Here is a 123702-nt window from a genome sequence, read left to right on the forward strand (position 1 = left end):
CACGCAAAACCACCATGAGTTTCCTCCAGGTGTTTCCACAGTCCAAATATGTGCAGGTTAATGTGTATTGACCGTGCTAAATTACCCATAGTGTCCATGGATGTGCAGACTAGATGAATGAGCCATGGGAAATGCTCAGGTACAGGGATATGGCGGGGGCGGGGGGTGGGTGGGATGCTCTTTGGAGGGTTGGTGCAGTTTCGATTGACTGAATGGCCTGCTTCCACATGAATTTTGGATTCTATGATTTCATCCCACTTACTCTGCATGGTATCCTAGAAACTGCCACAAATAGTTAGTAAGTTTGCAGATAACACCATAATTGGAGGTGTTGTGGACAGCGAAGATGGTTACCTCCGAGTACAACAGGATCTTGATCAGATAGGCCAATGGGCTGAGGAGTAGCAGATGGAGTTTAATTTAGATAAATTTGAGGTGCTGCATATTGGGAAAGCAAATCTTTGCAGGACATATACACTTAATGATAAGGTCCTGAGGAGTGTTGCTGAACAAAGAAACCTTGGAGTGCACGTTCATAGCTCCTTGAAAGTAGATATAATAGTGAAGAAGGTGTTTGGTATGCTTTCCTTTATTGGTCAGATTATTGAGTACAGGAGTTGGGAGGTCATGTTGCGGTTATACAGGACGTTGGTTCGGCCACTTTTGTAATATTGTGTTCAATTCTGGTCTCCTTCCTATCGGAAGGATGTTGTCAAACTTGAAAGGGTTCAGAAAAGATTTAGGTTAGATTACTTACTGTGTGGAAACAGGCCCTTCGGCCCAACAAGTCCACACCGACCCTCCGAAGAGCAACCCACCCAGACCCATTCCCCTACATTTGCCCCTTCACCTAACATTACAGGCAATTTAGCATGGCCAATTCACCTAACCTGCACATTTTTGGACTGTGGGAGGAAACCGGAGCACCCAGAGGAAACCCACGCAGACACGGGGAGAATGTGCAAACTCCACACAGACAGTTGCCTGAGGCTGAGAATTGAACCCAGGTCTCTGGCGCTGTTAGGCAGCAGTGCTAACCACTGTGCCACCATGCTGCCCAAAAAGGATGTTGTCAGGGTTGGGGGATTTGAGCTGTAGGGAGAGGATGAATAGGCTAGAGCTGTTTTCCCTGGAGCGTCGGAGACTGAGGGGTGACCTTGTAGAGGTTTATAAAATCATGAGATTCGTGGATAAGATAAATATACAAAGTATTTTCCCTGGGGTGGGGGAGTTCAGAACTAAAGGTTATAGGTTTAGGGTGAGAGGGGAAAAATTTAATCGAGACCTAAGGGGCAACCTTTTCACGCAGAGGGTGGTACTTGTATGGAATGAGCTGCCAGAGGCAGTAGTGGAGGCTGGTACAATTGCAATACAAAAGGAATCTGGATGGGTGTGTGAATAGGAAGGGTTTAGAGGGATATGGCCCAAGTGCTGGCAAATATGACTAGATTAGGTTGGGATATCTGATCAGCATGGATGAGTTGGACTGAAGAGTCTGTTTCTGTGCTGTACATTTCTATGAGTATGAACTCATTCACCTTAGGAATTTGCAACTGCTTTTCCAATTTTGTGTGACATCAGTCTCTGGTTGGTGACTCACATGCAGTAGACCTTTTGGAATTTTGAAAATGTGGTGCCTTTACCACTTGGAGAGCACTGCAGTACTCCTCCTGCAAGGCTGCACTGGAGAGTAGTGGTGTGCTGCCTGCTGTACAATAGTGGGTGGCTGAGGGATCTACGAAGGCAGGATCATAAACCAGACCAACAGCTACAAAATCTGACAAGGGGCAGGATGAGGTAGATGAAAATCAGGAGGTGGTTATCCCTGTCCAGGCTTATGGATCTGACAGAGTCAAGCAGAAGAGGGTGGTTATGGCAGACCAGCTGAGGGGCAAGTGCATACAGTGAAGGTGATTCTTTGCAGGAGGTTGTCATCACCAGAAGCCTGCTAATTCAGAAAAAACTTTCAAGAACAAGGAAAAATCTGTCATTTATATCAGCCATTCTCTGGTGAGCAGCTTCCACAAGACTGAATTCATGACCCGTGGCCTCAGCAAAGTGCATAAACACGCCTTGAGAACTTATTCAAAATCCAAACCTTTCACATTTCTTGTGATCATTATTTTATAAGCTGTTGTGTTGTTTTGGAACTTTGGGGAAAAAAGATCAAAATAATGGCACTTGACAAAAGGCAGCGACGACATGGTCACTGAGGGAGAGAGAGAAAGAAACCTACACTCTTCACTGCCACAGCAGTGAATCTGCACAGTTACTGCCTTTACTGTTTGAGTTCATGTATCTCTGGATTTCGGAGTGCATCCAGGGAAAATGAACAAACAGTGACATTCACAGTTGACCTTGGAGGAACCGGTGTGGGTGAACTCACAGCACAGGAAGAGATAAGTGCATACTTTTTAATAAGTAAGCTTGCTGTAAGTCTACAGTAGTGAGTGGAATGGGTTTTTTCTTGATGATATGTTTTATTGAGATCTGTCTCATGATTACATTTAAAAATATAAACCATAAGTACTAAGTTAGCTTGGAGCACTGTTTTTTAGAGCAAGAAGACAGTGCTATTTTCTGGGTCTGTAGATTGTGAAGGAGCAAAGATGGTCTTCAGTAGAATGATATGCCCTTCCTTTCGAATGTGAGAGTTTAGGGACAGTTTCCATTTTACTGATGATTATATCTGCAGGAAGTGTCTTTGGTTGCGAATCCTATCGAATTGCATGGATCAATTGCATTGGCAGTTCGAGGCAATGAGGAATTTATAAGAGCTGGGGGTGTGAGGATGGCAGTTATAGGAAGGGAGAAAAGCCGCAGATACAGTCAGGTAGATGGGTTAACTCCACGAAAGGTAGAAAGGGTAGGCAGGTAGTGCAGGAGTCTTCTGAAGCTATCCCCATTTCAAACAAGTATGCTGTTTTGGAAAATGTAGGGGGTGATGGTTTCTCAGGGAATGTAGCACGAACAGCCAAGTTTCTGGTTTCAAGACTAGCTCTAATGTAATGAGTGAGATATTAAAGAGTTAATTTGCTCTGCTGACCTTTAGGAAATGGGATGCCTCTGATTTTCAGGAAGATTGTAAGGAAACCACATTCCCATCTCTTGGCATTCAAAGCCATTTGCATGGCCATTTCCAAGTTATTCAAAAGCCATTTACATTTTCATTCACGATTCAGAAGTCAATAAGAACATTACAGTTGTAATTTGACTACTCCCCGGTTGTTACAAAAAACGATTTGCAACAGATTTGACCATTAGGGGATGATTTGCATTACATTGTTTCTGAGGATGAAGTAGTCACTGCATTGTGTCTTGAATGGCATGTGACTGTGGGGGAATGGCTGGGTGTTGTCTTACGGGCATTACTAATTGTGATGTAAAGATTTTGTACAAAGGAAGGACTGTTTCCCTTGTTCGGAGTGAACTTCCCTGGGCATGCCTCGCAATCATGGTGTGGAGTGTTCAGGGTTTCTCCAAAGCTTGTTCTGTACTGTGCTTAATAAAATTTGATTGTTGTTCACAGAAGTTGGTGTGTTGCCATTGTGTAAGAATCTCAGGAAAAAGAACTTAATGAGGGATACGTCGGGTTCCAAGCGATAGATTGTGATAGGGGACTCTCTAGTCTGAGGCACAGTCAGACGTTTCTGTGGCCAGCAGTGAAACAGCAGAATGGTGTGTTGCCCATATGGTGTCTGGATCAAGACATCTCAGTGAGGGTGCAGAATGTTGTCAAAGGGGAGAGGTACTAGCAGGAGGTCATTGTCCACATTGGTACCAATGACGTAGGAAGGGAAAAGGATAAGATTCTGAAGGGAGGATATAGAAAGTTAGGCAGGAATTTATAAAGGAGGTCCTCGAGGGTAGTAATGTCTGGATTACTCCCGGTGCTATGAGCTAGCGAGGGTTGGAATCGGAGAATAGAGCAGATGAATGCATTGCTGAGGAGCTGGTGCAGGGGAGAAGGGTTCACATTTTTGGATCATGCAAATCTCTTCTGGGGTAGAAGTAACCTGTACAAGAAGGATAGATTGTACCTGAATTGGAAGGGGACTATTATACTGGCAGGGAGATCTGCTCGGGAGGATCTAAACTAGTAAGGTGGGGGATGGGGGACCCAGGGAAATAGTGAGGAAAGAGATCAATCTGAGACTGGTACAGTTGGGAAAAGAAGCAAATTGAACTGTCAGGGCAGGCAGGAACAACACAGTGAACAAGGTAGGACTGATAAATTAAACTGCATTTACTTCAATGCAAGAAGCCTAACAGGTAAGGCAGATGAACTCAGGGCATGGTAAGGAACTGGGATATCATAGCAATCACAGAAACGTGGCTCAGGAATGGACAGGACTGGCAGCTTCATGTTCCAGGATACAAATGCTACAGGAAGGACAAAAGGAGGCAAGTGAGGAGGGGGAGTGGCATTTTTGATAAGGGATAGCATTAAGCTGTACTGCTATCCAGGGAGGTTATTTGGGTTGAACAGAGAAATAAGAAAGGGATGATTTCCTTTTTGAGATTGTATTATTGACCCCCTAATAATCAGCAGGAAATTGAGAACCAAATTTGTAAGGCAATCTCTGTTATCTGTAAAAATAATAGGGTGGTTATAGTCGGGAATTTTAACTTTCTAAACATAGAATGGGACTGCCATAATAGTAAGAGTTTAGATGGGGAGGAATTTGTTAAGTGTGTACAAGACAATTTTCTGATTCAGTATGTGGATGTACTGACGAGAGAAGGTGGTTTGTCTATGGAATGAGCTCCCAGAACAAATGGTGAAGACTGGTACAATTACAGCATTTAAAAGGCACCTGGATGGGTCTATGAATAGGAAGGGTTTAGAGGGATATGGCCCAAGTGCTGACAAATGCGATTAGATTAGGTTGGGTTATCTGGTTGACATGGATGAGTTGGACTGAAGGGAGTGTTTCTGTGTTCTACATCTCTATGACTGCATCAACTTGTAACTTGAGTTAGTGAGATTGGGAAAAGAAAGGTGCCTCTGAAGAGAAAACATTAGCCTCAAAAGTCAAAAAGTAGTCCTCGAGATCACAAGTGGCTTAAATATACTTTTTAAAAACTGCCCAGGTAGCTGGTGAGGTTTTTCTGTCCCAATCGAATGAAGTCTTAAGTGTATTTCGATAAGTTTACCAAGATTTGTTTAAGTAAAATTCTGACAGGGCACTTCAGTACAATGCTTCACATGCCCTGGACAACCACCCTTGCAGGAAATGTCATTTACTGGAGTTTGAGAATAACTAGAGAACGGGCAGGGCTCATTGAGGTTCTTTGTGCAGAGGTGAAAAAATATTGTCATTAAGAATAGTGCCCATCAAATAAGGGGGTATAATGCAGATACATCTGGTTAGGGACAAGGAAATATTGTATGGTATAAACATAGAGAGGAAATTTAAATAAGTTTTGTGTAGGGTTAAAGAATCTTTTAAAGAAGCAATATCGATCAACGTTTAAAATACTCAGCACAAATATAACATGATGTAGTATTAAATAAATAAACATTGTCCAAGAGGTTTATAAAATCATGGGGGGCATGGATAGGGTAAATAGACAAGGTCTTTTCCCTGGGGTGGGGGCATCCAAAATTAGAGGGCACAAGTTGAGGGTGAGGGGGAAAGGTATGAGGCAACTTTTTCACGGAGGGTGGTGCTTGTGTAGAATGGGCTGCTAGAGGAACGTGTAGAGGCTAATATAATTGCAACACTTAAAAGGCATCTGGATGGTTGTCTGAATAGGAAAGGTTTGGACCGATATGGGCTGGGTGCTGGCAAATGAGACTAGATTGGGGTGGGATATCTGGTCGGCATGGATGAGTTGGACCAAACGGTCTGTTTCTGTGCTGTACATCTCTATGACTCAAAGGAATCTGCAAAGAAAGGACTGTCATTTGTATCGTTTATTTGACAACCACAGGACATTTTAGCTGATGAAGTATTTTCGTCAAATCAGGATCGTAAGAATTTTTTCACAATCTCTGGGAGTAGGGAGAGTAAATTTGTGCCATATTTATTCACATTAGTGTGTATTCATGAGACAGGTCTTCAGCAAGGTTGTTTGAAAAGCACAAAATTTGAACATGTAACTGAAGATTTATCCGGCTAAGCTCCTAATTTTTTTAACCACCCCTTTCTCATCAGACTCCACAGATCATATCGAAGCAACTCCGTCACCACGGGTTTTTGTTGTCTCTTGGGACAGACGTGCGCCCATTTTCTAGATATGCCACCCAACAATAATTCTCCTGCTCCTCGGATGCTACCTGACCTGCTGTGCTTTTCTAGCGCCATATCTCCAGCATCTGCAGTCCTCACTTTCACCCATCAATCATTGCTGTTTACTCCTGGCTTTCCCGGATGTCCACCAGCGCAGCTGAGCGCTGAGTCCATGATGTGAAACGGCTCTGCAGCGCTCGCCCCGTTAATTCTGACCAGGTAATCCTGACATTTTGTTTTGCTCCTTCCACGGCAATAGGAAATGAGTAGAGCTGCTGCTGCTGCAGTAGGTGCCTGTCTTTGTAGGTGAAAGCGTTGCTACATTGTAACGCAATGTTGCAGAATGTGGCGGAGAATAGATACACTGAGCGAGCGCGAGGCTTCCCGGCCTGCTGCCGGGACCCGGCTGCCACTGATTGGTCCGGTTTGTGGACTTGAGCTCCATTTGGGCGGGGTGTCCGGCGTACCCTTGTACTGATTGGTCCAGCGCGCTGCCGCTCAAGGAGGGGGCGGGACTGTGTGTGTGTGTGTGTGAGAGAGAGATCGGCGCTTCGCGAGGAAGCGGCTACAAAGTATCCGCCGGCCCAGCCAGGGTTCGCCAGGTCCAGCATCACTGCAGTTTGACTGTTTTGGACTGAAGCGGCCGGCGCGATGGCTAATCTTCACCCTCCCGCCGTCTCTTCGCGCTGTCATTGTGTTTGAGGCTGGAGCGGCTTGTGAAAAGCTTGACCGTGACTTTCACACTTGGCTGGTTAGTGCCGTGTTCCCGGGGCTGAGGGGGTTAGTGGGGTTTAACACGTGCTGGCTTGCTGCATGTCGGAGTCAAGCGTGCGCCTTTCGAGCGATTATGTAAGTCGCCGTCGCGCGTTTCCATCGAAATCAATACATTGCGCCCACAGATTCGTCCTCCAGAATTTGTACTCGTCAGCATTTGATTGTTTGTTTATTATTAGTTAGTTATCCGATGACGACGAAACAATCCTTTTATAGTTTTATTTCCCGATTGAGGCACTGAACATTTCTGAAATCGTTCGGCTTTTAGTTGTTTTCGTGTGTGTATTAAGCATATTTTAGGAGTAAGCAACAAAGTTGCAGACCTGTGAAAGACATTTCGAACCATTGGCTAATGGATATTGGTTTTATGTACTTGCACGTGTCGAGAAAGGGTCAAAAACAGCAACGCTCAATTTTTTTAAAAAGGAGCGGCCTACAATCCCGGACTAATCTCTTTTTCCGTTTGGCAAAACCGGTTTTTAAAAACAGAAAGTGCCTTGTTTCTGTTGATTGCACTCATGCACGAGTCAGAAGTTGGTGGGTTTAAGCAGCACGTTAGGCCTTAATTCTGTCGTTTAGATGACACATCAGTACAGCAGTGTGGGAGTTAATGGCAGAGGTGTCATTGACATGAGATATTTAGTTCAGGCTCCCACTAGCCTGTTAAGGTAGACGTGAATGATCCCAATGAACTAAATAATAGTTGGTTCTCAGTGTCTTGGGCAACATTTCACCCTCTATTGTTGCCTTCAAAATAGATTAACTGAGCATTTATCCGATTTATCTTACTGTTGTAAAAATGTTTGAGCAAACAGTACTCCATATTTATAGCTACTCTTCAAAATAATTTAATTGTATTGTGAACTGCTTTTGTTTTGAAATGTTGTTTAACGTTTTTTACATTTACCACTGCCAAGGAAGAAAGATCATTGTTTTCTTAATCACTTGAGTCTTCATATCAGCTTTCAGTAAGAGGAGCTGATTTGTAGAGTTATTAAATCTTGCAGCATGGAACAGACCCTTCGGTCCAACCAGTCAATGCCAACTATGATCCAAAGCTAAACTAGTCCCTCCTGCCTTTTATCCCTCCAAATATTTCTTATTACTGTACTTAGCCAAATGTCTTTTAAATATTGTAACTGTATCCATCACTTTCTCTTGAAGTTCATTCCAGACAAGAACTACTGTGCTTTAAAAAAAACCCTCCTGTCATACTTAAATCTTTCTCCTCTCACTTCAAGACTTTTTGTCATATTTTTAAATATCCTAGGGAAAATACTTTGTTTATTTACCATACCCATGTGCTTCATGTTTTTATAAACCTCTGTAAGGTTACCCTTCAACCTCTGATGCTCCAGGGAAAATAGCCCCAGCCTATTTAGCCTCTCCCTATAGCTGAAATCATCCAACCCTGATAACAGCCTTGTAAATCTTTTCTGAACCCTTTCAAGTTTCACAACATCCTTTCTACAGCAGAGAGACCAGAATTGCATGCAGTATTCCAAAAGTGGCCTATCCAATGTCCTGTACAGCTGCAACATGACCTCCCAACCCCTACACTCCATGCACTGGCCAATGAAGGAAAGCTTACCAAATTGCGTCTTCACTATCCTACCTTCCTGCGACTGCACTTGCTCAGTTGATATAAAAGATTGGACCATAAAGCATGTTGGGAACCCCTGTGTCCTTCTGTTTTAATGGTTAATTCTGTGTCATACTGTGTCAGGAGGGCTCCTGGTTTAAACACTCAGCTGGACAGAATAGCTGATCACTGCCAGGATGGTGAAAGGATTTGGCTTCCTCCTGCCCAGTAAGGTAGGGAGGAATGATTGATTTCCATGTTGGTTGGCTCCTCTTAGAAGCTCCCCTACGACCCACCCTCCCATCCTGGCACGTTCCCCTGCCACTGCAGGAACTGTAAAACCTGTGCCCACACCACCTCCCTCACCTCTATCCAAGGCCCTAAAGGAGCCTTCCACATCCATCAAAGTTTTACCTGCACATCCACTAATATCATTTATTGTATCCGATGCTCCCGATGCGGTCTCCTCTGCAGTGGGGAGACTGGGCGCCTCCTAGCAGAGCGCTTTAGGGAACATCTCTGGTACACCCGCACCAATCAACCACACCGCCCCGTGGCCCAACATTTCAACTTCCCCTCCCACTCTGCCGAGGACATGGAGGTCCTGGGCCTCCTTCACCGCCGCTCCCTCACCACCAGACGCCTGGAGGAAGAACGCCTCATCTTCCGCCTCGGAACACTTCAACCCCAGGGCATCAATGTGGACTTCAACAGCTTCCTCATTTCCCCTTCCCCCACCTCATCCTAGTTTCAAACTTCCAGCTCAGCACTGTCCCCTTGACTTGTCCGACCTGCCTAGCTCCTTTTCCACCTATCCATTCCACCCTCTCCTCCCTGACCTATCACCTTCATCTCCTCCCCCACTCACCCATTGTACTCTATGCTACTCTCTACCCACCCCCACCCTCCCCTAGCTTATCTCTCCACGCTTCAGGCTCACTGCCTTTATTCCTGATGAAGTGCTTTTGCCCGAAACGTCGATTTCGAAGCTCCTTGGATGCTGCCTGAACTGCTGTGCTCTTCCAGCACCACTAATCCAGAATCTGGTTTCCAGCATCTGCAGTCATTGTTTTTACCTAGAAGTGAGAGAGAATGATCCTCAGATATTTGAAGCTGATGCACACAAATGTACAATTGAACCAAACAATATTTACTGCACAGAAAAGGCCATTCTGTCTATCAAGGGAACTCTGCTTTTCTCCACAGATACTTACTGACCCGCTGTGGTTTGCCAGCCTTATACTGTTTTATTTCAGATTTTCCTGTGTTGTCTTTGCTTTGTTTTTCCCCCATTCACCTTAAATCAATGTCATTTGCTTCTTGACTTTCCCACCGATAAACATTTCTCTTCAGATACCTCGAGGGTGGCATGGTCGCTCAGTGGTTAGCACTTCTGCTTCACAGTGCCAGGGGCCCAGGTTCAATTCCAGCCTCGGGCGACTGTCTGTGTGGAATTTGCACATTCTCCCCACGTCTGCGCTTTACTCCCACAGCTCCACGATGTGCAGCTTAGGCAAAATTGGCCATGCTAAATTGCCCGTAGTATTCAGGGATGTATAGGTTAGGTGCAGTCAGGGGTAAATATAGGGTGGGGGAATGAGTCTGTGTGGATTACTCTTCGGAGGGTTGGTGTGGACTTGTTGGGTTGAATAGCCTGTTTTCACACTGCAGGGATTCTATGAATTCTCAATACATCAGTCAAATTCCACTTGAACTTCACAGAGAAGAACTACCCAGCTCCCCCCAATGTTTTGATGTACAGTGACTGAAATTGCTCCTTTCTGGACTCATTCTTTCTGTACCTACCCCAATGGCTATTTCTTCTGAAATTTTATTAGGCAGGAATCATTTTCTTCAATGGGGCTGGAGTAAGGGTGGGGGGAGAGAAAGGAAATGCTTTGCAGTTTTTTCATGCAGTTTCGTACTGGAGCTGTGAACCTATATGGCCTTTGCTATTGCCCATGTTTATTGATCTTATTTTTTTTGATCCTTGAAGTGGTACTTGGGAACTGATTTCCTCAATCACTGCAAATATTTACACTGGGTCACTAGGAGTTAAACAGGCTGAGGAGTTCATGGAATATGAGTATCTGGCATGAGGCTGTGTTCAGTTGTTTGTTCCATGTCTTATTCAGTTATTCTCCAGTTGGATTATTTTCATCCTCTGTGACATATACTCATACTCTGAAGAATGAGTAGTACCTGATTTATCTGGGATCTTTCATCATTGTTTGAAAAATAACAATGAGTTGTGTGCCCTGATTAAAGTAATGCAAGGCTGAAAAATAAGCTATGACAACACAAATGATTGAACTATATTTCAAAAATGGAGTAGAGCAAATAATTGAAGTCAGCTTTTGTACACTAATATTCCTTCCATTGTTCCTCAATCTCACTGTAATGGGAATGTCATTAAATAATTAATTGAAAATCACACAATACCAGGATATAGTCCAACAGGTTTATTTGGAAGTACAAGCTTTCAGAGCACTACTCCTTCATCAGGCAGCTGTGGGGCAGGATCATAAGACCCAGAATTTATAGCAAAAGATTAGTGTCATGCAACTGAAATGATATGTTGACCAAACCTAGATTGTTTTTAAGCCTTTCATCTTTTAGAATCGAGACTTGACAGCAAGCTCGGTTTGTTCAATATATTGAATCCGAAAACTTGCACTTCTATATAAACCTGTTGTAACCTGGTGTTGTGGGATTTTTAACTTTGTCCACCCAAGTCCAACGTTGGCATTTCCACATCATCATTAAGTGGTTGATTTCACATACTTTAAATTGTTTCTGGGCACTGTCAATCTAATATAATCATGTATGCTTTATTTTCCATTAATTTCCAGTTTTATTTTTAATATGTTATTTTGTCATTGGGACCCCTCTGCCAGTATCCACTTGAAACGGTTTGCCAAAGGGTGCCGAGACTCACCGAGATGAGTTTTGAGATGAATGTATGGCCTTGACTGAATGTTTTCCTCAGTGTGAGAGCTCAGGAGAGCAATAGTACATGCAAGCACATGCCTGCTCACTCGGTGAATTGCAATATTGGGACACAGCATCATACGTAACTACTACTTTCAAAATGGAATTCAGATTAATCCTGCTTTTGTCAGCAGTTAGTGGTGTTGTGTTAACATGATGATTCTTGATTAAATATTTTTACAATTAGTAATCATTGCTATGTTAAATTTCTGATTTAACACAGTCTAAGGTGTTCACATATTGTATTCAGGCCCTCCATTTGGTAGCTTGATATTTTAATGAAGCAAAATAATTGGAAATTATTAAAGTGAAACAGTTGAATAAATTGTTGAGAGGCTTGTTTTAGCATGTCATTTGTCTCTGGTTCAGGGTGAGATTTATTTCAGATTTGTTCATTACGGATCCCTTCATGACATTTGCTTTGCCTTATCTCAGTTATTGCCTTCACCCTTGTGTCCTAGTTCAAACACTTTGTTCAACTTTCATCTCCTTCAGGGTCAAAGTTCTCCGTTGTCTTGAGCTTTCTGTCTCAGTGGCTGTAAGCAAATGCAAGTCGGTCTTGCGAACTGATTCTCTCCCGATCTCCTATGTCTCTATTCTTTTCTGAGAATCGCCTTAGAATATACTGCATATTGCAGCTGTGAGAAAATGCTTCACAGAGCCTGCAGGCCTGTGAAGAGAGCACAGTTAATGTTTGGGGCCTGATGAATAATCATTGATCTGAAACATTAGCAGTTCTGTTCTTTACAGGTGTCGCCTGACCTCCATATTTCCAGCATTTGTACTCACTCTGTATTTCAGTGCAAGTGTTGGTTTTTTAGGATGAGCTATTTAATCGCCCATTTTGAAAAGCATATTGGAATTTTTAGGAACCAGATATTCAGGGAGCCACAGAAATAGTTGACAGTTTGTTTAAAAGATGTGGAAGATGGGAATGTGTGCAGCTTGAACTGTTGCAGCTGTGGAGCATCATCTCCCCTGAGTCTGAGTGGCTGAATGTGACTTCTCATTTGTTATATCCTTCATTTTGACTGCCAGAGTATTCTTCATTATCCCTATGGATTCTGTGGGAATTGTGCTTTGTGTGCATTTTGTCGGTCACTGACACATACTTAAGGCAGTTATACATTATCAGATGTGACGAGAATACACACAAATGATTCCACTTGTGAACAATGGACATTCAAAACCTTAAGGAGACAACTTTGGATCTCACCTGTAATCTAATGTGTCAGTTAAGTATACTGTTACAAATAGACTCTCTTTGATTCTTATAGCACCTCAATCTCTTGTGTTCCTGCCATCTTCATTTCTTGGTGACTGTTCTTTGACAGATACTAAAATGGTATCAGTACCCTACTTGGAGATGAGGTGGTTACTTTAACACTCATGTGGTTGTTGTGGGTCAGCTTAAACTGATTGAATGCTCTGCCTCCATTCATTTTCATTGTTAACAAATATTGGCTGCTTCGTCCAAATAAGTCCCTGCTGCTTGATGTCAAGGTTATTTGCCAACTGTCCACAGTGATTAGTATGATAAATTATGATGTGAAGGAATAAAAGAATTTAGGCTAATTCTGCAAGAACATGCAGAGCATCGAGAGTATTGCTCAGGGGTGGATTGGTTTAATAAGATCTGATTAATGGTCAGTGTTTGATGGAAATAGACAGAAAATGCATATAGGCGATTGAGTTAAATTGACTTTGAGTCTGAAATGAGCAATTACATCGGTTCTCGTGTTTCTGGAATTGGTTGAAATTTTCATTCTAAAACTTCGTTTTCGAGTTGATCATGAGCAGTTTAATTGGCAAGATAACAGTTTATCCATGTGGAGGATTTCAGCTATAGGGAGGGGTTGAATACGCTGGGGCTGTTTTGCCTGCAGTGTCGGAGGCTGAGGGGTGACCTTATAGAGACTTATAAAATCATGAGGGGCATGGATGGGTATATACAAAGTCTTTCTTCCCTGGGGTTGGGGAATGCACAACCAGAGGGCATAGGTTTTGGGTGAGAGGGGAAAGATATAAAAGAGACCTAAGGGGCAGCTTTTTCACACAGAGGGTGGTACCTGTATGGAATGAGCTGCCAGAGGAAGTGGTGGTGGCTGGTACAATTGCAACATTTTAAGAGGCAATTGCATGGGTATATGAATAGGAAGGGTTCGGAGGGATATGGGCTGGGTGCTGGTAGGTGGGACTAGATTTGGGTTGGGATATCTGGTCGGCGTGGACATGTTGGACTGAAGGGTCTGTTTCCGTGCTGAACATCTCTATAACTCTGTACAATTTGTCGCTTGTTCACATTCACCTTGATTTTAAAAATGTATCCCAGTTTCGTAAGATGACAAGACGGACTCTCTGCAATGCTAAGCATGCTTGTCATCATGGGTCATGGTGTGTTGGGAATTAAGTAGAGGTATTTACACTGTGTGGTATAAAAAACTACTTGAATTGCCCAGATAAGTGTTGGGTTTAATTCTTGAGCTGTGTCTTTTGCAATTGGTTCCTCTGGTAGCCACATGTTTAGTTGTATATGCACTGTTATAGCTGAGTGCTTGGACAAAGTAGGGACATGGTAACGGGTGGAAATTGTACTATGCAAACCGGCATGTGAGGTGCTAGAACCCAAGGACTAAGAAAGAGAAGTAGAAAATATTGGCAGTGAAGAGAAAATATTTTCTCGTGATGTTGATGCACTGAATTGCCTTCAGTGATGTGACCTTATTATGGAGTTTCCTCCAATCCCAACTGCACCTTTTCACCCCACCTAAAGTCTGAAATGTTTGTGATTCTTGCAGTTGTAAAAGTGCCAAGGTTAACTCATTTTCCTTGGCACAGGGAGCAGGAAAGTCCTGTAGAATACCCACTAGTCTGAGGCTCACGATTTTTTGAAATAGAATTTTGGTCATTTTTGTACTGAGTCCCACTAAATTATTAGAGGGACAGTTTTGCTGATGTATTATTTTAATCAACTTGTTCAGCTGTGTTATAGCAAATCTCTGAGGCTAGTCGGACATTAACCTTACCTTCTGGCCTCTAGGTAGGAACAGCACTTCTGTGCAGTAAAAGTTTCAATCTTTGCTTGCACAATAGTGGCTACAAGATGGAGGGCAGACAGAAAATGGTCATGTGTAGTAGGACAGTGACCACCTGTGTTTCTGTCCTTATTTCAGTGAACTCTGTCTCCCACTTTTGTTCTCCACTGTACTTTTAAGATTACGTATGCAGTTCATCTTCGCTTGTTCCATGGGCTGAACATAACAGCCACTCTGGTTGTGAACATCCATCTTGTAGATTTTTCTCATTTACTCATTTCCTCAGTTTCCATAAGCCTGCCTAATATCGGAGATACAACTCCTGCTCCCTTGATTTCCCCATGCCCTTCCACATAAGCATATAACTCCTCTTGATGGCTGCTATACTAAATGATTTCGACTTTGCTGTAAAACTCTCTCTTGCTCTTTCGAAACCTACATTTTGTCCACCACCCATCACGTACATCTTTGTAGTCTCTTACTTCAAGGCCAATTTTTCAGAATATTGTATTTGAATCATCTGGTACAGGCATTGTCATGTTTTTATGATGAATTGATGAGCTAGAATTATTATCAATATCTTCCAGGCCTGTGATCAACCTTCAGGGTTCTTCACCTTATGTGTAGTGGGACAGTTCTTGAGGGGAAACATCCTCTCAACACTTACCTTGCCAAGCTCCTTAGGAAAACAAAACGTTTCAGTGAATGACTTTTCATTCTTCTAAATTCCAATGAGTAAGACTCCCAACCTGTTTAGCCTTTGATCATAAGACAATCTCCCCACACCCCCTCCCCGAAGAAATTCCTCAAATTAAGTGATCTCTTTCCTTAAATAAGGGGAAACCACTCTTAGTACTTCATACATGGCTTCGCCAACATCTCGAACAGCTGATAAGACATCTCTACTCTTAACCATCAAGCCCCATGTCGATTTGAATATAAAGGCTAAAATTAAAAGTCTTCTCCAGCACCCTCAACCCCACCAGTGCTCTCAAAAAGCAATTTATATTGTGTAAGTGGTGGAATTCTCCTGCTTAATTATTTTGAGAAATATGAAAACAAAGAAAATAGGAGCAGGCGTTGGCCATTTGGCCCTTCGAGCCTGCTCCACTGTTCAATATGATCATGTGACTCAGCCTGTTCCTGTTTACCTGCATATCCTTTGATCCATTTAGCCTTTTTTCTTAAAATTAAACAATGTTTTGGCCTTGAATGCTTTCTCTGGTAGTAAATTCCACAGGCTCACCACTCCCTGGGTGAAGGAATTTCTTCTTGTGAGACAATCTGGGAATTTGTTCAGGGAATGTTGGGAATGACCAAAGCTCGGGACCAAATGCTAGAAAATGGGAATGGAGTAGTTGGGTGGTTTTTGACTGGTGAGCGCACAATAAAAGCCCTTTTTTTTGTGCTGTAGATCTCTGACTCTATGACTGTATATTTGAACAGTGTATATTGAATGTGCATTGACTATTCAAAATTTGTTGCTCTAAAAGCATTTATCTTCTTAAATTAGTGATTCTCACGCAAGCAGAAAATGCTGGAGAAATTCAGCAGGTCTAGCAACAGATGTGAATTAGAAACAGAATGTTTCAAATCTGGTATCACTTTTCAAAACTGGAGTTTCTCAGTTTCTCCAGCATTTCCGGCATCCACGATATTCTACTTTTCATTTCTGAGCTTCTCAAAATGGGGCCTGTGGAGACTTTTGTATAGATTAACCAATGATGCTGCTGTTTTTCTACTGAACATGTAGTAGTTCTTGAGGGATATTTCACAATAACATTGTACAACAATTATTTATAAATAGGATTAATTGTATAATTTATAATGGTTAATGTGGAAGAATGCTTGTTAATTTTTGTGTTGAACACTGTACAATTGCAGTTACCTTCTGGGATGGTTTGTTGATTGATTGGTACAAAAGTAAGTAAATGAATGGTGGCTGGATGGAATGTTTGGTGTAATCCAGCAAGGAGTGAGCAGAATATTGTTACGGTTGTGCTCCACAACGTGGATTGGCTCTCACCTGAAAGAGGTGGATACATGTCGAAATACACAGAACCACATGATCATCAGGTGTTGAGCAATAAAAAGTTGATGCATGTTGGAGTGCTTTAGTCTTGAGCTGCTCTCCAGATTTTTGACCCTTTTGAGGGAGGGAAAAAAATAGATTTTAGGCCATTTTAAATTAGATTCACTCCAATGTGGAAACAGGTCATTCGGCCCAACAAGTCTTAATGTAGAATTTTGTGTTGCAAATGTTGGAAATGCTAAGTTGTTAAAATATTCACATAAAATAATCTGAAGCACATCTGTATCTTCACTTTTGAAGTTTTGATGGGAGGAATTGGTGTCCATGATTGATCCACTTGAGAAAGAACCCTTCACCTAAGCAATCATGACCTGCTGATTTAAATTGTATCAGTATTCAGAAACATTCTGATACAGTGTGTTTATATCTGTCTGGTTAACTCGTCTAAGTTAAGTGGGTGTGGTGCTGCAAATAGATGAGTATGTGTCGACATCAATCACGAAGGACCAAAAATCATGCCATTTGATGTGACAAAGTATTGGCAACTCTCAGCAGATCATACAGCATATGTTATCACTGTCAAGATTAGAGTGGTGATGGAAAAACACGGTGGGAATTGATGAAGGGCTCCTGCCTGAAACGTTGGTTTTCCTGCTCCTCGGATGCTGCCTGACCTCCTGTGCTTTTCCAGCGCAACTCTAATCTAGAGTCTGTTCTCCAGCATCTGCAGTCCTCACTTTCGCTTTTATGTAGACACTGTGTGTAATGGCTGTTTTGGTTATGGTGGCAATGGCTGTTTTGGGACAGTGACACTTTATTTAAAGCTGGAAGATGGCTGGGTGAACAGCTTTTAAGTAAATAGACAAATAACAGTGATGCTCTGAAAAGCAGGAATGGGCTAAAAGGTTAGTGAACGCTGAGATATCAACTTTGTAAAGTATAACACAGGACTGCTTGTGTGCCAAAGAGTATAAACAGCAATTGGTAGACAGAGCCAAGCGATCCCACAACCAACTGATCAGGCTGAAGTTCTTACTGGAGGAGGAGGCTACACAACCCCAAGATATCACTGCAGGAGTTCCTCAGGGTGGTGTCCTGGGTCCGAGCATCCTAAATCACTTCACATAGATGACTTTCCCTCCATCATAAGGGCAAAAGTGGGGCTATTTGCTGATGATCTCACAATGTTCACCGTTCACAGTTCCTCAGATACTGCAGCAGTTTGCATCCGTATGCAGCAATACTTGGGCAATATCCAGACATGGGCTGATATGTGGTACAAATGTTACATGTTGCGCAAGTACCAGACAATGACCATCTTCAACAAGACTAAATTTAATTATTGCCTTCAGGTGCTTGATGGCATTACCATCTCTGAATCTTCCAATATCAATGCCAGTTAACTAGAAATGGAATTGGACCAGTCACACACACAGTGAGAGTACAAGAATGAATCTGTAGCAACCAACTCTTCAGGCTCCTCAAAGTCTGTCCACCGTGCACAATGCACAAGTGAGGAGTGTGACAGAATACAGGGTGACCCTCCATATTGTTGGAATCGTTTTCCACGGTTTGTTACCCACCATTTACCATGACCCATACATATCACAGGGAACATTCCAGAACCAGAGACCAGGGCTGCCAGGAAGGCAAATTTCCCATTTAAATGAACTGTCTGCGGTTTTGGGCTTCCGTGTTAGGATTTGGAATGAATTCCCCACGGGTTCGGTAGGTACTATTGTACTTGCCCCTTGGCTGGATGAGTGCAACTCCAACAACACTCCTGAAGGTAACATGGTCTAGTTGCCTATTTGATTGGCTCTCCAACAGCATTTATTTCATCTTTCATCGAAACACAGTTCCAGCAGTCCCACCTGCAAGAAGCACGACAATAACTCACCAAGGCTCTTTTGACAGCTCTTTCAAAACTCTGACCTCTACCACCTAAAAGGACAACCGTAGCAGTTCCCCACCAAGCCACGCACCATCCCTTCACTCTCTCTGAGTCAAAGTCCTGGAACATAGTTCCTGAAGCATTGTAGGCGACCCAAAATGCTTTGAGGACTGTGATGGTTCAAGCAACCAGTTCATTCCTGCTTTCTAAATGGCAACCAGGACTAGGCAATAGTAAATCTGGCAAAGTGGAAAGATTATTATGACTTGGGAGTCTGGAATTAGTGGGAAGTAGACGATGGCTATCCTTCTGATAACGTATTGAAAATGAATGCCCGTCCCATAAATTTAATGCTGGAAAGAATAATTACCAGACCAAGCAGGATTACATTAAATTCAATTGTTCTCAGTGGTAGTTTTCTAATTAGTTGTCTAAGTTATTGTGTAAGTATGTTTGACATTTGTACATGTTAAGCAGCAGAGCAAAATTCCTCTTTAAATATACAATTGTGTCGGAAGTGTTTAATTGTTCTATTTTTACCCAAGTATTTTGATGTCATGGTTTAAGATTCTTTTGTTTTTGTGAAACTTGCATTAATTTATGCAAATAATTTCAAAATGCATAAGAAATATTCTTTCACACAGTCCAGCATTCAAATCCTAATCCCTCACTCTTCAATGATCCGTTTTTGGACGTAGCAGTGATTGATATGACTTTTTTTTTAATGATGCATGATATATGCATGAATAGAAAACTCTGGAAATGAAAATGCCTTTTTTTCATAAGCTGTACTATTGTAATTTCTATCTAGGGGAGAGGGTTTGTAAGTTAGAAGCAACCCTGACGTACAGCAATAACTGACCTATTGAAACCTGAAAGATAAGACTACTCTTGCATCTTAAAGAAGAGGTTATTCTTTACCCAGTTTTAGGGAACGCACAGAATTTGTGCTGCCATTTGTTTTCACTGAGTTGTCATGTTGTTTGAAAAAACAAATTCAGATTAATGGTATGGTTACGTAGTATTTTTGCCATCCTCTCTGTTGCCAGGTTCCTCTCTGTTTGGAAATGAAGGACAATATTAGGTATTGCTTTAATTTTAAATAATATGAAATTCATCAATATTGAAAGAGCTTCGGGAACAGAAAATACAGGTCATTCTGATATAACGCCGACAGTTGTGTTCGTCTGTAACCTCACGCCACAGAAATCGTGCTGCAGAAGATGGCTAATAGAAAATTGTTGTACCCATTCAGAAAGCTTATGTTATCCAACAGCACCCACAATTCGTAAATCACGTTATAGCCAACTCGCACTGAAACGCGCATTATAGCAGAACGACCTATGTCAGATATTGGAATGAACTAAAAATGAATTGGGCAGGATGCAAATATAATTTGAGTCCAGTACTATTGCAGTCACTTCAGTTAGAACATCAAGAGAATTGGAATTGAATGAAGACCTGGAAAACAGGCTCAGTAAAAATGTCAAATAGCAGTGCACGGTTTAAGTCCTTTAAGCAAATTAATTCAAAATTAAGTCGTTGGGGAGGACACGTTAGCTTTGTCACATGTTAGATGTGTTAGTTAAAGAAACTTGCATGGTGCAGAATCATGCAAGGCAGAAGATGACCTTGAACCAGTTGAGACTGCAGCAACAGAACTACTGAATCTACACTAAACCCACTTTCCAGCACTTGGTCTATAACTTTGAATGTCATGTCATTCAACTATTTTGTAAAGTTTGAGGTTTCCTGCCTCAACTATGATACCAGAATCTATGATTCTAGATTTTCACTACTCTCTGACTGTAAAGGTTTTTCCTCAAATCCCCTCTAAACCTCCTGCCTTTCTCCTTACAATTGTGCCCCCTCATTATTGATCCTTCAGCTAAGGGGAATAGAAGTTTTCTAAGTGTAACCCTATCCTGTCCATGCCCTTCAGTCTTATACACTTCTGTTATGTCCCCTCTCAGCCTTCTGTGCACTAAAGGAAACAGCTTGAGCTTATCCAGCCTCGCTTCATAGCTAAAGTGCTCCACCCCAGGCAACCTGTTGGTGAATCACCTCTGCACCCTTTCTAGTTCAATCACATCCGTCTTATAACGTGATGACTAGAACTACACACAGTACTCCAGCTGAGGACTAACCAAAGCTTTGTACAGATCTAACATGACTCTTTCCTCTTATAATCTATGTCATGACTGATAAAGACAAGTGTCTTTGCCACCTAACTATCCTATTAATTGCTCCTGCTTTTGGGGAATCTGTGAGCAAGCACCCCAAGATCCGTCTGTTCCTCCGAGCTTCCTGGTGTCCTAATTAGATTAGATTAGATTACAGTGTGGAAACAAGCCCTTCGACCCAACAAGTCCACACCGACCCCCCGAAGCGCAACCCACCCATACCCCTACATTTACCCCTTACCTAACACTACGGGAAATTTAGCATGGTCAATTCACCTGACCTGCACATCTTTGGACTGTGGGAGGAAACCAGAGCACCCGGAGGAAACCCACGCAGACAGGGGGAGAACGTGCAAACTCCACACAGTCAGTCACCTGAGGCGGGAATTGAACCCGGGTCTCTGGCGCTGTGAGGCAGCAGTGCTAGCCACCGTGCCGCCCATATTTCAATATTTCAATGGTTACTCTCTTGGCTTGTTACTTGTTCCAAGCTGCATTGCCTCCCACTGTCTGGGTTAAATTCTGCCTGCCACTGATTTACCATCTGACTAATCTGTCTGTATCCTCCTACATAGTAAGACCTTCTTCCTTAATGTCAACCACCTGACCAATCTTTGTGTCATCCATAAACTAACTTGCTATTAATGCCCACGCACGTTCGCAGCACACGTGTGCACACATTCTCGTGCTCACACATTAGCTTCTCTTCTACATCATTTATATATCACGAACAATAAAGGACCCAGTACTCATCCCTTGAGTGCGCCACTGAACACCAGCTACCAATCACACAAACAGCCTTCTACCACCACCCTGTCTCTAAGACAATTTCAGATCCAACTTGTCAAATTACACTGGATCACCCAAGCATTTGTCTTTTTTTTATGAATCTCCCATTTGGGCCTTGTCAAAGGCTTTGTAGTAATCCGTATCAACCTACCTGCAAAAAGGAGATAGTGAGGATAATGGATGCTGAAGAGTCAGAGTCGATGAAGTGTGGCACTGGAAGAGGCACAGCAGGTCAGGCAGCATCTGAGGAGCAAGAGAGTCAACATTTTGGGCATAACCCTTCATCAGGACTGGTTGTGCCTGAAACGTCGACTCTCTTGCTTCTCAAATGCTGCCTGACCTGCTGTGCCTTTTCCAGTGCCACACTTCATAGATTCAATCTTTCTGCACACCTAGTCACTCAACTCAAATTCAATCAAACTTTATTGGTATGACCTCCCTCTGACAAAGCCATGCTGGCTATATGTGGTGTAAAATTCCAAGCAGTGGAATGTGGTGAAACGGTTAAAAATTATGTCCCAATACATGTGTGAATCTAACCGGAATGGAGGTGTTGCTTAGTCCCGTGTGAATCTTCTTATCTGTATGTAACCAGAATGGAATGTGTTTTTTGGCCTTGCTCTGCTGTTCACATGAATGTTTGTGTCTGGAGAAGAGTATATCAGCTGGAGAAGTCTCCAGTTCGGTAGAGTCTGCTCCGGGGTTACGTTTAACCGCCGAGCGTGGGTTGTTGGCAACCGCTCTACGAGAACTGACGGCTCCCAGTTTTTGTAACATGTAGAGTGAGTATAAGCCAGACCCGTTGTGCGACGCTGCGGGGAATAAAATGCCCATATTCTAGCAGTCTCGCCTCTTGGTCGTTTGTTCTGTGTCAGACTACTCTCCTACGAACCTGACCTTGAGAATTTTTTAAAACATTTGGCGTAGTCGAGCAGGGTCAATCGCAATTGAGGAGAGATTTTGATACAGAACAATGTTTTGGAAAACGACTAAGAAACCAGAAGAACAAACTGTGGAGGTCCCGACCGTCCCGGGATGGCATGGATGTGGGCATGTACGTGGCAGTTTGTTTGAGAAAGGATCCCAGTCCTGCCGAAGAACCCCTTGCCTGGAGTACAGCGGAGGATGTGGGCATGTCCAAAAGGCTGAAGCGGAGTTAACAGAATTGAATGGGATTGAACTGAACTGAACTGAGTGGAACTGAAGTGAATCAAATTGAACGGAACAAAATGGAACTGAGCTAAATTGAATTGAAATGGACGGAACTGAATTGAACACAATTGAATTGAACTGAACAGACCTGAACTGAGCTGAATTGAATTACACTGAATTGACTGAACTGAAATTAACTGAAACGAATTGAACTGAATTAAGCATAGTGTAACACATGTGTTGGGCCAAGCAGTGGAATGTGGTGTAAAATTCCAAGCAGTGGAATGTGGTGAAACGGTTAAAAATTATGTCCCAATACATGTGTGAATCTAACCGGAATGGAGGTGTTGCTTAGTCCCGTGTGAATCTTCTTATCTGTATGTAACCAGAATGGAATGTGTTTTTTAGCCTTGCTCTGCTCTAACCGAAAATGGAAGGTGTCGCTTGGTCCCGTGTGAATCTTGTTATACACCTTCCCGTGTGAATCTTCTTATCTGTATGTAACCAGAATGGAATGTGTTTTTTGGCCTTGCTCTGCTGTTCACATGAATGTTTGTGTCTGGAGAAGAGTATATCAGCTGGAGAAGTCTCCAGTTCGGTAGAGTCTGCTCCGGGGTTACGTTTAACCGCCGAGCGTGGGTTGTTGGCAACCGCTCTACGAGAACTGACGGCTCCCAGTTTTTGTAACATGTAGAGTGAGTATAAGCCAGACCCGTTGTGCGACGCTGCGGGGAATAAAATGCCCATATTCTAGCAGTCTCGCCTCTTGGTCGTTTGTTCTGTGTCAGACTACTCTCCTACGAACCTGACCTTGAGAATTTTTTAAAACACTATCCCTGATCAAACCTTGCAACTCTAAGGAAATTAATTCTCCCCTTCAGAATTCTCTCCAATTGTTTGCCAACTGCTGATGTGAGACTGTTCAGTAATTCCCAGGTTTATCTTTACCATACTTCTTGGAAAAATGGAGACACATGAGGTGTTTTTCGGTGCTCTGGTAGCTCCTCTGTGGCCAGAGAGGAATTTAAATCTTGGGGTCAGAACCCTTGAAATTTCCTCCCTTATCTCCCATTGCAATCTGGCATACAATTCAGCCAGACCTGGCAAACTGTCCATTTCTAAACCTATCCAATGCCTCTTCACTCCCTGTAACAATTTACTCAAGAACTTCTCAGTCTCTCTTCCTGAATTCTGTACCATCATCCTCCTCTTGCCATACAAAGGCAGGTGTGAAGTTCTTGTTGAAGTTGTGTTCTCTGGCTGCGGGCACAGGTTGCCACCTTGGTCCCTAATGCACCTCACTCTCTCTCCCTGGTTATTCTCTTCTCTTTGATAGAATATCTTGGGGTTCTTCGTGATCTCACCTGTCGATCTTTTTATGTGCCCCTTCTTTGCTCTCCTAATTGCTTTCTGAAGTTCCTCCCGCATTTTCTATGTTCCACTGGAATCTATAGTCTTTTAGAGTAATAAAGTCATTGCGCTATACAGCATGGAAACAGACTATTTGGTCCAACTTGTCAATGCTGACCAGATATTCTAAATTAATATAGTACCATTTGCCAGCATTTAGCCCATATCCTGACTTAACCCCTTTCCATTCATATACCCATCCATGTTGTAATTGTACCAGCCACCACCAATTTCTCTGGCAGCTCATTTCATACATACACCACCCTCTGCGTGAAAAAGTTGCCCCTGACGTCCCTTTCAAATCTTTCCCCTCTCACCTTGAACTATGCCCTCTAGCTTTGGACTCCCCTACCCCAAGGAAAAGACAGAACATTACAGTGCAGTACAGGCCCTCTGCGCTGACATCTGATGCCCATCTATTATTATCCATAAGCATGTCTAATGCCCATGTAAATGCCCTTAACATCAACGAGTCTACTACTGTTGTGGGTAGGCTGTTCCACATCCCTTCTGCTCTGAGTGAAGAAGCTACCACTGATATGTCCTCAATTCATTACCCCTCAATTATGTCCTCTCGTATTAGCCTTCACCATCTGAGGAAAAAGGCTCTTGCTGTCCACCTTATCTAACCCTCTGATTATCTTATACATCTTGATTAAATCACCTCACAACCTTCTTCTCTCTAATGAAAACAGCCTCAGTTTCCTCGTAAGACCTTCCTTCCAGAACAGGCAGCATCCTAATAAGTCTTCTCTGACCCTTTCAAAAGCCAAGTATCCTTCCTATAATATGGTGACCAGAACTGTATGCAGTACCCCAGGTGCGGCCTTACCAGTGTCTTGTATAGCTGAAGCATGACCTCGTGGCTCCGAAACTCCATACCCCTATCAATCAACACACCATATACCTTCTTAACAACCCTATTAACATGGGTGGCAATTTTCAGGGATTTATGCTCCTGGTCACCGAGACTCTCTGTTCATCTACACTGCCAAGAATGTTACCATTAGCCTAGTACTCTGCATTCCTGTTACTACAACAGAAGTGAACTACCTCTTGCTTCTCCGCATTAAGCTGAGTTTGCCACTTCTCTGCATCTAATCTATGTCCTTCTGTAACTCACAACATTCTTCGGCACAATCCATACTCTGCCTACCTTAGTGACATCCCCAAATTTACTAACCCGTCCTATGCCCACATCCATATTATTGATAAAAATGACAAAAGCAGTGGCCCCAAAACAGATCCTTGTGGCACACCACTGGTAACTGAACTCCGGGATGAACATTTCCCATCAACTACCACCCTCTATCTTCTTTCAACTAGCCAATTTCTGATCCAAGCCACTAAATCGCCTTCAATCCCGAAACTCTGTATTTTGTGCAATAGCCTACCGTATGGAACCTTATCAAACGCCTTACTGAAACCAGTGTACACCATATCAACCGCATTACCTTAATCCACCTGTTAACTTCTCGAAGAACTCAATAAGGTTAATTAGGCATGATCTACCCTTCTCAAAACGTGTTGACTATCCAAGACCTTGGCTATTAACCTGATTCATGCACTTCATGATTTTATGAACCTCCATAAATGTTGCGCAAACCCTCTAACCCTGGCAACATCCTTGTAAATCTTTTCTGAACCCTTTTCAAGTTTCACAATATCCTTCCTATATCAGGGAGACCAGAATTGTGCATGGTATTCCAAATGTGCCTGAACCAGTATCCTGTACAGCTGCAACATGACCTCCCAACTCCTACACTCAATGCACTGACCAATAAGGGCAAGCATACCAAACACATTCTTGACTGTACTGTCTACCTGCAACTTCAGGATCAATGAAACTGCACTCCAAGGTCTCTTTGTTCAGCAACACTCCCCAGGACCTTACCAATTCCTGCCCTAATCTGCCTTTCCAAAATTCAGCTCCTCTCATTTCTCTAAATTAAAATCTATCTGCCGCTGCTTGGCCTATTGGCTCACCTGATCAACGTCCCATTGTACTGTGAGGTAACGTTCTTTGTTATCCATTACACCTCCAATTTTTGTGTCATCTGCAAAATTACTAACCATACCTCCTGTGTTCATATCCAAGTCATTTATAGAAGTGATGAAAAGCTGTAAACCTAGCACCAATCCTTATGGCACACCACCGGCCACAGGCCTCCAGTGTGAAAAGCAACCCTCCACCTCTGCCCTCTGTCTTCTACCTTCAAGCCAATTCTGAATCTAATGGCGAGTTCTCCCTGTATTCCACGTGGTCTAACACTGCTAACCAGTCTACCATGAGGAACCTTGTTGAATGCCTTACTGAAGTCCATATAGATGAAGTCCACTGCTCTGCTCTCATCAATCCTCTTCGTTACTTCTTCAAAAACTCAATCAAATTAATGAAACATGATTTCCTATGCACAAAGCCATGTTGACTATCCCTAATCAGTTCTTGCCTTTGCAAATACATGTGAATCTTGTCCCCCAGGATTCCCTCCAACAAATTGCTTACCACTGATGTCAGGCTCAGTGGTCTATAGTTGCCTGGCTTTTTCTTACCATCTTTCTTAAATAGTGGCACCACATTAACCAACCTCCAATCTTCCAGCTCCTCATCTGTGGCTATCAGTGATCCAAATATCTCCGCGAGGGCCCCAGCAGTCACTTCCCTAGTTTTGCACACAGTTGTAGGATATGCCTGATCAGGTCCTGGGGAATTATCCACCTTCGGGTGTAGGTTTGCTCAATGAGCTGTAGGTTTGATATCCAGACGTTTCATTACCTGGCTAGGTAACATCATCAGTGGCGACCTCCAAGTGAAGCGAAGCTGTTGTCTCCTGCTTTCTATTTATATGTTTGTCCTGGATGGGGTTCCTGGGGTTTGTGGTGATGTCATTTCCTGTTCGTTTTTTGAGGGGTTGATAGATGGCATCTCGATCTATGTGTTTGTTTATGGCATTGTGTTTGAAGTGCCAGGCCTGTAGGAATTCTCTGGCATGTCTTTGCTTAGCCTGTCCCAGGATTGATGTGTTCTGTCCTGGGACAGGCTAAGCAAAGACATGCCAGAGAATTCCTACAGGCCTGGCACTCTAATTACAACGCCATAAACAAACACATAGATCTAGATGCCATCTATCAACCCCTCGAAAAAAAGGACAGGAAATGACATCACCACAAACCCCAGGAACCCCATCCAGGAGAAGGGTATAAATAGAAAGCAGGAGACAACAGCTTCGCTTCACTTGGAGGTCGCCACTGATGATACCTAGCCAGGTAATGAAACGTCTGGATATCAAACCAACAGCTCAGCGAGCAAACCTAAACCTCAACCTGAGCTACAAACCTTGCAAAAATTATCCACCTTTTTGTGCACTACCACCTCTTGTAATATCGACATCTATAATACAATCCCAATAAGGTGATCATCCCTTTCTTATTTCTCAGTCCCATCCAAATAACTTCCCTGGATGTACTCCCAGGAATATCCTCCCTCAGTACAGCCATAATCCCTAATCAAAAATGCTGCCCTCCCAGTCCCCAAAATCCTTCCTTTAGCATCTATACCCTGGAACGTTAAGTTGCTAGACCTGTTCATCCCTGAGCCACAGTTCCATTTGTGCCTATTAAAAGCCCCTCTTTTCCTCCTTATCTAATGCTGAATATTTCTAGACATTGAGGATTGTTTTTGAAGACAAGTCACCTCCCTTCCACTGTCCTGTAGATTTCTCACCAGTACCTGTTCCCAGTCTACTTTGGCAAGATACTGTCTTATTTTAATCAAACATGTCTTCCCCAATCCAAAAATAATTTTTCTGTCCGGACTGTCTTTCTCCTTTCCAGTAACAAAACAATTGGTGTTGTGGCCACTATCACTAATGCTCTGCTGCCCCCCAACTCCCCACCCCACTGTGATCTTTCTCAGAATGAGATCAAGCACTGCACTGTCCCATGTTGGACATCCCACATGTTGATACCAAAAGCTCTCCTAAATGCATCTCAAAAAATCTGCTCTCTCTAAAACCTGGATATTAAAGTTGTTTCTTTAGAATTCAGCAAGTAAGTTAGACAACTGTAAATTTCCTTTTATTTGGAAGGACCAAATTGTCATCCTTGTCAGTATCTATGATATGGTCTTGTGGTTTTGTCTGATACTTGAAAACAGCATGTGAATGAATTTCTCTCATTGACTGTTTCTCCCTACCTTCCGTTATCTTTTCAGTGGTCTAATTTGAAAGATACATTTTGGCATCTCAACCCAGTTGCACATGGAACCTCCTGCTTGTGAAGATCTGTTTAGATGCTCTAAACCTTGATGCAAATTTTTTTAGTTCATGAGAAAATTGTTGGCTTTTTTTTCCTCGGTTGATTTTTGAAGTATGATACTTCTGTCATTTATTGCCTCTTAATCATTAATCTGACTTTGAGAATGTGTATGGGATATGAGCAGATAAGGAAAGATTTAAGTTCTGAGTTTTGTGAAACGAGGTTCAGCTGAGCATGACTCAGATCAGCTAAGAACTTGCAGTTAACAATGGGGTGCTGGAGGCAAAGGTTAATAGGTTAACAAGGTGGAAAATCATTGATTATGTAGAGCCAGAGCCATTTAACATTCATTATGTAAGGTCAGTTTAACAAGGCGAAAAGTATTCATTATTTGAAGTCAGTTACGGTTAAGAACATTCGTTATGTAACAGCAGATGGCTTAATCTTAACAATCAGCGAGTGTCACCCAATCAATATGTATGTTGCATTATCTGAATGCCCCTCCCTTTAAAATGACTATAATTCATGAAGAAACTGCTGTTCCAGAGAGAAGACAGAACTCATGTCCCAGCACACATGGGTGAGCATTCTCTCTCCCTCCAGGGCCTGGAATAATTATGGAGGTAAAACTATACTGTGTCTCTGAGCGTTTTTCTTCGACTGAGGTGGAAAATGGGATGACAACTTGAACATTGCCTCCCTGTATGCTCTTGCTGTTTGTTTTTGATTTGCCAACATTTGAAACCGTCTAGCCTGTGAGATGACTGCTATTCTTAAAGAACTTCTGTGTTCTATATAAAAAGCGAATAGCTTTAAAGGAATTTGATACTTATAAGAATAAATGCAATGCCATTTCAGTGAGCATTGTATCTGGATTAGTTGAAGAATTGGTAATAATGGCTTCTGAGAATGGACCTTGCAAAATTGAAATCAAAGCATTTTATTGAACAGAATTCTACTGTGTAAGAAAGGATATGGTTTTCCTTGTGCATAGTTGTTTATTCTAGAGGTATTATGTCAGTGCAGATTCAGAACTGTAGTGAGCTTCCACAGACAGTAGTGTGATAAATGACTAGATTACCTGTTTCAGTAATGTTGATAGACATGCTGGCCTCTATGACTCTTTGATCTATGCCTCCATATGCTTCAGAGGCCTGGCCAACCCACAGCAGGCACCTCAAAAATACCACACATGTTCCAGCTGTGGTGCTTTTGCTGGTGAAAAAGGGTGACCCTTTTTGTCCTTCATGGGTGTGCCAGTCACTCAAATTCAGCTCTGGTGGGCAGAACATATTCTGATACAACCTGAACTGGATCTTTAAAACAATTGCATTATTCAGAATTTGGTTGTGGTAGGAGATTCCCAGGAAGACATTGGAACTGCAAAAGGATTTTTTCCAAAATTCGTAAAGAAGAGGTCATCCATCTCCAGTAACTCACTCGGACTCTTGACTTGTGACTGACCAAAATGAAGGTTCATTTGGGAAGCTACCTAATACCTCGAGAGAATTTGTATGCCAACGGTGAAGTTGAAGTGTTAGAGAGACTATACAGAGATCCATGCAACTTGCCTACATGACCCTCCAAGGACTACCTGTCCCACATTTGGCAGGGCCTGCAAATCACACATTGAATGAGTCAGGCATCTCATAAACCGATTGGAAGCATGTCGCCCTCAATCCTGGCCAAGAGGGGAAAATTATGCTATAAAGTCACTACAACATTAGTGAAAAATCAGCAAAATGAATTGTCCCACTCTTTTGATTATTGCAAGCGAAGTTCAAGGGCTCAGCAGTTCAGATTTTGAAAAAGCACTTCTGAGTTGGGGATAGATTATTCCAGAGCTGGATGCAGAAGAGGTTAGAGTATGAAAGATTAAATGGAGAGCGATACATGGGAGTGACCTTATCCCTGATAAACATGATGGGAGAAGCAAGAGCAAGTCGAGTTTTAAAGTCTGGGTGATGTGCAGTTAACAGTTGGGGGAGATTTGAGAAGGACAAGAGGGTGTTGACACTGACAGGAAGATCATTTATAATGCAAATTAAAATCATTGAGCGTGAGCAGTCAATTCATAAATAAGTTGGTGTGGAAGGAGAATGTGGTGAAGATATTTTGGTAAGAGTATTTAATGCTGATTGGAAGGGAGATGGAGAGGGGTGGAACATGGTGAGATACTGAAAGAAGGTGAAAGTGTGAGAGAAGAAGTTGTTATTCCAGAATGAGATCTGACGATAATTGCCACACAGTTACAGTGGCATTCTTCTTGAGTCAAGGGGTTAAAGATACAACTGGGTGGGGAGGCTTCATTAACAGGCAAGGTGTCATTCACCCACAATGTTGGTGCAGTCATTAACAATAAGTTCATGAGTGCCAAGGGCCCTTGTTCTCCAGTACTTGAGCATCCTGGGGAGCTAAGTATAGAGAGTTGGTAAGATGGGGTGGGTGGCTGCTGGTCTGAGTTAGACAGGAAGGAATTTAGTAAGGCTAACCACCAGAGGGAATACTGTGCAGAAAGGAGTGGATTAGGCAATGTGAGGTTGTTGCTTGTAATGATTAATGTTTAATATCTTCACGAATAGTAACTTTTTTGAACTCCACTGTTGGCTCAGTATGAAAATATTCACACAGCTTTGATTTACTGTACTAAGTGACAAGTTATGTTGCATGTAATTCAAGTCCATGATCTGTTTTATTTATTTGTGGTAAATTGCAGACTGCTGTTGCATCCTGTGCATACCACAGTTGAGAAATTATGTTCTACATATGTACCTTCTTTGTAGTCAGGTCATTTCTCAGACATTCTTCTTATTCAAGACCCTTCTATGTTTTGGAAATACCCTGAACCTGTTATTTATTAAATGATTGAAGTATTAAACTTGCTATTGTAAATATTGGAAGATTTTGAAAATGAGAAATTAATGAAGTTCAGGCAATGACAGTACTGTCAAGATGATTAATTTACAACTTGATGTTACAACCTTTAAATGTAAAAGCAAGAATTTCTTTATTCCTCCTCCAACTCTCCCTGACATGTCAGTCTCTTATTGGTAGTCACCTGTTTGATATGGTTTACCTTGAATCAAGTTATTAAAATTCGTCAACCATTCAATTGTCTTTGCCTCACTTTTTCGATTTGGAAATGATTGAACTATTTCCTCATAGAGTAAAAAATTATTTGTAAGCACTGAGTACTCCTAAACTACATACACCCAGTTTAAACCAAATGCTTAGCTGCTAAATATAAAGAATTTGAACTCTCAGGTCCTAGACTTGCTACCAACATGAAAATCATTTTTTTTTTGCAGAAGTGTAGGGTCAATTTGGTCTGATGAACCAAGTCAGGTCTGATGAACTTGGTGCATATTTAGTAAAGTGGTCACAATGCTAAACGCCCTCCGGTCATCCTTTTAAGAATGGCTGCTAGCCCTGGTGACAGGTGTTGCATTAATGTGTTACAGCAAACATTAAGTTAACTTCTGTAGGTGACACCTCACTTAGCCATGCTAATTTGTTTTCTCTTTTAAGTACTTCCGTTCCACTTATTTCAATCCTTCTGTGGAAAACCACAGAAGCAGTTAACAAATGTAATTTTTTGTGTGATTATTTTCTCCTTTTTAATACTCACCATTATTTGACTCCACCCCTCTTTTTAGTTAATATAATAAAGAACAACATACAATTTCTTGCTTTTTATCCTCAAAATGTATGTGTTTACCTGACATTGAAATTTATTTATCTTTTTTTCTACAACCGATACCATCGGGGAGAAGGTACAGAAGCCTGAACACACACACCAGCTGGTTTCGAAACAGTTTCTACCCTACTGTTGAAAGAATATGGAATGGACTCTCAAACTCTTAACATTCACCTGTACCTGTGTTTTGTTTTTGCCACTGTTTACCTATTATTTACTTATCTATGCTACTGAACTCTGTGATCTGCGGGATTGCTTGCAAAACAAAGCTTTTCACTGTGCCTTAGTACACATGACAATAAATTCAATTCAATTCAATTTTTTTGGTATCCGATTGACGTCATAAGTTTCTATGATTTCTAAATTGCCGACAACATTTGTAAAATCTGGATTTGTGCAAGCTGACCAGTCAGTCTTTTCATGCAGTCAGAATGAAATGGCTCAATCAAGTGCAAATGTTAATATATTTCTATGTGGGATACATGTTCTCAATCTGATTTGTTTGTCCGGTTAAAAAAAAAATCCATGTTACTGATTTATATTCATCATAATTGCTCTTTATTCCCATCTTCCAAAGAAGCAACAGATCCATTATATTTTAAAATTAATTGTTGTAGCTAATTTTGTGGTTAGTTTCTTAGTTAAAAGTAAATGGTGCTGAATCCTAAAGTAAAAATTGTATGAAAGTTTATTTAATATCTACTTTTTTAAAAAAAGTCACCACAGTCCTACCAGACAAGAGAGCTGGTTTCTCATTAGATAGATAATTGGTGGTGGTTTAAACTGAAGGTCACCATGCCTCGAGGGAGGTCAGGTTGAGAAGGAGATTGCTTCATAAGACCATAGGAGCATAAATTAGGCCATTAAGCCCATTGAGTCTGCTCTGCCATTCTGTCATGGCTGTTGAGTTGTCAATCCCATGCTCCTGTTTTCTCCCCATAACCCTTGATTCTCTGGAACCTGTCTACCTCAGTGATAAATATACTCAATGACCCAGCCTCCACACCCTTTTAGATTTTAGATCCCTTCTTTTAGATTACTTAGTGTGGAAACAGGCCCTTCGGCCCAACAAGTCCACACCGACCTGCCGAAGCGCAACCCACCCAAACCCATTCCCCTACACCTAACGCTACAGGCAATTTAGCATGGCCAATTTACCTAACCTGCACACTTTTGGACTGTGGGAGGAAACCGGAGCACACGGAGGAAACCCACGCAGACACTGGGAGAATGAGCAAACTCCACACAGTCAGTCGCCTGAGGCGAGAATTGAACGCGGGTCTCTGGCGCTGTGAGGCAGCAGTGCTAACCACTGTGCCACCGTGCCGCCTTCTGTGGCAATGAATTCCATAGATTCACCACTCTCTGGCCGAAGAGGTTTCTCCTTATCGCCGTTGTAAGAGATCTTCTTTTTACTCTAAGGCTGTGCTCTCTGATCCTAGTCTCTCCTAACAATGGAAACAACTTGCCAACATCCATGCTATCCAGGCCATTGAGTATTCTGTAAGTTTCCATTAGATCTTTCTTACCCCCCCCCCGCCCCATCCTTCTAAACTCTGTTGATTATAGACCCAGAGTCCTCAAACATTCTTCGTGTGTGCCTCAACCATTGCAAGAATTGAACCCACACTTTTGGTGTCACTCTTATGATGTGAGTGCTTTAGAATAATTGAAAAAAATCATGCAATTAAGTATACACAGTAATGTGTCAGACTAGATTTTGAATAATTTTTGGTGTGCATGCTGAGGTAAAGACATTTTAAGTCCATTTTGTAAGTTTTGGTTCAATGAGGGAAAATGATAGTTGTGAAATATGTTTTTGGTAAATTGCCTGGATTGAACTAAATTATTCTGATAGTAAGGGGTGCCTGTGCATAAATTTCCAAACATACAACTTTTTTTGATTAAGTGCGAATGTTTAGATCCTTGGTTCATGAAGAGAAGTCTCATTTTTAAAAATGTTTTGTACCTTTGCACTTTCTGTACTATTTGGTATCTTCTGGACAAAGATGTGCACATTAGATGGACTGGGCATTCTCAATTGCCCTGAAGTGTCCAATGATGTGCAGTCAAAATGGGCTAGCCATGGTAAATATGGAGATATGAGGATAAGGAGGGGCTAGGTTTGGGTGTGATGCTCTTAAGAGGGTTGGTGCAGACTTGATAGGCCGAATGGTGTCTCTCTGCACTGTAGGGATTCTATGATTCTACCTACAAAAAAAATTTAGTTCAGACATTAATGTTTAATGGGGTTGGGGTATCGATCATTTTTCAACACCAAAGCAGAGCACAGTGTAGAATGCAATAGTTTGTGTCTGTATACCAGATAAATGTGGACTGTCTGTTATTTATACACTGTGAAAATTTGCTATCATTCTATTATTACTCTGGTCAAAAGGGAGTCTTATTGAGGAACTGTAGAGCAATATGTTCAATTAAAGTTGATGCAGTATGTCAAAAAAACTTGAAAGGAGAGCTATCTTTTCCATTTTGAGAAGATATTGAGAAATGTGCGACCACTGTTGTCACGAAGATTTAATAAAAGACAAACAGATTAAATTCTTCGCCCTAAATTGGTGCAAGTCGTTATGTCTCCTCCTGACTCCTGTCTGCTGCTCATCTTGGTTAATCTTTGCGTTTCAGCTGCCCTAATTCATAGGCTGGGAAGATATTGCAAAGATGGAGTGCAGTTTCAGTGAAAGATCCTTCTGGAGAAAAATGTTACTTGTTCTCGTTGAAATGAATATTAATTACCAAATTTTAAAAATTAACCTTGCCTCAGCTGAAATACCCTATGTGATAACTTTGGTTTAATGTGGCATTGATATAAAGGGAACAAGGTTAGTTCAACCTTGTATTGATTGGTTCATTATGCTGTTGGTGGAAGATAATTTAGCTCATGATATTTTCTGTATTACAGTTATGCACCATGCCGATAGTAGACAAGTTGAAAGAAGCCCTGAAGTCTGGACGAAAAGATTCTACTGATGAAGGTGACCTTAACAAATTGCTAACCGCTTCAGCAAAGAAGATTCTTCTTGAGAAAATTGAATTTGAGCCTGCCAGCAAGGGCTTTTCCTGTCAACTAGAAAGTCTGAAGAGCAAATATGTCATTTTGAATCCGAAAACCGAAGGTGCAGTTGGCCAGAAAAATGGTTGTTCCACCCCAACCAAAAAACAAGGTATGCATATCCAACATCCTTTATTTGCATTTTATTATCAAGTACACCCCGTGGTTCAGTGGGAGGGGATGGGACGTGTTACTACAGCTTTGTTTTTCTGAAACTGGTGTGAACTGATGATTTTAACACTGACAAATATAACTTCATGTCACTTACAATCATTTTAATAGTGTTAATAAGGAATGTCTCTGAGTAATGAAAAATTAGTATACAATGGCTAAATATTCCCTCTGTCTGTGGTTCTTTTTGTGATCCTTAGCCCTTGCTCATTATATCCTCTTGTTTTGGTTTCACTACATCAAACCTGCCTTTTTCTTGGTTTATCTGAAGGCTAGTCAGTGTCATATTCATTTGTTTGCTTTGTGTACTCTAATTGCCTGCAACCTTCAATAGCAAGCTTGTCCTTTGAAATTGGCATTTTTATATTTCACGGTGTGTAGAACTCCAAATTAGTTAATCTGTGTCCTGAAATCTAAATTTCCTGGCTGTATTTCTCAATCTTGTACAAAGTTATCTGTAGTTTCACCTATTCCTTGCCTGAGCCCTTGGAAATTCTAACTGGTAGATCCAGTGGTATGGAAGGATAGGAATGCTAAACCTTTCAAAATTTGCACCTGCGGTTTTGCTGTCCTTTTCAGTCAGGTCCCAGCTGCTAATTTGTAATCCTGTATCCCCTGTTTGCAAAATGTATAGCTGGCTCTCCTTTTGTTTCAAGTGTCTTTTCAGTAATTTTTGCAAGTCAAATGCATTTGTGCTTAAATTTCTCAAATATTTCTGTGACATCATCAGCTTCCCCTTGAGCTGATATATTTAGCTTTTATTTTCCACTGGACTCACTCTTATTTTCTTCTGGCTATAATGTGGATCTCATTTTCAAACAAGCAACACATTCACCTTTTGTATTACTCCCAGTTGCTCACTATGGTGATATGTTGATACTGTATGAGTTTTGCATTGCTTGAATGACCACACTTCAGGCTTCAAGGGATAAGAACTTTTCCTTGTTAAATTCTACAGGCTGATTACAAGGGAAGAAGCACTGGTTCACTGCACTCCAGAACCAAGTTCTCTGATGCATTACATGCACGTTCAGATGTATCTGTGAAAATATTCCAAACTGAGACAAACTTATGTAACTTCAGTTCCTAGCTTTACTTTATAGTTTAAGTATATATACAACAGTACAAAAGTTCGTATGTTGGTCATCCATGTTAGCATTTGCTCTGGAAAATGTAAACAACCCATATTTATGCTTCTTAATGATTTCAGAGAAGGATAGCCTTTTTATTTGTTACCTATGACAGAGAGATTGGGTATTATAAAGTTAAGCATCATGTCTTGATATACGTCTTTAAGTTTAACTGATATTTTTGAGGTCTGCTGAGATGCTAAGTTTCCACTTAAAACATGATTTCCAAGGGTGGGATGTGTCTGTATCTAAATATTCAGCACTGTCAACTGGCTAGTTCTTGTACAAGGAGTTTAGACATTGACTTTTGTTACAGTAAAGCTCTCCAATTAATATTTGGAGTTTATGTTTCAAGTCCAGTGACACTTAATGCATTTTCCTAACTATCATCAGTTCTGATGAAGAGTCAGTTGACGTGCAACATTAGCTCTGATTTCTCTGCACAGATGCTGCCAGATGTGCTGAGTGATTGCAGCAATTTCTGTTTTTACTTTGATTTCCAGCATCTGCAGTTCTTTTGGTTTTTATTTACAGATTTAGAGTTGTTCTGTGATTGCAAATTAGACTGTAGCTCAATTTATAAAAACCTACTTTGCTGATTTTAGTTGATGTCAGCTTTCAGATCAGTACTTTTCAGTAGATGTGGAAGTAAAGATAATGTAATCAAAAGTAAGAAATTGGTCAGATATGCAGTTGAGTTTTCACCACTTTCTTTGACCTCAAGTACATTCTGCTTTTATTTGCTTGTTTTCAGTCTATGAAACCAGCAGCACTTCAAATGATGGGATTCCAGCCCCTCAGAAAGTACTGTTTCCAATGGAGAAGTTGTCCATGAAATGGGTCCGTGTGTGCAGAGTTGGTGCTGGACTCCACAACCTGGGAAATACATGTTTCTTGAACTCCACTATACAGTGCTTGACTTACACACCGCCACTGGCCAATTACCTCCTCTCAAAAGAGCACAGCAGGACATGTAAGTTCTACAGAATCTGAGTTCTTTGAAACTTGTGGTATTGCAAGATTCTGATACTCATTTTTATACTTGAAAGCTGATCTTACTCAAGATTTTTGTTGCATAAGCTCAGCAGTGTTTCAGTTATGTTTGTTGCTCATCTTGTTTGTACTGAGCGTATTCATCTCGGAGAAAGTGAGAACTGTAGATGCTGGAGATCAGAGTCAAGTGTGTGGTGCTGGAAAAGCACTGCAGGTCAGGAGAATCGACGTTTTGGGCATAAGGCCTTCATCTGGAATGAGGCTTGGGGGCTGGGGAGGGTTAAGAGATAAATGGGAGGGGGTTGGGCTGGGTGTGCAATAGATAGATGGAGGTGGGGGTACTGGTGATTACATCAGAGAGGAGGGTGGAGCGGATAGGTGGGAAGGAAATGGACAGGTCACGAGGGCGGTGCCGAGTTAAAAGGTTGGATCTAGGATAAGGTGGGGGGGGGGGAAGGGGAAACGAGGAAACTGGTGAAGTCCACGTTGATCCCGTGTGGTTGGAGGGTCTCAAGACAGAAGATTTCCTCCTCTAGGCGTCGGGTGGTTGGGGTTTGGTGATGGAAGAGGCTCAGCACCTGCATGTCCTTGGCACAGTGGGAGGGGACGCTCAAGTGTTTGGCCACAGGGCAGTGGGATTGCTTTGTCCCAGAGATGTTCTGAGGTTGAACATTCATGTTGAGTACAAACCTGAAGTGAAAGTTAAAAAAAGTCATATCTGCTAACAGCTTGTAGAAATTTAGAAAGTGTACTTTGTGAATTGACGTAGTTGGTACTGATGTTGCTGCTGACATAATTGTTCCTGACCTGAAGCAGGAAAGATTTAACTAGATTTGGAATATTTGGTCTTGATGTGAGAGTAGAACTGGTAGGAGGTCGATGGAAAGATGCTGAGTTTGATTCCTTTAAGGAAAGAGGAAAGCTGCCAGAAAATCTGGTGATGTTTTGTACTGACCAGCCAGCACAGCAAGGTTTGAAGCAGGTCGGTCATCTGCCCTGTCAGCTGCAGCTTGTATCATTGCCATGGGAGACCTAAAGGAGATTGAAATAACATCCATAAATTAATTATGAAGTATTCTATTTCACAGCAGCTGATTGAAGACCAAGTGCAAGCTCTGCGTTTTTCCAAATTAATTTGGGTACATGGAAATTGACCTTATTGAGATGGATGTTGATCGCATTGCTTCTCTCAACTTAATCCATGTGAGAATAACTGCAAAATTGAACTTGAAAAAAAAAATTTGGTTTAACACCTGATTGGCTAATTCTCATTTTTAATGGTTTTCAGTAGATTGAATATTTTAGCCTATTTGTTTTCACTTTAATATCATCAAACCCATCAATTTCATTTTCTCAAATTTTTTGTGGGTTTTATATGTAATGTAGACTGTTGTATTTAATTATGAAATCATTTTCTCTTTTAAAATGTGCAGTGTTGGTGTTAGTAACTGGAGGGCAGGTAATGACGTAAGCTGGAGCAGAGAATAGACTTCAGCATTTTTGTTTTTCATGCAGGTTAATATTTCACTTTATGCTGACAAACTGTTTTTGTGTTTTGAATTGACTGACCAATAAGATTATTAGGGGTCAGCTCAGTTGATTGGATGGACAGTTTGCAATGTACGGTAATGGCAACAGCATAAGTTCCAATTCCCACACCGACTGAGGCAATAATGAAAGTTCCAACTTCTCAACCTCTCCCCTGGCCTGAGGTGTTGTGGCTCTTAGGTTAAACCACAACCAACTGTCTCTCTAATAAGGGAGCAGTCCCATGATTCAGTTGGACTGTGGCGACTTTACATTCACCTTCCACTCCCAATGTCACTGCATCCTTCAATGTTACAGTTAGTAGTAGTTTGAAGGTGATGAGCTCAGTGGACTATTCAGTAAACCTTCATCACATTGATTCAACACATCCTGTTCTCAATAATGGTATCATGATGATCTTTCCATTGGGCCCTTCTAATTTTGGCAAAGTGGGCCTAGCTCCTTGTGGTTGCTGATCCCATTGCAAAACAAGAAATAAATTTGTAATCTCAAGCATAATCTAATCCAATGTCTGTCAGAGCTATATTTAAACAAATATAGTTACGTTTGAGACCTATTTCCAAGTTGTTGAGACACAGCGCCTTAACCCAGGTGTGTTATTGTCTTGCGTGTTCTATTCCCTGAATGTAACTCGTCGACCTTGATCAAAAATTGTCAGAATTTGCACTTTGGTAAAATTAATGAGTTTTCATTTACAGGCAAGCCTATTCATTGCTAAGTTCACAATTAGATCAAGGCTCTGATTTATTCATGTGTACGTTGGCCTAAAATATCAGGTACACATTGTGATATCACAAACAGTAGTACAAATGTAGGAAAGGCTGGATTCTGTTGCTTTTTTATGCAGTATGGATGGGCCATAACTAAGTTTAAACTAGTTAGTTCCACTTTTTTATGATTACACCACTGTTTATTAAAAATAAATAGTTCAATGTAAATGTTTTCATTCATACAAATTTGTGATCTGGAAAGTAGGGGTATGGAGAAAATTACCACCACCAACCTTCCTGCAGCTTGGAGGTTGTGTGACCTTGGTGTGTGAGACTGAAGTGTATTCATTAAGTAGCAGCACATTCTGCAATGTTCAGCACTAGAAACTGGCACGGTTCTGTACTGGGATGTTAGTCTGAAATGTAGCAAAAGCAGGTTGATGCTGCATGCAGAACTTGTCCTGAGGCTGTACATGCATTTGGCAACCAACAGTGGATCCATATAAAAAGAAACTAGCTACAGTGTTGACTTTGTTATCTTCTTCTCTGACTGTACAGCTTACAAACTGTCCATTTCCCAGTGCTCTAATTCAAAAATAAAGCCTGTTAGAAGACAGATGGAACATAGAAAAAAGGAGTACATTGAGCAAAGATTGCTTTGGAAGTTCTTTGCAGGTTTAATGGATTGTTTGTTGATTTAGGATGAGAGTGAAGGCAAAGTAAACCTTTTTACACCATACTGACTGGTCTGTGTAAACAGTATTTTGTCCACTATACTCCATCTTGGGGAGCTGTTCAACACTGGGGAAGTAGCAATGCAGTATAGATTAACATAATGAATATGTTAATAAACATTTTGATACTTTTTAATCATGAGAGAACTTTGGCAGTGAGCGGGTGGAGTGTGTGGATAGATGAGAAAGAGAGAGAGAGAGAGAGGGAAGACAGGGAAGGAGAAAAGCTGGTCATGGGGACCATGAATCTGTTAAACTGGGTTGGCTATGCTGAAAGCAGCCCATGTCACATCAGAACATGGCATGTAGAGGTTGGTAAAAAAACATGCAATGAGGTTTTCAGACTCTATATTGGACTCTGTAATGAGTCTCAGAGGCCGTAGGGTCTCCAAGTGGAAAATGAGATGCCTTTTGTCTCATTTGTGCTGAGCCTTTCTGGAGCACTGCAGCAGGCCTGAGCTAGAAATGCTGGTGTGTTGTGGTAAACAGGGTAATGAAGAAACCATCTGGTATACTTGCCTTTATTGGTCATTGCATTGTGTGTAGGATTTGGGAGGTCAAGTTGCTGGTGTACAGGACATTGGTTAGGCCACTTTTCGAATACTGCGTTCACTTTTCTAATCTCCCTGCTATAGGAAATATGTTGTGAAAAACTTGAAAGGATTCAGCAAAGATGTACAAAGATGTTGCCAAGGTTGGAGAGGCTGAATAGGCTGGGGCTAATTTTCCCTGGAGCTTCAGAGGCTGAGGGGTGACCTTTATAGAGGTTTTAAAAAATCATAAGGGGCATGGATAGAGTGAATAGTCAAGGTCTTTTCCCAGGGTAGAGGAATCCAAAACAAGAGGGCATAGGTTTTAAGGTGAGGGGCAAGATGTAAAAGGGACCTAGGAGCAACTTTTTCACGCAGAGGGTGGTATGTGTATGGAATGAGCTGCCAGAGGAAATGGTGAAGGCTGGTACAATTACAACATTTTAAGAGGCATCAGAATAGATAGATGAATGAAGAGGTTTTAGAGAGATGTGGGCCAAATGCTGGCAAATGATAGATTAATTTAGGATATCTGGTCAGCACGGATGAGTAAGAATGAAGAATATGTTTCTGTGCTGCACATCTGACTCGAAGTCACAGGCATCTGGAAGCTCAGGGCTTTTACAGAACATAATGGAAAATGTCTCAGGATTGGATGCTTGACAATGTACTATTTGTAATTGTAATAAGTGCCCTAGATTCAGAAACACAAAAATCCCTGCCTTCCCCTTCATTTTTTGTTTATGCATCATTGCCCTTTGTTGAGAAGGGCACTGCTTGTCACTGGCCACTCTGGTGTTTCCTTTCTTCTGGGTGGTGGAATACAAATAAAGATTTATGCACTTGTTCACTGTATCCAACACCTGCACACACACGGCACGGGTGCCGGGGAAAAATAAGCACTACCGCTGTTAGGAAGTAGTGTGGGGGAAAATGGAAAAAAAACACAGGAGTGTGAGAGGTTCTGTCCACTCTGAGAGCTGGCTCTGAGGGAGCTGGATCAGTGTGTGATACTCATCATTGTTGTGTTAAGGAGGGGGAACTGACTTCTGAACTGCCCTGGACCACACAGTGCGTAAAACAAAAGAGAAAAATAAATAAACAGAAAGTGGTCAAATTAGCAGCTGATTCCAAGTTATGGGGTGCACAGGAGACAGACATAATACAATGAATTGGAGGAAACAAACACAACCTCTATGCACGCTAACTTACATTGCTGTCAGTGTGATTCTGTTATTTAAAAACTTTTGTCTTTGTTTTCAAATTCCTTTATAACCCACTTGCTGAAAACGTTTTCTGCCTCGAAATTGTGACAAATTGAGTTCACTCTGGGGAAACTGAGATTGTCCATTTTGAACCTGAAATGACATTCTTATTCTTTTGCATAAAAAAAGGACGAGGAGCTGTGCAGCAGCAAATGGTTTCAGGTATTTCTGTATACAAATCACTAAAAGTTAAAACACAGTAATGAAAATAATTGTTAGGGCAAGCGAAATGTAACTTGGAATACAATAGAAAAGTTATACTTCAGTTGTATAAAACCTTACTTAGACTTCAGTTTTGGGCACCACGTTTCAAGCAAGGTATATTTGACTTTGGACAGTGTGCCATATCAATTCACGAGATGAAATCGATGTCGAAAGGTGTTAAATTGTGAATATGGCATCTTTAAGTTTCATTGAGTCATACAGCACGGAAACAGACCCTTCGGTTCAAACAGTCCACACGACCATAATCCCAAACTATCTGCCTGTATTGGCCCATATCCCTCCAAACGTTTCTTAGTTATGTACTTATCTAAATACCTCTTAAATATTGTAACTGTATCTGCATCCAGATACAGATCTGGTGGGGGGGGGCGGTGGTTTAAAAAGTTGCATCTCGTGTTCTGATCAGACCTTGAATGATGTTCCATTTTTGGTTGCCATTGACAATTGTCTGGTAGGATGTTTGTTTACTTGTTTCTTCATACTTTTAAAAATCTTTTTGACTGACATTTGCATTAAATCTTGGTAATCTAGGAATAGGATTTTTGAATTTATCAATGCCAGAGTTTAAATGTGAAATCTCTCTTTTATACAGAGTCATAGTCATAGAGATGTACAGCATGGAAACAGACCCTTCGGTCCAATCTGTCCATGCCGACCAGATATCCCAACCCGATCTAGTCCCACCTGCCAGCACCCGGCCCATATCCCTCCAAACCCTCCCTATTCATATACCTATCTAAATGCCTTTTAAATGTTGCAATTGTACCAGCCTCCACCATTTCCTCTGGCAGCTCATTCCATACACGTACTACCCTCTGTGTGAAAAAGTTGCCCCTTAGGTCTCTTTTATATCTTTTCCCCCCTCACCATAAACCTGTGCCCTCGCGTTCTGGATTCCCCGACTCCAGGGAAAAGTCTTTGTCTATTTATCCTATCCATGGCCGTCACGATTTTGTAAACCTCTGCAAGGTCACCCCTCAGCCTCCGACGCTCCAGGGAAAACTGCTTCAGCCTGTTCAATCTCTCTCTATAGCTCAAATCCTCCAACCCTGGCGACATCCTTGTAAATCTTTTCTGAACCCTTTCAAGTTTCAACATCCTTCTGATAGGAAGGAGACCAGAATTGCACGCAATATTCCACTAGTGGCCTAACCAATGTCCTGTACAGCCGCAACATGACCTCTCAATTCCTGTACTCAATACTCTGACCAATAAAAGAAAGCATACCAAATGCCGCCTTCACTGTCTTATCTACCTGCGACTCTACTTTCAAGGAGCTATGAACCTGCACTCCAAAGTCTCTTTGTTCAGCAGCACTCTCCAGGACCTTACCATTAAGTGTATAAGTCCTGCTAAGATTGGCTTTCTCATATGCTGATGTATTTTCAGAACATCAAAGTAGCAAGACAGTTCAATTCAGTTTTAAGTTTCGTTCTTAGAAATATGATTTATCCAAAAATAATTGTTCTCTTCTGCCGCAGTGAACTAAGGTAATTGTGCTGTATTTCATTTTTGACTACATATTAATCACTTATCATGGATGTACTCGGAGGACTTTTGGATCAAAGCCTAAAGCAAGTTCTTGAGTTTTTTTTGAGCTCATCACATTGAGAGATATTGCTCCTTGGGAATTGGACATTTTTAATCTTTATGTTGGCTCTGAGTTGTGCTGATTGTGAGAGTTCTTGAAGCACAAGCTTTGCATGGCTGTTTGATGACCTTGAGTAAACTTGACAAGCTTCCTAAGGCTGGCACTAGGGAGCACCCACGTGGGGCCTTCTGATGGGTAAATTTGGTAAAGCCAAATCTTGTTTCAGACTCCTGTCACTCCCACGTTGAGTTAAACACTAGTCGATTATTCTGAGCTTTTTCTGAATAAAATACTCCAACATCTAAAGTGCAACCCACCATGCTAGTGTACTTTTAAAATGCTTTCCACACTTCATTTTATGTTTGAACAGTAATACTCACTTCAAATTCCTCAAACCCATTCATCTCGGACCTTTTTGTCTGTTGACTCTACTTTCTTTCCATCAATTAGACTGAATTTAATAAAAACTGAAAGAACTGTGTTGAAAGTCGCACAACACTAGGTTATAGTCCAAGAGGTTTATTTGGAAGCACCAGTTTTCGGAGAGCTGCTCCTTCATCAGGTGGTTGAGTATAAGATCATAAGACACAGAATTTATAGCAAAAGCTTACAGTGTGATGTAACTGAAATTAAATATTGAGGAAGACCTGGATTGTTTGTTAAGTCTCTCATCTTTCAGAATGACCATATTGGTTTCAGTTCTTTAATATGTAAATCCCAAAACTTCTTTTAAAGTTACATTCTCAAGTGAACTTTTAACAGTCGAAAGAACCCTGGATGCCGTAAATCAGAAACTGCTGGTAAAGCTCAGCAGGTGTGGTAGCATCTGGTACTGCCAGACCAAACTTAAATTCTGGCTTCAACAGTAAAAGGATTACAATCCTTTCTTCCTGAAGTGTATATTGCCTGTTAGGAAAGGAGTCAGTGACTGGCTGTCGATGATTACTTTACTTTTCCATCATTTTGTTAATGCAACATTTCTGCCATTGCTGATGTCTGCCTGTGTGACATGAATCAAATTATAGCACAGTTATAATGCACGAATAAATTATTTGGCCTGTCACATCGGTGATGATTATCTGAAAGAGCGTTTCCCATGTCCCACTCCCCTGCCTTTTCTCTGCATCCTTGCAAATTATTTTCTTTCTCATATTTATCCAAATCTCTTTCGGATACCCTTTATCGAATCTATCTCCATCACTCACTCAACTTTCAGAATTTCGATCATTTCACTGCATGGGTCAAAAACCTTGCATCTTCTATTCCCTTCTGTCAGTATGAGCAGTAGCTGTCAATGTCCTCTGTCCAAACCCTCTCATAATTTTGACATCCTATTTAAAATCTCTTCTCAAGGGAAAAAAGTTCACCTTTCTCCAGTCTGTCCACAGCTTAAGTTCTTCCCTTGGAAGCATTCTTGTGAATTCCTTTTGCACCCTCTGTAATCTTTGATTTCTAATCCTTTAATGTTGGATAAATTAGGATTTCTTTAAGCTTATAGCACAGGTGGCTGTTGTAGTTTTTTGGTGTAGACTTGAAACACTGATGATACGATTCTAATTTCCTCTCCCAAATTTCTTTGAAAACTGATGAGAACTCTGCAACCCTATCATGCTGAAATCTGTACTGAGCACTTATCATTGTAGTTTTGTCTTTTCCAAATCTTGTTCCCACTTTCAAAATTGCTGAACTGGGTTCTTCCCTTAGTTCCTTTATAGGAAGGGACTGAAACACTGTGTTTTAAGTCACCTTTGAGCTCAAAATCTTACAACATTTTCTTCACTGATCAATAATGGACAGTGAACAATTACTGCAACCAGGCCAAAACATACCACGGAAGATTGTGTTTTCACCAGACCCATCCCCATTGACCTACACTTGTTGACCGCTGTTTCCCAAAATGTCTAATTTGAAATCTTCGTGATCATCCTCAAAAAGTTAAATAAACAAACAAATATAGCAGTAAGTTTTAGTTTTGGAGGGATACCGTTGAAATTAGGATAGCTGCACTAACCCTGTATCAAACATAAGGTTCTTATTGCCACGTTATAGAAAGGATGTAGACGCTCAGGACAGAATGCAGAGAGGATGTACCAGAAATGACCAGGTTGAACATTGGAGGAGGAGTGACCGGCTGGGTCTTTTCTGTGTTGAAAAGACCAGCCTGAGCAGTGACTTAACGGATGGCTTTCAAATGCTGACAGATTTGGGTAGAGCAGATCGAGAGAGAATGTTTCTCTAATTGGTATCGACATAACTGTAAGCAATCAATGTAATATAGTCTGGAAGAAGTCTAAGGAAATTTGGAAGGAACTTGCTTATACAGAGTGCAAATGTGAATGTTGCCACAGATTGATGTAAGCAAATAGTGTAGATGTATTTTAAAAGGAAGATGGAAAGGTCAGAGAAGGAAGGGAATAGAGGATTACGGTAACAGATTTGAGGAGACTTGAGTGGAATACGAATGGCAGTGTGGACTCTTCGTAGAAGAACCTATTTCTATGCTGGATATCTTATGTATGTATGTCACCCTCCGGTCCATTGCTTTGCATTTCTCTATCACTGCAGTCTGCTAAACCCAAATATCCTCTCCCAGTTGTCTGATTTTAAATTAGATTGTCCAACCTTGCCTGCCCTTCCCTGACACACCCTCCACCCTCCACCCCAAGTGATAGACTGAAGAGAGTTTTAGGTTAGATGAGATTACATTACAGTGTGGAAACGGGCCCTTCGGCCCAACAAGTCCACATCGACCCGCCGAAGCGCAACCCACCCATACCCCTACATTTACCCCTTACCTAACACTACGGGCAATTTAGTATGGCCAATTCACCTGACCTGCACATCTTTGGACTGTGGGAGGAAACCAGCGCACCCGGAGGAAACCCACGCAGACACTGGGAGAACGTGCAAACTCCACACAGTCAGTCGCCTGAGGCAGGAATTGAACCCGGGTCTCTGACGCTGTGAGGCAGCAGTGCTAACCACTGTGCCACCGTGCTGCCCACAAAGCCATCTGAGCCATCATCTCAGTCCTTATCTCTGGAAGTCTCTCCCTAAATGACAGTCACTGTTCTCTTTTTATATTTGAAATTAAACAAAACATCCTATACCCTCTCCCCTTAATTCTATTCAGTGACTCATTATCCACTCTTCTTGGTAAACATAGCTAGCAGCTGTAATGGACCATTCAGCCCCTCAAATCTGTTCAGTCATGCTTGTATTGATTGCTAGATCTGATTGTAACTGTTTAAATCCACACTCCTGTCTTCCTTGATAACCATACATGCTTGCTAAATAAGGGTGCAATGTTTTTCATGATAGTATCTTCAGAATATTTTGTACGATTAAGGTGTTTTATAAGTTTGTGTAATTGTTGCCATCAAACTCTGGTGTCTGAGTTGAAACTCATGCAAAAATAAATGTTTGAGAAGGTCCACTGTATTTTCTATCCCATGTACTGACCATTGAATGTGGCTAGCTGGTCAGCAGTTATTGGCTGTCCCTAGCTACCCTTGAACTGAATGGCTTGCTGGGCCATTTCAAGATGCAGTTGAGAGTCAACCACATGGCTGTGAGTCTGGAGTCGCATGTAGGCCAGATTAAGTGGGGAAGGCAAATTTCCTTCCCTCAAAGACATGAGTGAACCAGATGAATTTTTATAACATTCGGCAGTGATTTCATAATTATCAGTAGATTCTTAACTCCAATCTTTTTTTATTGAATTCAAATTCCATCATCCATTGTGGTGAGATTTGAACCTGGGTCCTCAGAATGTTAGCTGAGTTTCTGGATGAATGCTCCTGTAATAATACTACTTGGCCATTACCTTCCTCCTGAATCGATTTGATTGAGAAACACTTAGTTATTTGCAAGCTGTTGACATAAAATTCTTACCTGTGTTCAATTTATTGTTGCAGGTCCCCAGACTGGATTTTGTATGATCTGCATCATGCAGAACCATTTGATACAGGCCTTTGCCAACAGTGGAAATGCTATCAAACCATTATCATTCATTCGTGAACTAAAAAGTAAGTTATTAAGTGTTAATTACTGCAATCAGTTCTCTGAATCCAGTGGCATATTGTAGAGAAATAATTTGCAGTTCATTTGACTGAAAAATATTTAAGGTGACATTTATTCCAATCTGTTACACCTTTGCTAGGATTCCTTAGATTCCTTACAGTGTGGAAACAGGCCCTTCAGCCCAACAAGTCCACACCGACACTCCAAAGAGCAACCCACCCAGACCCATTCCTTTACATTTATCCCTGCACCTAACACTACGGGCAATTTAGCATGATCATGTCCTCAGAAATTTTGTTGTACTTTGTCAATGAATAATTTATTTGAGATCAGATTAACAAATAACTGATATAATTTCCAATTTATTGGAATAAGGCTAGGGCAGTCAGCCCTTTAAAACTGTTCCTGCTTTCAGTCAACCTTGCAAATCTGCATCTACCTTTGTTCCTCCGCTTGTCCAACAAAGATCTATCTATCTCCATTTTGAAATTTTAAACTGACTTGGCCTCAATTGATTTTTGAGGAAGAAATTGATCAAGCAATAAAATTGCTGAACACCGGTATAATGCTGGGATTTCACTCTGACAGCAGTACTTAGACAAGCGGCACTGGTCAAGTGAATTTCTGATGAAGGGCTTTTGCCCGAAACGTCAATTTTTCCTACTCCTTGGATGCTGCCTAACCTGCTGTGCTTTTCCAGCACCACTCTGATCTAAACTCTGGTTTCCAGCATCTGCAGTCCTCACTTTTGCCTAAGTGAATTTCTGAGATTACTGATGATGCTTAAATACTGTTTAACTGCTATGTAGCCTTAACCAACATTGATTCTGTGTAGTGCACTCAATTATAGCTTACTGACTTTCCATTCCCTGTTAGAATCAGGCTGCACTAAATACCATTATGTTTCTCCGTCTCTTCGGCACACTGCAGTTGGTTTGGCTCGGCTCACACAGATCTGTTCTTAAAGTATTTGCATGAAAATAACTTGCAGATACACCGGACTTGGATTTAAAATGGCCTCTAAGTTTGTGTAGTTGATGTAATACAAGGCATGTGTTGCTATAATTGCTCCTGTTAATTTCAGAAATAGCAAGACATTTTCGCTTCGGGAATCAAGAGGACGCACACGAGTTTCTGAGATACACAATTGATGCCATGCAGAAGGCCTGTCTGAATGGTTGTACCAAGTAGGTTTATTTTACTTTCTTTTATTAAGTATTTGGGGTGGAGGCTAATTCACTTTGTACTTGTGAAGAATTGGAAACAAACACTTTCTTTCTTTGGTGTAGGTTATCTGTTTTAATGAGTGAATTAGAAAAATGGATTCACTCTTTTGTTGCTAATTGAATTAGTGTTTTCTATGAGGCTCAGACCAGTAAATAAGTACTGCTGAGGATAACGTCTGTGAAATATGTTGACTCTGTTTCTGCCTCTACAAATGCTGCCAGATTGTCTAAGTTTCTGTCTTCTGTTTTTGTTTGAGGTCTCGAACATGTGCACTATTTTGTTTTTTATGTGGCATATTTCTTTCTTGTTTCCTTACTTTTACAAACACCTTAATTGAGAATACTTTGTTTCTTCAAGTTGTATGTCACAACTCACCAAATACTACTCGTTACGTCTTTCAAGTCTGAAACATCATATGAAACCTGCTATATTGTACAAATAAGTTAGCTGTTCTAGTTCATAATAAACTTCTGTGCACCAGAGGGAAGATTGTGGCTGAAATGCAGTGTATTTCTCACTACTTGGTTCAGTGAAATGCAGTTGGGATACAAAATAGTTTAATGCAAAAATAATAGGCTCCCCATGTCAATGTAGCAGTGCTTCGTATGCACATATGTACAGACATCATGTCTGTTCAATATAATTCTGATGTAATCGTGCAATTCTTTTTTCCTTTTGTCCTTCATGCTTTGAAGGTTAGACCGACAAACACAAGCTACTTCATTGGTACATCAAATTTTCGGAGGATATCTTCGATCTAGGGGTAAGTGGACTGGAAAGATTTTACCCTTTCACACGTAATCAACAAGTTTTAGAATATACTGAAAAATCAAGCAGAGTTATTGAATATTTCATGAGTAATTAATTGAGGTATTGCTCATGGGCAAAAGAATGTCTGGCATTTGTTGACTCCCTTGCTTCTTAACCAAATACTTTTCAAAGAACTTCCTATTTTCAGACTTCTGTTCCTTAGAAAAATATTTATTGAGAAAAAGAGCAGCTGCAAGGATTTAACAGTCGATTTATCCTCTCAGATGTATCCCAAGTGTCTCGATTATGTAAAATGATGATCGAGAGAATATTTAACAATAAATCATTTTTGTTGGATGAATAATTTAAGGGATATTACCCCTAATGAGACACATCCTGGTTTTATTCACTCAAAGTATCTGAAGCTAACAAATTGTGGTTTTGTAATTAGAAAAACAAATTCATGATTTATTTTTTCCAAATACCTTCAGCCACTAAAGGCCACCAGCCAATGTTTGCAATGAAATACCATTCACAATTTATTTCCACTGCTGCAATCTGAACAACAGTAAGAGAAAATAATAGAATTGATGAAAAACGTTAACGGGTGATGCTCTCCATTTCATGCTTTTTTTTAAACCATGTTTATAGGTCATTTGTGATCATAACAATCAGAAATGCAGCAGACAAAACTCGCTGCTCATTTCAGTAGGGAGGGTACAGTCGAGAACTTAGACAATTTTTTTAAAAATGGTAATAGTACTTAGCATGTTTGAGTTCATTATTATGGTAACAAAAATTAAAGCTGTGATAATTTATTATTTGCCGTTAAAAATTTGAGCTTATTGATCTTAGAAAAGGCTACACTTCATCTCAAGCAGATGGAACAAGCCACAGTCTGGTATTCCTTGGCAGGCTGAAGCAGACATAGTGCAGATTTGTGTGCAAATTGACAATTAAAAATAGTGATGGTAGTCAAATTGAGTGCACTTCCCAACACCATTAAATATACAGAAGAAATTCCTGGTAGCAGAGTGAATCAGTGCTACATTGTCCAGCAATAAATTACTAGCAAATGTTCAGAAGTTCCAATAAAAAGAATTCATTGTTTCAGCTAAACCTTTAAGATGCAGAGCAGAAGTGGAGCAGATTATCCAACTGGTCCTGTGTACATGTAGAAGTAGGCAGAGTCGTGAGAGCAAATCATTGTGCCGGTGCTTTTAACTGAGGCATGATAGGGCACAGGAGGGTAATGTTAATTAAAAGAGAATGCAATTTCACTTAAAAATCATAGAAACTCTACACTAGAAGCAGGCCATTCATCCCATCGAGACCAGAATGACCCTCTGAACAACATTCCACCCAGACCCTGTCTCCTACCCTATCCCTGTAAAGCTGCATGTCCCATGGCTAATCCAACTCGCCTGCACATCCCTGGACACTATATGGGCAATTTAGCATCGCCAATCCACCTCACCTGCTGTTTTAAAAAATTCTCAAGGTCAGGTTCGTAGGAGAGTAGTCTGACACAGAACAAACGACCAAGAGGCGAGTCTGCTAGAATATGGGCATTTTATTCCCCGCAGCGTCGCCACAACCAGGTCTCATACAACGGGTCTGGCTTATACTCACTCTACATGTTACCGGAACTGGGAGCCGTCAGTTCTCGTAGAGCGGTTGCCAACAACCCACGCTCGGCGGTTAAACGTAACCCCGGAGCAGACTCACCGAACTGGAGACTTTTCCAGCTGATATACTCTTTTCCAGATATAAACATTCATGTGAACAGCAGAGCCAGGCTAAAAAACACATTCCATTCTGGTTACATACAGATAAGAAGATTCACACGGGGAGGTGTGTAATAAGATTCACACGGGACTAAGCAACACCTCCATTCCGGTTAGATTCACACATGTATTGGGACATAATTTTTAACCGTTTCACCACACCTGCACATGTTCAGATTGTGGAAGGAAACCCATCTGGACACGGAGAATTTGCATTATTACACCCAGATAGTCATTTGAGGCTGGAATCGAACCTGGGCCCCTGGCACAGTGAGACAACACTGCTAATCACTGAGCCACCCTGCTGCCCTTGGAGAGGTTGATTGTTGCTTTTAAATATTCTGTGCTCAAATATCAAACTGAGAAAAGTTTCAAGTAGTTCTGCAGGGAGGAATAATTTAGCTACCTCTGTGGACTTTGTACTAATTGGGAAATATAGTTTCTTGGCCACTAAACTTTTAAGAAGGATTGCCAGTTTCAGGTAATTTTGTTCTTTTTACTGGATGGAGTTTGTTTGTGGGATAGTTAGGATAATTGGAAGCTTTTAAATGCAATTCAAAGTGTTGACTTAAAAGTTAATAAAATTCAGCACCAAGTTTTGACCCTAATCATTGTGGCTATCTATGATTCAGTTTTACAAAAAATAGCACAAGTGGGAGATTAAAGATAATTCAGTTTTCCAGCATAATTATATTAACAATATTTCTTTTTCTCCCTTTTATATATCTGGTCTGTTTCTGTGTTTTAAGATGGTGCTGGAGAATGGTGATATTATCCAACACTTTTGGCTGTACCTGTAACATAGATGTAACAAATACACGTGACAAAAGAATTAACAAATCTTAGGAAAAGTTTGGGTTGAGAAGGTAAAGCAGAGCAGTTGTGAAACTGAAAGAATCCTATCAAAGTGAAGTATTTTTCCCCAGTTTGGATGAATATTCGTTAATAACTGTAATATTTTTGTCTTGACCTCTTCCCCTTTCTGCACCCAAAGTTAAATGTTCCGTGTGCAAGAGTGTGTCGGATACATACGACCCTTATTTGGATATTGCACTTGAAATAAGGGTAAGTGTACTTTTCTTACAAGGAACCTTCAGGTATCTCATGAAGTGCTCTGAGTGTGAATAAAGGCATCAGCTCCACTTGTATGGTGCAAAGTCCCCTGCTCCTGTAGGTAGTAAACTTGGAGGCAGGAAGAGGATTTTATTTGGTAGGGTGATGATGTATTGAAACCCTGCCCTCTCTTCACCTCCACCAGAGTTGAGTTCAGGAAAGGAAGGCCCATTGTCCTTCTGCCATTTTGATAACCACTTGAGGACATTGACCTTGTGTCACCATGCACTGAGTAGCTCAGGGAGGTAGGCAGGGTTGAACCATCAAGGAACTGTCCCTGGAGCAGGGATGTGCCTGTCACCAATCATGGTCTGTAGTTCTGGATTAGAGCTTTTCTTTTAATTCACTGGGGCATGGTTATCGTTGGCTAGCCAGCAGTTGCTGCCCATCCCTAGCTGCCCTTGAACTGAGCGGCTTGCTAGGCTATTTCAGAAGGCATTTGAGTGTCAGCCACATTGCTAGGAGTCTGGAGTCCCATGTCAACCTGACCAGGTGAGGATGGCGGACTTTCTTCCTTGCAGGACGTTAGTGAGCCATTTGGATTTTCCTGACAATCGGCAATGGTTTTGTGGTCATCAGTAGATCCTTAATTCAGATTTTCTAAATTATTGAATTCGAATTTTATCCATCTATCATGGTGAAATCTGAATGCAGAGCATTAGCTGAGTTTCTGGATTAATAGTACCACTAGGCCATCGTCTCCCATGTGTGTACAAGTGCATATTGGTACAGCAACTTTTAACTGAGTGAATTGTGACACGCGCATTCACACACAAATAATATAAATGAAATGTGAGGCAGTGACTATTTATGTTGTTCGTGCTTTTTATCTATTCTTCTGTTTCACGCAAACATGCTTCCAAGCATTTTAACTAATATTGCTGAAATCCACTGAATACACACAAGACGCAAGACACCAGACAAGTTGTAGTATCTCTTGAGTATGTTATGTAGAATAGAATACTACCACTATAGAATGTGTTAAGCAGTAACACAGGTAGATACTCGAGAGTGTAGTCTCCACATACTTTCTTTGGGCCATTGCTACTATTTTAAAGGTGTAGGTTCTGTGATAGTATCGTGATTAATAACAGTTGCTGCTTGGAGCATATATATATAAAGTAATGTTTGCTTGAATTTTGTTTCTAGAAGTAAATAGTTGTTCTATTACTTTTTTCGTCTTGACTCTTTTGCAATTTGTCTCTCCTCAGCAAGCACCTAATATTGTCAGAGCCCTTGAGCTCTTTGTGAAACCTGATTTTCTCAGCGGTGAGAATGCTTACATGTGTGCAAAGTAAGTAGTTTTCTAAATGTTTTGCACCTGTTCTGTAGATTTTCTTGAAGATTTGGGTCCCAGCTTCAATATTTAGCTTCAGCTAGTCATATGATGGGGTGGTAATTAATTATAATTTCTCTGGAGCTCAAGTTCATTCCTGATCACCACATTAGGCAATCACATGGAATTTGGATAGGTCAAGGTTTGGCCTTAATGCCAAAATAGCTGATTTGGGAGGCAAAATGTTGAGAAATATTTATTCGATTAAACCTCTGAAGCTATTACACTGGTGACTTAGTGACCTGTCTTCACCTGTGCTACTTTTGGTCTTGTCTTGAAATTTAACTCACTTTCAGTGCAGAATTTGTTGATTTTAATGCATGTGTCATTGTCCAGCATGTTTTCTGCTGGTAGCAACACATGCCCTTCAGGAAAAGGTATTTTACCCAGCTTCAATATTTTGAGGTGAGAGATTTTAAAAAAGACACAGGCAAATGTTTTATAAAGAGAGTGGTTCACATGTGGAATGATAATTACACGAATAGGGAAAGTTTAGAGGGATGTGGGCCAGGAGCAGGCAGGTGGGACGACTTTAGTTCGGATTTATGTTAGGCATGGATTGGTTGGACAAAAGGGTCTGTTTCTGTGCTATGTGACTATGACATTCTGTCATCCTTACAATGGGAGTGTTTTCATCTGCTTACTCCCCACACATTTGTTCCTCTGGTTCCTCTCCTACTATGTGCCATTCCTGACCAGATGGTGGCATACCTGCTCCGCAAGCTGTGGTGCTTTTGAAACTGACCAGTCAACCTGTGTGTCCAGGTCACTGGTTCAGCCCTCTGCATTAATACGACCTCTTGTGTGCAGCAAAGTTTCATATAGTTGGTTCCAAGGATACACCCTTTTTACCTCACTATTTGGTTATTGCAGAGGCCGTTATGCTTTGTAAAAGGTAGTGTCCAGTCTAGCAGTGGAGAAATAAATTTAGGAACAAATATTTGCAAGTAATTACAGTTAGGTGAATTTAGTAAAATGCAGTGAGTAAAATAGGTTTTAAAGAAATATTATAAAATTAAAACCTCTGGGAATCCAGAAGTATGAGGCTCCCAGAATATGGAGTTGGTTATGAGGGAAGAGAGGTTTGACAAGCGAGGATTCTATCCATTGGGGATTTGAGGTGTAAGACCTGACCTGGTTGAAACCTGTAAATTCCTGGGAATGTTGACAGGTAGATATTTCCTCTTGGGTGAGAATGTAAAATTTGGGGTCACAGTTGAATAATATGGAGTCACTCATTTAAGATGGGGATGAGGAGTAATTTTGAGTGAGGGTTCATGAGTCTTTGGAACTCTGTTCCTCCAAGGGTGATGTTGGTTTGAATATTTTTCAGGTAGAGATAGCTCGTTTCTTAGTGAGCAAGTGGGTGAAAGGTTATATTGGTAGGAAAGGGGAATGTGGTGATTGAGGTTACAATTACCAACCGTGATTGGATTGAATGTGGAGCAGAATTGAGAAAAACTGCCTGTCCTCCTGATTCATCTATATTACCATTTTTCATGCAGTGGACGACAAAAATATCTCTGATTTTGCTTTAACTGCTTTGAAAGGACAAGTGTGACTCCAACAAATAACTCTTTATTTAGGTGCAAGAAGAAGGTTCCAGCTACCAAGCGCTTTTCCATTCACAGAGCTTCAAATGTGTTGACCCTTTCCCTGAAACGATTTGCAAACTTTAGTGGTGGTAAAATCACAAAGGTGAAATGATTTTTTTTTTCAGTTTGCTATTGGGAATTTTCAGTGGCCATTTAGTCTTGTTATTCTGTAAAATATATTAGTCTTTCTGTAGCATAATCCTTCGATGTGTAATTCATTGCTGTATGAGGTAGCTTTTGCATCCCATTCACAAGAAATTAACATTTGCTGTTGCAAGATTTCTGCACAGTTGCTGTGCAGAATTTCAAAAGAGCAGGTATTTTTGTGCTGGAGGTAAAACAGCAATTGCAAATTTTGCAGCTGTTTAAAAACCATTCAATAGCAATCATTTAAATAAAAGAAAAATTCTTGCTAATCAGTCCTCCTCACGTAAAATCTATGAACCTCTTAATGAGCTGATGTGGGTTATGTAGAAATTTGCTTGAGTATTTAATTATATTTTGTCCATTTTAATGTAGATTTTACATTAGAAAATAACTATGAAAACTTGATTATATTTTTGACTGTTGGTATTTTAATAGGATGTTGGTTACCCTGAATATTTGAATGTACGTCCATACATGTCCCAAAGTAATGGCGAGCCAGTCAATTATGGATTGTATGCAGTTCTGGTGCATTCTGGATATAGTTGTCATGCTGGACACTACTACTGTTACGTCAAGGTGAGAATTGCACAGTTAATCAACTCATTAAAAACATGAACCAAAATTGCTCTCCTGTTTGAAACATTGGAAATTCTTATCGAACTGGCTTGAGTTTGTCCACAGTCACCTTTGTGTAGCAATTTGTTTATATCAATTCAGTTTATCAAACAGCCCCTTACTAACTATTGGAGTGGTAACCCAAACTTGCTTTCTTATTCGCAACTGATTTGACTGAGAGGAGAAAACCACATCCAGGATTCTGGCTCTCCAGTTATTTTGTTAGAGGTTGATTCAGAAAAATTGATCTTAAATATATAGTAATGTATTAAGTTTTAAAATTGTTTTACACCATAGTTAGTCTTAAATATCAAATAATTGTAAAGTTAAATGTTGATGCTTTTGAATGCATCTACCTTTATTGACACCTTAGTTATTTAAAATGTAAAGCAAGTACACATCGACTTCTCTGAAGAATGTGGACAGGCTAAAAGTGTGATTCTTCTACACAACGAGGTCATATTTTGCTATAAATTTTGTACTTCCTTATTTCCAAGAATATATTTCCAGCATTTTTTGGTTTTGATAAACCATCTTCAGTGAAATTATAGATGTTTGTTGATCTAATTATACAAAGAGTGCAATTTTCTTCTTGATCAAATGGAATATCCATCATAAGATTAAATGTAACTAGATATTGGGGCAAAAAAAATCAGTTGAGCAAACTTTACTAACAATAAGTATTTGAGATAACAATTTATCCATGACTTCAGTGTTAGCTGTTACTTTTTTTCAGGCCAGTAATGGGCAGTGGTATCAGATGAATGACTCAATGGTTCATTGTAGCAATATCAAGGTGGTACTGAATCAACAGGCTTATGTACTTTTCTACTTGAGGTGGGTGTTAGTAAATGCATTTCCTTGTTTATTTTATCTTTCTTTCTCATAGTTTTTTGAAAACTATTTATAAATTTGATTTTCGGTATGTGTGTAATGTGACAAAGCTGTTCCTTTAACAAGGTTATGTTGTCCATGGTTTATTTTTTCAGAGGGGTCATGAAAGACCCAGACTCGAAAAAATCTTAAGTTAAAGGGTTTCAGGGCCAGTTTGATACTGCCTCAGACAACAGGCTTTCAAGTTTTGGAAATAAAACACTTGGGGAGTGGCCAGCTCTCCCATCTCAGCTTTACTCTGGTTTGGTTTGGGTTTTAGTAATAGTGTTGAAAAAGAAGCAGGTTCAGGTTGGTTCTCTCTCTCGTGCTCTCTCTCGTGTTTTCAGATAGGATAAGTTATTCTATATTCTGTTTTTTGTTTGTGTTTTATTTGGTAATTTTGTAAATAAATTCTGTTTTGTTTAAACTAAATGGTATAACCACCTGCATCCCTCCTGGAATATCCACTTGCACCTGCTTAAAACAACTAACAACGTTATGGTCTGGGCTACCTCCTTGAAACGTTTTGAGGGGTCTGGCCTTGTCCATAACAGTACAAACAAAGTCATCACTGAAGTTTATCCTTAGTACAGTAGCTTGAGGTCAAGTTGAGACATTGATAATGAACAAACATTTACTTGAGAGACTTCAACAATTTGGAGAGGAAGCTATGAGAGATTAATTAGTGCCCCAAAAACAGAGTAACTGGGTCTTGCAAAATGATTAGATATCAGAAAATATTCAAGTGGAGAGAAGGGAGGCATTGTGAATTATTCAATTTTATGAAAGGGAAGATAAGTTACACGTTACATAAGTATTTCATCTTTACTCCTCTCTTTGGCCTTCTGCATTCCTTACTCAAGTGTTTTTCACTGTAGCCTTTCACTTCATGCATTGTTGAGTTCTTGGTCTTAGTTTGATAACAAACAGAAAGGAAGTTAGATAGAAGACTCATCTTCAGCATCAAAGGCTTATCTCTGTTCTCACAGCAATTCATAATGTGATCAGCCATGATCGAATGACCAATCGATGGTCCAAATGACCAAATTCTGCTCTATATCTTGTGGTCTTTATGGATTGTGAGAGCAGGCCTATGTTTGTTGTGTGTGTATAAACGAGGGATAAACCCAGTAGTTTGTATACTCAGAATCCAGGGCAAATGATGAACACTGAGAGATGATAATGTCTGGTTGATACAGGGCTCATACCTTCTCTCTTACTATTTTCTACCTTTTGGTTTCTTGTATGGTTGTGTGGTTTCAAGTTTTAATTGAGAAGAGTGTAATTGGCCACTATTGTATACTGTAAGTCATATAAGGCATTTAAAATAAATGTTGTGTAATTAATCTTGAGATAATAAATTTGCCTGCATAATTGATAATTAAATTAAATTAAAATGAACCATTACCCTATTTCATATTTAATAATCAATGGTTATTCATTGTGTACTTAATGTGTTGCATATGAAATTTTCAACCAACTCTTAATTGACCTAAATAGCAAAACGCGTTTGTTTATTTTATATTTTGGGGTTTTTTAAAATGTAAATTGTAAAATTGTGCAATATTATTGTGGATTTTTTTTGTTTCACCTGAAGAATGCCAAACTCCAAGAGCAGTGTTGATGATGCACCTAAGCAGAACATGATGCTGGCCCTTGCCAAAACGAGCAATGGCACAACCATACCCAAGAAACCCACAATGAATGGATATTTGAGTTCACCTCAGATGACAAAGGTCAGCTTGTTAATCGTATCGTTAACAGCTTGTTATATTTTAAGAAATGCTGAAATCCACTCATGCGTAATTGTGCAAGAACAAGAGAACATGGCACTGGAACCATAGTGGTGGGAGAGCAATCATTGACACATTGGACAAATGACCAGCTTTAATGATGTAAAGGTGCCAGTGTTGGACTGGCCTGGACAAAGTTTTTAAAAAAAGTCACGCAACGCCAGGTTATAGTCCAACAGGTTTATTTGAAAGCACTAGCTTTCTATCTAATGAAGGAGCAGTGTTCCGAAAGCTAGTACTTCCAAATAAACCTGTTGGACTATAACCTGGTGTTGTGATTTTCAGCTTTAAAAGCATCAAATATAACTACTTCTAGGTATTTCTTGAAAAAGGCTATTGCAGTTCAAATATATTCTAGAACATTGGTCTCAATTTCCATATTAAGGTGTTCTTCCACAAGCAAGTCCACTTGAACAGAAACGTGATTGCTTTACCTACAAAAACAATTGGAGGTAGTAGATTGCACAGTGCAACTTATTCTCCTGGTAAATCTTGGAAATAATTGGCCAGATTTTTAGCAGAGTGGCAATCTCATGTAGGTTGCCACTCTGTCCTTTTTTTTTTTAAGGACAAAGAGAACTCCATATTTCAGATAGGATATTCGGCTGGGGACCCCTTCAGAACCTGTCAAACGTACCTCCATTCTGGAGCATGAGGGGTGAGGAGTGAGTCCAATGTGAAGAGGGGAGAGGTATTATTGGGTCCTGCTGCAATTTAGGACTGCCGGGTGTAAGCAGGGAAGATTGGGTCGGGTGGCAGGGAAAGGGTGTTCTCCAGAACCGAGCTGTCTAATCCACTTGGGGAAAGGGGAGGGTAAGGGAGTTTTGTCAGGTCCAGTGGCAAGTTGCATCAGGTCCCACGAGGAAAAGTGGATGTCTGGTCAGTCTGAGGGAGGTGTAGTTTGGGTTTGTGAGGTAAGTTAGATATTAGATTTGTAGTTAGTTGAACGTAGTCTAGGAAATTAATCATTAACTTTTTATGAGTAATTATTTACTTAATTTCAACAGAACCCCTCAGATTCTCCAATTTAACTGGATACTTTGAGAGGGCTCTAAGTGTAGGGGAATTTCCAGGTCAGTTTTCCAGACAATCCATTTTGGAGTCTGCTTTGAGGTGGGTTCTGCAAGGTCCTCATGCACAGCACCCACCTATGCCAAAATAACGATTATCTGACCATTGGAAAATCCAAACCAATAATCTCTTGCTATATTCAATTCTTGTGGAAAATAAATTCTGGATTTGAATATCTCGGATGACAACTTCCAATCAGGTTTATTAACCAGCAAAAATTATCATGATTAAATGTCAAAACAGTTTGATAAAATACAGTTGATTAATTAAGACACAATTTGTTAAGAGCAATCTTTAGATTTCAGATAAACTCAGTTTAGACAGAATGAGGTGAAGTTTCTACTTGAAATTAGATATTTATGGAGTATTCCACCATCCCAGCTCATAATTGTCTGCTGGAGCAGATAATCAATCAAGACAGCTCAGAGGTTTTTATGAAAAGTTATGCATTTATTTGCTTGGATTTGAACTCTTCGCTGAGATAAAGGAAGGTCTCCGTCTTCCATAACTGAAATAATCCATTGTACAAATACTGAAAGCACTGACGCTTTATAGATTTTCTTGGTTTAGGTTGTATCTGAAGCAACACTGCACTCCAAAGAAGATCATTTATTTTAATACCCAGAAGCATAGAATTATTAAGCTGCAGACGGAGACCATTCAGCCAATCATGGTTGCACCAGCTCCCTTACAGACTGAGTGCTGATCTTCTATCTTGACTCTGTAAAACTGTACATTGTTCCTATTCAAATAATTATATAATCCTTTCATTATTGCCTTGATTGAACCTTTCTTCAAGGCAATACACTCAGCTCTCTCTCACTCAAAAGTTTTTCTCCTATCACATTTGCTTCTTTCACAAGTTGGTTTGAATCTGTGCCCTCCTGCTCTCTATCCTTTTCCAAGTGGGAACAGCCCCTCACCACCCCTCCTCTTTCTCTTCCCCCGCCCCATTAAAAAAAGTTCCACTTTTCCAATTTATCCTCAACTGAGATTTCTTCGCCTTGGAACTGACCTTATAAATCCACTTCTCCATTCACATTCTTCCTGAAATGTGGTGCCCATAATTGTACTGATGTGTAATTTGTCATATACAAGATCAACATATATCCTGCCACATTTTAATAATTTGTATGCATCAAGGTTTCTCTACTTAAGATTGGGTTCCCTACAATGTGGAAACAGGCCCTTCCAGACTTCCAACCAGTCCACACCGATCCTCCGAAGAGTAACCCACCCAGACCCATTTCCCTCTGACTAATGCACCTAACACTATGGGCAATTTAGCACGGCCAGTTCACCTGACCTGCACATCTTTGGACTGTGGGAAGAAACTGGAGCACCAGGAGGAAACCCACGCAGACACTTGGGAGAATGTGCAAACTCCACACAGACAGTCACCCAAGGCTGGAATCGAATCTGGGACCCTGGTGCTGTGAGGCAGCAGTGCCAACCACTGAGCTACTGTGCTGCCCTACTCTGCACAGTTTTCAGAATAGTGCACTTTATTTTACACTGTCTATCCATGTTCTTTCTCGAAAAATATATCACCTCTTGTTTCTCCAGATTGAACTCCCCACTCCAGCAGCTTTTCATGTCCTTTTAAAATACTAGACTGCCCTGCTGAACACCTCCAAGTTTTATATCATCTGCACACTTTGAAATTCTCCCATGCATTTCAAGATCTAGGAAATCAATGTAGATCAAGAAGAGGAAGAGCCCCCCAATACTAATTGCTGTGAAATTCCACTACAAACCTTCCTCCAGCCTGTAAAATATCCATAAACCATTACTCTGTTCTCTATCACTTAGCTAACCTTCTATTGCTGATGGTGTTGCCCTGTTTAGTCTGATATCCAACATTTTTTCCTGTATAAGCCTGTGTATCAAAATCCTTTAAATAAGCTGATCCTCTGTACCAAGGGGCTTCTGTAGGATTTTTTTTTTTAAAAAACTCTTGGGCAATGTTATTACTTAATGGCCAGACTTCACTGTAAACCCGTACTACTTGAACATTCTATCAACAAAGTAATTCGCTGACAGAATGAATAAATTATTGTTAAATACATTATTGTAATTTATATTATGTTCATGAAGACCATATGGAACAAGCAGTAGCAAAATTCAGTAAATTAGATGTTGAAATTCCATTAAGCATTGAAAAAATAGATTACTTTGAAAGCAGACAGATCTCTCTATCATAGGCATTTGAACAAATGTATTTGAATTTTGTTATAGCTCTTAGAGTCTAGGACTAAAATTGGACTTTTTCACTTGAACGTTATCTTGGAAGGTATTACATGGATTGATTTGTTTGTTTTCTCACTTTGTGTCTTGAAGCCATTGAATACTGCTGGCTCATGGGACCGGATTTTCAATCTTGGGTTGGGAAAACCTCTGTGTCAGATGGGGATTCCAACCCTGCACTCTGCCATCAGCATGCAGTTGACTTTTTTTTTTGCTTGAATTGGCCAGTTAGAAGCATTGGAAGTCTCCCTTAAAGGCCTCATGGGGGCATTTGAAGTTGAAGGGTCAACAGGAGGATGTTTCTGATGCACCTGATCCTTGGAGGTAAAGGAGAGGGGCATTCTTCCATCTGTGGCGCCTCTTTAGCACTACTTTTTTTAAGAAAAGATAGCGATTGCCTTGCTACCACTGTAGAAGGGGATGGCTTCAGTAGTTTGTTCTCTCGTCACAGGTGGGCAGTAGGTGAAGGGGAGTGGGTGGGTGACTGGTGAAAGTCTGCCTGGAATTTGTGGTTGTGAAATAAACCAATTGATTGGTATGTGGTATTCCCTGAGTAAAAAACTCCCTGTTGGACAAAATACTAACTGTCTTACGTTGATGGACTGTTTTGATCTCCTCCGTAAGTGGAAACATACCTGAATTTTGTTCAGACCCTTTACAATCTTAAAGACGACTACCAGATACTATGCTGGCTTTATCTTCTCTTAACAAAAGTCTGTTGAATCTTTCTTGAGAGATATGACCTTCCAGTGTTGCTTTAGGGATGTGCTTATGCAATTCTACTAGTATCTTCATAACCTTTTTGAAAGGTTCTACTCCACTCCCAGGTGTGCTCTAATTAAAATAGCTCCTCTGCCTTTCATTTTGAATCCTCTTGATATGAGCCCGATGCTTGATGTACCATTTTTAAGATCATTTTCACATGTTGCTACTTTGAGATTTGTTTTTATACCATGAGGTGGTTTTGCTTCTCTATCCGCTTTAATATTTCATTTTCAAAGGAGTTTGTAGCCTCCTTATCTTTCCTGCCAAAATGTACCATCTCACTTATCCATACTGCTGTTTAATTGTGATTTTAATGCACACTGTGTTTTTTAATGTTCCCTTGTACTTTATCACAGATTTTGTTTGTGTTAAACGTCCCGTATGACACACTTTGGTGTCATGTTAATTTTTGGAATGTTAGTTCTATTTCCTAGGATCCACATGGTTTGTGAAGATGACATATTGGCACATGTGTAACTGGATTGTATTTGTTCTGTAGAAACCGGAGTCTCTGCAAGCCAAGTTGCAAGCTTCTGCAAGTGTTGGCGTGCCAGTCCCAAGAAACAGCACTAACCAGTCACCCAAGCTTCCAGTGAAACCAACATATGCACCAACCTTCATAGATGAGTCATTGAAGAGGTTTAAAAAATCTTTACCTCAGCTGCAACCAAAATCTTCTCAGGGCCAGTCAGCAAACAGTTCAAGTAGCAGCAGAACATCAGTAACAGAAAATGCAAAGGTGACTCCACTAGAAAGCAAGGAATTACCTACATCTACCTCATTCAAGTCGCTGTTAACTGGTGGATCTGAGCATAAAGGGAAAGAAGGCATCCATAACCAGCAGAAAGATTTTGGCAGTCCGAAACATGGTTTCAACGGGAGCAATGTTGCAAAAAATGGATTGAATAACCAACACTCTGAGCCCAAAGAGTCGGATTCAGAATCTCAAACACACAGCTCAGCTAATGAGAGGACTGAGAGTAGTGCTGAGGATCAGGGAGTGTCCAAAATAAAGCCCCAGCTGCTTGCGGAAGAGCAGTCCAGCACAATGTCACCACCTCCAGCTAAGAGGCTTGCACTGTCAGCCAAAAAGGTGGGTGTGTGTTGTGGGGTGCAGGAATTGTTATGTATCTAAATATTTACATGTTGGGAGTTGGTTAGCTCATTTGGCCAAACCGCTGGTTTGCAATGTCAAGTGATGCTAACAGCATGGCTTCACTTCCCAAGCTGGCTGAGATCATTATGAAGGTCCTGTCTTTTCAATCTCACCCTGCAACTGTGGAATGGTGATCACCAGGTTAAACTCATTGCCAATTATCTTTCTCACTCTCCCCACCAGAGTGCAGCCCCATGGTCCTTTGGGACTGTAGTGGCTTTATATAATGATCTCACATTGCATTGTTTGCAAGGTAGACCCATACATGAGCATTTAATAATACCAGTTATGAGTTTGTACTTCTGTGTTAGTGCATGCTGGTGATAGTACTTAATTAAATTTCAGTAGTTAGGAAAAGGTTTTTTTTAACTTACAGCTTTTTGTTGAAAAATAAATGCCTTTACTTGCAAGCATTTGCAGGTTTGATAGCGCTAAGAATTTAAATAAATAAAATTAGTTACTAGTATATATTGTTGTCCACATCTCTTCACCAGAGGCGGCATACATACATTAATACCATAACTCTTCTGACAAAGGCAGTTTTTACAATCTATCCATTATCTTAAAACCTCATCCTTTTGTCATATTGTTAATTCTAATCACTTATTACCAAAAACTCCTTCCTTTTTACCATTTTATACTTTATGCCTTGTATGTTCATTATTATCATTTGAATGTGGATTAGCTTTGCGATTTCTATTAAAAAATGAATGTCTTGGCTGGCTCAATCCTCCCATCTCCCCCTTTAAGTGAATACCACTTGGTCTTATTTAAAGCCTCCCTCACTGTTAAAGATTGAATTTGAAGGTAACTTTGTAAGAGACAGTTGCATGTGCTTGTTGATGTCATCACGAATGTCTTCCTGTTGTTGAAAGCTGGTATTTAATTTCATTGCTGAAGTTCACAAATCTTAGTGAGGTTTGATTCTTTGGATAGTGATAATGAACATGCTAATGCAACGTTTGTGAAGGTTTGTAGCTCAGGTTGAGGTTTAGGGTGTAGGTTTGCTCACTGTGCTGTAGGTTTGATATCCAGACGTTTCATTACCTGGCTAGGTAACATCATCAGTGGCGACCTCCAAGTGAAGCGAAGCTGTTGTCTCCTGCTTTCTATTGATATGTTTGTCCTGGATGGGGTTCCTGGGGTTTGTGGTGATGTCATTTCCTGTTTGTTTTTGAGGGGTTGATGGGTGGTATCTAGATCTATGTGTTTGTTTATGGTGTTGTGGTTGGAGTGCCAGGCCTCTAGGAATTCTCTGGCATGTCTTTGCTTAGCCTGTCCCAGGATAGATGTGTTGTCCCAGTCGAAATGGTGTTTTTTTTCATCCGTGTGTAGGGCTACGAGGGAGAGAGGGTCGTGTCTTTTTGTGGCTAGCTGGTGTTCATGTATCCTGGTGGCTAACTTTCTTCCTGTTTGTCCTACATAGTGTTTGTGGCAGTCCTTGCATGGAATTTTGTAGATAACGTTGGTTTTGTCAGAAATGACAGCCAGGCGACTAAGACCCCTCACACAAACCCACCAACACTCTCAAATAAAAACTAACAAACTTAAAAGACCCAATACAATCCATGGACAAAACTAACGTCATCTACAAAATTCCATGCAAGGACTGCTACAAACATTACGTAGGACAAACAGGAAGAAAGTTAGCCACCAGAATACACAAACACCAGCTAGCCACAAAAAGACACGACCCTCTCTCCCTCGTAGCCCTATATACGGATGAAAAAAACCATTTCGACTGGGACAACACATCTGTCCTGGGACAGGCTAAGCAAAGACATGCCAGAGAATTCCTAGAGGCCTGGCACTCCAATCACAACGCCATAAACAAACACACAGATCTAGATACCATTTATCAACCTCTCAGAAAACGAATAGGAAATGACATCACCACAAACCCCAGGAGCCCCATCCAGGACAAACACATAAATAGAAAGCAGGAGACAACAGCTTCGCTTCACTTGGAGGTTGCCACTGATGTTACCTAGCCAGATAATGAAACGTCTGGATATCAAACCTACAGCTCAGTGAGCAAACCTACACCCTGAACATGCTAATTTCAGAACAAATTGAGGAAAACTTTCGAAATAGATTGGTTCATCTATATCTGGCTGTCTGCACCTCTTGGGAGATTGTGTGGGTTAAGTTGAAGTGTAATTAAATGGGAAGAGGAAAAATGGGTGAGGCGGACATAACATCCATTTTTTTGATATTTTGTGAACTCTTTCCATTTGGGCAATCACCACTCTTTTGAATGTCAGAAATTGTTTGATTAAAATGTATTTGGTATTAAAGATCACAACCAGTGTCTATTTTCATAATTTTATTTCAATACAGTTTGAGAGGGTGCATTTGATCATGCATCTGTTCGAATTATAAAAATAACTTAGCTTCAGGCAAAACACAAACAAATTATGTTCTCAGCAGAAGTCCCTTTTTTAAAACATTGACATAAGTCAACAAATATATAATTTTACATAACCAGAATTATGAAGGAATTAGAGGAGATATTAAAGCGATTTTAGTTCACTGGTTAATGCCATGTCCTGCCAAGATTAAGTGGCAGGATTACCGTGAGGAAGATGAGCATTTTTACAGACTTTTAAACACAAGTTGAGTTTGATTTGACAGAATATATTAGGTAGTTGATGAAAAAAAAGGTAAATGTGTAAAACAGGTGCATAAGTAAGGCACTCACCCCTTTAAGCCTGCTCTGTCATTCATTATGAAGGGTAGCCATGGGCACACGTATGGGCCCCAGCTATGCCTGTCTCTTTGTTGGCTACGTAGAGCAGTTGATCTTCCGTAATTACACCGGCACCACTCCCCACCCCTTCCTTCGCTACATTGATGACTGCATTGGCGCCACCTCCTGCTCCCACGAGGAGGTTGAGCAATTCATCAACTTCACCAACACATTCCACCCTGACCTTAAATTTACCTGGACCATCTCTGACACCTCCCACCCCTTCCTGGACCTCTCCATCTCCATTAATGACGACTGACTTGACACTGACATTTTTTACAAACCCACCGACTCCCACAGCTACCTGGATTACACCTCTTCCCACCCTACCTCTTACAAAAATTCCATCCCGTATTCCTAATTCCTCCGCCGGATCTGCTTCCAGGAGGACCAGTTCCACCACAGAACACACCAGATGGCCTCCTTCTTTAGAGACCGCAATTTCCCTTCCCACGTGGTTAAAGATGCCCTCCAACGCATCTCGTCTACATCCCGCACCTCTGCCCTCAGACCCCACCCCGCCAACCGTAACAAGGACAGAACGCCCCTGGTGCTCACCTTCCACCCTCCCACCTTCGCATAAATCAAATCATCCGCTGACATTTTCGCCACCTCCAAACAGACCCCACCACCAGGGATATATTTCCCTCCCCACCCCTTTCCGCCTTCCATAAAGACCGTTCCCTCCGTGACTACCTGGTCAGGTCCACGCCCCCCCTACAACCCACCCTCTCATCCTGGCACTTTCCCCTGCCACCGCAGGAACTGTAAAACCTGCGCTCACACCACCTCCCTCACCTCTACCCAAAGCCCTAAAGGAGCCTTCCACATCCATCAAAGTTTTACTTGCACATCCACTAATACCATTTATTGTATCCGTTGCTCCCGATGCGGTCTCCTCTGCAGTGGGGAGACTGGGCGCCTCCTAGCAGAGCGCTTTAGGGAACATCTCCGGGATACCCGCACCAATCAACCACGCCGCCCCGTGGCCCAACATTTCAACTTCCCCTTCCACTTTGCCGAGGACATGGAGGTCCTGGGCCTCCTTCACCGCTGCTCCCTCACCACCAGACGCCTGGAGGAAGAACGCTTCATCTTCCACCTTGGAACACTTCAACCCTAGGGCATCAATGTGGACTTCAATAGTTTCCTCATTTCCCCTTCCCCTGCCTCACCTAGTTCCAGACTTCCAGCTCAGCACTGTCCCCATGACTTGTCCGGACTTGTCCTACCTGCCTATCTCCTTTTCCACCTATCCCACTCCACCCTCTCCTCCCTGACCTATCACCTTCATCCCCTCCCCCACTCACCCATTGTACTCTATGCTACTTTCTCCCCACCCCCACCCTCCTCTAGCTTATCTCTCCATGCTCCAGGCTCACTGCCTTTATTCCTGATGAAGGACTTTTGCCCGAAACGTCGATTTCGAAGCTCCTTGGAGGCTGCCTGCACTGCTGTGCTCTTCCAGCACCACTAATCCAGTATTCAATTCAGTATCCTGTTCTTGCTTTCTGTCGTAGAGAACTACACCGTGCTGTTGGTGAAGAAATTTATCCTCCTCTCAGTCCTAAATAGTCTTCCCAAATCCTTTGATTGTGACATCTGGTCCCCAGTAATTGGAAACATCCTGTCTTTACCCTATCAGAGCTTTATAAGTTTCAATGTGATTCCCCTTATCCTTCTCAACTCCAGTGAATATCACCCTAACCGATCCTATCTCTCTTCCTATGTCAGTCTTGCCACCCTGGGATCAGTTTTTTTTGCACTTCCTCCATAGCCAGAACATCCATCCTTAGATAAGGAGACCAGAACTGCACCGCTACTCCAGGTGTTATCTCTTAATTATAGCAAGACGTTTGTGCTTCTGTTCTCGAATCCTCGAGCTATGAAGGCAAACATGTCTTTTGCGTTCTTCACCCCTGCTGCACCTACATGCTTGCTTTCTGCAGCTGGTCTGCAAGGATACCTAGGTTTTGTTGCATCTCCACCTTTCCCAATCTGTTGCCATTCAGATAATCTGCCTTCCTGCTTTTGCTGCTAAATGGATAATCTCACATTCATCCACATTAAATTTGATCTGCCATGCAGTTGCCCACTCATCCAACTTGTCCAAATTACAATGAAGCATCTGTACATCCTCCCACCGGCTTTGTGTCATAAAAAGGTAGGGTAGCAAGACACACACATGGGAAATTTGGCAGATAATGGACATGTTGAGCCAAACTGTGTATTTCAATGTTGTAATGTTCTAATTTTGCAAAAAGAATTGATCCTGGTATTTAAAGCATATGACTGCTGTATGGAAATGCTTCCGAAAATCTAGAGCAAACTCTGTCCCTTGAGAATGAAACAAAAATATTTTTGTTCACTGGTGTCAAAACATCAACAGTTGAAGTTCAGGTTTCTATACTTAACTGAACAATGACTGAAGGAATGTTTTGTTTCTCTTGTAAAGTCTTGCTGTGGAAGTTATCATTGATTTTCAACACTAACTCTTTGCAGTCGTATAGTTCATTTTGTTCTTGAGCCATTGCATTATTTAACTTAATGTGATATTCCAGTGTTTTGCCTTGAGCATCTCCAGCCTCTCTGATTTGGGGATGAGACTGCCAGAAATTTTGTTTTAACACCTCTTCCTTAAGCTGTTAATTTGTGCTTGACACCATTTCACCAGCATTTGCAACCCTCCTTTAATTTACCCAAATAATCAGGCCACATCTGTATGCAGAATTGTGTCAGTAGGTTATTGGATGAGGATGAATGTCACCTTTTCCAGAATCTGTGTACCTTTCCAGTGAAACTTAATGACATTGAGGGTGTACAGGAACTTTCTTTTAGACTCCACCCCCTCTCTGACAAGAACACTAATTCTCATCATTGTTCCTGTAATCTCCAAACCTGGATAGCTGATAAAACAGAGGCCACAATTGAACACTTGTCCTTCATGATCTGCGAACTTGGGCTACTCACAACCTGTGTGCACCAATCTGGCAACACACTGCTCATTAAACAAAATTTTCATCTTTTGCTAATGGGTCATGTTGTATTGAACCTAGTTCAAGATATGACGGCAATTAAATGTTACATCAAATTAAATGTCTCTGGTCAATTGCACATGAGGTTTGATAGATTATCTTTTTGCCAGAGCATTTAATTTGGCATTAATCTGTGGAGGATAAGATCTTGTATAGAAGTACAAAAGCTGTTTATGCGATCTGTTCACTTTGTTTATAACTAATGCTGACAAACTTGTGCTAGTATGCTTATTTTTCTAATTTTGTTCTTTGTTCATGTCTGGTATTTCTGGTCTAAAACTATAAATGTTCTTTCCTGGTCAGTAACTGGAAACTGTTTTGACTTTTTCTTGTCTATTGTTTTCCTACTTCGCTTCCCTAGCTGTCTAATCATGGAAACTTTTTTGATTCTTCTTTGCCATTCCCTCTTTTATATTTTCTGCACTCATGGATACTTTTTAGACCACCAAGTTTTTATTTATGTCAATAACTGCAGGCCATCTACAGCTGGAAGGTGACAGAAAATGAACCATATTCCCCATCACTATCATCAGTCCACAAAGCAAAATTAATGAAAAAAGGCCACATTTTTTCTTCTGCAAACAAAACTAGGTAAGAGAAATTTTTACTGCTCATTGAATAAAGCTTCCATCATTTAAAGTAAAGCAGTGCCAATGGACAAGGCTGCAAGTGGTTTTAATGAATTATTCCAATGAAACCACTTGATTCATTAGTTGTTCTTACTTGAGAAGGACACATGTATCTGCTCTTTCTTTAGATAACAACTATATAGTGCTTTCAATGCACAAAGACATGCCAAGGTGCTTCACAGAAGTGTGATTAGATGAGAATTAACAGGCAAGCAAGGAAAACAACGTAAGCAGATAATGCTAGAAATACCCAGCCAATCAGGTGGCTTCTTTGAAGGGAGATGTAGGCTCAGAAGCTGTTGGAATGTAAGACAGTGTGCATATGGTTTTCTCAAAGAATTGATCTTCAGGAGGCTTTTTTATAAAAGAAAGTCAAGCGGGGTGAAGAGTTGTGTAGAAATTTATGGCTGGAATTATAGAGCTTCATCACCAATGGTGAGACAAAGACTGATTTAATTATACTTTTCACAGACGTAGACTGTAAAGTACATTGGCATATTAAGTGTTTTCAAGTATATTTAACTTTTGTAATATAGCTGCCAACTTCACCACAGGAAGCTGTAGTGACAGCAGTGTAGCAGTGACCAGATAATCTGCTTTTTGTTAGATGTTGGCAGGAATAACTCTCTTGCTCGTCTTCAGATTAGTGATGAGGCATGCTACATATCTCATGCCAACATCTGGCTTAACATCTATCTATAAGACAGCACCAGCAGAGCAGCACTTGTTGAGTATAGGACTGGGATTTCATCTTGGAATGTTTTTCATCTTGGAATGTTGTGCTCGAGCTCTGGAATGGGACTTGTATTTGCGACCTGACACACATGCGAGTGTATCACAGCTGATCTTGGGAGAAGTTTATACAAGAGCTGAAGGGATGAAGACTTATTGGCAAAGTTGTTTTTGCAGGGTTTGCTAAGGTTAGAGGTAGAGAGGAGGACTTGAATGCAACAAAAGACCTGTGACCATTGTATATCATTAATGCATTCTAGTAAAGAATGAAATTTGGGCAACTTCATATTGAGTGACTCTATGTTCATAGAAACTGGTTTAAAATAACATAATGAAAGTACAGAACATTAAGACTATATTACAAAAAATAAGTTTTGTTGCATTTTCTGGCAACTGTTTTTACATTGGCAGGCCTAAGAAGTTTCTGTATTTCTTATGATCTGAATAAGGTTGTGCGTTTTATGAGATTTTATTTACTTAAGTTTCCAAAAAGCTGATTTCTGATATGATTTACTAGTGACAGATAATACTAATGAGAATAAAAACAAAATTAATTTTCAGCATATTTACCATGTGTTTAAGGCCTATATGTCCATTTTAGTGCAAGTTGCACATTCGCAAGAAGAAACAATTCCACATGTAGAGAAAGAAATGGTTTTAAAAGTTTGCTGATACCTTCTTAAGTACAGTTAGAGTTGGATGATAGATGCTGGCCTTGCCAGTGATGTCCATATCACATGAATAGGTGTAAATTGAATATTTTGGTTATTATAGCTGTTTAGGCACTGAGTGAGTATGGTTGAGAACCATTATGACACAGGAGACCTTTTGACTCATGGTGCCTTGAGAGCATTCCCCTTGTTGGAACATTTTAAGAAAATGGTGCCATGAAATTAAGAACAAATTCCATGAAATAAAATTCTTAATTTTGTCTTTTTCCTTTCAGGACTTTTCCATCTACTCCCAAAGTGCAGATTTCCAAACACACAGGATTTAGTTCTCCATCTAAAATCTCCAAGAAGTCATGTAGTTCTAGTTTTTCTCAGTCGCAGATGCGATCATTGGAAGCCATGGAAGCAGCTTGGCAGCCTGCTCCCCTAATAAATGACAGCGCTACCTCATTGGGAAATCATTCTTTATCTGGTCAAGGTATTAGTAAAACGTGCACTTCCAGGACTGATCTATCAGATAAGACACACACACGCTGCATTGACCGGTCCGTGGAGCCAAGGGACAGCAGTGAGAGACCTAAGAAGAAACGTAAACATTTGAAAAGAGTTGCAGTTTCCTTTGATTCTGAATCATTCAGCCAGACAACATGTGATGATGCTGCCAAGACTGATGGTAGAGAGAAAATTAAAAGAAAGAAAAAGCGACATGAGAAAGCGGAGAATGATGGTGTATGTGACCAGTTACAGGTAGGTTATTGGACCTTCCAAAATTGAGTCAGTATTAGTTTCACTGTTACTAAAGGAACAGTGAGAAAGTGTTCTTTCTCTGTAAACTTCCTGTTAGAGCTATATTGCAGCTAATTCATGTTCTTTGAGATGAACCAGTCTTACAAATGTCATCATGGTCAGCCTGCTTCAGTGGTTGGCTGTTCCTCGATCAGGTATTAAATGTCAGCTTTTCCCTGCACTTACTGTATAGAACTGGATGCAACCAAAATAAGGAGGTATGTGGGATGACTCCTTGCTCCATCATTCCTTTCTCTCATTCTTCTTGGCAAGGGCTATGGTTCATCACCACCAATCTTTCTACTAGTTTATATTTTGTCTTTGCCCCGGTCCTCCCCAAAGACAGACAGATACACACGCAAACACACACAAGCGCACGGAACGATGGATAGTTTTATGTCCCATCACCCCCTAAGACCACTGGCATTTCGACCTTGCAACTGATTTGGAAAATGTTACTCTATAGCAGCGAGGGATTGAAGTGCTCGATTTCTTTTTATATCAATTCTGAGTAGGAGAGTTCTCCAAATGTTCAAAGTTGCGACAAAGTGGATCAATACTGCCAGTTATTCAGCCTACTAAGAGCAGTTTTACTGTAATCATAAAAATTTTACTGTTGTATCTGGAGCACCAATATATTAATTAATGCAGATTACTGCATTAAGTTAAATTATATCTTATTAAGCCAGTTTTATATGTCAACTTTGTCTGATACTGGTTATTTTATGTTATATTTATTTAATTATAAGCAGATGTTTGACATTGACAGGGGTTTGTTCCTATAAATAAGAGCAGAATAAAACTATCTTCGTTGAGCTAGTACTATGATTTCTAAATATGCATTTCTAAAAACTGACTTCAGTTCTATCCTTCACCATCTGATTGTCTGGTCTGATGCATTGTTATTTTGAACAAGACTTTTAAAAGACAGTTTCTTAAGCTGTCTTCATGGTAAGAAATATACAGGGCATCCTTGATTTATAAACATCATCTCATACAGGGATGTAATTTTAAAGATCTGACATCCGAACATTTCCTATGCTTACTCATTGCTCCTTTATATTGTCCTGCATTGTGATCCGACTTGAGTGCAAAGTGACTTGTGAGTAGACTGGAGTGGAATCCACTCAATACAGTGGCTGTTTGTATCAAGTAGTGAAATTTGTTTTACTCTCATCACATTGTCATTGCTTAAAACGCTTCAGTCATTTCAGTGTAAAGGATTTAACATGATTCATTGAAATGATGACTGAACTGGGATGATTTATTGCAGGAGGAATCCGTCAAAGGCAACGTTTCACCTGAAGGGTTGATCCCAAAGAAACTGAAGAAAAAAAGGAAGAAGCATAAAAAATACACAGAAGTGTTTGAAGTAAACGACCCTACTGAATCTGCTGTGGAAAAGTACGTAAATATGACGTTTCACGATTTGGTGCAGTAGTGATTATTTTAGATACCCTGAGTCAGTGTCTCTCTCGTGGGCAGTTATTTGTCACTTTTAGCTCTTGAAAACTTGAGTTCAACATACTTACGTAAAACCATAACTAATTTTGCCATAGCAACCTTAAATTCCAGGAGTGTTTGAATAGATGGCCTGGAATGGCACAAAAATTTCCTTAATGCAGTTCACGTAGGCATTACCTTCTGAGTCCAGTCCTCATTGTGAATCTCGGCAGAAGACACTGCTGCCATGAGACCAAAGAATGTCATTTTCTAATTTTGAGTCATTGGTAAAGTTTACCATCGTGTTTATTCAAGAGTAAGAAACACCTCACTCCAGCAGCAGGAAAACCCAGCTTTAATAATATTTCTTTTGTAATCCATGTGCTGAATGTTAAAGTAACAATGAGAGTTATAGACACAGTTAATGTTCCCGAGCATATGGCATTTGAAGATGAGGGGATACATTTTTAAGGTGAGAGGTTTAAAAAAAGATAAGAGGGACACTTTTATTTTACACAAGGGCTGGTTTATGTGTGGAATGAACTTCCGGAGGAAATAGTGGATGTGGGTACAATTACAACATTTAAAAGATATTTAGATAAGTACATAAATAGGAATGGTTTGGAGGGATGGGAGCCAGGAGCAGACAGGTGGGACTAGTTTAGTTTGGGATCATGTTCCGTATGGGCTGGTTTCCATGCTGTATGACTCTGATTTCATAAACAGCTGCTTACTGATGTAATATTCCTTCTCTCAGTGGAAACCATGAATATATTTTCAGTGTCACAACTACTTATAATGTCAGAAAATTATTATCTTCTTTCATCATTAAAGAAATATGCATGGGTATTTTCACACTTGCTAATTTCTCAGAGCAGTGGAAATTTTTCATCCCATGTGTTTTGCCATACCAGAAAATAACACCTAAAGGCTAGTATTTTATAGTGATCAGGAATCATAAAATCTCAACAGTGTGGAAACAGGCCCTTTAGCCCAACAAGTCCATACTGACCCTCCGAAGAGTATCCCACCCAAACCCACTTCCCTATCCTATTACTCTACATTTTACTCCTGACTAATACACCTAACCTACACGTCCTTGAACACTATGGGTAATTTAGCATGGCACATCACCTAACCTGCACATCTTTGGGATTGTATGAGGAAACCATAACACCCAGAGGGAACCCACACAGATACTGGGAGAATGTGCAAACTCTACACACAGTCGCATGAGGCTGGAATCGAACCTGGGTCCCTGATGCTGTGAGGCAGCAGTACTAGCCGCAGAGCCACCGTGCAGTGGAAACTCTCGTTCAGATAACTCCACAAAGGCCAGTATTCCTTCACTAAGTCATCCTTTTATTTACATATTTATAGTACATAATACCTACCCAGCGAGCACCAAGCTGGCTCCGAGAATGACATTCCTGTTTGTCTGTCTGCCAGGACTCTCTGATTGGAACTGTTAACCAGGTCCAATGAGGAAACTCCTAGTCAATGAGGTCCACTTGGCTGACTTCATTTCAATCACTACACTAATTAAGTTCTTTGCCCAGCAGAATTTAAGGCCAGCTAACTCCTCCCACAACTTGCCCACGTGATGTGCTCTGACTTGGTGCAAACTGAGAGTGGAAGATTTGGATTTTACATTTGTGTGTATCTCCACTGTTTATTGGATAAATTTACTAAGACCTGGGCAGTCCAGAGTCCTAACTGTAGAAAAGCTCAATTATTTTAATGAGTCAAACTCTGCATAGTGAAAATTAAGTGGTGAGAAAATGACAGTACTTTTACAGAAATGCAGTTCAGTGTTTGACATCAATACAAGAGACCTGTATTAATCAATGTTACTTTACAGTTGCTCAGGATGGAATGAACCGGAATGTGAAGAACTGGAAAGGTCTAAAGGACTGGAACCACAAAAGAAAAATTTGGAGATGAAAGAGAGCCAAAAATGCGAGAAAAAACACAGGAAACGAAAGAGAAGCATGAGTTCAGATGATTGTACAAATTCAGACCCTCCAGTGGATCAGACTGTCAGAAATCAAAATCTGCAAGGTACAATATTTCTTACGAGGTCTAGGTCTTTAAAGTTTCCTTCAAAAAAGAAACAGTAAACTGCTTTCATAATAATAAGGCATGATATAGGCATCCCTGTGAATTTTTCTCGTTGAATTTATATTTTGTTTTTAGTTAATATTTCACAAGACTCTTCTTGTGTACTGCAGTTGCTATTTAGCTACAACAAATGCCATTGATTTTATCTTCAAAAATAAACATTTGAAATACCTTTTGTCCCTTTGAAGCATTTCGATGTAGGAATGTGAAATCTGCTCATTACAGCAATGCTTTACAAGAATGGTCCATCAGCTCATACCCTCAGCCTTTAGGACTGTACAATGGCTTAGTGGTTCACACTGCTGTCTCACAGCACAAGGGACCCAGGTTCGATTCCCCACTCAGGTGACTGTTCGTGTGGAGTTTGAACATTCTCTCATATTTGCATGGGTTTCCTCCCATCATCCAAAGGTGTCCAGGTTAGGCGGATTGGCCATGTTAGATTGCCTATAATGTCCAGGGATGTGCAGGGCTAGGTGGATTAGCTATGGGAAATGCAGGGTTAGGGTAGGTGGATGGGTCTGGGTGGGATGCTGTTCGGAGAGCTGGTGTGGACTTGATGGGCTGAATAGCCTACTTCCACGCTGTATGATTCAATGATCACGTTTCCTGTTGTTGGGGCATATTGTATTATTGGTGATACTATTCTCAACTGCATTGTATTTTCTTGCGAGTTTTTGCAGCCAAAATATTTCAATTGTACCCATAATTTGCTGAGTACGAAAAAATTTCTTGTCTTTAGAAATAGTGTCACATATCAAAGTAATAGCAGAGGTCAACTATAGTACTTCACAACCCTATTCCACTGTTCAGCAGAGTCATGATCTGTCTCATGTAACTGCACTTTCCTGCCCATTTCTGTTACTTTCCCATGCTTCACCAAGGCCTCAAGCATACCTTCCAGATGAAGCAGTGCTTTATCTGCGCTCTACCCAATCTCGTCTACAGTATTTGCTGGTCAGAATATAATCTCCTCTACGTTGAGGAAGTGCAGCACGGGCTGGGTGATTTCTTTGCAGTACAGGACAGTACATGCTGTCCTCCCAAAAAAAAAAAAAGACCCTGAGCTTCCGGTTGCCTGCCCCTTTAACAGAATCAAAGTGTGGCGCTGGAGAAGCATAGCAGGTTAGGCAGCATCTGAAGAGCGGGAGAGGCAATGTTTCGGACATAAGCTCTTCATGAATGTGGAGGGGAAGGGGGCTGAGAAAAATATAGTGGGGGTGGGGCTGGGGGGGTGAAGGTAGCTGGGAAGGTGATAGGTGAATGCAATTGGGGGGTAATTGTGATAGGTCGGATGGAAGGGTGGAGCGGATAGGTAGGAAGGAAGGAAGATGGACAGTCAAGACGGCGGTGCCAAGTTGAAGGGTTGGTTCTGGATGAGGTGGGGGGGGGGGGGAAGAGGGGAAATTTGGGAACTAGTGAAGTCGATGTTGATGCCGTGTGGTTGAAGGGTCCCAAGACGGAAGACAAGGGATTCTTCCTCCAGTCGTCAGGTGGCTTGGATTTAACTTTGCCATGTTTGACACACCACCCTGTTCCCTGGCCAACATCTTTGTCTCAGGCTTGCTGCAGTGCTCCAGCAGCCCCATGCAAGCTGAAAGAGCAGCACCTTATTTTCTACCTGGGAACTCTGCAGCCTTCTGGACTTAATATCAAATTCAACAATTTCAAGCTTGAGCACCTTCTTCTATGTCACATTTCAGCTCTTGTCATCATGTGGGCTGCTACCACACACAACCCATTGTCAGCTAATAATAGTCCCTGTTATAGCTATTCATTCTGTCCTTCATCTACTCCTTTCCAACTGTTTCTCTTTCTTTTTGGGCTCTATCTCACTTTCATTTACTCCCCATCCCTTCACCCATCCTGTCTTCTGCATAAATGCCAACCCTTTCCGAGCAACCATCAGATCTGAAGAAGGGTGACTGTTCCTGAAATGTTAAATCTGATTTCTCTCCACATGCTGCCAGATCTCCTTAGATTTTCCAGCAATTTCTGTTTCTGATGTCCACCATCCGCAGTTCTCTCGTTTTTTTGCCATAATTATCTTGGTGTGCAAAAATCTCCTCTCAAACATACTCAATGACCGAGCATAACAGCAGAGTTGAGAATTACAAGCATTTGTAACATGCAAGTGAATAAATTGCTTCCTGTCTTAATCCTTGATGGCTTAGCTGTTTATCTAGGAGTCCTGAAGAAGGGTTACACTCGAAATGTTGACTACTCCATCTCCTGATGCTTTCTGGCTTGCTGTGTTCCTCCAGCCTCCTGTTTCTCTAATGCTTCTGACGCTCATAATTGGTGCTCCACCTGATAGAAAGTAATATTTCAATTCATGTAACAACTTGCATGACCAGCATACATCTCAAAGTGCAACCTTTGAAGTGTACCAATGATGGTCATGCAAGAAACAGCCCACAGCGTGCAGACAGCAAGCTCCCACAGACAAATGCGATAATGACCATAGAGGTCTCCAGGATCGAAACAGACCCTTCGGTACAACTTGCCCATGCTGCCCAGTTTTCACAATTTAAAGTAGTCCCAGATAATCCATTCAAGTGATGTGTATTGAGGGATAAAAATCATCCAGGATAATTTCCCTGATTTTTATTAAGGTATTGAAGCATTATGCCTGCCTGAGGGGAGCCCTGCTATTGGTTATGCATTTTACCTGAAAGACAGCATCTCTGACAATGGCGCCCATTCTTGTTAATGGAGTGTCAAACTAGCTGCTTTTTGTATGAGTCCTGTGGGATTTGAATCCACAATGGTATGAAGCAAAAAGAGAATTTGGAGAAATTCAGCATCTGCTGAGAGATAACAAAGCATTTTAAGTCCAGTGAGCCTTGTTTAGAACTGGTAGTAGCTGAGAGAAGCTGGTATGTATGCTGAAGACAGGGTGGGCTGGAAGGAGAGAGTGGATAGGTGCTGGGGGAGGTGGTTGCAGGGGTAGTGAGTGGATTGGTGGAACGGTGCCAGAAAGAGAGAGAATGTTAGTTCGACAGAAAAAGGATAGATGATAACATACCATGAAGAATGAAGAGCTCATAATGGGGGTCATGCCAACATGATGGGGACCATTGATCTGAGTTGGGTTCGAATGTTAGCAACTGATATAAGGGAAAGAGCCTCTTGGCATTTTCTCTGCCAAGCCCTTTATATATTTTTATTGAGAGAGAATCATTGAGTCACTCCAGTGCAGAAGCAGGCTTGTCAGCCCAGTGAATCCACACCAACCCCCAAAGAGCATCCCACCCAGACTGTATCCCCCACTCCCCTATCACTGTCACCCTGCATTTCCCATTGCTAATCCACATAATTTCCACATTGCTGGGCAATTGTCCATGGCCAGTCTACCTAACCTGCACATCTTTGGATTGTGGGAGAAAAACCAGAGCACCCAGAGGAAGGCCACGCAGACATGTGGAGAATGTGCAAATTCCACACAGACAGTCACACTTGATTCTTCTAAGTCCAAGTCCAAGTTTCCACTTTATCTCTTTCCTTTGGATGTTGTGAATTCAAATGATGGATTGTCCCCATTACAGTTGGTTTAAGTTAAAGACTGCACTTGATCCCAGTAAAGCAGGTTTGTTCCTTCACCAGGCTCAGGCCTCAGTTCATTTACCCCATTGTACAGTTTTGGCCTGGGCTGTGTTTGTTATCCTTATTTCTTAAATATATTGGATATATCCCGTTGCAGCAATAATTTCATGTTATGATTTTTCTTTTCTTTTCCTTTCCTTAAGGCCTGTGTAGACTTGAAACTGCAAGGCTAAACATATCTGGCAGATAACTAGAAAGTTTGTTGATTCATAACTGAGTCTTTGTGCTTCATCTAATCAGGAGGCTAGAGGAAAGCATTTGCAATTGAGTCAAGTGCATGATTAGGGGAATGAGGGAGTGGGCCAATTGATAAGGAATTAATTATGGGTATGAGTTTTTGTAATATCTTCCATTCCACCTTCCAATCCTCCCTTCTGTAAAAACGTCTGTTGTTTGCATTTGAATCCCACCTTCACCTTGTGAATTCCTGACATCATTGTGTGGCACTAACACTGTGCTGATTGGGACAAACTTCGAATGGATCCAGCAGTCAAAACTGGGCAGATTTAAAACCGGTGTCGAAGAATTACTTCTCAAAATGTCGTGAACCTGTGGAATTCACTAACCAGGCTATGGTGGACATTGGGGCACTGAATAAATCTGAGGAGGCGACGGACAGATTTTTAATTAGTAATGGGTTAAAGAGTTATGGGGAGCAGGTAGGAAAGTGGAGTTGAGGCTGAGAAGAGATCGGCCAAGATGGTTTTCAGTGGCGGAGTAGGCTTGAGAGGCTAAATTGCCTACTCCTGCTCCTCGTTCGTATGTTCTACGGAAAATGGACTGCAGTGGTTCCAGAAGCCACGTCAGCAACACCTTCTCAAGGGCAACTATGGGTTGGTAATAAATGTCGACCCCAGCCAGTGATGTCCACATCCCATGAATTAATTTTTCTAAAATAATCCTATGTGATGTCCTGAGACCGACATTCGACCTTTTTCTTCGCTAACTTGGATGGCTGTTAGAGTAATGAGAATAATTTCTCTTAGTTTATCCTTATATATTTAAATGCCACTTTAATCAATGTGTTGTATAGCCTTGAAGCCTGTGCAAAGGAATCTTGATTATCCAAAGGACACGGCCAGGGAATATTTCGTTCAGTTAATTGAATGCCAGATAACACAGTTGGCCCAGCATCGGGACCTTGCAATCTTGTTCGGATAGTCCAAACTTCAGTTAATCGAATGCTGGAGAATCGAGGTTCCTCTGTACAGAACAAGATTGCAGCCGAGGATTATAGTGGAGCTTTGGCGCAAATCAAATAACCTTGCATTGGAACAGATTGTTACTTCATTAACATTGCCTGCTATTCTCTGTTCAAGTCCCAGTGTTCATGTGGGACAGCCAGATAACAGAAGGGTATAAACGCTCTGAAAAGCATTCCAGTGAGGAGAGACCTGCACCTGCTGTCACACCCATTGCAAGCTTAGCCTGGGATGGGAAGAAGCAATCCAGTGTCGTTCAAGAGCTTTTAAAACACTCAAGCAACAAGGCATATGGAACTGAAGGTAGGAAAAAGTAACTCATTTGAAGCTATTTTGTTGCTTTGGAGTCTCCTGTCTTGGTAGTACTGTAAATTCATTTACCACTAGTAAATGATAACTGTAGGCATGTGCTGAAGTCTCAGTAAAGTACTACGTGAATTGCGTTCAATATTTTGTTAGTTTGATGTTTCTTGAAAACTTGTGCTTTCTGTTAACCTAATGGTAGTCGTGGAAGCGATTAGCTGCTGTATATAGATTAGTCGAGTTTGGTAGTGTGTGTGGTCATCTTGAGATTATTCTTAGTTCAGCATTTCCTTAATGATGTACACTCAGCGTGTGGTCTGTACAGTACGAAGGACATTTACAGCACAGGAACAGGCCCTTCGGCTCTGCAAGCCTGCGCTGATCCAGATCCTCTATCTAAACCTGCTGCCTATTTTCTAAACTTCTGTATCCCTTTGCTCTCTGCCCATTCATGTATCTGTCTAGATACATCTTAAATGACATCATTGTTCCCGCCCCTAGCACCTCCACTGGCAATGCATTCTAGGCACCCACCACCATCTGCGTGAAGAACTTTCCCCGTATATCTCCCCGAAACTTTTCCCATCACTTTGAAATCATGGCCCCTAGTATTTGAGTCCTCCACTTTTGGGGGGGGAAAAAGTTTCTTGCTATCCACCCTGTCTACACCTCTCATGATTTTGTAGGCCTCCATCATGTCCCCCCTCAAACACCTCCTTTCCAATGAAAATAATCCTAATCTACTCAACCTCTCTTCATAGCTAGTGCCCTCCATACCAGGCAACATCCTGGTGAACCGCCTCTGCACTCTCTCCAAAGCATCCACATCCTTTTCGTAATGTGGCGACCAGAACTATATGCAGTATTCCAAATGTGGCTGGACCAAAGTCTTATACAACTGTAACATGATCTACCAACCCTTTTATATTCAATACCCTGTCTGATGAAGGAAAGCATGCCGTATGCTGCCTTGACCACATTGCACTGACCTGCATTGCCACCTTCAGAAACAATGGACTTGAACGCCCAGATCTCTCTCTATTTCAATTTTCCCCAGGACTTTTCTGTTTACTGTATAGTTTGGTCTTGAGTTGTGTCTTCCAAAATGCATCATCTCATATTTGTCCTGATTGAATTCCATCTGCCATTTCTCTTGTCCAACTCTCCAGTCTGTCTTTTTCTGCTGTATTTTTTGACAGTCCCCTTCACTACCTGCTCCTCCATTAATCTTAGTGTCATCTGCAAACTTGCTAATGAGGCACCCTACACCTTCCTCCAAATCATTTATGTATATCACAAACAACAATGGTCCCAGCACGGATCCCTGTGGGACATCACTGGTTGCAGTTCTCTATTTTGAGAAGCTCCATTCCACTTTTACTCTTTGTCTCGTGTTGCCCAACCAGTTCTCTATCCATCTAGTTAGAATACCCTGGACCCATGCAATGCCACTCCTTCATCAGCCTACCATGGGGAACCTTATCAAACCCTTTACTGAAGTCCATGTATATGACATCTACATCCCTGCCCTCATCAATCAACTTTGTCACCTTTTCAAATAACTCTATTAGATTTGTAAGACATGACCTTCCTTGCACAAAACCATGCTGCCCATCACTGATAAGCTGGTTTTCTTCCAAGTATGTATATATCCTATCCCTTATTAGCTTCTCCAGTAGTTTCCGTACCACAAACGTCAGGCTCACTGGTCTGTAATTACCTGGATTATCCCTGCTACCCTTCTTAAATAAGGGGACAACATTAGCAGTTCTCCAGTACTCTGGGACGTCCCCTGTGTTCAAAAATGCTACAAAAATGTCTGTTAAAGCACCAGCTATTTCCACTCTTGCTTCCCTCAGAAACCTGGGATAGATCCCATCTGGACCTGGGGACTTGTCCACCTTTAATGCTTTTTCGAATACATAACAGTTCCTCCCTCCTTATGCAGACTTGACCTAAAGTAATCAAAGATCTATCCCTAACCTCAATATCCGCCACCTCCCTCTCCTTGGTGAATACCGATGAAAAGTACTCATTAAGAATCTCACCCGTTTTCTCTGACTGCCCACATATCTTTCCTCCTTTGACCTTGAGTGGGCCAATCCTTTCCCTAGTTACCCTCTTGCTCCTTATATATGAGTAAAAGGGTAATGTCCCCTTGTTTAAGAAGGGTAGCAGGGATAATCCAGGTAATTACAGACCTGTGAGCCTGACGTCTGTGGTATGGAAACTCCCTTTGCAATTGAATCCCCTATGACTATCGCCCTTCTACTCTTTTTCCGGCTTTTCTGAACAGCAGAGCCAGCTACAGTGCCATGAACTTGGCTACTGCTGCCTTCTCTTGGTGAGCCATCTCTCCTGGCACAATCCTGCTGTTTCTCTACCTTTTGGTCACCTATTCCTTTTCTCCCTCGGCAATTCTAATCTGCAGTGTGACCAATTCACTACATGTGCTATCTACGACCCCCCTCAGCATCGAGTATGCTGCAAAGTGAGTCCATCCGCAGCTCCAGAGCCGTTAGACGGTCTAACAAGAGCTGCAACTGGACACACTTCTTGCACGTGAAGGAGCCAGGGACATCAGCTGTGTCCCTGAGCTCCCACGTTGAGCAAGAGGAGCATAACACAGTTAGCATTACTCTTCAGGATTTCTCCATCATTTGATCTTTTGCATCACCACTGATTTAGCTGACTACTTACAGATTTGAGTATGAATACTTTATAGTCCTGAGGGATCTTTCAAAGAAGTGTTTGAGATAGTTACAGATCAGCAAGTGCGTTTTTTCCCCCCTGTATACATTAATTGACAGACATGATACAAAAATGATTAGTCGGCACTTTCATTCTTCCCAGCAGCCTGTATTTTTAAATGCTTAAGACTAAAATATCATGAACCTTTCCATTGACAACTCTGTTTTTAGTGCTGACTTGGGGTGGAGCAGTGTCGGCTGTTAGCCAAGATGCTGAATATGACACAAAACAGGCAGAAGATGCAGTTGTTGATGAATGGGATGAAGAATTTGACAGGGGGAAGGTAAGAGTTTATCTGAGAATTTGTCAGTAGATAATTGAATTCCAGTATGTAAGACTATTCAGATTTCATAAAACTGGGTGCAGATTAAACGTTGGCAATTTCTGACTTCTGTCTAATCTTTCCTCTCCCTGGCAACCCCATCTCAAAATGCATTGACTTCCCACAATCGTTCTGTCTAATCATTCCACCTGACGATCTGTTGCCTGAATTGAAGTTGACGAGTGGCTCCCAATTGCAGAAAAATAAAACTCCAATAATAGAAACAGCTGACCTTTTGCCACAGAATGATTGGGAGTGCAACAACTGCACAATCAAACTGTTGTTTCCTGCAGTTCACCTTTTCGCCATCAGTTAAACACAGTAGTATCATGGAATGCTTAAAGCAAGTGCCCCAGAATTGAGCACTTCATATTTGTCACTCATCTTATTCAGCGTGACTCTGTGCTGGAAGTTGAGAAACATTTTGCTTTTTGATTTGGGACTCTACCCTGGAGCAATTCAGAGGCACTTAGTTTGCACTCCACTGCTGAGCCTGTGTGCCTCTCTGAATAAACAAAATAAGGTCACAAATCAATATTCGAAACATAGAACATTACAGCACAGTACAGGCCCTTCAGCCCTCGATATTGCACCGACCTGTGGAACTAATTTGAAGCCCATCTAACCTACACTATTCTATTCTTGTCTATACGCCAATCTAATGATCTTTTAAATGCCCTTAAAGTTAGCGAGTCTACTACTGTTGCAGGCAGTGCGTTCCACACCCCTACTACTCTGAGTAAAGTGGAAGTCATCTCAAAGGTCCACCAAGATCACTGGAGAGAGGTTTTGCTTTTGTCTGTTATTGGTACTGCCTGCAATGCTGATGTAAGCATTTTATGTTTTCAGGTTAAAAAATTAAAGGGACTTAAAAGAGAGAGGAAAAGAAACTTCAATGCTTTCCAGCAAATGCAAAACAGAAGGAATTTTTGGTCTACTACTCATTCAGTGAAGTTTTCCAGGTTTTAAAGTAAGTATTGATGCTGTTTCACTGTGTTTTACCACATGTGAACAAAGACCAGCAATGTGACATTTTTCCATTGTTACCATCAATGATTCACATCCTGGATGTAATGAGTTAATTCAGACCAAAGCTGCTCCCTTATCTCCTCAAAGCATGTGTCCCCACAAAATTGAGTACTCAAAATGCGCTCATTTTCCAATGCAACAAATCTCAAAAACGTGTCACCCCATTCTGTTTGTGAGGAGGGGGAGGCAAGGTATAGCAAAGTTTCTGCTTGAAACTTCTCAACCCTGATCTTGGGAGCACCTTTCATTATTTCTGCAATGTCCTCCACCCTTAAACCTCCTGCATCCAAGCCCTCCTGTATAGCAAGCTTTTCATCATTACTGCATGAACAATTGTGTCTACAGCTGTTCAGGCCTAAAACCTTTATTCCACCAGATGCGTTTGTTGGTAATGCCACCTCTCGGTGAAGCATGCAGTGACACTTGATGATAACCTGAAAATGTTAATCATGTCCTTCCACAAACTAATGGTGACACTTAAGCTATCTAAACATATTCTTCTCCCTCCTTATTGTAGGAACAAAAAAATTGTTGTGAATGTACACTTTCATTAAACATATATAAGCAACAGTATAAACAAACTTTGTTTTGAGTGTTTCTAAAAGTCTCCTTCGAACAAACATTTCTTCATCACATGCCATCATGGTGGCCAGTTTTAATAGTGGTCCCCATCTCCAGCATTGGGAACATTATCTGCATTCCTTTCTTAAACCCCTTTGCTTTCTATCTCTCTATCATCTTTAAGATGATTCCTAAAATCTGTCCCTTTGACCAAGTCTTGATGTTATCTGATGCAATGTGGTGTCATATTTTGCTTGATAATAGCTTTCAAACACCCTTATTTGTTTTGCTGTGCTGAAGGGGCTATATAAAGCCGTTGTTGCAATTTGGGCAAACAGACTTGTTTTTCACTAGAATGTAGCTTACTGCTTCCTACATAACTGTGTTTGTGACTGTGAATATATGTGGGTGACTAGGAATATACCTGTGGCATTTTTAAATTGAATATACCACAGTAATACAGTGAAGTTGCCTAAGGGAGAACCCACAGAGGAAAAGAGTGCTTTCAGCTTCAGAGTGCGGAGGTGTTGGTGTCGGACTGGGGTGGACAAAGTTTAAAAATCACACAACACCAGGTTATAGTCCAACAGATTTATTTGGAAGCACTAGCTTTTGGAGTGCTGCTCCTTCTTCAGGTAGCTGTGGAGCAGGATCATTAGACATAGAATTTATAGCAAAAGATTATAGTGTCATGCAATTGAAACAATATTTTGAACAAACTTAGAATGCTCTCTCGGTTTGTTCAATATATCTTTTCAGTTACATGACACTGTAATCTTTTGCTATAAACTCTTTGTCTAATGATCCAGCTCCACAGCGACCTGATGAAGGAGCGGTGCGCTGAAAGCTAGTACTTCCAAATAAACCTGTTGGACTATAACCTGGTGTAGAGTGATTTTTAACTTCAGTCCCAGAGTGCAGTCTTGAAAGAAAATGTATGCTATCTTTTTTTAAAAAAAATTTGGTATCGATAACAATGTGACCGTCTCTTCCATCAGGGCAACATTGGACTATGTTCAACTCCCAATTATTGGATGACCAAATGTACCTTCTCTTCCTGATTCTCTCAAGTTGTTGTTTGCAAATGCCTGAATGTGTCCTAGATTCTAGGTGTTGGAGTTTTTACATTTGTGTGTCTTTTTTATTTGTACTTGTCGGGTTCAATTCCCGACTCAGGCGACTGACTGTGTCGAGTTTGCACATTCTCCCCGTGTCTGCGTGGGTTTCCTCCGGGTGCTCTGGTTTCCTCCCACAGTCCAAAGATGTGCACGTCAGGTGAATTGGTCATGCTAAATTGCTCGTAGTGTTAGGTAAAGGGGAATGGGTGGGTTACGCTTCGGCGGGTCGGTGTGGACTTGTTGGGCCGAAGGGCCTGTTTCCACACTGTAAGTAATCTAATCTAATTCTCTGAAGGTTTGCTCATGTTAATCAATTTTGTCAGATAACAATGAAAAAGGCTGTCATCAATTCTATGCGACAAATAAATAGTAAATAACTGCAGTTCTTTTCAGATTGGTACATTTATGAAATTGTCAGACAGTTTGTTAAATCCTGATGAAAGCTTATTTCAGTTACATAATTTCTGTATTTAAGTAATTGTGACAATAAGCAATAAATATTTTAATATCTAAATTGCATATTTATGTTAACGATTAAGTTGCAGAATAATAGGTATTGCATAATGTAGTTATTTTGGGATAGTTAAAGGAAAATGTTTAGAATGTTAAAAAAAGTTTCAAAGTAACACAAATTAGTCATGTCTTTATGTACTTAATATCTTTGCTTACTTTTGCAGAGGAACACAGAGTTCAGTTAGTTGAACATGTCCACAGGCAGAAGCAATGCTAAGAACTTTTAAGCGATGCAGACCTACGTTCAGTGTCTTTGGTTTGAACAATAAGACTGATGCTGAAGCAATTTGTGGTGGCCAGCAACCCATACTAAGATGTCTGGAGGAGAGGCTCAATGGTTGCAGTGTGAGACTAAACCAGCCATGAACTGAGGATCTGCAATTGAGTATGGATTACATTTCTAGAATTCTTTGAAACTCATCGCGTCCAAAGCAAAAACTTGATTCAGAAGTCCATAGAAATGCAGTATGTTAGATTGTTTCTGGTTTATGTGACAAAATGCAAAATTGCATTGCCAGTTTATTAATTTTCTCTTGCCCTTGGAGGAATGAAAACGGAAGTCCTAAATTGCACGGTAGCAGCTAGTCATGATATTCAGTTGCATTACTCCATGTTGTGTGCATTTTGACCAATTGGTCATGGGAAAAATGTCCCATTTTATTATAGATACATTCAGATTCAACTGATGATCAAACATAAGAAGTAACAAGCTAAATCCCTGCATTGTGGAAGTTCTGCACTGTTATCTGCTTCTGTTAACTGGCTATTTTATACCTGTTTAGTTGAATATATAGTTTTATATACAGCGCAAGATTCAAGCATTTCCATCATTTATATTGAATTGTGTCAACGTTTACCTAACCCCATTTAGCTAAATGTTTCCTCTGTAGCTGCCATTTTTCCTTTTTGTTTTGCCTTGCATCTCTTCTGCTGAATCGTTGAAGTAAAAAATATATTTTCCCTCTTTGTTTTGCATTGCATGCCATTTCCAAGCAATTAAAGATGATTAGCCTGCTCTCTTCAGCCCCCCCCCCCCCCCCCCCAGGTGTCCCAGTTCACAATTTAGTTTCTTATTCGATTAGTCTGCAGTTTCACTTTATTTAATGTATCAGGTATTGAATCTGCTTGACAGTTCGTAAAATAAGTGCCTATAAAATGGATATCATTTGGTTGACCTTTAGAGAACAGTAAGGAATTAGCTGTGATTAACATGCAGCATTTTGAGTTTGCCAAAATGCTGCATGTTAGCATTAATTTCCTTTTGCGCAATATTAAGAAAAAATGATCTGTTAGGTGTCAAAACAGTGTTCTCTCTGTTTCCAGGAAACTTGTTAGAATAAGGTTCTGAATGTCAAGATTAGTTGTTTAGAAAATCAACTTTTCCAGTGTCATATTATTGCTATTGGGGATAATGGACACCTCCAAACGTTTAGTTCTCAACCTGTGTATTAGGATAGTTTCAATTCCATTTAATCATACTTCTACAGTGTGTATATTCATTACTGAAGGTACTTGCTATTTTTCCCAGCAGAGTACTCTTAACTGAAACTGTGTAGAATTGGTACTCTGAATAGAAACCAGACACTGGGAACAGTCAGTACACATTAAAATGTAACTGTATATGTTGATCAATGATTTAGTGAGAATGTACAGAACCTGCTGCTTTACAGGGCTTCAATTTAGGGTTTGGCTTCCCTTTGCTTCAAATCTTCAGCTCTTTAAACCAAGACTCATTACCTTTCATTAAATAATAATTTCCTGTAAAATACCTGTGTTTAGGTGCTTTAGGATATTAGAAGAAAGAAATTATCATTATACTGATGTGAAATATGTTAATATTTAAATAAAAAAAGGTGGAGTTAGAATTTAACAATACTTTCCTGTGGAAAAGTGTATTTTCTAATGTTTAACTTATCAAGAGTTTACGTTTTGTTTGTTAAAAAAAATGTATTTTAAGAAGTTACAGATTGAAGTGCCACCTAAGTTCATATCTTGTTTAAACTGTATTGAAAGGATTTAAATGTGTTTTCAGAATTCTGAGCAAGTAAAGGTAATCTGCTAGTGTTAATATTTGAGCAACATAATTGAATTTAGTTCAATGGAATGTTATTTAGGTTTCCAGTATCAACTAAAATGACTTGTTAAAATCAAATTTATGTGGTTAACTGGTTAGTTATTTTTTTGCAAAGAGGACATTCAAGGCTACAAAGCTATTATTGAACTTTACTGACATCAGGCTGAACTCAATTACAATTCTGAGGCATATCATTTTGGGGGTAAAGGCAATGTCTGCTAACTTGAATGTATTTTGCTTTCTTTGATTCTGTAACATAATTTTGTATTAATTTGCATAGCACTCAATGGTAAACATATGCCTCCATTGAGCTAAAATTCAAAGAGAGACATTTCATGGTTAAATCAGATATACATATTGCTTCAAATAAATTTCAGTTAGGAGTCCAACCAGTGTTTCAGTGTTCAGATTTGTGCTTTTCGCAGTAATGGCTCTGTTAAAAAATATACTTCAATGTTAACTGTTAGACTCTCAATAGAAATAGTAAATGGAATTATTGAAACTGAAGCACAGCAGCATCTATATGTATGTAAACCATTTTTTAGTTTGCCTTTTACCCATGGTCTTACATCGATATTTATTCTTGTTAAAAGCCATGAATGGTCGAGTTTACATCAGAAGTGAAATAATCTGTTTAGCTGAGAATATTATATTTTTAAAAAATTTATTGTCTATTTTTCATCTGCAGGCCAGGTTTTTTCATTTTATGAAGTAACGGTTGCATATCAATTAATTATTAGTATTAATTTTGAGTTATAAGGCTTGGTCTCCAGTCTGTCATTACTAACTACGCAAAGTGGTTCACTATGCTGGATGCTGAAAGTTGCTGTGTTGAAGTTCAAAAATTTAATCGTGGCTCCTGCAATTTTATGTTTGGATGCCGCTGCTTCTAAAGGATTTGTTAAATGGTGGGGAATACTTGATGCATTTTCTTTCTTTGTGTGAATCAGTGAGCATTCTAGTGTTGTGACCTGACTAAAGCAGTCAGCCTCTCTCACACTCACTCCCATCCTCACTCTCACTCTCACTCTCACACTGTCTTCCCTTCTCATCCACAATCTGGGTTAATAAGACTATTATTCATTTGTAATTTTGTTCTGATAAGTTTGCTTTGTGTACATTCATCTAAACGTTAAGCTGAAAATCACTGTGTAAATTGGCACTAGGACCAGAAATTAGTTTTGAAATATTGTCTAAAGTAATAAGATGGACTGAAGCTGTGTTGCATGGGTCAGTTTTGTTTCCCTTTTCCTTTTGAAAATTATTTTTATATTTACAGGACTGAAATGTTTTATTTGACAATTATTTATTATGTTAAAATGTAGAAGCAGTGAAACTGGTGGGTGAGGAGAGTTTATGATCTGTCATTCAAGACCTTGAGAGTGCTCATGAATAGCCAGAATCACAGAAGAAGGCCATTCAGTCCATTGTATCTGCATTACTCTCCAAATTAGAATCATGACTTGGTGCCATTCTCTTGCCTTTTCCGCATATGTTTAAATATTTTCTGTTCATCTAATGCCCTCTTCAATGCCTCAGTAGAACTTGCCTCCACTACACTTTGCATCCCAAATCTGAACCATTTGTTTTTTTTTATCCCATCACATTTGCTTCTTTCTAAATTTACTTTCTGTGCTTTGTCATTCCCTATCCTTTTATGAGTGGGAGCAATCTCTGTACCTCTTCTAAACAGCCCCCTCGTGATTTTTAAACCTGCCACCTATCTTCATTGCTGTTGTTGCTGTAAAGGAAGCAGTGACAACCTCTCCAATGTATCCTCAAAACTCAGTTTCTCATCCCTAAAGTCATTTTTGTAAATCTCTTGTGCAATCTCCCTCTTCAATGCCTTCACATCCTCCTTATAGTTTTGCACCCAGAATTGTAATCCAAGCAAGACCGAATCGAGGGTTGTAACAACTTCCAGGATTACCGCCTTGCTTTTTTTTTCGATTAATAAAACCCAGGGTACTATATACTTCATTAATTGTTCACCCTACCTGTCCTGCCTCCTTCAATGCTCTGTGCGCACACATATCCAGATCCCTCTGCTCCTGCATTACTTTAGATTTGGGCCCTTTTTGTTTTATATTGCTATCCATATTTTTAATAAAATGCATCTCCTCACCTTCTCTGCAATGAATTTCAGCTGACATTATCTGTCCAGCTTATCAAAATTGTTTTGAAGCTTTGTCAACCTCACAGTTTGGTACAGCATTCCAATGAATCCTATTCCCCAACATTATTCCCCTTGCCCCAAAAGTTTACCTCCCTGAAATGTTCATTTGCTTTGCCATTTGAAAACATTGTTGATCTATGCTTTACACCAAAGTCATAGGTGGCAAGTTTCAGATCATTGCCATCTGCTTTGTTTAAAAAGATTTCTTCTTCAGTGTGGTTTGTCTCCATTATTTCGAATGCCTCTATACCTCTTGCACTTCCTTTGCTTCAAACAGACCAAACCTATTTCTCCAATCTCATCTTGTAGCTAAAAATTCTTCATCCTTGGAACCATTCAAGCAAATCTCCTCTTAAGTGACAACGCACACTTGCAAAGTATGGTGACCAGAAATGGGTATTAATCTCTAGTCGTGACCTACAATCAAAACTTTATAAAGGTTTAGGATAACTTCTCTGCTTTTATGTAAGATACCTCTGTTTACGAATTCCTAGATCCCATCTGCTTTGCTGATGACACTCTTAATTACTCCTGCCACCTTCAGGCATGTCCCCTGTTTCTGCCCTCCCCAGGGTTCCTCTCCACGGTTCAGCAATGTAATCACTTGGTTATGTGTAGCGTAGCTCGAATACTAATGTGCATCCCTGTTTAACCAGTCTTAATGTTCAAGTCCACTATTTAAATGCTTCTTGCACAGAGCTGCCAAAGTTGGAGAATAGAAATTGGACTATGTACTCCAGAGATTAAGTAGAGAGCTATTGTACTTGTTTGTAACTTTCTGCCTTCTGCTGCTACCCCCTCCCACCTTACCAAACAGCCCAACACAAATTAAAAGCCAAGTGTGGAACAAACTCAGCAATTTGGAAGAAAAACCATGGACCTGAAATATTAACTCTGTTTCTCTATCCACAATGCTGCCAGATCTGTTGCATTACTTCTGCACTTTGTTTTTATTTCAGAATTCCACCATCTGCAGTAGTTTTATAGTTGTTTCAACATGAACTAACTTTTTTCAAATTTGTTTAGCATCAGTAACAGTGGTTTGTATTGACTGTGTCATATACATCATAGAAATAGACCATCTGTAGTATTTGTTTCAGATAAACCAAAATAACCTTGTATGGACTGTCCCATTCTTGATTCACTCAGTGCAATATTGCTTTTATGCTGAGAGTTTCTGTGCTTCAACTTGAAGCAGACAAAACTGAATTGGATGTTGTTTACATTACTGGTTAAAAGTTCTTTCTGTTTCAGTCACAAATAAACCAAATAGCTAAGTTAGAATTGTGCTTTCCTAAAATTGAATTTGTAGTGCAAAATTTAATTGTCATATCCCTTAAATGAAGGGGCTCCAAATGGAAGAGTGAGAACTATAAACAACCCAGCTCCCTTCCAAAAAATAACTTAGGTCAAGATAAAGATCTATTTTTACATTTAGACATTGATATCTCATTTATAAAATCAGGTTTAGGCATAGTGTTACCAAGTTTTAATTTGTAGTTTCATTATGCTCTGTTATCAAGCACTCCTGAAGATGCATGTGATTTCTATTGCCACTAAGATTTCCACCACATAGGTCTCATATTGGTAAATAAATCAATGAACTGTTTTTAAACTGTGTTCCCACTGTCCCCAAACCTGTTCTGCTCACTGTTGAATATTGAAATGACGAAGGGTTGCGAACATAGTACAAAGTTAAAGCAGAATTGTTTTCTAGACCAATTAATTTTAATCCTTTTGTACAGAAATTATTTATCACTGGAATGTAATGTCCAATATTGAATATCCATCATCATAAAATGTTTGTATGAAAATGTTGCCGATCTTCTGACCTGAAAGAGATCTATTTCTTTATAAAGTACCAAGTTGCAACTTTAGTTTTTGGTGTTCGATTCTGGACTGTATAGAAAATGCTGATCTAATACCAGAATTAGTATTGAATATCCTGTGCTTCCAATAAGCTTAAAGCTAAAAAGTGTGATGATCTCCTTTAATGTATTTCTATGTAGTTGCCATGGTTTCCATTGCGTCTGACCCAGTCTGAAAGCTGTTTGGATTGGCAGCTGTTAGTTATCAGTAGTTAGTTTAAAAGACTATACTTAAACTGTATATGGGTCAAATTATTGACTAACATCAATGCAGTTAACGTAGGCCACTGTTTCAGCATTTCAGGCTCTGATCATATGTCTGTTACTGTGAATTATCTGCAATATATATCTACTTTGGTATTCTGATTTTCCTTGTAATCTTGATGGTTTTGAACACTTTATTGTCTGAAGATTTCTCCTTCTGATTGTGTTTAGTCTTGACATTGTGTTTTTTGCCTTTTATTGATAAATTGTCTCTTGAAAATGCGTACAATAATGTTGTCTCTGTTGTGACATGGATAAAATATATGCACATTTACATAGATTTCCTGTGTTTTCATCACTTTTTAAAATTAAATGTTAAACCATTTGTTCTGATAATTGCATGCTTTATCCCCAACATCCTCATTGCTTTCATCATGACTTTGAAACAACCTCACCACTTTTGGTAGTCTGCGACAATTTTGATCCATAGACCTTTTGGAGAATGAACCAAAATGCATAGTCTCAAAGGGGAATGTAGTCACTATTTGAAATCTGACTGTAAGTAAAACTAATAAATTTTTACCTTTCCATTGAGTTTGAATTAAAATTTAATTCTTTAAAATTTGGCTCCATACACTGTTCATTGAAAAGATTTTTAAATGTTAGAAAATAAATTGTTTTAACTGAGGCTAAAACGTTAAAGCACTCAATATTCAGCTGTTAGTTCACCTGTTGATCTATCCGTTACAACAATGGCACAGTATAATTTATCAAGTACAGTCTGTGTACAAAATTATTAGCTTAACTTTGTTTTTTTTAGTGGCCACCTTAAGAATTCGCAATCCTGTGACAGACATGATGAAAGAGACAGTGTACCAGCAACCTTAAGCAGGCATTTAACAAAGCAACATTTTCTTGCCTTATTTTCCACTCAATACTTAAAATATGGTTAGATTGGTGGAACAAGATGATGCCCTAACAGTATTCCTGAGCAGTGCTGATATTTGTCCTGCTAAATTCTCTGGGTGGACTCAGTCACTTACCAGTTTTCCTGGAGAGAAGGAAGCTTTCTTAAAACTGTCACACTTTTTAAATTTCTGATCTCCAATGCATGAGAGAGGGTTCATCTTTGTCTGTTGCGGACCCATTGATTGTTATATTGCAGATCTCTTAAACAATCTTGTGATCTACTGGAGCTCTGCTATTTGGATTCAAGAGCAGGTAAAGAATGGGCAATAGATCCTGGTCTTGTTCGCAATGAACATATCCTGTGATTGATTTCAAAACTTCACTTGCTCTTGTGAATATCATGTTATGAATAAGTTATTGAATATATGCAAGTTTGCAGTTTTCGCTACAATTCTGATGTTTTTAATGAATGAGTGAACTTTAAATCAGAAAGAAATTTCTTTACGATAAACTGTTTGACCTCTGCAGTTTGGATTATAATTCTGCAAAGAAGTTTTTCTGGTCCAGCAAATATGCCCATTGTTTAATATGCTTTTTTAAGTGTTGTATCAATATTCAAGATGGTGCTGCAAAGTTGATTGAAGATGCATTGTTTTGGAGCACTTAAGAATTAACAAACAAAAACCACAAAAGAGGAATCTGAGGTACATTGGAAACCAATAAGTTTGAGTTGTGATGGAAAGCTAACCCTTGATATCAAAACAAAATTTGACTCAGTGGAGTTCACAAGACGTCAGTGTTTAGGACCCTTGCTCTTCTTGATGTGTCTTCATGAGCTAAACTTTTGTATACATTGCACAAGTTAAAATTTGTAAATGATCTGAAGTTGTGTGAACAATGAGGGAGATGGTGCAGAATTTCAAAAGAGCGTATTCAATAGTCGGTGGACAAGTACTGGATGAAATTTAGAGACATAAGACATGATTCATTTTGGTAGGAAAAGTAGGAGGAAGTAATATAAAAGGAAAGATACACTCTTTAGAATTGTAACAGCAAAGGGACCTTGGTATCGATGTGCACCAATTTCTGTTTTTCAGCGATGTAACAACTTTGACTTTTGTTAATTAAAGATACAAAGTACAATAGCAAGGAGATTATGCTGAACCTCTTACAGAACGTCAGTTTGGCCTCACCTGGTGTATCATGCCACACTTCAAAAAGGATGGCAACCATTCAAGAAGGTATGTAAAACAATTTGTGACAATAGTGTGTAAAATTCAGAACTGTTAGCAGATAAGACGGAGGTGTGATTTGAAAGAGGTATTCAAAATCATGAGGGGTCTGGAGAGAGTTAATAAGGAACAGCTTCCCATTGGGAGTATGAAACGAGGACAGAAGTTTGTGATGGGCAAAAAAAAAACGATGCCAGGTGGAAAATCTTCTTCATATAGAGATTGACTCAGACTTGGGGAATGTGCTGCCCATGTGTGTGATGAAGCATTCAATGGAAGCATTTTGGGTAGTATTGGATTATTAACTGAAAAGGAAGAATGTGTAGGGCTACAAGGAAAACTCTGGATCATGCTACTAAGGAAGTCACTCTATCAGAGCCAGCACACTGACAGTGGGTCAAATAGCCTCTTTATTTACTAGCACAAATCTAAACTACACAATTTAGAGTTATGTGCAAGAAAGGAAGAAGTTGTCATCATCGGAAGCCAAACATTATTGCAGGAGTTACTCGAGTCGTGCCATTGAGTCAATCATATTCAACTGGTTTGAAGGCCACCTTCCCTGCACATAATGTCTGATGTGGTGCTGTTTTGATTATATGACATTCATCATTCACAACTTAGCTACTGAAGCAGTCTGCCTCTATATTTTGCAAGACCTGGACAATGTTTGGCTTGAACTAATTCCTGGCAAGCACCATTAGAGCCACATAAGTACCAGAAAGAAGCTAAATATCTCTGCAATTCAATGGTAATACCATTGCTGTTTTCCCCCTATATCAACATCCTGGGAAACACTATTAATTGGACCAGCCAAAGGTCGTTCCAAGAGCAGCTCAGTGGGATTTTTTTTAATACGAATGCATTTTCGTAATATTGTTTGGAAACTTAACCTCAAATATTATTGGGAAGTGGGCTGTTGTAGTTTTCAGTTCTGTAAGGGTCGGAGACTTTTTGGAAAAAAAATTAAGTTCAAAAAAAGCTTTTCTGTGATTCAAGTTAAGTGCCCCTTCAGCCATCTGCTCACCTAATAGCTAGTGTTTACTGAGAGAAACTGACAAATACAGAAAAGACCGAAGACCAAGTTGAGTTCAGAAGAAAAGATCCATTCGAGACAGTTTTTAGTTCAGGCTATCAGAGCTGAAAAGCAATATTTGAGAAACTTAAAAGCAGTTAGTCACAGAAAAGCCAGTGTTAGCCTGTCTGTGAGTCTTGAGGAGGGACAGTAGTGGTGAGATTCACATCAGGGACTTTCTGCACATTCTCCAGAAGAGAAACTCTTGGACCTTGTCAGTTCAGTAACAACTTTTAAACTGATGATTGAAGTAATACTTGACTGGGGTCGCGTGTCTGCAATGGGTACTGCTGGAAATGAGAGTTAAATCTTTGTTTTTGCGATTTATGTGTGGGTATTTCAAAATTTTAGTTTTGTTTTTTCTTTTGTGTAATAAACTATGTTTGTTCATTAGCAGTATATTGACAGTTTCATGTGCATACATTCAGTGTCTGACCATTATGCCAAATAAAACTTTAGATCTATCGAGTTAAGTTTCACTTTGGGATCTGAGTTGTCCAGTATTTCCATTAGCTGGCGTCATAACTCCAGTAGTTCAGCTCAACCCCTCAAAGCCTGCTTCATCATCTGCAAGGCATAACTCACAAAGGAATGTTGGAACACTCCATTGCTTGAATGACAGTTACAGCACCACACAACAAACTCAACTCAGTACAAAGTACCATACTTGACTCTCACCCATTCAATATTCAATCTCTGCACCACCAATGTACGGTGGTAACTGTGTACCAGCGTGTAAGAGATGCACTGCAGCAATTCTTCAAGCTTCCTTTGACGACTGCTTACAAATCAATTAATCTAAACCAAGAAACTAAAGGTGGCAGACATGCACCCACAATCACCTGATGAAGGAGCAACACTCTGAAAGCAAGTGCTTCCAAATAAACTTGTTGGACTGTAACCTGATGTGTGACTTTTAACTTTGAATTATTTCACTGTTTTATGGGGTTGAATGGTTATACTGCGGGGCCATGGCTATGCACAGTTCCTGCATCTTTGGTTCCAAACATCTTTTTATGGAGATAAGAATTAGACTTTAAGATCTGGATGTTTTTCTTGATTTTGTTCTTTATTTCTGCTGGCTTTTCAAAAGAAATTCTCGTTTGTAACCTAGATGGTGGCAGAAAATGCTGACTTTGTACACTTTTCACTGTGGACTTATGTAATCATATACTTGAGTACACGTGACAATTAAAAATCTAATTCTAGGTTTCAATTTCCTTCAATTCAAAGGAGCATTCCTATACTTGAAATGGAGACAGAAGCATTGAGTGTCCGGTGTGATTACTCAGGAATTGAAGGGAGCTAGGCAAGTGAAGGTGATGTTGCTGAAAAAGAAGGGACAGGATGGAGGAGGAGCAGCAAAGAAAACAGATGGTGAGGGTACCCAGAGGCAAAGAGATTGATAATGGGAGTACAGGAAATATGTAAGTGGGTGTTCCTGTATTTAGACCCTAGTCTGACTTCTATTTGCAGTGCAGTGATGCAACCATAAGGTGGTGAAACTGCACAATGCAAACAGGTTGTAAAATGCTTTAATCTGATGCATCGGTGGTTCAGTGGTTGCCCCTGCTGCCTCACAGTACCAGGGTCCCAGGTTCGATTACAGCCTGTTTCTACACTGTAGATAATCTAATCTAATCCTCTATGATACCCCCTCCTGCCTTTTGTAATAAGGGAAAAATCGAACTTCTTATCTATCATGCAACACCAGGTTATAGTCCAACAGGTTTAATTAACTTTGTACATCCCAGTCCAACACCGGCATCTCCAAATCTTATCTGTCATGTGTATTTTGAGTTGCAGTGTAATAAAGTGTTTAAAAGTAGGTTTACATTCAATCTTGCTTTCTATTCTTGAGAAAAAACATGCTAGTTTCGGGCTGAAAGAGGGTGGTGCATGTATGGTATGAGCTGCTAGAGGAAGTGTTGGAGGCTAATACAATTACAACATTTAAAAGGCATTATGATGGGTATATGGTAAGGAAAGGTTTAGAGGGATATGGGCCAAGTGCTGGCAATGGGACTAGATTAGGTTAGGATATCTGATTGGCATGGACGAGTTGGACTGAATGGTCTGTCTCCGTGCTGTACATCTCTGACTTGAAAAGCAAAATTGATTGCAGTTTGCCACCGAGATAGGTAAATTACTGATCACCTAAAGTTAGGCTTTACTGAATTTGTCAATTCTGAGGGGTCAACAAACATGCTTGTGTATTCTAGTGGGTAACAGTCTTGTTTCAAGTCCAGTAAATTCAGAGTTGAGGTCCCAGTGCACAAAATGCATGTATTGAGGAAGTGTAACTGAATTGATGTCTTTTGAGTGGTATGCCAATTGTCTCCATCTGCCCTCTGGTGGATGTAAAAATAATTCCCAAAACATCCTTTTGAGGAGCAGGGACATTATCCCAGTGTCCTGGCCATTATTTATCCCTCAATTAAAAATACAAAAAAAAGTTTTAATCATGTTTTTATTGCTATTTGTGGAAACTTGCTGTGTGCAAATTGACCATTGTGTTCTACATATGGCACTCTAACAGTTCAATGTTACCGAATTGTCTGATTGTACGGCTTCACAAGAATGCAGGTTTTTTTAAAATCCCCAATCCACAGATAGGACAAGGTAAACTGGGGATACGAAGAAATGGAGTAGAACTCCCTCAAAGTGGCTACGCAAATAGATAGGGTGGTAAAGAAGGCATTGGCATACTTACCTTTATTATTCTCTGAGTTGTGTGCAAGAATCTGGATGTCATGTTGCAGCTTTATAAGACTTTGGTTAGGCCACACTTAGAGGATTGTGTTCAGTTCTTGTCGCCAGGAACTGAACAGGAAGGGTGTGGAGAGGGTGGAGAAGAGGTTTACCAGGATGCTGCCTGGATTAGAATGTATGAGGTATAAGGAGAAGCTAGAAAAACACAGGTTGTTTAATCTGGAGTGGCAGAGGCTGAGGGGAGACTTGATAGAAATCTATAAAATTCTGAGATGCAGAGAGAAGATTGACAGTCAAATCTCTTTCCCAGAGTTGAAATGTTTGAAACTAGGCCAGGGTGGGGGGGGGAACATGCATTTGAGGTGGGAGGGGGAAAGTTCAAAAGAGATGTGAGGGGCAAGTTTTTTATTTGAGTGGTAGGAGTCTAGAACACACTGCCAGGGATCCTGGTGGAGGTAGATATAGGGGAAATTATAGGACTTTTCGATAAACACATGAGGATACAAGTAATGGAAGAATATGGGCCTAGGCAGGCGAAAGGAGTTAATTTACTTTAGTGTCATGTTTGGTGCAACATCGTGGGCCAGTGGGCTCGTTCCTGTGTTCTATTGTTCTATGTTCTAATTCTCAACTGGTTGTTGACTGAAATTCAGTAGCTTTTTTGTATGTATATGTATTTATAGATTTTTATTTATAATGTAAATATAAATATTCATAAATATTAAACTTTGTTTGGACTTTAGAGAAAAGTAACTTTTTTTCTCCTAAAATGTGAAGAAAAATATACATGCAGAAATCGTATCTATAAAATACTAAAGTGTTGACAGGTGTAGTAGGTTGGAGTGCAATGGAATAATAGTTTCTTTGTTAACACCAATGTTTCCCACGGGCTTAATTTTTCTTTGCATATAAGTAAGTAGTTCATCTGGAAAATAAGCTAATGGCTAATTACCTGGGTTATTTTCCTATTCTATTGATGTGCAAAACACTTGTATATTTCTTACTAGCTTTCTCATGTATTCTAATGTCATTAACCCTACTTATTAGTCAGTCTTCATCTTGTATGCTCTGTCCAATCTTTTCACCTACCACTGCTCTTACAGAAGTCTACACTTTCAATTTGATATTAACTTTCACTTTCTTTGTTGGCCACAGCTGGTGCATCTTCCTATAAAGTCTGTCTTTCTCACTAGAACGTATTTTTGCTCTGTGTTATTAAATATCTCCTTAAATGTTTGCCATTGCATCTGGGCTAACCTGACCCTGAACCTAATTTGTCAGTTTACCTTTTTATTTATTCGTGGGATGTGTGTGTCACTGCTTAGGCCATCATTTATTGCCCATCCCTAATGGCCCAGAGTGTAGTTGAGAGTCAACCGCATTGCTCTGGGTCTGGAGTCACACGTAAGTCAGATCAGGTAAGGATAGCAGTTTCCTCCCCTAAAAGGCATTAGTGAACCAAATGGATTTTTCTAGCCATTGACAATAGATTCATGATCAACATTAGACTTTTAATTCCAAACTTCCTTTATTGAATTCAGTGCAGAATTTGAACCCAGGTCCCCAGAAAGTTATCAGGTTCTCTGTATTTACAGTCCAGCAATAATACCACTAGGCCATAACCTCCCTCTCTTGAGCCTACTCTTGCCTTCATAGTTTTGTGTTTGCCTTATTTAATTTTAAAAATACCAGTCTTTGACTCCATCTTCTGTTCCTCTAAACGAATGCAAAATTCAATCCTGTCATGGTCAAAGCCTGATAAGACACGATCAGATCTCTTAAAGCCTGCTCTTTGGTAGGCTCTAGAACATGGTACTGTAAGAAACAGTTTTAAAAATACCATAAACACATTTTCCAGGCTACTTTTGCCAATTTGATTCTGCAAAACCATTTTGCATATTCAAATCTCTGTCATTTATTGCTGCATCTTTTTCATAAATTTGCAATTTTTCATCCTGTATGTCCATTCTATAGTGTGCTTACTGCTGGGGTGCCTGTTGTTGAAGTCGACTATTTCCTACCTTTAATATTTCTTGTCTGTACCCAAACTGATGCAGTTGTTTAGAACGAACTTAATCTGTTATTCCAATGTCATCCTTAACAGAGCTACCCCTCCACCTTTTTCCTTGTTCGCGTCCTTCTGAAACTGTCCAGTTGACTGTAGAAGTAGATTTTATTTTGTTCAAGGGATGTGGCTGTTGCTGCCTAGGGCAGCATTTATTACCCATCCCTAATTGCCCTGGAGAACATAGTGGTAAACGGTTGTCTTAAAACTTCTGCCATCCCTCAGTTGTAGGAACACCCACAGGGCTGCTGGGAAGAATGTTCCAGGATTTTGACCTCACAATTATGAAGGAGTGATGATGTACCTACAATTCAGGATGATGTGTGGCTTGAAGGGAACTTGCAGATGGAGGTGGTCCCATGCATCTGTTACACTTGTAAGTGATTACATTTGCAGGTTTGGGGGTTGCTTGACCATTCTTGATGAGTTACTGCCTCGCATCTTATAGCTGCTACATGTTAATGTGCATCAGTAGTGAAGGAAATTGATGCTGAAGTTGGTGAATGATGTGCCAATCAAGTCTATAATAAAACCAGCAACTACAGATACTGGAAATCTGAAACAAAAACAGAGATTGCTGGCGAAGCTCAGCAGGTCTGGCAGTATCTGTGGGAAGAACTGAAGAAGTTCTTCCAACAGTTCAGGTCTGATGAAGAGCCACCAGACCCAAAATGGTAACTCTGCTTTTTTCCACAGATGCTGCCAGACTTGCTGACTTTTCCAGCAATTTCTGTTTTTGTACCAATTGAGCCTGTTTTTTTTGTCTGAATGGTATCCAGCTTTTGTTGTTGGAGCTGCATTCATCGAGGCAAGTGGAGAATATTTTATCACACTCTGCTTGTGCTTTGTAGATGGTGGACAGGACTGATTTTTGGGAGGCGAGGAAATGAGTTACACACCATAGAATTGTGAGCTCTGACCTTCTCAGTGTTAGTATGGCTAATCCGCTTTCTGATGAATAGTAAAGTTCAGGAAGTTCATCACTTATCAGTGATACTCAAGTGATTACTTTACTTTAATGTTATTCAATAGAACTGAGTGCCTACTGAAAAACTGACATTTTAGAAAGGTTTGATATAATGCCTGAAATCCAAGCTTGTTTTTGATAAAACTTTATCTTTTTATTGATCTGATTTTCAGCCTCTTCTCATCAGAGAGTTTGTGTCGTGCTGTTACTTTGTGCAAATTGCAAACATTTTGTTAAATATGTTTTTTTAATATTTTAATTAAAAATGTTGAAAAAGTAAAATGCAGTAAGGAAACAATGACTAACACCATCCTCATGCTGCCAACAGATCGGGAGAATCCTGCACAAAGGTCATTTGATCTGTTTCAGCTCATAACCTAAAATGACATTCATGTCTCCCATTGCAACATCCTATGCTTTCTTAAATGTGGAATGATATTTTTCTCAATTGTTCAAATTGGGAGTCCATTGAAAACACTGGAGAATTTCTTGATATCAGGCCGCGTTTCTGATTTTTGGAACGTGTATCTCAACATCCTACACTCTTTATCTTGAAGAAACGTTCCATGTTTAGCTTTTCCATGTCATTAACAATAATAGCAGGTCATGTTTTAAACCTTTTTGGAGACAGCAATGTCAATGCTTTTTCCGTCCTACCCTGAAAATTACACCACCTGGTAAAAGGGATTTTACTGCTACTTCTGCACATTGTTTTCCATGTTCAAATTATCCTTGTGTTTTTAAAACCAGATATGGATGCAGTACTCAAGATGTGGCTGACAGTATTAATCTGTTTGATCATAACTTCCCCTCATTTGTATTCTGATTTTGTGACTGTATAGTTAACATTTCTTTGGTTTTCTTGAATTGTTGCTTTGTGTTGGCAGAACACAGTGAGTCTAGCAAATTGCCAACATGTTACAACTTCCCCCAAAGTTAATTTGAAACCACTTATCCAGAATAATGTTTTCCAGTTTCCCCTTTCGGCCCAAGTCCACTCTGACCCTCCGAGTATCCCACTCAGACCCATCACCCTATTACTCTACATTTCCCCTGACTAATGCACCTAACGTACACATTCCTGAACACTATGGGCAATTTAATTCAACTAACCTGTACATCTTTGGACTGTGGGAGGAAATTGGACCAAGCCCACACAGACATCGGGAGAACATGCAAACTCCACACAGACAGTCACTTGAGACGAGAATCGAACCCGGGTCCCTGGCACTGTGAAGTAGCAGTGCGAGCCACCGTGCCACCCAACTGCATTAACTTTCATCTGCCCTATTTCAGCCTGGATATGTCTTTTTTTCCCCCCTCCTAATTTAAACCCTTGATATTGTATAGAACTTTTTAACGTGATAAAACTTCCTGGAGCATTTCCTACGAGGGTTGTATACTGAAGTTTGACGTTGAGGCACACGAGATATTAACATAGGTGAGCAGAGGAGAATTTTGAAGCTTAGGACCTAGGCACCTGAAATCGTTGTAGGTGGACAATTAATTTGCAAGAGGATGGAAGGAATGCAGTCGAGACTTCTGATCATTATGTCACTTGAGGAATTTAAGGAGAGCTGAGGCCCGTACATTAAAATAGAGAAAATGCCACACCAGGAGATGATGCAAGTCAGTGAGCAGATGGCCAATGGCTATGTGGAGCTTGTTGTCAGTTAGGATACAGGCAAGCAGCAGAGCTTTTGGTTAATTCTAGTTTACAAGGAACAGGAACAAACAACAAGAATAGGCCACTTGGTCCTTCGAGCCGGAACCACCATTCAACAAGATCATGGCTGATTTGTTTCTTAACCTCAATACTACATTCCTGTACACCACTGACTATCTTTCACCCCTTTAATAATTGAGAATCTATCTGGCTCTGTCTTGAAAATATTTGCAGATGCCGCTTCTACTGTGTTTTGAGGAAGGGAATTCCAAAGAGCCTCAATCCACAATGTTTGTGGAAGATGGACGTTTACTTGCACTGTAACATCCATACATCAGCAAACTTGACTGCTGGTCTAATGCTTATTAGCTTCCATCTCCCACTGGTTAATTCATCAATTACAAACAGAATTAGTTCTGTTTATAATTATATGGTAATTGCAAGGAAAGATTTCTCTCTTTTTTTTGGTATTACCCCATCATTTTGTAGGCATGCATTTTCAGGACACCTGCTGTGGTTAAAACAAAAAAAAATTTGCATACACATTTGAAATATATAATTATAATTTGCTATAGCTATAATTAGTTTCTTTAATTAAAACTTGTGTAGCACCTGCGTCACTAAAGTATCTGTTATGACAGCTTCACATTATTTTAATGTTTTTGGCTGGATGCAGATTTCACCCAAATAACAGTTTTTAAAGCTTTAACATTTTGAATTCTTCAGTGTTGCACTGCTTTGCTCCATTAATTTCCTAAAACCTTTGCCTTATTAGGAAATAGAACAGTTTTCAACCTTCTTGCAGACAACATCTGAAAGACCAGAAAAACACAGCTGTTTCACCTGTATAGATTTCTGGGCACATTGCAGGGTTATCTGATGTGAAATGTGTGATATTCTGGTGGTATGCAAACACGTGAGGCTCTGAAGTGGGGAACAGATCTGTCACGTCAGGGCTGTGCACTGTCATTTTCCATGGTTGGATTTCTGGTGTCAGTGTTAAACGTACTGGCATACGTGAGGGCAGATGAGCTGAAAATGTGTTGCTGGAAAAGTGCAGCAGGTCAGGCAGCATCCAAGAAGCAGGAGAATCGACGTTTTGGGCATGAGCCCTTCTTCAGGAATGAGGAGAGGTGCTACACAAGTTTTATTTGCCTCTGGGCAATTAGGGATGGGCAATAAATGCCGGCCTCGTCCCATGAATGAATTTTTTTAACTGAAAAAGACATTGAAGAACAGCATTCAAATACTATTTTGTAATGGGAGGGATGTTACAATCTGACTTGTCAACCAACAATATCATGCATGATGATGGGAAGCAGTTAATAAAGTTCAATAGATCTATGACTAGTTGCTGATTTCTAAGCACCCTTCTTCCCCACCCTTCCCAACCCATCTAATTTCTCTGGTGCTTCATTCCCTAAGAGTTCAACCTTGTTTCCTTAACCATTTCATTTTGTTGGGGGTGGTCTTTTCCTTTAATCAGAATAATATATAGTTGGCAAAGAGGCAGTGAGTGCCAGATGACAGCATCCAGAATTTAACAAGTATGCAGACGAAGCAATTGCATATCAAGTAAAAGCTTCAGTGAAGTGAAAACTGATTCAGGTGTATGTTAAGTGCTTGCAAGTTTGAGGCTATAAAAGGCCTTTACTCTGGAAATACTTCAACTTGAGTAGATCATATCTTGACTGCACACATGGGAGGTTTTTATTGTTTGCACCCAGCAAGTTGGTTTAGTCACTAAAATTCATCCAGTACTGTGTTAAAAACAGAGTTATAATTTGAATTTGAGATAGGATCCCAGACAGCACATAGCCACAATTGGCTTTTTTGGCAGACTCAATGTGTCAAAAGCCAATGCCTGTTCCTTAAGTAGCCAAACTCTTTGGTTTAATTTGTCATTAGTATCAAAATAGTTTTGAGATGGGTGTCAGTGCGATATCAGTGAGACCAGGAGGAGGGCTGAATATATCAAGAGAGACTGGGATTCTAGCAACCCATGCCCATAATGAAAAAGACTATTGGGGTGCCTTCGGACCCGCCCCCTCCCTCCCCAACCCATCACCCCCATTCCTTGTCCTGTGACAATCTCCGGGAAGCAGGGAATTGATTCTCTACTGAGTCCTTGTTGTCACTCACTTGCTAACGATTGTCCACCAAAGACATTGTGTACCACTGGCCATGGGCTCTGTGGGTCATTTTGTGGCTGCCCCAATTCGAGAGCCACGTTGCTGACTGCACATTATTTCTGGAAGTGAAGTTGGTCCATGTACTCAACCACTGGTATTCCTTTCTCAGGCTCCTTTTTACTGTGCTTCCTCTTGCCTTCTGATATCCTTGAAAAATTGTGTCCTTTCTCACAGGGGGTTCGTCCAAATCAGTTCTTTCTGACTGAAGGTCACCTGTGCATTGCCACCGATGCTGCGCTTTCGGAGGTAAGCCTTCACAGATTCTTGGAACTGTTTCCTTTGTCATCCTCTTGTTCAAATGTCTACCTTGAGCTGGCTGCAGAAGATTTGCTTTGGCGTTTGGACTTCAGGCGCCATAACCTTGCGGTCGGCACCGCGGAGTTAATTTTGAATGATCGTGATCGCTGTGGGTTCTATTAGCTCTTTCAAACTTTGTGGAAGCTGAGTGGTCGAGTCTATTTAAAGCTATGGGGATCAATTCGCTCAGTTGGCTGGTTTGCAGTGCAGAGTGATGCCACCAGTGTGAGTTCACTTCCTGCTTTTGCTGTGGTTCATATGAAAGATCCAGCTTCTCAACCTCTCCTGTCCTCTGAGGTGTGGTGACCCTCGGATTAAAGCACCATGAGTTGTCTGTCTCTAATGAGAGAGCATGCCCTTTAGCTTTATTGGCTCCTTCAAGGACTCTGTTGTTAGTGTGCCTGCCCTTCCAGTGAATGGAGAGAATCCATCTCAAATAACTTTCATGATGCTTTTCTCTGGCCTTGAGTATGGTTTCTACAGGTAGTCCAAGTTTTTGATCCATATAAAACAGTTGGCAGATGATTGCTTCGTAGAACATGAACGTGCAGTGCAGGCCCTGTGAAACTAATCTGAAACCCATCTAACCTACACTATTCCAATCTCGTCCATATGCCTATACAATGACCATTTAAATGCCTGTAAATTTGGTAATTCTACTACTGTTGCAGGCAGAGTATTCCACACCCCTACTACTCTGAGTAAAGAAACTACCTCTGATATCTGTCCTATATCTATCGCCCCTCAATTTAAAGCTATGTCTGATCGTGCTAGCCATCACCATCCAAGGAAATAGGCTCTCACTATCCACCCGATCTAATCCATGATTTATCTTGTATGACTCAATTAAGTCACCTCTTAACCTCCCTCTCTCTAATGAAAACAGCCTCCAGTCCTTCAACCTTTCCTCATAAGACTTTCCCTCCATACCAGGCAACATTCTCGTAAACTTCCTCTGAACACTCTCCAAAGCTTCCACATCCTTCCTATAATGCGGTGACCAGGAATGTACGCAGTACTCCAAGTGCAGCCGCACCAGAGTTTTGTACAGCTGCAACATGAACTCCTGGTTCTAAAATTCAATCCCTCTACTAATAAAAGCTACCACACCATATGTCTCCTTAATAGTCCTATCAACCTGGGTGGCAACTTTCAGGGATCTATGTACACAGACACAGATCTCTCTGCTCATCCACACTACCAAGAATCTTACCATTCACCCAGTACTCTGCATTCCTGTTACTCCTTCCAAAGTGAATTGTTTCTCACTTTTCTGCATTAAACTCCATTTGCCACCTCTCAGACCAGCTCTGCAGCTTATCTATGTTCCGCTGTAATCTACAACATCCATTGGCGCTATCCACAACTGCAGCAACCTTCATGTCGTCTGCAAATTTATTAACCCATCCTTCTATGCTCTCATCCAGGTCAATTATAAAAATGACAAATAACAGTGGACCCAAAACAGATCCTTGTGGTACATCACTAGTAACTGAGCTCCAGGATGAATATATCCCATCAACCACCACCCTTTGTCTTTTTTCAGCGAGCCAATTTATGATCCAAACCATTAAATCACCCTCAATCCCATGCCTCCATATTTTGTGCAGTAGCCTACCGTGGGGAACCTTATCAAACACCTTACTGAAATTCACATGAACAGCCTTACCCTCATCCACCAGTTTGGTCACCTTCTCAAAGAACTCAATAACGTTTGTGAAGTATGACCGACCCTTCTCAAAATCATGTTGACGATCTCCAATCAACTTATTCCTCTCTGGGTGATTATAAATCCTATCTCTTATAACCTTTTCCAACACATTTACCCACAACTGAAGTAAGGCTCACTGGTCTATAATTACCAGGGTTGTCTCTACTCCCCTTGAACAAGGGAACCACATTTGCTATCCTCCAGTCTTCTGGTACTAGTCCTGTAGACAATGACAACATAAAGATCAAAGGCTTGGCAGTCTCCTTCCTGGCTTCCCAGAGAATCAGAGGATAAATCCCATCCGGTCCAGGGGATTTATATATTTTCACTCTTTCCAGAATTGCTAATACCACCACTTTGTGAACCTCAATCCCATCTAGTCTAGTAGCCTGTATCTCAGTATTTTTCTTGACAACATTGTCTTGTTCCAGTGTGAATACTGATGAAAAATATTAATTTATCACTTCCTCTATATACTCTGGCTCCATGCACAACTTCCCACTACTGTCCTTGATTACTTCTAATCTTCTCTTGTCATTCTCTTTATCCCTTACATACCTAAATAAAGCTTTAGGGTTTTCCCTGATGCTATCTGCCAACAACTCTTCATGTCCCTTCCTTGCTCGTCTTAGCACTCTCTTTCGGTCTTTCCTGGCTACCTTGTAACTCTCAATTGCCCTAACTGAGCCTTCACATCTCATCCTAACAAAAGCCACCTCCTTCCTCTTGACAAGAGATTCAGCTTCCTTAGTAAACGATGGCTCCTGCGCTCGAGAACTATCTCCCTGCCTGTCAGGTACATACTTATCAACGGCATGCAGTAGCTGTTCCTTGAATAAGCTCCACATTTCTATTGTGCCACTCCCCTGCATTTCCTTCCCCATCCTATGCATCCTAAATATTGCCAAATCGCATCGTAATTGCCTTTCCCCCCGGTGTAGCTCTTGCCTTCTGGTGTATACCTATCCCTTTCCATCACTAAAGTAAACACCACTGAATTGTGGTCACTATCACCAAAGTGCTCACCGACCTCCAAATTTAACATCTGGCAGGGTTCATTACACAGTACCAAACCTAATGTGGCCTTGCCCTTGTTGGCTTGTCTACATACTGTGTTAGGAAACCCTCCTGCACACAATGGACAAAAACTGTACTTGAACTACAGTATTCCCAGTAAATATTTGGGAAGTTGAAGTCCCTCGTAACAACTACCCTGTCACTTTTAGTCCTATCAAGAATCATCTTTGTTATCCTTTCCACTACATCTCGAACTATTATGAGGCCTATAGAAAACTCCCAACAGGTTGACCTCTCCTTTCCTGTTTCTAATCTCTATTTTACCTGATGATGAGTCCTCAAACATTCTTTCTGCAGCCATAATACTGTCCTTGACTAACAATGTCACACCCCCACCTCATTTAACATCTTCTCTGTTCTTACTGAATGAGATATAGGTAAGCTGGTGGCGATGGCAGTCTCCCTGACATTTCTCTTTTTTTTTATCCCAGATTTTCAAGAGAACAGTTAATGGAGATGGCAGGTAAACTCTGTTGCTCCAAGTTTGAAAATCTCTTCTGGAATGAGATATAGCATTATAGATAAGAATCTTAGTATCAATGCAGATGTCACAGTCAACAATAGAATCATGGCTGTTGTGAATGAACTGGAACTTGTCCTGGGTGAATTGGTAAAGGACTTGACCAATTGTCAAGATTGAAGTGGAGACCAATTCTTTGGTATGCTCCTGTAAAGGTATTAGGTGAAGCTTGTAAATTATTTTCCAAGTGGAGATGACACACTCATCTGTAAACTGAAGTTCCATGAACAGTGTCAGTGTTGTTTTCATCTTGTTTTTCAACCGGTTGAGGTTGGAAAGTGTCTACTGGGAAGCTCATTCTTAACAAAATGAGGAATGCTGGTGATAAAGATGGGGGCAATGACACATTCCTGCTTGATTCTTCTCTTGACCTCAGCACTCTGTCATATTACCATCAGTGCAGACTGTCATTGACACCTTGTTGTGAAGGAGTTGGCGATGTTGATGAAATTCACTGGACAGCTGGCCATTGACAGGATCTTCCAAAGTACTTCATGATTGATTGAGTCAAAAGCTTTGGTCAGGTTATGAAGGCCGTGTAGTGTATTAGTGTTGGTCCAGTGGCGGCACAGTGGTTAGCACTGCTGCCTCACACAGCACCAGAGACCCGGGTTCAGTTCCCGCCTCAGGCGACTGACTGTGTGGAGTTTGCACGTTCTCCCCGTGTCTGCGTGGGTTTCCTCCGGGTGCTCTGGTTTCCTCCCACAGTCCAAAGATGTGCAGGTCAGGTGAATTGCTAAATTGTCCGTAGTGTTAGGTAAGGGGTAAATGTAGGGGTATGGGTGGGTTGCGCTTCGGCGGGGCAGTGTGGACTTGTTGGGCCGAAGGGCCTGCTTCCACACTGTAAGTAATCTAATCTAATCTAATCTAATCTAATTTCTCTTGGAGTCAGCGAGCAGTGAAAATCATGTCCATAATTTCATGGTTTGTTCGGAAGTCACACTGGTTTTCAGGAAGGAATTCTTCTGAGGCTGAGAGAAGGAGCCAAATGAGGGTTCAGGCGATGATCTTCCTGACTGTGGGAAGTTGGGAGATTCCTCTGTCATTCCCACAGTCATTGTTGTCTCCTTGAAGCTGGTGGCAATGGCAGTATCCCTGAGATTTCTTTTCTGTCCCACATTTTCAAGAAACCAGTTGATGGAGATGGCAGGTAAGCTCTGTTCAGAGTTTGAAAATCTTTCCTGGAATCTTGTCCATTTCTGCAGCTTTTCCATGCTTTGAGAGTTAAATGGAGGCTTTGACTTCTGCCAAACTAGGTGGGAGTGATGTTGGAGGATATCCTGAAACACGACCTCATCTATGACTGTTTCACAGGTCAAGAGTCCCTTGAGCTATTCTCTTTATTGAAGGTTGATGTTTTCTTTCCCTCTTGGAAGAGGGCCATCCTTACTCTGATGCCAAGGGTACTGGGTCTGTACATTGCCTTGATGGCAATGAACAAACCCTGGGTATTATGCCTTTGAGCAAGAAGTTGCAGCTCCTTTAGCTTTCAGAGTCCACCATTGGTTCTTGATTTCTCTCGTTCTTCTTTGAAACTTCACTTTTGCTGTTTGGTGAGTTTTCCTCTTTGCTGCATTGGTGGTGTTTCACCTGGCATGGAGACCTTCCTCTTCATGTCAATGGGGACTTGGATAATGGCATTCTTGTCGCTTCCTAGTCTTGTAGCTGATTGGTTTCTTCACAGTAGGTGATGATGATGACTGTCTTCACCTCTTCCCAATTTTCCTCTGCTCCTTTTGAAATGAATGCTTTGGAGATTTTGGTGAAGACATTGTTGGACGATCACTAATCTGCCTGGCTCTTGAAGCCGTTCAACATGAACGTTTTTCTGAACTTTTACTTCATCTTTTAGTGTGGGAATGCCATTGCAAATCAGCAGACATGCAGTCCCTGACGGAAGATAGAGCTAGTGGCAAAAGAACCTCAACATCTGGCGGTCTCTCTACTGCTGTAGTCTCCATCCACTTTGATTGAAATTACATGGGTATGGTCCACCTGAATTGTCCTTGGGGACCTGTTTTGGACTGCACTTTGGTTCCATCCCTCCAATCTTACTGTCATCACCTGACCTTGTCCAGGGGTCCAAATGGCATCACTCAAGATCAACAGAACACTCGAGCCTCTCCACCACATCACGGTGACAATCCACAAAGAGACCTCTGGTGAGTGTTTGTTATTTAACTTAAGGAATTTCAACTTGCATATGTTAAACACTTATTTAAGGACTAAAATTTTCAGCACAGTCAAGAATATTCAAAATTTCGTCATTACCTGGGGAAATTGGGGGTGGCCATTGTTGAGATGGCCTTCATTTTAAACTGTGCAGGGGGCACTGTTCTGGCAAGTCTTGAGCAGTAGAAAAGGCTTTGAACTAAGAAGTGGAGGTGCAGGATTGTGAAAGCGGTGATGTGATAAATTGACAAGTAAGAACAAAGCAAGTGAACAGAATAGCAAGAAGGGAAATAATATTCACAGCACAGCAGAGTGCAAACCAAAACATGTGCAAAACATAAGATTAGATTCTGCAAACATAATAAAAAGACACTATTTATTGCTCTGTATGAAAATATATTCACCATCTACAATAAAATGGTTGAATTGGCAATTTGATTAGAAACAAATGTGCATGTTCTGATAGCCATTACAGAGATCTGACTGTATGATAAAATCTGGGACCTGAATGTTCAAGGATAACTTATATTTTGAAAGCATGGGAAGTCATAAAAAGGTGGAGTATTTCTCTTAATTAAAGCGACATTAGTTGTACAACAATATCAACTCCTGAAATAATTTTATAATAGTAAAGGTGGGAAATCACTTGTGGGAGTCCTTTATAGGCTCCTATAAATAACTACTCTAGTATACTGGAAGGAGCAATGCAGGTTTGTGAGAAAGGAATGGTGATAATCGTGGGTGATTCCTTCAAATCTCTATGTGATGAAAATTAGTTTGGCAGAGATAATGTTGAAGATGTATTAATGGTGATTTTGTGACAGTTTCTTGAAGCCCAGCAACGAGCAGGCTATTCTGGAGCTGATGATTTGTAATAAGACATCAATATATACAGCCTCTCAGTATCTACCCTGGCAAAAACCCTGAAAATCTTACCATTCTTTTGGTATCTCTTATCCTTCTAAACTCCAGTGAGTACAAGTCTAATTTACTCAATCTGTCATTTTTAAAAAAAAAAACCCAGCATACCCATTGAGCTTTCCCTTGGCTGCCTTCAATGCCAGGATACCTACCATTATAACTGGATCAAAATTGTTCACAGTATCCCAGTTATGGTCTAACTAGTGCCTTGTATAGTTTTAGTAAGACCTCCCCATTTATACTCTAGTCCCTTTTGAATTAAAGGTAAACCATCCATTTACCTTTCTTACTACCCACTGAATGTGTGATTAATGCTAAGAACTTCAAATTCTTCTACACTGCAGCTTTCTGCTGTCTTTCTCCATTTCAATAATAGCTCTGCTATTCTTCATAACCAAGTACACAACCTTATTCCTCACAATTATATTCTATCCACCAAGTTTTGCTCCCTTACCTCACCTATCTATGTTCCTCTTTAGTGTCTTTGTGTCATTCCCATCACCTATTCACCTGAAAGCTTGGCAGTAGAACATTCACTTTTCTCATTCAAAGAACAAAGAAACTTACAGCACAGGAACAGGTCTTTCGCCCTCCAGGCCTGTGCCGATCCAGATCCTCTATCCAAACCTGCTGCCTATTTTCTTAGGATCTGTATCCCTTTGCTCCCTGCCCATTCATGTGTCTGTCTAGATACATCTTAAATGAAGTTATCATTCCCGCCTCTACCACCTCCGCTGGCAACATGTTCCAGGCACCCACCACCCTCTGCATAAAGAACTTTCCACACATATCTCCTCTCAACTTTTCCCCTCTCATTTTGAACTCGTGACCCCTAGTAAGTGAGTGCCCGCTCTGGGAAAAAGCTTCTTGCTATCCACCCTGTCTGTACCCCTCAAGATTTTGTAGACCTCAATCAGGTCCCCCCTCAACTTCCATCTTTCTAATGAAAATAATCCTAATCTCCTCAACCTCTCTTCATAGTCAGTGCCCTCCATACCAGGCGACATCCTAGCGAACCTCCTCTGCACCCTTTCCAAAGCATCCACATCGTTTGGTAATGTGGTGACCAGAACTATACAAATGTGACTGAACCAAAGTCCTTTACAACTGTAACATGATTCAATTCGTGAATTTATATGATAAATAATTGTGACCTCAGCACTGATCCATGTGCCACTCCACTAGATGCAAGTTGCCATCCTGACAATGCCACATTTATCTCAATTCTCCAAATTATAATTGCTAGTCACACTTCTATATGCTAATTTGCTACCCCCAACATTATGGGTGTTTCCTTTTAATTAGCCTTATGCACACTACTTTATCATATGCCTTTATCAAACCCTCGTTTATTACATATACTGATTTTTCCCTTTTATCTGTTCTACTTGATACCTCTTCAAAAAATACTCATAAATTAGTCAGACATGATTTCCCCTTCATGAAGCCATACTGACTCTGCTTGAGTACAATATGATTTTCTAAATTTTCTGCTATTATATCCTTTTATAATCAACTCCAAAATGTTCCCAATGACTGAAGTTATTGCCAGTGATCTCTTTGTATCTTAAAATCATTTATTTGCTCACATATTAAAGTACAAATTTAGCTCAAGAGGCAGTTCAGAAAATGTATTCATTCAAGAGTTTCCAAAATTGAGATGAGCTGGGAGAGGTTGGACTTGTAACCATTCAAGTTTAGCATAATGAATTGCGATCATAAAGTCCTGAGAAGACCCGTCAGACTGGATATTTAAAGATGTTTCCCTTTGTCATAGAGATAGGAACTGGCGTGCAGGTTTGAAAAGTAAAGGGCAATAGAAAGATTCTTTCTTCATTATACAGCACGTGAGAACATTCATTTTAGAGCTGATGTGGGTTGGGAATGAGTGAAATTGTTTCTGTTTCCAAACATGAATGCTTTATTGTGGAATGAACAATCCAGGCTCATGATAGATGAGGCCAGGAAATCAAGGAGTTGCATTTAAATGTTTTATTGTAATGTCTTGAGTGCGTCTGTGGTGAGTTACTTGGAAGTGCATATCTGTTTGATCGACAGCCTTAGCTCTTATGCTGATTGGAGTCATACCTGGCAAATAGGAAGATGGTCGTGGTTGGTGGAGGTCAGTCATTTCAGCTCCTGGACATCTCTACAGGAGTTCCTTATGGTAGTGTCCTTAACCTGACCTTCCCTCCATCAGAAGTGGGGATGTTCTCCGATGATTGCAGTGTTCAGTACCATTCAGGACTGAATGATACTGAAGTAGCCAGTGTTCAAATGCAACATGATCTGGATAATATTCAGGATTGGGCTGACAATGGCAAGTATCATTTATGCCACACAAATGCCAGGCTATGACCATTTCTAATAAGCATTGATCTAATCACTGCCCCTTAACATGTAATGCTGTTACCGTCATTGAATTCCCCCATTCTCAACATGTTGGGGTTACTATTGACCAGAAATTCAACTGGATTCACTAGATAAATATAGTGACTTACAAAAGTGAGGCTAGAAATTTTGTGGTGAGTAACTCCCCAAAGCCTGTCTCTCATCTACAAGGCACAAGTCAGGAGTGTGATCGAATATTCCCCGCTTGCCTGGATGGGTGCAGCTCCAACAACACGTAAGTTTGACACCATCCAGGACAAAGCAGCCTGCTTGATTGGCACCATGAACATTCACTTCCTTCACCACAAGCGCTCAGAAGCAGCAGTGTGTACGATCTACAAGATGCACTGCAGAAATTCACCAAAGATGTTTAGATGCACCTTGCAAACCATAACCAATTCCACCTCAAAGGTCAAGGGCAGCAGATACATGGACTGCCACCACCTGCAATTTTCCCTCCCAGCCGCTCACCATCTTCACTTGAAAACATATTGCCATTCCTTCATTGTTGCTGGGTAAAAATCCTGGAATTCTCTTCCTAAGGAAGTTGTGGGTCAACCTACAGTGCACAGACTGCAGCTGTTCAAGATTTTATTTTATTTAATGCTGTCATGTGTACCAAGGTACAGTAAAAAGTGTCTTACATGCAGAAATGACTTAGCCTCCATCAGAAGTGGGGATGTTCTCCAATGATTGCAGTGTTCAGCACCATTCAGGACTGAATGATACTGAAGCAATTCTATACAAATGCATCAGAGTAACAGAACAGAGTGCAGGATACAATGTTACAGCTGCTGAGAAGGTGCAGAGCGATAGCAACATTTATCATTTAAAGCTATCCATTTAAAGGTTTGGTAACAGTGGAGTGGAAGCCGTTCTTGAATCTATTTGTATGTGGATACAAACTTTTATATCTTTTGCCTGATTGAAGAGGGTGGAACAAAGTATAACTGAGGTGGGAGGGGTCTTTTTTAGATTATGTTGGTTGCTTTCCCAATGCAGTTGGAAGTATAGATGAAGTCGCTGGATGGGAGGCTGGTTTGCGTGTTCACGACTCTGTCGTTTCTTTTGAACTTGGGGAAGAGCACTTACCATACTGAGGCTACGTTTTGTGGTGTATCTATAAAAATTTGTAAGCATCTTTATGGACATGCCAAGTTTTCTTAACCCCCTGAGGAAGTAGAGATGTTGTTGTGCTTTCTTGACTGTGGTGTCAACATTGGTGGACCAAGATAGATTGTTGGTGATGCTCTCCACCTCAGCACCACTGATACAGACAGGGGCATGCCCTCAACTCCATTTCCTGAAATCAATGACCAGCTTCTTCATTTTGCTGACTTTGATGGAGAGATTCTTTTCTTTACACCATGCCATTAAGCACTCAATCTCTTTCCTGTATTCTATCTCCTGGTAATTTGAGTGTTGTCATCAGCAAACTTGTAAATGGAGTGGGTGTGGAATTTGGCCCCACAATTGTGTATAAGGAGTATAGTAGGGGATTGGGTATGCAGCCTTGCAGGGCGTCGGTGTTGAGGATTATTGTGGAGGAAGTGTTGTTGCGTATCCTTAAAGACTGCACTCTGTTGGTCAGGATGTCGAGAATCCAGTTAAAGAGGTGGAAAAGCCGAGACCTAGGTCCCAGAGTCTGCAGATGAGTTTGTTTGGAATTATGGTGTTGAAGAGAGAGCTGTAGTCAATAAATAGGAGCTTGATATCAGTATCCTTGTTGCCTTGATATTCCAGAGATGAGTCTAGGGCCAGGGAGATGGTAACTGTTGCATCAGTGGGCAAATTGCAAAGCATCAATGCAGTCTGAGAGGCCGGAGTTAATGAGAGCCGTGACCAACCTCTTGGTGCACTTCATAGTTACGGAGGTCAGAGCCACCGTATGGCAGCCCTTGAGACATGCTTCATGATTTTCTTTGGCACTCAGATGATGGCAGTCATCTTGAAGCAGATGAGGACTTCAGATAATAGTAACGTGAGGAAGATGTCAATGAATAAAAGCACGGGATCTGAATGCATGACTTGGGACTCTATCTGGGACAGTTTCTTTCCATGCATTCACTCTTAAGGCCCATCTAGAGTATGTGGCAGTGACCGAGGGTACAGCTGCATCTAAGACCGATGGGACAGGTAATATCATTTCAGTGCCCTTCTGTTCAAAGCAAGAGTAGAATGCATTGAGATCATCGGTTAGGGATATCCTGTTGCCTCCAAATCTGTTTGACTTTGCTTTTAGCCCATTATGTCAAGTAAGCCTTGCTGCAAATGACGGGTGTCCATGTGGTTCATCTGCATTTCAGACTTAGGTTGATATTGTCTCTCGGTGTCTTGGCCTGTGAAGGTTGTACCTGGATTTCCTGTGTGAGGCAGGATCACCCAAGCTGAATGCCTCAAACCTGGACTTCAGTAGGTAGTGGATCTCTCGGTTCATCTGTGGTTTCTGGTTGGGAAATGTTTGCATTAACTTCGGCACTCAGTCATCTACACGCTTACTAATGAAGTCTGTAACAGTGGCAAACTCGCAGTTCATTATCCCTTTCTCAAGGGCAATTGGGGATGGGCAATAAATGACGTCAGCCAGTGACATCCACAGCTCGTGAGTGAATTTAAAAAGTTCTAGATTCCTTGAATCTTACTGAGCAGAATAGCTGTCTAATTTTCTTTTTTGGTGTCAGTGGTTGAAGGTGAAATTTGGATGAGGGCTCCATTCTTAAAGTTAGAAAGTGTCAGAGGCTGAGGGGTGACCTTTTAGAAGTTGATAAAATCATGAGGGGCGTAGATTAGTTGGCTGGTCAAGGTCTCTTCCCCAGAGTAGGAGAGTCTGAAACTAGAGAGCATAGGTTTAAGGTGAGAGGGGAAGAATTTAAAAGGGACCTAAGTGATGTTTTTTATGCAGAAGCTGGTGTGAACATTTAATGGCACCTGCGTAAATGAATAGGAACGGCTTAGAAAGATATAGGCCAAATACTGACAAATGGGATTGGATTAATTTAGAATATCTGGTCGGCATGAAGAAGTTGGACCGAATGGTCTGTCTCTGTGCTGTACATCTCAATGACTCTAGACCACATCTTAAAGTGGCCATCTGACCAAAGCTGTTGACATTTTTTAAGAATGACATCTTCAGTAATGCAACTCCAATCCATTACTGTGCTTCCCCAGGACCTGATCAGGCGTACCCTGGTACTTGTGGGAAGCTACAGAAGTGTTTGCTGGGCCTCTTGCGGAGATATTTGTAACATCAATAGTCACAGGTGAGGTGGCGGAAGACTGGAGGTTGGCTAATGTGGTGCCACTGTTTAAGAAGGATGGTAAGGACAAGCCAGCGAACTATAGACCGGTGAGCCTGATGTCGGTGGTGGGCAAGTTGTTGGAGGGAATCCAGGATGTACATATATTTGGAAAGGCATGGACTGATTAGGGATAGTCAACATGGCTTTGTACGTGGGAAATCATGTCTCACAAACTTGATTGAGTTTTTTGAAGAAGTAACAAAGAGGATTGATGAGGGCAGAGCGGAAGACGTGATCTATATGGACTTCAGTAAGGTGTTCGGCAAGGTTCCCCATGGGAGACTGATTAGCAAGGTTAGATCTCATGGAATACAGGGAGAACTAGCCATTTGGATACAGAACTGGCTCAAAAGTAGAAGACAGAGGGTGCTGGTGGAGGGTTTTTTTTCAGACTGGAGGCCTGTGATCAGTGGAGTGACAGAAGAATCGTTGCTGGGTCCTCTACTCTTTGTCATTTACATAAATGATTTGGATGCGAGCATAAGAGGTACAGTTAGTAAGTTTGCAGATGACACCAAAATTGGAGGTGTAGTGGACAGTGAAGAGGGTTATGTCAGATTACAACAGGATCTGGACCAGATGGGCCAATGGGCAGAGAAGTGGCAAATGGTGTTTAATTCAGATAAATGCGAGATGCTGCATTTTGGGAAAGCAAATCTTAGCAGGACTTACACACTTAATGGTAAGGTCCTAGGGAGTGTTGCTGAACAAAGACCTTGGAGTGCAGTTTCATAGCTCCTTGAAAGTGGAGTCACAGGTAGATAGGATAGTAAAGAAGGCGTTTGGTATGCTTTCCTTTATTGGTCAGAGTATTGAGTACAGGAGTTGGGAGGCCATGTTACAGCTGTACAGGACATTGGTTAGGCCACTGTTGGAATATTGTGTGCAATTCTAGTCTCCTTCCTATCAGAAAGATGTTGTGAAATTTGAAAGGGTTCAGAAAAGATTTACAAGGATGTTGCCAGGGTTGGAAGATTTGAGCTATAGGGAGAGGCTGAACAGGCTGGGGCTGTTTTCCCTGGAGCATCAGAGGCTGAGGGGTGACCTTCTAGAGGTTTACAAAATTATGAGGGGCATGGATAGGGTAAGTAGGCAAAGTCTTTTTCCTGGGGTTGGGGAGCCCAAAACTAGAGGGCATAGGTTTAGGGTGAGAGGGGAAAGATATAAAAGAGACCTACGGGGCAACTTTTTCAGAGTGTGGTACGTGCATGGAATGCCAGAGGATGTGGTGGAGGCTGGTACAATTGCAACATTTTAAGAGGCATTTGGATGGACATATGAATAGGAATGGTTTGGAGGGATGTGGGCTGGGTGCTGGCAGGTGGGACTAGATTGGGTTGGGATATCTGGTTGGCGTGGATGGGTTGGACCGAACAGCAATGTGTGGGAAGAAAGCAAAAACACTAAGTGTAAATACTGTTTTTAGAATTCTCCCTACTAGGAAATGGTAGGACTTTGGTAATGCTATCTACTTCACCTTGGATACAGGAGACAATTTAAGAGGGTCAACCTTGAATGATGGGATTGTTCTCGAATGTTAAATTGAAAATTGTGCTCTCCAGTGATGACACTAATTGCGGTGCATGTGCTGTATGCTTTTAAGAATTGTAAATGCATTTCCATTGTTGTTCTCTTGCACGACAAACCAGAATATCTCAGTACTATAGCATATCTTTCATCTGTGTAAATTTGTATTGAAGAATGGAAATACATTTTCAGTTGTTAGAAAATGCTGACTTTTATGATTCTCTGGCCATAAATCAAACTGATATGCTATAATATTACAGTAATAGCACATGAGAGCATTAACCTTTTTAAGGATAGTTTATTACTCTGACACCTTCTGTTGAGTGATTATACTGTAATGCTTTGGTTACTGAAATCGTTTATTTAGTGCTGTGCAGAACATCAACTGGACAATGCTTCCTTCTAAAAGATGTGAATTATCATAAAAATAAATGTAAATCAGAGAAACTTCAATTATCATTTTGCTTCCATTCAAAACCCATAATGTGTCTCAATGATTTGGTTCAGTTGCCTAAAACCCATGTCATTACTGATCCAATAATGCAAGATATGAATATTTCATAAGATACTTGGAAAAGGGGAAACACAGGAAGTGATTCACAACCAGAGCAAGAATCCAGTCTTTATAATTGGACGTTTGAGAATGTGCAAGGTACTGGTTCTTTCACTGTCAGGATTTCTTTTAAATGTTTCTGTCACTATGTGCCATGTTGGAAATTGTTAGATTAACAATGACAGATTCATATCGTGTTTTAATCACCATGAATAATTGAATTAACTTTTGCTATACTTTATACACGGTGCATTTTGTTTTACTTTACTCCAATGTGTTATTTAAACAATTTAAATTAGAATTGTGCGAAACAAAATGTTATTTTATCCCCAGTCCTCCACGTCCAACCACCTAACATGCTTCCACCAGTGACTGAATTGAAGATGTGGTGAATGGTAGGACTGGCCTTTGAATTTTCCATCTCTCTGTTAACTTGCTATCGAGACGGAAACTTGGTACAGAAGTGGATCTGCTCAAGACTTAAAATTCGCTTTTAAATCTCCTTTTCCTGTTCTTATGCCTACTTGTCCAAATCTTAATTAAAGAGTGAGTAGGCGACCGATTCAGCCGTCTGATAATGATGTATAAATGACTACCAGGATGATTTTGAATGTGATATGGGTAGATTTGTTCTGAGATTCTGCTTCCCTCGCCCCCGTAAATGTCTGGCAGATGTAGGAGATTTGACAATTGGAAAAATTTGAACAAAATCATTGCAAAGCACAGCACGTCAACTCATCATGTTGTCATAGTTATCAGTTGCTCAGATCTGTAGCATTTCGACATGGATTGTCACTATATCCTGTAGTCAATAGAAAATCTTGCAACCGAAAAATGGCTGTCCCTCGTTAACCAAAGAACGTAGTTCAGTAAATAGAGTACAAGAGCAAAATGCTACAGATGGTGGCAATCTGAGATAAAAATGATTGTCGATATGAACGTTAACTATTTCTGACCATGGTAGAGTCATTACTGTCTATAACTTTTTTTTTCTCAACTGGTGTTCGTTTGCATTTCTAAAAATGTGATCAGCAGATAAGAACAAGGTATATGAAGTAGTTTTTCATTCGAATAACGTCGACGTGGTTCTGAGAAATTTGTTGCCAAGCCATTTCTGACTGCAACGGTTTCTCACTTTTCTCTGTAAGAGGAAATGAGATGGTAAACGGAGGTGTTCTGAACTGTGTGCTCACTATAGTGGCAGAGCCGTTCATAGCTTCAGTGGAGAATTTGCTTGACTGTTCAGTCTGGAATTTCAAAAAACTTTGATTTGATGCTGGTCTCATTTGGGGATGATGTCCCTGCTTATGGACAAAACTGAACTTAGTTTCTCTTCCACCAGCCCCCGCCCTCACCCTTAAAGATTTCGCTCTGTGGTTCTTGTTGCTCCAATAATAAGAGTTTGAGTGTCCCTGTAAACTAGGTGGGGTTGCCCGCGAGGGCAGCAATGTTCGACCAAGTTGGGTACTGATGTCTTATTTTGCTCGTAACGAATGAAGTGCGTCGTTGCTGAGGCTCCCCGTGACTGAAGAAGCTGTCAGCACGAGTGCAGTAAACCACTGTTAGCTTGAAAGTGTAGAGAATAGATATGCCAATGGGGAATTGATCGGATAATGGGTGTAGCATTGTCTTTCTGTTAAATCCCTGACCGTTGAACTCAAATCAGTCCAGCTGGGACTCTCAACCCTTTGGCAGTGCTGCTTTGGGGCTTTCACTGGTTGGTATTGGTGGAAGAAAGTCGAGAGTGTGTGATGCAGGAAAAGCACAAAGGGCCAGGTAGCATCCGAGGAGTAGGAGAATCGACTTTTCGAGCAAAAGTCCTTCATCAGGAACTCATTATCATACAAAGCTGGGATTCTTCGGAAGATCAGGAATTGCCTCCCAAAGTTTCTGCTGACTGCAGAGATCCTTTTGTCATATTTTAGGCCTGTTTCTGATGGGTGTGAATTTGCAGCAAAGAACTGCCTGAATTGACGATGAATAATTAGTATAGAAATGTGCTGTTTAAAAATATTGTCACGTTGTT

General features: G+C 40.7%; 1 protein-coding gene across 4 annotated transcripts; it reads left to right on the forward strand.

The window, feature by feature from the left end:
- Positions 1–6322: 6322 nt before the first annotated feature.
- Positions 6323–90531, forward strand: usp36 (ubiquitin specific peptidase 36). Of its 4 annotated transcripts, none has more exons than XM_043714918.2 (21): positions 6323–6455; positions 34953–35214; positions 37158–37376; positions 47917–48027; positions 49107–49209; positions 49945–50012; positions 52781–52851; positions 54111–54193; positions 55822–55933; positions 56413–56553; positions 57329–57429; positions 59063–59201; positions 63841–64434; positions 70757–70872; positions 72589–73060; positions 74373–74503; positions 76404–76603; positions 81589–81774; positions 84696–84808; positions 85697–85817; positions 88233–90531. In XM_043714918.2, the coding sequence occupies exons 2-20, from the start codon at positions 34962–34964 to the stop codon at positions 85814–85816; spliced, it is 3333 nt and encodes a 1110-aa protein (XP_043570853.2). In that variant the 5' UTR covers positions 6323–6455; positions 34953–34961; the 3' UTR covers position 85817; positions 88233–90531. The 4 variants fall into 4 exon arrangements, with proteins under 4 accessions (XP_043570853.2, XP_043570852.2, XP_087856814.1 ...); XM_043714917.2 differs by lacking the exon at positions 6323–6455 and adding an exon at positions 6787–6987; XM_088000688.1 differs by lacking the exons at positions 6323–6455; positions 81589–81774; positions 84696–84808; positions 85697–85817; positions 88233–90531 and adding exons at positions 6829–6987; positions 81303–81577.
- The last annotated feature ends 33171 nt before the right edge of the window (positions 90532–123702 follow it).

Source organism: Chiloscyllium plagiosum, unplaced genomic scaffold (genome assembly GCF_037043375.1).
Source record: "Chiloscyllium plagiosum isolate Xiang-an unplaced genomic scaffold, Cpla_swu_hap1 HiC_scaffold_25, whole genome shotgun sequence".
Taxonomy (NCBI): Eukaryota; Metazoa; Chordata; class Chondrichthyes; order Orectolobiformes; family Hemiscylliidae; genus Chiloscyllium; species Chiloscyllium plagiosum.

What these genes read in the sequence shown, in the direction of transcription:
- usp36 (XM_043714918.2), top strand. Translation starts at nt 34,962, where the DNA reads ATGCCGATAGTAGACAAGTTGAAAGAAGCCCTGAAGTCTGGACGAAAA. An exon ending in TGTCTGAATGGTTGTACCAA is followed by an intron (nt 49,210 to 49,944) that starts GTAGGTTTATTT and finishes CATGCTTTGAAG; the next exon opens with GTTAGACCGACAAACACAAG. An exon ending in CAAGGCATATGGAACTGAAG is followed by an intron (nt 81,775 to 84,695) that starts GTAGGAAAAAGT and finishes CTCTGTTTTTAG; the next exon opens with TGCTGACTTGGGGTGGAGCA.